Below are 144,179 nucleotides of genomic sequence, written 5' to 3'. Positions count from 1 at the left end.
GGTGTATACATGTAAAGTGGTGCCAACCACATGGGGTAGTGTGTAGTGGCCCAGAGAGGGCCCTGCCATTCCTACATCCTGCTACTGTCTCTAATAGGCTAACCAATAATGTAATCTGTATATTTATTTCAGGTCCTCTTATACTGTGCATTAATAATATTGTTATGCAACTTATGAACTGTTATGTCCATGTAATGTGCCTGGTTCACTAGCAAGTGGCAGTGTGTCTGGCAGAGAGAGTGAGAGAGATCTTTAGATAGAATAAAACTTACCTGCTTCCCACCAAGGGAGGGGTTGCAGGAAGCTATAGTCAGTGTAGTGGAGTCTAGAGTTGGAAGCAGACAAGTCAGTCATGGGGCAGTGAGCAAATTGGCCCCCCTCCTCCCACAGGAGTCTCCCGAGGGAAGCAGCTCACAGAGCACTATGACTCCTTACAGATACAGATTATCACGAGGAGATCAACAGCCAAAGGCACCCCACTCAAAAGGTACAAGAACTTTCATAGAGTCCAGCTACCAGACTGAAGTGAGTGTAACACAGCAGAGAAAGATAAAGCAAGGTATCTAAGTTTGCCTGCCAGTTTAACCCAAAACCTGCTGGAGCCAATAGAAAAACCAAATATTGTCTGGATCCAAGCTTATTCAAGTAAAGCTGTTGAACTTTGACCAATTCTGGACTCATACTCCACCATTACTCTCCCTTTTATTGCTATGGAGCATAACCCTGGGGAGCGACAGTATCCAGGTAGGAGCACCGTGACACACACATAACTAATAAGGCCGCACCACCACTCGGCATTCCTAAAAACATGGGACACGGTCGGCCCTGGGGGGCGGCACATTGCAAGTGGATCGCACAGTAAACACATATCATAAAATCCTCAGAAGTAACACGTGTCACAGCATGTCTGTTACCCGGCCCAGGGCTTCACTTTTCAGCTTATTATGGTGTATTAGAAATTACTTCTGACAGTGTTGCACTAGAGTCTTTCTTAGGGCTCTTTCACACTTGCGTTCTTCTGTTCCGGCATAGAGTTCCGTCGTCGGGGCTCTATGCCGGAAGAATCCTGATCAGTTTTATCCTAATGCATTCTGAATGGAGAGAAATCCGTTCAGGATGCATCAGGATGTCTTCAGTTCTGCGCATGCTGCGCTTTTTGCTCCGGCCAAAAATCCTGAAGACTTGCCGCAAGGCCGGATCCGGAATTAATGCCCATTGAAAGGCATTGATCCGGATCCGGCCTTAAGCTAAACGTCGTTTCGGCGCATTGCCGGATCCGCCGTTTAGCTTTTTCTGAATGGTTACGCTAAAGTCCTGGCAGCCATGGTAAAGTGTAGCGGGGAGCGGGGGAGCAGTATACTTACCGTCCGTGCGGCTCCCGGGGCGCTCCAGAGTGACGTCAGGGCGCCCCAAGCGCATGGATCATGTGATCGCATGGCACGTCATCCATGCGCATGGGGCGCTCTGACGTCATTCATTCTGGAGCGCCCTGGGAGCTGCACGGACGGTAAGTATACTGCTCCCCGGCTCCCTGCTCCTACTATGGCAACCAGGACTTTAATAGCGTCCTGGCTGCCATAGTAACACTGAAAGCATTTTGAAGACGGATCCGTCTTCAAATGCTTTCAGTACACTTGCGTTTTTCCGGATCCGGCGTGTAATTCCGGCAAGTGGAGTACACGCCGGATCCGGACAACGCAAGTGTGAAAGAGGCCTAAAGTTTAAATGGGTTGTCTCACTTCAACATGTGGCCTTTATCATGTAGAGAAAGTTAATACAAGGCGTTTTTGTGATGGGACAACCCATTTGAAAAATAAATGTAAAAAAATTTGATTGTCGGGTCCTTTGATGAAAGTTTTAGCACAAATGCTTGTGGTTTGGCTTTATTGCTTGTTTGAATATTTCTCTGGCTAACTTTATATAAGTTTTCGGACACACAGGTCAATTGAGTTCATTTTTGTGTGTTTCTACTTATTTACATGATATTATTCATAGAAAACCAAGCAGATCCTGAACCTAGGCCAACGAGAACAAGACTGTCTTACTTTTCTGTTCCAAAGAACAAGACCTTATCAACGACTCTCAAAGAAACAACTGCTGTTACAAGACAGCGGGAACGTTTATAGCCACTAGTCAAGGATTTATGGCCGCTTTGTCAGACAACGGTTATGCAACAAGTGGGTGGGAGCAAATACCGAAGATATTATGAACCTAATGGAATCTGAAACTATGGAAAGTCATACACATAACATGATGCTCCCAATTTGTCCCAAATTCATTTTTATGAATAGAGATGAGCAAAGTATTTGAAAAATGGATTCAGCTACTTCTCTGAACTTTACAAAAAAATTAGCTTTGTGGTGAATTACTTAAGTCACAAACTGTATTTCTTTGTAAGTAGTGGGTGCAATGAGGAGGAGCGGAGTTGTCATTGTACCCCTCAGATGCACTGAATGGCACACAAGGGGCATGGTGGATGGCAAAGGGGGTACTGGATGGCACATGCGGGGCACTGTGGATGGCAATGGGGGCTCTGGATGGTACACAAGGGGTACTGTGGATGGCAAAGGGGGTACTGGATGGCACACAAAGGGCACTTAATGGCACATGAGCTGCAATGTGGATGGCAAAGGGGGCACTGGATGGCACAACGGGCACTGTGGATGGCAAAAGGGGCACATGAGGGGCACTGTGGATGGCAATAGGGCACTGGATGACACTTGAGAATGATTCGCTTTACAGCATTCCAGTCCATCTGACTTGGCATTGAAACCTTTCTGCATAGGATTCCAATAGTTGCTGCAATGTCGGGCCTTGTAGCGGTGGTAAGGTCCACCAATTTCCCTATTGCTTTCCTGTACTGAGTATTAGTTGGTAACGGGGTATCTTGGCTTTTCATCTCCTTCAGGTAGTTGGTTTCCATGGGAGATTTTACTGGTTTGGCATTTTCCATTCCAAATGTTTTAATTATTTCTTGTATTTTGTGTTTTTGGTTCAGAAGAAGGCTGCCATCTTCCTCTCTCTCAATCTGGATGCCGAGGTAATTCTTTATGTCGCCAAGATGGTCTCAAAGTGCTGATTTAGGGTTTTCAGTATTTCTGCTTCATCCCCTTCTTGCTCAAAACAAATCAGGATATCGTTCACATGAATAAGCATATAGATCCATCTGTTTGCCAATTTCTTTGTGTATAAGCTGGGGTCTGCTTTACTCCTTTGAAAGTCCTGATGTGTGAGCACTTCATTTAGTTTTATATTCCACGCTCTGGCTGCTTGCTTTAGACTATATATACTCCTGTGAAGTTTGCATACTAGGTCTGGCCTTTGTTCATCTTTGAACCCTGGTGGTTGTTTCATGTAGATTCCTTCTGTTAACGCGCCGTGTAGAAACGCATTTTTCACATCAAACTGTTTCATTTGTATTTTCCTTGTGACGGCTACTGTCAGCAAAGTCCTTATTGTAGCATGCTTGACTACTGGCGCAAATGTCTCATCATAGTCCTTTCCATATTTTTGAGAATATCCTTTGGCTAGGAGTCTTGCTTTGTATCGTTCAATTGTGCCATCTGCATTGTACTTCACTTTAAAAATCCATTTACAGCCTATGGCTTTCCTTCCAGGTGGTAGTTCTGTCAGTGTCCATGGTCAAAGCTGAGATATGTCTTCCCAGGTTGCAGGTTCATTGGCACTGGCAGTGCTTGCCTTGCATGAGCGACGTACAGGTGGTTTACCTTTCTTTTCTCTCGTTGGTCGTCTCGGTTCTGAGCTTGCTTGTATCTGCTCTTCAGTACTGGTAGAGTCTGCACTTACCACAGCTGTTTGTTCAGAAGTTACAGAGGGGGGCTGGTCAGTGTCCGTTTTCTCTTCTCTTCTTGCTTCTTCTGTTGTCATTACATTGTCTCTCAGATCTTCAACGAAAGAGCACACTTGGTAGTAATATTGCCCCTACAGCGCCCCCAACATGTCCCCACTGTGCCCCAGAAGTAATAATGCTCCCATAGTGCCCATTCTAGTAATTATGTTCCCCACAGGCCCCCAGTAGTAATAAAGCCCACCATAATGCCCCCTCCCCAGTAGTAATAATTATCCTTATAAATTGACAGTATAAAAATGCCCCCTTAAAATGAGCACCAGTACAAAAAAATGCCCTTATAATGTGTGCCCGGCAAAAAAGACCCCCTTTTAATGCCCCCAGTTCAGCTAATGTCCCTATAGTGCCCCCATAATGTGTGCCAGTATAAAATACCCCTCTAATTCCCCCATAGTGCTCATCTCCCCCCTTCCCTATAGTGCCCCCATAATATACCAGTATAAAATGCCCCTGTATAGTGCCCCAGTAGAGGCCCTCAGTGTCCCCCATAATTTTCCAGTATAAAATACCCCTTCTTAGTGCCCCCAGTAGATGCCCTCATAGTGCTCCTCTTTCACCATAGTACCCCCCATAGTGTGTCCCAGTATAAAATGCCCCTATACAGAGCCCCCCATATAAAATACCCCTTCTTTGTGCCCTCAGTAGATGCCCCCAATAATGTGCCAATAAGAAGTGCCCCTAGATGCCCCCATAATGTTCCTCTCCCCCCTTCCCCATAGTGGCCACCATATAAAATACCACTTTTGTGCCCCCAATAATGTGCCAGTAAGGAGTGCCCTAGATGCCCCCATAGTGTCCCCATATAAAATACTTTTGTGCCCACATAGTGCCCCATGTGCCAGTAAAAAGTGCCCTAGATGCCCCCATAGAGCCCCCCATATAAAATACCACTTTTGTGCCCACATAGTGCCCCCCATTAATGTGCCAGTAAGGAGTGCCCTAGATTAAAAAAATAAACACTTATACTTACCTCCATGAATTTGGCAGCGATGCGCTGCAGGCCTCTTCTGACCTGTGTCCCGCACTGTACGATTCAGGTGACGCAATGATGTCATCTTGTCACCTGCACCGGCCTCTTATAGGCTGCAGGCCTAGTGCCTGCAGCCTATTAGAGGAACGAGGAAGGGAGACGCCTCTCCCCTGCCCCGCAGCACAGCCATCTGTATAGCTGTCCTGAGGACGGCGCTACAGATGACTATTGGAGATGAGCGCTTCCACAATGGAAGCGGTCATCTCTCCCTGCCGCCCCCCACTTGTCACCAGGGCCGCACCGCCTGAGGCGATCGCCTTACCTCGCCTATTTGGCAGTGCGGCCCTGTTTACATGTCCTGTTTAAAGTACAATGGTTTGTAACTATTGTAGGAAGGAACAAGGGGCCATCATTGATGGTCGGTATGTGTCACCGAGGTTCCTGGCCTCGGTGAGGTAAGAGTCGTTTTTTTTTTCCTGAAGTGTCATTATTGCAGATTGCAGTCTGACACTTCAGCTGTTTAGTATGGCTGCAAAGCTGATCCGGGACGGCTCTTACTGGGAGTAGCCAAAGTGCTGGGTGGGTGGCTACTCCCCACGTTCCAGGCCGGGTCTTGGCAGGCTTATAAAAGCAGTCAGCACTGTCAGGTGGGGTGGATTTTCCTCCATCTGACAGTGAAGCTGTGGAGCCTCTGGGCTGAAGGCTGCAAACAGGCGTGCAGGCCGCCTGGAAGCCTGCCAGTGAAACTGTTCTGTGGCTGAGCATCAGCCAGGTGTGAACCGACACCTAGGATTCCATGTGAACATTGTTTTGTTTTTGCTGTGTGTGAACAAGCACCAAGACTGTTGTTTCTGCTGAGTGTAAATAAAACACTGAAGTTTGATTTACAACCTGGTTCCTTGCCTCTATACTGCGTCTGCTAACCTGTCTACCAGAGAAAACCCCCACACTATGTATGACATTTTTAGCTGTTCTACTCAACCTATTTGCCATGCAAATATTTATAGCTTAAATGGGTTTTACGAGACTCTATAAAATTTGCATGCTGGCTGGGGAGGGGTTAATAGCAGAAACAAACACATTTTCAAAGTGTCCTGATTCCAGTGCTGCGATCCAGTCCCAAACCCCAACCCAAAAGCGATGACATACCATATACACGTATGTGACCACTGCTAACCAATGAATGGCCTTAGCCGTTCATGCCCACGTGACCACTGAGACCATTGATTGGACAACAGCAGTCATATGTACTAGTGTGGTGCATCAGTATGTAAACTCAATGAAGCTTACCTCAAATTCCTCAACAAAGGCTACGCCACTGGAGGACTACGACACACCTCCTGATCTATGTCTGGCCTAACCTCTGGTCTACTGGAAGATTTTTTTGGAAATAAATGTTGGACGTTGCAAGTGTTAGAAAAAAATGTATTGTGAAGCTTGATATATGTGGCGTTCAGCCTGATTACCTTATTTTTCATTGCTTTGAAGGGACAAATGCCCTCAACAAGTATATTATTTCATATTTTGTTCATTGTACAGTTTTTGCATTTAACTTTTTTGGGTCCAGATATTCAGAGGTGACTGCTTACCATCATCCACGTAAATCGGAGGCACTTGATTCTTTCATGCAAGGATCCTGCACACAATAAGCCAAAATTAAAATTAAGCATAGCCATGGAGTTATTCAATGTACCTGTATAGTGCCACCTGCTGTTATTTTTTTTTCTTATCTCTATGACCTGCTCACTGAGAAGGCCGCACATGCTCGGTTTCATCCTTCATCTGCCTCTTGAGCTGTGATAGGGAGAGCATGGACACGCCCCTTTATCTGCAGCAGAATAGACACTCCCCTTGAGCTTTTGGCTTGATATAAATCTAGCAGAGCAATGAATGGGTAGATCTCTGGATCCATGTGAGGTACAGGGCTGGTTCTAGCTTTGTTTGAAAGTGATTGTCATGGTCTATATGGTGTTTGATTTTCATTTTTTACATTAGGCTACTTTCCCACTAGCGTTCGATCGGATCCGTTCTGAACGGATCCGATCATATTAATGCAGACGGAGGCTCCGTTCAGAACGGATCCGTCTGCATTAAAATGGCAAAAAAAAGCTAAGTGTGAAAATAGCCTCGGACGGATCCGTCCAGACTTTCAATGTAAAGTCAATGGGGGATGGATCCGCTTGAAGATTGAGCCATATTGTGGCATCTTCAAACGGATCCGTCCCCATTGACTTACATTGTAAGTCTGGACGGATCCGCACGCCTCCGCACGGCCAGGCGGACACCCGAACGCTGCAAGCAGCGTTCAGCTGTCCGCCTGTCCGTGCGGAGGCGAGCGGAGCGGAGGCTGAACGCCGCCAGACTGATGCAGTCTGAGCGGATCCGTATCCATTCAGACTGCATCAGGGCTGGACGGAAGCGTTCGGGTCCGCTCGTGAGCTCCTTCAAACGGAGCTCACGAGCGGACAGCCGAACGCTAGTGTGAAAGCAGCCTTAGTCATGGTATAATCCCTCTAAAGGGGTTATCTAGAGAGTTAAAAAAAAGAGTTCCTATAAGGTTCTAATAGTAATATTTAACTTAGTCATACATATTGCAGCCTCCCTCACCTCATTTTCCCCAGCTTATTTGGTACCATGCTATGCCACCCATGCCCATGTCTAACTTCCTGGATGGAGGAGGGATTTTAAATATTTTCCTAGAATCCTTCAGCTTCCTCCTACTCATTCACCCTTCCCCATCTTCTCCCAAGCATGTACGCGTCTCTGCAACCCGGGCTTCAGGAGAAGGTAAATAATGTCTCCTCCACCATCAAAGGGCAGTACGTGCATGGTTCCCAGCAAGCACTGAGTCCCTGCCAGGCAAATTCATGTCTGTGAAATTCTCATCCCTATTAGTATTCACTATGCATGAATGCTAATGAGGCTGTGTGGCCCTTAGGCTCCATATGGGTCGGGGAGGGGCCCTCTCCTGGCACACACACATTTACTGAACAAACTCTAGTACAACTGTTAGCTTCACTTTACAACTTCCTTTTTTTTACCATAGAAGTAAAGCTATAGAGTAAAATAAAAATTTTATTTCACTGCCACAACATTTACTAAATAAATTACCTTACAAGTCACTAGATGCTGCCCCAGCACCCATGGGTGCTCTAAAGGGAAGGAATGCATCATAAAAAGTCTCCGGCATCTTTGTGAAAGGAGTGGAGTCTATGGGAAGGGACATGTCTATGCCCTTATTTTTTTATTGTTAATTTTTATTTTTAATGTGGGGAAAGGGACAGGGTATAATTAGAATTTACATATTTAAAAAAAATAAAAATTTTAACTGTTTTTGAAACATATTTTAAGTCCCCCTAGAGGACTTTAACATGTGATCCTCTGATCGCTTCTCCTATTAAACTGCAATACTTTAACATTACAGTCTATGGTAGAGTCATTATGTTTATAGAGAACCCTTACACAAGCACAGCAACTGAACGGCTCCCTCAATCTCGGTTCTGGGGGCTGTTTAGGCTTCGGGAGTGCCAGCTCTTCCAAGATTTCACCTCAGATGATGCGTTTGAGGGGTTTAAAGTCTATGATTAGCGTTATCATGTAGCATTTGGCAAGTGGCATGATATTGACATTGCTTTTTGAATGTGCGGGCCCTGCTGCCATTGTTTCACCATTGTGTGGAGTGAGTCGGAAGAGTGAAAAATTGTGACTTTAGGATGATACCTGCACACAATATATAAATTTCACTTGAGAAATACCTTATAAAAACTTAGGGAGAGATTGCGGAGGAATGGCTTGGTACCAAATCCAATGCCAGCCCACTGCAATGACACTCCTCAGTGACAAGCCCACGCTGAAGGGTGGAGTTTGAGCGTGCGGTCATGTCGTGATGTCAGCGAACAACAGGAGAATTATAAATTCCTACGTTTAGGTAGGATGTCGGCCCTCCTTAATGAGACAAGCTTTGTATTGAATTTACTTAAAGGGGTTATCCAAAGTCTAACACATGCCCCCCAATGCCAGGGCCCCTCATATAGATTATACTTACCCTGCTCCCCGGCACCCGCATCTCTCCTGATCCCCACATGGCCAACGCTTCATCTCAATCTGCATCAGAACATCTGGCCATGGGGGGAGCAGCCAATAGCAGATCACAACGTGGACAAGCCTCCCTAGTGTCACCCGCGATGCTAGGGAAGCTTGTCCGCATTGCAGCCTGCTATTGGCTGCTCCCCCGCCAACTGGATGTTTTGATCCGCGCAACGGGGAGATGGTGCAGTGGCCGTGCGGGAATCAGGAACGATGCAGGTGCCAGAGAGCGGGGTAAGTATAATCTATATGAGGGGCCCGGGCATTGCTGGGAATGTTTTACACTTTGGATAACCCCTTTAATTATATAGCGCTGACTTTATGGCCATTGTCATCACTCACTGTCCCCAACAGGGCTCACAATCTAAGTGTGTATGCAGACTTATTGGCAATGCTTCATGGGAAAAAATATGCAAAGAGGTATCTCTAAGGAAAGAGAACCATCTCACTAGCACCACCTTGTGGAAGTGGCTCCCTATGAGTCAAAGTCCAACTTTTTAACAAGCTTTGGGACATGACAAGTCAAAATAGCCAAGCCAAATATCCATCCGTAGATAGCTGTTTTGGGGTGCTTATGCGTCATCAGTATGGAGCACTTCTGGAAGTTGGATTCAAAGCACTGCACTCTGCCAGTCGGAATCCTACTCCGAAACAGCTGTCTACGGATGGATATTTGGCTTGGCTATTTTCCCTTGTCATGTCAAGTCGGATTTTGACTCATAGAGCGCCACTTCCAGAAGGTGGTCCCAGCGAGATGGTTCTCTTTCCCTGGGAAATATCCCATTGCATATTTTTTACCCATGGAGCAGTCTCCATACACAGCTGGTATTTTTAAGTAGAGCTAGCATGCTGCGTTCAAGGCATCACACTCAACCAGCCAGAATCCTACTCCATAGTGATTAGGGGTAAGCACCTCAAAAAAGCTGTCTATGGCTTTTTGACTTGGTTATTTTATCTTGTCATGTCCCAAGGCTTGTAAAAAAAAGTCTGACTTTGACACATACTGTAGAAGGTGGCGCTAGCAAGTTGGTTGTTCTCTGTATATGGGAGTTATCTCTTTGCATATGAGTTCCTGTGCGAAATGAATAATACTTGAAGCAGGTGAACAGGAGAAAATAGGAAAATAATATGTAACTAAGGATGATTACAATGAGTAAGGGAATTTTTTTTAGTCCCAGGATAACCCCTTTAGGCTAAATGCACACGATCAGGATTGCGCGTGGATTTTCTGCACAGATTTGCGTGCGTAAAATCCACACCGTAGGTCATGTACATTGTATTCTATGAGAATTTTAAATCCTGCACTTTGCGGGTTCCGTTCTAAGGATAAGTGCAGGTCCCAGAGGTGGGACCCGAACCTATCAGACCAGTGCCGGACTAGGGTGCCTAGGGCCCACCAGTGGAATTTATTTGGGGGGCCCACTCTACCGCTACCATAAAGAGAAGTATTACTTGTATATTTTTCGGCCTCACGTGCATAAACGCATCCATTTTAGAATACAATTCAGCATGCAGAACAGAACTGCATTGTGCACTGTATGTTAATGTTTCTCATTAAGCAACTCAATTAGTTAATAACTTAAGGGGGGATTTATCATCCCCTTTGCGCCAGAAAAGTGACTTATTGAAAAAAAAAGTCACAAGTGCCCCTTTTTACTCTGCACTCACCACTTTTCCAAAAGGGAGCATAACAAGGGTGGGAAAGGGGCGCAGCCAACAGCAGAGACAAATCTATCTTTCATTTACACCAGTTTTTTAATGCAAATAAAGCCAGAAATCCAGGGGCAGACTCGCTATCAACCCTACAGGGAATTTTCCCGGTGGGCTGATGCCCATAGGGCCACCCAAGCCCTCCTCACTGCCGCTGTCCGGGTATATACTACTGGGGGAACTATAGGGGTCATTATCATAGAAAGTCCAGGCAGCATGCTGAAGGTGGGCTGGCTTGGTGTTGTGGCCCACATCTCACCTCCTAAGACTCCTGCTAAAGACAATCAGAGGAGGAGAACAGAACATGGATATTGATGACCACCACAGAGAGACAGCTGATGGGTAGGTTTTTTTTCAGGGCAACCTCACGTTTCCAGTCCACCCTTGCAGAAATGCACCTCGTCATAAATTAGACGCATCCTCCAACGGTGCAGGAGAGATCAAGACCGGCATAGAAAGCACCGATCTTGATATATCTCCCTTTAGTCTGCTATTTACAGTCAGTAGCATGGACAGCAGTCACACATGGAAATTCCTTGCCCTAGATTAACCACCCAGTCCCTCAGCAAGCCTAAAAAATAGTGATCTTATGATGTCACATCGCTGAGAGGGCCAGGTTCTGCAGCCTAAAGTGTTCCCATGTATACCTGTGATGAGATGAGTATTTTTTTTTAAATTTGTTGGCATTATCATAGGTTTATATACAGGGGGCAGTATTGGGGCATTTCATACACAGGGGGCAGTATATTTTTTTTATTCCCTGCCTTCTCTGCCACGCATATACCTGCGTACTTCTGTCTAAACGGCAATTGGCCTATTGATTTCAAAGGGGTCCATCTGGCTGTCAAAATGGACAAAAAATAGGACATGTCCTATTTATTGATGACCGCTAGAAAACCAATGGTACTGAAAATGTCTGTGTGGCGGTCTGTTTTCCATTTTTGTGTGAATCGAACTAATTCAATTTGTACACAGGGGAATGAGAAAGAAAGTAAATCTATTTTTTTTGTTGTTTGTTTTTGCTTTTTTATGGCATGCACTGTGCAGTATAATGTATACCCCTTATTAGCACTATGTCACCATAATACATATAAAATAAAGTTTGAATTTATTAATTTTTTTTGTGCTTTACTTGTGCCTCTGCCACCCATGGACTGTAAATGCTATATTATCTATATTACCCTGAGGTGTCATGGTTTGTATTGACTGTGGAAGCTTTGGGGTTAAACTGTAGGGTTGGTAATTATCTCTTGTCCCAACCGTAAGGATGTTGTCACATGTAGCGGCTTCTGCATGGCCACGCTGTGGCCAAAAGCCTGAAGACCTCGGAGTCTACAAATAAATTAAGGGTTTACTACTTGCTAGAGGGGTTCTCTGGGCTTTTACTATTGACTCAGGATAGGTCATCAGTATCAGGTTGGCCGGGGTGCCCGGTGTTGCAAAGACCATAGACAGCAGTAGTGAACAGGAAGACAGAAGGCAGACGGCACGTGCGCACTGAACGCGTCGTCTCCTCGTACAGCTGACTGGCGGGGGTCCCGGATGGATAGATCATCAATAGTAAAAGCTTGGAAAACCGCTTTAATGGTTGTGTGATTTTAGGCTTTTGAGTTCTCCATGTTTCAGTCATGCTTCCCTGTCCCTTACTCCACTAATGCTGTTGTCCCCACTGCACTACCATTGGCCGCAAGCTCTTCCGCTCTTGTCCTGGGTGTGTGCACTTCTTTTCCTGTTCAATTCACACCTTAGACCCCAATTGCGACCCAGGATTAATTCAAATATTTCAGCTCCAATAGCCAAAGGCTATCACATTCCTGTTTCAGGTCTTTTATTGTTTTTTTAAAATAGGCATGCTCATCCTGCGGCCCTCCAGCTGTTGCAAAACTACAACTCCCAGCATGCCTGAACAGCCTACAGCCAGGGGCGTAACGATCGCGGTCGCAGGGAGTGCGACTGCGACCGGGCCCGGCGGGGGGAGGGGCCCGCTGTACTAACATGTAATGAAGCGCTGTGACGGGGCCCAGCATGAAGTACAGTGACAATGCCGGGCCCCCATCAGGGCGCTCCATTACATGTTTAAACAGTTTAATATGAAGCAAGGTGGGGGAGGTTTGCGCAGAGGGGGGGGGGGAGGAAGAGGGGGGATGCGCGCACTCACTCACATACAGTCCGCCCGGCATTTCTTGTCACTGCCGGGCTGTATCCAGATCAGTGAAGCAGGAGCTCTAGAGCTCCCTCTGCTGGCCGCACATTGCGCTGCTGGCTGTGGGAGGAGCTCTGAAGGCCCGGGAAACTGCCTTCAGCACAGCCAGCAGCGCGATGTGAGTGTGGCAGCGCAACATCAGGGAAGAGGGTAAGTATGTGTTTTTTTCTTTTCTTTTCCTAACACTGCAGACTGGGGGCAAAGGGGAAGGGGGTTGATGGGCACAACTAGAGTGAGGGGGCACAAAAGTGGGCATCTCTACTGAGGGGGCACCTAATATGTCATAACTACTGTGAGGGGGGCACATATAAAGGCATAACTATGAGGGGGCACATATATCAACTACTGTGAGGGGGGCACATAATGTAGCATAACCACTGTGAGCGGCACATATGTGGGCATATTTAATGTGAGGGGCACATAATCTGGCATAACCACTGTAGGGGGGCACATATCTGGTCATAACTACTGTGAGGGGCACATAATCTGGCATAACTACTGTGAGGGGTAACATATCTGGCCATATCCACTGTGAGGGGCACATATCTGGGCATAACCACTGTGAGCGGGCACATATCTGGGCAAACCCCTGTGAGCGGGCACATATCTGGTCATATCCACTGTGAGGGGGAACATATCTGGGCATAACTACTTTGAGGGGGCACATATCTGGCATAAATACCGTGAGGGGCACATATTTGGCATAACTACTGTTAGGGGGCACATATTTGGCATAACTACTGTGAGGGACACATATCTGGGCATAACTACTGTGACAGGAACAAAGGTAGGCATAACTGCTGTGAGGGGCCACAAGAAGGACATAACTTTTGTGAAGGGACCACAAGGTGGGCTTAATTACTATGAAAGGCCACAAGGTGGGCATTAGTACTGTGAGGGGCCACAATGTAGACATTAGTACTGTGTGGTTGCACTTAGGGGAAATGTCCTAAATTACCCTGCTATACATTGGCATAGCTCAGGCTAGCACAGCGCCCCCTGCTGGTAGTTTCATAGGGACAGTCACCATCCCTTCCTTATGTGATTATTCTTTTTTTCTCTATCACCACAGGAACCTTGTTCTGGATCCAGCGGACATCACGCCGACGCCAGAGACACCCTGGATGAGGTAGGACCAGATTTTATTAGGACTGGGTGAGTGTAGCCATGCATTGGGCTTAGGGCTCTTTAACACGAGCGGATCCCGTGTGGCTAAACTGCTGTGTGAAAGAAAGCCAAGCCCCGCTCCGGACAGCAGAGACACTGAGTAGTAACATGATTGATAATGCTCTTTGCCTCTCTGTGATCGCTTTGCTACAAAATCACGGTGACAACTTTATCTCATTGTGATTTTGTAGTAAAAAGGTCACAGAGAGGCACGGAGCTGTCTCTGCTGTCCGGAATGGGGCTTGGCTCTCATTTACGCAGCGGACTAGCCGCACGGGAAAGAGCCCTTAGTAAGAAATTCTGCCGCTTCTTTGTATAAATGGGGGGGGGGGGGGGGGCCCCGATCCAAAGTTTGCACCGGGGCCCATAACACTCTAGTTACGCCACTGCCTACAGCTATCAGCCTACAGCAGGGCATTGTGGGAGTTGTAGTTTTGCAACAGCTGAAGGGCCGCAGGTTGAGCATGCCTGATTTAAAACATAATGTTTTATGTGTATTGTTAAAAACAATAATTATTTCACCCAATAAACTAACTACTTTAATACTTGAAGATGACCATATGAATGTTTTTCCTTTTTTACAATAATTCCTCCTAACTGCTAAGAGGGACCAGCGGGGATATTAACTTCCCCATTTAATAATGTGCTTTGGTATACATGGTTGTGTGATTGCTTTACTGATAAATCCTGCAATGTTCGATCGCTACTATTGCAGCCAATTGTTGTGCCCTTTTAACACTGTTGCCATCAGCACTTTACTGATTTGTAACAATTAACTTGATTGTGATTGTTGACTTTCATCTACCTGTATATATCTAATCTTTGTAATGGTCACCGTCTGTCCCTCTTCTCTATCTTTACTCTACCGTTGTATCATTTGTGAGCTGCTGGGGTGTATTCAGTTCACCCAACAGCACTATTCATATGGTCTCTTCTATTCATATTGTCTCTTCTAGACACATTTTTCATGATGTCTGGAGAACCTTTTTAATTTATTTGTATACTGTACAGACTTCAAGTTTGTCAACAGCAACTGATGTGTGCCTTCATCTGATGTGTGCCTGCTTGGAACATAAGGGGCCGTTCACATGGCAGAATTTGCCTAGTAGTATTTTGGTGCAGATACAGCCAGGTCCATAAATATTGTGACAGACACCCAATATCTATCTATCTATCCATCTATCTATCTCATACTGTATTCTATCTATCTAGCTATCATCTATTTCATATCTATCTATGTACAGCCAGGTCCATAAATATTGGGACATCAGCACAATTCTAACATTTTTGGCTCTATACACCACCACAATGGATTTGAAATGAAACGAACAAGATGTGCTTTAACTGCAGACTGTCAGCTTTAATTTGAGGGTATTTACATCCAAATCAGGTGAACGGTGTAGGAATTACATCAGTTTGCATATGTGCCTCCCACTTGTTAAGGGACCAAAAGTAATGGGACAGAATAATAATCATAAATCAAACTTTCACTTTTTAATACTTGGTTGCAAATCCTTTGCAGTCAATTACAGCCTGAAGTCTGGAATGCATAGACATCACCAGATGCTGGGTTTCATCCCTGGTGATGCTCTGCCAGACCTCTACTGCAACTGCCTTCAGTTCCTGCTTGTTCTTGGGGCATTTTCCCTTCAGTTTTGTCTTTAGCAAGTGAAAAGCAAGCTCAATCGGATTCAGGTCAGGTGATTGACTTGGCCATTGCATAACATTCCACTTCTTTCCCTTAAAAAACTCTTTGGTTGCTTTTGCAGTATGCTTTGGGTCATTGTCCATCTGCACTGTGAAGCGCCGTCCAATGAGTTCTGAAGGATTTGGCTGAATATGAGAAGATAATATTGCCCGAAACACTTCAGAATTCATCCTGCTGCTTTTGTCAGCAGTCACATCATCAATAAATACAAGAGAACCAGTTCCATTGGCAGCCATACATGCCCACGCCATGACACTACAACCACCATGCTTCACTGATGAGGTGGTATGCTTAGGATCATGAGCAGTTCCTTTCCTTCTCCATACTCTACTCTTCCCATCACTCTGTCACAAGTTGATCTTGGTCTCATCTGTCCATAGGATGTTGTTCCAGATCTGTGAAGGCTTTTTTAGATGTCATTTGGCAAACTCTAATCTGGCCTTCCTGTTTTTGAGGCTCACCAATGGTTTACATGTTGTGGTGAACCCTCTGTATTCACTCTGGTGAAGTCTTCTCTTGATTGTTGACTTTGGCACACATACACTTACCTTCTGGAGAGTGTTCTTGATCTGGCCAACTGTTGTGAAGGGTGTTTTCTTCACCAGGGAAAGAATTCTTCGGTCATCCACCACAGTTGTTTTCCGTGGTCTTCCGGGTCTTTTGGTGTTGCTGAGCTCACCGGTGCGTTCCTTCTTTTTAAGAATGTTCCAAACAGTTGTTTTGGCCACACATAATGTTTTTGCTATCTCTCTGATGGGTTTGTTGTGTTTCAAGTTGTTTCAGCCTAATGATGGCTTGCTTCACTGATAGTGACAGCTCTTTGGATCTCATTTTGAGAGTTGACAGCAACATATTCCAAATGCAAATAGAACACTTGAAATGAACTCTGGACCTTTTATCTGCTCATTGTAATTGGAATAATGAGGTAATAACAGACACATGGCCATGGAACCGCTGAGAAGCCAATTGTCCCATTACTTTTGGTCCCTTAACAAGTGGGAGGCACATATGCAAACTGTTGTAATTCCTACACCGGTCACCTGATTTGGATGTAAATACCCTCAAATTAAAGCTGACAGTCTGCAGTTAAAGCACATCTTGTTCAAATCCATTGTGGTGGTGTATAGATCCAAAAATGTTACAATTGTGTTGATGTCCCAATATTTATGGACCTGACTGTAATTCCTCCAGCAGCCAACCAGAATTTTTCTGGACAACTTATCCCCAAATTACGGACATCCAACATTTTTTATGGACAATTTGGAAAACCATATTGAATGATAACGGTTATAAGTATACTGAGACATACCCATTACCAGTATTTACTGTGAATTATGATAATCACCACCAAAATAATAGAGTCAGGTACCACCAGTCTCAAAAACAATTTCATAGACACCTCTATTTTTTTCATTGACACAGGAAAAAAAGACGCTTATTTTTACAGATTTCCAGAAATTTCTGGGCAGTTGGCAACACTGTCTGGCGGCCACGTAGTGTTTGCCTCCCATAGTTCTCAGTGCGGCAGCAGTTTGCAGTGTGGAGGTTTAAACTCATGACCGTGGTAAGAAGGGACATGTCCCTTCTTGGTTCAGTGTCTGTACAGATCCGTCATGTGTACAGGGGACGGCTCTTAACCCTTCTTGGTTCAGTGTCTGCACAGATCCGTCATGTGTACAGGGCACGGGCTCTAGCAGTGCAGTGTTTTGCAGTAAGGAAAACTACAACTCCCAACAGGTCCTGAAGGTCTGTAACTTACAGGGCATGTTGGGAGTTGTAATTTCCAGAAGGGAGGACAGTAAAAATGTAGACTCTTTTTTTTAGTAGTAAATACCTATTTGTTTGGGAGGAGACTGGTCTGGGCACACTTCTTAGCTTGCTTTTTTTAAAACAGATCCTCATGCTTCTCTTCTGTATCTCTGCCTGTGCCTGCCTGGTTGTCACATAAACTGAAATCCCGCCGCCGCGCTCTGCACTGACTCAAAATATAAGTCTGCACGCAGCGTCATCAGTAAGAGCACAGGTCAGGAGGCAGGGCCCCCAGCGCTGCCGCAGCCATACTAAATGAGAAGTGGTGAGATGAGTTCAGAGATCATTCAGAGATCATCTGTCCATTGATGTGTGCCGCACTGCTTATTATAGCAACAGGCAGTGGCGCTTTCTAGCAGGCAGCTGGGGCTGCCGCCGATTAGTGAGTATGTGATTATAAATTTCCGGGCAAGGGGCCCACCGAGGATTTCACCGGCTCCCCGGTGGGCCAGTCCGAGCCTGCATCAGACATTGGAGACATATACTAGAGATATGTCCCCAATGTCCAAGATGATACAAACCCTTTACCTGTAATCATGGGGGGAAGTTTTGCCAGGCTGTGCGTCTTCCATGCAGTAGCCACTACAGGAAAATAGTAGAATTGCATGCAGATCATTCAGATAAATGGTTGATCATGTAATATATGAATGGGTTGCTCTGCCAGACTAAGAGATGCTGTTTGCTGTGGATCATAGATGGGATCCTGACTGAGGGCTATATGGACAGAGGTTGTCTCTTTAAATAAGCCAGCACTCCATTAATTGTGGAAAGGGCACAATGTCTTAAGGTTGCATTGTGCATGTGTGATGGTAATTTTTTTTAAAGTCTTTGTAAAGCAGCAGTAAGCACACAGTACAAAGTGTCAATAGAACCATTGAGATGTGCACTGAGAGCATCTTCTTTATCATTAGTTACGATGGAAAATATTCTATTACTCAGAGATGGTGTCTTCATGTCACAGTGCATAGAAAGTTCACACTGTGTTCTGTGAATTCATCATTCAAAAGCCTTTCTACTGACAGCATGGTTAACATTTAACCACTTAGGGTATGTCTATGTCAATGGAGTTGAACCAGGAAGGTTTCCACTGCAGGCTTTGCGCTTTAATAAACTATTTTCCCCCTTTCAGATTTCTCTATTGTGTATGCATATTACCATATGGTTTTTGCTTCTTGAAAAACATAAAAACAAGATAAAAGGAACACATAACAGTTTTGAAGTTACTACTGAATTTATTCAAACACTATCCAACACTTACACCAGTCATATAAGTATCCATAAGTGCAGTGTCCCACTATGTGTTATATGTGGGCACTTCACACTTTTTATATGCCTATTTAATGTATTTCAATGTAAGCTGTAATTCCTATTATCAGGCTGTTAGGAGTGTCATTACATCTATTCGCCCATAGGTGGTGATGGCATCACTCATATATATATATATATATATATATATATATATATAGAAACAAAATGCGGGTCTCAGCAGCACAAGACAAAAAACCGGTGCACGTCCTCACAGCCGTGGGCTCAGGCGGCTATATATAGATAAGCATCAAAAGGATAAGGCAGCACTCCAGGTAAAGTGAAAAAAGGTGGATCTTTATTCCCTCTGCAACGTTTCAACCGTCTCGATGTGGTCTTTCTCAAGCATGCTTGAGAAAGACCGCATCGAGACGGTTGAAACGTTGCAGAGGGAATAAAGATCCACCTTTTTTCACTTTATGATGCTTATATATATATATACAGGTCCTTCTAAAAAAATTAGCATATTGTGATAAAGTTCATTATTTTCTGTAATGTACTGATAAACATTAGACTTTCATATATTTTAGATTCATTACACACAACTGAAGTATTTCAGGCCTTTTATTGTTTTAATATTGATGATTTTGGCATACAGCTCATGAAAACCCAAATTTCCTATCTCAAAAAATTAGCATATTCCATCCGACTAATAAAAGAAAAGTGTTTTTAATACAAAAAAAGTCAACCTTCAAATAATTATGTTCAGTTCTGCACTCAATACTTGGTGGGGAATCCTTTTGCAGAAATGACTGCTTCAATGCGGCGTGGCATGGAGGCAATCAGCCTGTGGCACTGCTGAGGTGTTATGGAGGCCCAGGAGGCTTCGATAGCGGCCTTAAGCTCATCCAGAGTGTTGGGTCTTGCGTCTCTCAACTTTCTCTTCCCAATATCCCACAGATTCTCTATGGGGTTCAGGTCAGGAGAGTTGGCAGGCCAATTGAGCACAGTAATACCATGGTCAGTAAACCATTTACCAGTGGTTTTGGCACTGTGAGCAGGTGCCAGGTCGTGCTGAAAAATGAAATCTTCATCTCCATAAAGCTTTTCAGCAGATGGAAGCATGAAGTGCTCCAAAATCTCCTGATAGCTAGCTGCATTGACCCTGCCCTTGATAAAACACAGTGGACCAACACCAGCAGCTGACATGGCACCCCAGACCATCACTGACTGTGGGTACTTGACACTGGACTTCAGGCATTTTGGCATTTCCCTCTCCCCAGTCTTCCTCCAGACTCTGGCACCTTGATTTCCGAATGACATGCAAAATTTGCTTTCATTCGAAAAAAGTACTTTGGACCACTGAGCAACAGTCCAGTGCTGCTTCTCTGTAGCCCAGGTCAGGCGCTTCTGCCGCTGTTTCTGGTTCAAAAGTGGCTTGACCTGGAGAATGCGGCACCTGTAGCCCATTTCCTGCACACGCCTGTACACGGTGGCTCTGGATGTTTCTACTCCAGACTCCGTCCACTGCTTCCGCAGGTCCCCCAAGGTCTGGAATCGGTCCTTCTCCACAATCTTCCTCAGGGTCCGGTCACCTCTTCTCGTTGTGCAGCGTTTTCTGCCACACTTTTTCCTTCCCACAGACTTCCCACTGAGGTGCCATGATACAGCACTCTGGGAACAGCCTATTCGTTCAGAAATTTCTTTCTGTGTCTTACCCTCTTGCCTGAGTGTGACAATGATGGCCTTCTGGACAGCAGTCAGGTCGGCAGTCTTACCCATGATTGCAGTTTTGAGTAATGAACCAGGCTGGGAGTTTTTAAAAGCCTCAGGAATCTTTTGCAGGTGTTTAGAGTTAATTAGTTGATTCAGATGATTAGGTTAATAGCTCGTTTAGAGAACCTTTTCATGATATGCTAATTTTTTTAGATAGGAATTTTGGGTTTTCATGAGCTGTATGCCAAAATCATCAATATTAAAACAATAAAAGGCTTGAACTACTTCAGTTGTGTGTAATGAATCTAAAATATATGAAAGTCTAATGTTTATCAGTACATTACAGAAAATAATGAACTTTATCACAATATGCTAATTTTTTTAGAAGGACCTGTATATATATATATATATATATACTGGGGTTTTGTTAATAAAGTTAGTTGAGAGGAGAGTTAAAGTTAATCCAGTGTGGAGAGCAGAGAGGAAGTTGATGGAGGAGTAGGACAAGCTTAGTCCACAATGTAGCTGCTATCTCAGCCCCTTGGCTCTGGCCAGGCTAAGGGAGCACAGTGAATGAGAGCAATATTGCAGCAGCACAACACAGACCAGTGAGTCTACGTCTGAGAGTGGAGATTAGAGCTGAGTTAGCCCATAGACTTCACAAGCACCAGTGACCAGGAGGAACCCAAAAGTACCTGGACGCAGACAGATGATTAAATTATCCTTTACCACTTGCCTCTATGGACATAGTGGACAGTAATTCTTCAGTGAGCGTCCTTTCCAAAGAATGGAGCAGAAGACTGATGCCTGCCGTTAGGGAGACCGCCCTGTGGATTGCTCCTGACCAGAGTTATTATATTCAGTACCTGAGTGCTAGAGAGTGAACAGAGTATAGATAGATACAGAAAGAGGGAAAACTTCTTAACTTACAATTGTCCAGCCTGTTACAAGGAATACAGCTGAACCAATATCTGAGTCATATCTTTATGCCATATACAGTGCCTTGCAAAAGTATTCACCCCCTTGACTGTTTTCATATTTTGTTAAATTAAAGCCTTCAATGTTTTGTTAATCTGAATTCTATGTGATGGATCAGAACACAATAGTCTAAGTTGGGGAAGTGAAATGAGAAAAATATATAAATAAAACTATTGTTCAGAAATAGAAAACTGAAAATTGGCCTGTGCGTATGTATTCACCCCCTCTGTTAGGAAGTCCATAATAAGCTCTGGTGCAACTTTACCTTTAGAAGTCACATAATTAGTGAAATGATGTTCACCTGTGTGCAATCTAATTGTCACATGATCTGTCATTACATATACACACCTTTTTTGAAAGGCCTCAGAGGCTGCAACACCTAAGCAAGAGGCATCACTAACCAAACACTGCCATGAAGACCAAGGAACTCTCCAAACAAGTTAGGGACAATGTTGTTGAGAAGTACAAGTCAGGGTTAGGTTATAATAAAATATCCAGACCTTTGAGGATGCCCAGGAGCACCATCAAATCTATCATAACCAAATGGAAAGAACATGGCACAACAGCAAACCTGCCAAGAGACGGACGCCCACCAAAACTCACGGACCGGGCAAGGAGGGTATTAATCAGAGAGGCAGCGCAGAGACCTAAGGTAACCCTGGAGGAGCTGCAGAGTTCCACAGCAGAGACTGGAGTATCTGTACATAGGACGACAGTAAGCCGTACGCTCCATAGAGTTGGGCTTTATGGCAGAGTGGCCAGAAGAAAGCCATTACTTTCAGCAAAAAACAAAAAGCACGTTGTGAGTTTGTGAAAAGGCATGTGGGAGACTCTCAAAATGTATGGAGGAAGGTGCTCTGGTCTGATGAGACTAAAATTGAACTTTTCGGCCATAAAAGAAAGCGCTATGTCTAGCGCAAACCTAACATATCACATCACCCAAAGAACACCATCCCCACAGTGAAACATGGTGGTGGCAGCATCATGTGGGGGGGATGGGACTGGGAAACTGGTCAGAGTTGAGGGAAAAATGGATGGTGCTAAATACAGGGATATTATTGAGCAAAACTTGTCCCACTCTGAGCGTGATCTGAGGCTAGGACGGAGGTTCACCTTCCAGCAGGACAATGACCCCAAAGACACTGCTAAAGCAACACTTGAGTGGTTTAAGGGGAAACATGTAAATGTGTTGGAATGGCCTAGTCTAAGCCCAGATCTCAATCCAATAGAAAATCTGTGGTCAGACTTAAAGATTGCTGTTCACAAGCGCAAACCATCCAACTTGAAGGAGCCGGAGCAGTTTTGCAAGGAGGAATGGGGAAAAAAAACTGTGGTAAGATGTGGCAAGCTCATAGAGACTTGGAGCTGTGATTGCCGCAAAAGGTGGCTCTAAAAAGTATTGACTTTAGGGGAGTGAATAGTTATGCACATTGACTTTTTCAGTTATTTTGTCCTATTTGTTGTTTGCTTTACAATAAACAAAAAAACTAACATCTTCAAAGTTTGGGGCATGTTCTGTATATTAAATGATACAAATCCTAAAAAAAAATCCATGTTAATTCCAGGTTGTGAAGGACCAAAATAAGAAAAAAAGTCAAGGGGGTGAATACTTTTGCAAGTCACTGTAAATTAACTGTACTGACTACCTAGAGACAAGTGATTAAAGTAAAAGTTCAACTGTTTTACTACAACTGACTCCTGATCTTTTCCACCACCAATCTTTGCACCTAACGGTGCTGGCATCATGAACAACCGGGATCCCAGCCTCCAAAGCACCCTAAACACCTATACTATCAAGGGCATCTCAATTACCATCTGGCTGGTGATTCCCATACTGGAGAGTCCCCTGGAAGATTTAGTGCTGTCTTCCCCATCACTGCACACTGGCCCAGGGAGGCTCTGCTAACAGTGAGTAAACTACTACTACCCCCATCAGCCCACCGTAGCTCACGTGTTGCCCCTGTGTCCCGGTCGCTGCATAAACACCAGAAAAGTATCTGCCCCTTTAGTGCATAACATGTTCCCATAAATTAATAGTCTATGCCAAAATCACCTTGTTAAAGGGATTCTGTCATCAGATTTAACCCCTCTAACCTAAACATATGCTCATGTCCAGACTAATACGAAGAATCCTAAGCTGGCCTTATTAAACCTCACTGTGGCTCTATTTCCCCAAAAAACAAGTTTTTATAACCTGTCAATCACTCAAGGTGCCCAAGGGGAGGTCCGTTAATACAGGGTGCCCGGCCTCAGCGCCGCCTCCCCAATCCTCCCTGTCCCTCTGCCAGATCCTACACCTGCGCACTAAGCTCAGCCAATCTGCAGGTCATATCAGGGTTGAGTGAAGTGCGCATCAGGCTGGCGCATGCGCACTTCGCTCAATGAAGCCGCTGCCAGGAGTCCGCATGGACGCATCAGGCTGAGCCTAGTGCTCAGGCGCAGGATCTGGCAGAGGGACGGGGAGGATTGCGGAGGCGGCGCTGAGCTGTAGAAGGCGGAGCTGAAGACAGGGAAGATAGCAATGAAGACAGGGAAGGTGGCGCTGAAGACAGGGAAGGCGGCGCTGGGCACCGGACGGCGAGGGGTGTGGCCGGTCACCCTGTATTAATGGACCTCCCCTTGGGTACCTTAAGTAAGTAATTGACAGGTTATAAAAAACTGTTTTTTGGGCAAATAGAGCCACACTGAGGTTAAATAAGGCCAGCTTAGGATTCTTCTTATTAGTCTGGGCATGAGGATATGTTTAGGTTAGAGGGGTTAAATCTGATGACAGAATCCCTTTAAAGAAAAATTTTATTTTCGCCTCTAATCAAACACCTCTTGTGCTTTATACCTGCTACTTCACTATTTGCGGCTGTTCAGAATCTCTGTACTCACTGAAAAATCCATGAAAATGATTAGGCATTAAATGGGCTGTCTTATAATGTTAAACCCTGGCCTTACTGGATATATACAAGGGGAGGCTTCAGCCCTTCATGAATTACAATGTCAGCCATCCATTTGAATGACTGGAATGTAATTCTACATATCCTTGAATAGCAATAAATGGAGTGGCCAAATGCAGGTCCCTCTGGTGATACAAGCTGATCACTTACTTGAGAAGCATGCCCTTAAGCAATCAGCTGATCACCACACCAGTCTTGTTTTAAAAAGGTATTGTCTTGATTAGAAAACCACTTTAACGTTTTTGTGTTTTCAGAGAGCAGTAAGGTAAAGAAGCTGGAAAAACATGGGGATGTCACATATGACTTTGATCAGAATACTATATAAGCTAAATGTAGCTGGCCAGCTAAGACCTGTACTAGGTTGCTAGTATAGCTTATATGTGTATACAGCTCAACCTGCCAATAGCCTTAATACAGTTCCTATGTTTATGTGTTAAAGACAAAAGCAGAGTTATTAACTGTGACATCATGTTTTGGAAGTCATATAACTGCTATATTTTGTGTTCACAGAAGCAGAAAAAGATAATATGCATTTAAGATTCGTTTTGTAATGTAAGGTAAGCTCAGTGACACAGCAGAAACAACAGAAAGTATAGTGTTATTCTGCTGTTGCTGGGCAGAAGTCTAGACTAATCACAGCCAGCTTCTCACACAGCAAGAGTTTTCACCAATCACAGCCAGCCTCACACACAGCCTGTTTGTGAATCCCCCCAGCTCCTGCTGCTCGAATCAATATTCACTGGAGACAGGTGCTGAAGAGACATTCACTCCACTGAGAGCTGAGTTTTATGGGAACAAGAGGCCAAAATAGTTCCACCATACAATTGCAAATACAAATTGCAAGCTACAAATTGCAAGCATTCAGATTCCATATTGCAATCCAAATTGGATACAACCATACCAGATCATACTCAACCAATCTGCAAATAGTCACTGCTAATTGCAACTATTAGACCTCAGATATACCTATCAGAGAGATCATAAAGTGCTTAAATAACTTCAAGTGAGAGTACAGATACACAAGATATATATATCCATCATTTTATGTTGAATGACAAGATTTAACAGTTGAACCACCATCTTAATCAAACCGCCATTTTGTGATATCTTTTCAACACGTGTTGTGTACATGGACTATTTGCTGCGGAGGCGGCAGTATTATATATGAAAAAAAGTTAAAGTTAATAAAGAAGTTATTTGAAGCATTTGGTGTGCTCTACTGTTTCCATAGAACGGCGCTAGAGAAATTACAGAGTAATAGACAGTTTGGTTAGACAAAAAGTCTGAGATATCAAAATTTTTCTAATGCCACAGCGCAAAATGCACTTCATAGTGCTGCGCCTGCCACACTAAAAGCAGGCACAGTGGGTGGAGGGGAAGGTGCAGTGCTCCTGAGTGTGGTAGGTCCTCCAAGTATGTGGTGGTGCCAGCCCATACTGAAGATGAGCTCAGGAAAAAATTATAAGTAAAGATAACGCGTAGAGAAGGAAAGGGGGGGGGGGAATACATGTGTCATGGTAGGTAAGATAAGGTAAGGAAACAGAACACGACAAGGCAAACACAACAACTGACTAGGTCCCAAATGCTAGGGAACAAAGGGGTCACCTCCTAGCAATCCCTAAAACACTATCCCTAAGCTGCTATGACCATGTGCATATCACAATGGTAGATATGCACATGGCCACGTACCTAAGACTATAACACACTGAGCAAAACCCTCAGCTGTAAGGAAGAGGGAAAGAGACACCCAGCTCCTTCAACAACTGAAGGAGCTAGCGTCACCCTAGAGGCCTAGTAAAACAGACACAGAAGGAAAAAGGGAAAAGGACTTATCTAGAGATGTGTTAGAGAAGATGATCCACCAAACTTCCAGAGCTCACACAAGGCAGAACTATAACCCGCAAAGGCTATAGTGAGAGGGAGGAATAAATAGCCTCACCAATTACCTAAAGAACAACACCTGGGAGGAGGTGGGATCAGTTCAAACCCACAACATAACAAACTGTCAGATCGAGTCACGTGCAGTAACTCTGACAGATCTCCTCAGAACACCCACAGGGCAGGGCGTGACAACATGATACAGGTGACCAAAAAATACTTTTATTACTCAAGTACACACAAACATGACATACTCTGTAAACTCACCTGGAATGATAGATATACTTTATCTATCATAACTGGATGTACCATCTTCAACAGTAATTATTGCAGCCAATAACTTTCTATAATTTCATATCAGTCTTCCTCTTTGTTGTGATGGAATTTAGCCTGCTCTACTTTGCTCAACTGATATGGTTAATACTCATTGTGTGCTGTCACAGCCATGGCCTCTGAACTACAATTCATTATAGTATTATTTGTGACATATCTGTTCTCCACTTTGGTTTTATGAATTTATGGATGGTTGTAATTCATTATGTCATTCATCTTGCAACTCCTCCTCTTCTGTGAACTCCTATCCTGTGTCCTGCTGTCTTTTCCTGTTTGTCAGAGATGCTTCACAGTGCTGTAGATTGTCCTTTGACCTTTATCATCATTTCTCAATAAATTAACTAAAAGCATATCAATTGCCTTTGTCTCACTGTAATTATACATGCAACTCTGTCGCTAGGGGAATGATTATATCGAGTTCACTATCTTCTATTGCTTGCACAAGAAATTGCTACTCACATTTGATAGAGACTTCTCTCACATACATCAGTGGCAGAATACATTGGTAGGTGGACTTTTATCAGTGCTACATTTAAAAAATATGTTAGCCATTTACATTTAATGCATGTGTGGTAAACCGAACTGCCTAATGCTTTTATTATGCATATTATAGTCACAAACACAACCTAGGGTTTTTACCAGGAGATTACTTGGAATGCAACAAGCCAGGTGATATACCAAGAACATAGGAGAAAAACAGAAGTCAGACCAAGGAGTTGGACAACACGTACCAGGCAGATGATACAAGGGACCAGACAGGAATGGGGATAGGAACAAGCAGATGTCGGGATCAGGATTAAAACTCAGTAGTCAGTAGTAATTCAGAGAAACAACAGCCAGGGATGGAATGAACCTCAATGATCAGACAAAGCATGTGAGGTTGATTCCCCTGATGTCACCTTCAGGCAATGGTTGTCTTGGCTCTACAACCAGAGCAAGAGTTTGCAGTCTAAGACAAGAGGAGAAGTTTCAGCTGAATTTTTATTAAATGCTTAAAAATGCAATTAGTATTATAAAATGTCAGGCAGTGCTTGCATGAAATCTGTACAGGGCAAGGGCAGACTGGGAACTGGAAAAACAAAACAAAAAAAACATGTTTTAAGTGGGTCCAAACTGAAAGAAGGTGGAGCAACACAAGTAGGCAGGGACAACAGAAATAGGTGGGGCCAGCAATAACACAGTGCAGCACTAAATACCACCCCAGAACAACCAAATGCCACAGTGCAGCACAAAATACTGCCACCCTCGCTGCAGTATTCACCTAAATCACTGTACTGAAGGACTTGAACTGTGGCAGCCGACCAGGTGCATAAGTACCTGATCCTCCTAGCATTAATTAATGCTGACAGCATTAGATCGTTATGTGGGTGGGTGGCGCCCTGAGCATTAGCCCACCGGGGAATTTCTCTGTATGGTCTATGGCCAGTCTGCCTCTGGTATAGGGCTTTCCAGGCACTAATTGTCAAGCATGATCTGACAATTGGCTGTAATTTATAGAATCATGGGGGCAGCAGAAGTCACAGCCATACCTGGGCCTGAGAAGGCCCCTATACCACCTAATAGGTAGGGGTCCTGTTGCAGATTTTGCACTGAGGGCCATGAGCCTCAAGTGACGCCTCTGTGTAGAATGTGAAGCCTTCAGTAAGTAAATTAGCTTTTCTGCAATCCAAAAATCAAGTAGTTTGGATATATATATGGACATTATACTAGGGCGTTTCACCATGATCCCTTCCTTTAGTGTTTTCCATCTAGCTATTCCCATTGCTGGGCACTGCTATATCCAGGGATTGTTGAGCTGTGTCATGGCAACACAAATACATATTTCTGGACGACATGACTCTTGAAAAAAAACATAAAAAGGATGTTAGCCAGGCAGAGAATGCAAAAAACACATTAATATATACAGTAGATAAAAAAAAGTCTACACACCCCTGTTAAAATGTCAGGTTTCTGTGATGTAAAGAAATGAGACAAAGATAAATCATTTCAGAACTTTTTCCACCTTTGATGTGACCTATAAACTGTACAACTCAATTGAAAAACAAACTGAAATCTTTTAGGTAGAGGGAAGATAAAATAAAAAAATAAAATAATATGGTTGCATAAGTGTGCACACCCTTAAACTAATACTTTGTTGAAGCACCTTTTGATTTTATTACAGCACTCAGTCTTTTTGGGTATGAGTCTATCAGCATGGCACATTTTGACTAGGCAAGATTTGCCCACTATTCTTGGCAAAAACACTCCAAATCGGTCAGATTGCGATTGATTTGGATGTATGCTTTGGGTCGTTGTCATGCTGAAAGATGAAGTTCCTCTTCGTGTTCAGCTTTCTAGCAGAAGCCTGAAGGTTTTGTGCCAATATTGACTGGTATTTGGAACTGTTCATAAATCCCTCCTAGCTTAACTAAGGCCCCAGTTCCAGCTGAAGAAAAACAGTCCCAAAGCATGATGCTGCCACCCCCATGCTTCACTGTGGGGATGGTGTTCTTTTGGTGATGTGCAGTGTTGTTTTTGCACCAAACATATCTTTTGGAATTATGGCCAAAAAGTTCAACCTTGGTTTCATCAGACCATAACACCTTTTCCCACATGCTTGTGGGAGACTTCCGATGTGTTTTTGCAAAATGTAGCCTGGCTTGGATGTTTTTCTTCATAAGAAGAGGCTTTCGTCTTGCCACTCTACCCCATGTACCTCACATGTACCCGACAGCCAGTACTTGCCAGATATTCCTGCAGCTCATTTAATGTTGCTGTAGGCCTCTTGGTAGCCTCCCAGACCAGGTTTCTTCTTGCCTTATATCAATTTTGGTGGGACATCCAGTTCTTGGTAATGTCACTGTTGTGCCATATTTTCTCCACTTCACTGTGTTCCATGGTATATTTAATGCCTTGGAAATTCTTTTGTACCCTTCTGCTGACTGATACCTTTAAACAATGAGATCCCTCTGATGCTTTGGAAGCTCTCTGTGGACCATGGCTTTTGCTGTGGGATGCGACTACGAAAATTTCCGGAAAGACCAACTAGAGCAGTTGAACTTTATTTGGGGTTAATCCAGGGGCGTAACTATAGGGGAAGCAGGGGAAGCGGCTGCTTTGGGGCCCTGACCTAGAAGGGGCCCATCCAGGAGAAGGAGGACTAAAAGATTTTGTCAGGGCCCCCTCAACAGTATTACACAATGAAATTATATACAGTGACAGTATAGACAGTGTAGAAAACGGAAGGAACAGCTGCCGGGCCTGTTCTGATAGAGCGATCTTTACTAGCCACAGGAATGGGGTTGCGAAAAAATTACTGGAGGGGGCCCCATTCATTAAATTTGCTTCGGGGCCCAGTCATTTCTAGCTACGCCACTGGGTTAATCAGAGGCACTTTAAATGATGGCAGGTTTATGCTAACCCCTATTTAAAGAGGACCTTTCACCTGGAAAAACATTGTGAACTAAGTATCATGCCATATACAGTGGCGCCCAGGGATCTCACTGCACTTACTATTATCCCTGGGCACCGCTCCGTTCTCCCGTTATGTCCTCCGGTATGTTCGGGGACTTGGTTATAGTAGGAGGACACTTCCCTTGTTCTGCTGGGTGCCTCCTCCTCCTAGTCTGTAGCGCTGGCCAATCGCAGCGCAGAGCTCACAGCCTAGGGGGAAAAAAAACTCCCAGGCTGTGAGCTCTGCGCTGCGATTGGCCAGCGCTACAGCCTAGGAGGAGGAGACACCCAGCAGAACAAAGGCAGACTCCGCCTACTATAGCCAAGAGTCCTAAGTCTCCGCCTACTATAACCAAATTCCCGAACATACCGGAGGACATAACGGGAGAACAGAACGGCACCCAGGGATAATAGTAAGTGCAGTGAGATCCCTGGGCACCACTATATATGGCATGATACTTAGTTCACAATGTTTTCCCAGGTGAAAGGTCCTCTTTAACATGATTTTGAATGTGATTGCTTAATTCTGAACACAGCTACATCCCCAGTTATAATGCAACCACATTATTTTCGTTTTTTAGTTTACTTCCCTCCACCTAAAAGATTTCAGTTTGTTTTTTAATTGAAACGACCTATACTGTTGTATATAATTTTTTGAGAGGATTAAGATAAAAGCAGATGGCAAAAATATTAATATAAAATGATTCACAACGAAAAGTCAACATCTCTTTTATTAAAGTAAATTTGATGACGTGATTAGGAGTACATGACATTTCAATCTCCATAGATTAGGCCAAGGCAGAAGATATCGATCAATGTCACTTGTTAAAGGGGTTTATCGAGAGTAGAATATTGATGACCTATCCTCAGGACTAGGGATGAGCGAACCCAAACTGTATAGTTCGGGTTCGTACCGAATTTTGGGGTGTCCGTGACACGGACCCGAACCCGGACATTTTCGTAAAAGTCCGGGTTCGGGTTCGGTGTTCGTCGCTTTCTTGGTGCTTTTGTGACGCTTTCTTGGCACTTTTTGAAAGGCTGCAAAGCAGCCAATAAACAAGCGTCATACTACTTGCCCCAAGAGGCCATCACAGCCATGCCTACTATTGGCATGGCTGTGATTGGCCAGAGCACCATGTGACCCAGCCTCTATTTAAGCTGGAGTCACATAGCGCCGCCCGTCACTCTGCTCTGATTAGCGTAGGGAGAGGTTGCGGCTGCGACAGTAGGGCGAGATTAGGCAGATTAACTCCTCCAAAGGACTTGATTAATCGATCGATCTGCAGCTGTGCATCATTGAGCTGCTGAAATTCAATTGCTCACTGTTTTTAGGCTGCCCAGACCGTTTGTCAGTCACTTTTTACTGGGGTGATCGGCGGCCATTTTGTGTCTTGTGGTGTGCTAGCACAAGCTGCGACCAAGTGCATTTAACCAGCAATAGTCAGGTTATTTTTTGGCCATATACTACATCAGGGGCAAGCTGTCACCAAGTGCATTTAACCCTCAATGGTGTGGTTGTTTTTTGGCTAAATCCTACATCAGGGTGAAGCTGTCACACCAAGTGCATTTAACCAGCAATAGTCTGTTTATTTTTTGGCCATATACTACATCAGGGGCAAGCTGCGCCTGTCACCAAGTGCATTTAACCCTCAGTAGTGTGGTTTGTCAAGCTGTCACACCAAGTGCATTTAACCATCAATAGTGTGGTTATTTTTTGGCCATATCCCAGTCTAATTCTGTCAGTAAACCTATACCTGTCACCCAGCGCCTAAATACTAGGCCTCAAATTCATATCCAGCTAAATCTGTCGTTACTGCTGTAGCTGGGCGAGTTAGTTAGTGTCCGTTCAAGCACATTTCTTGTTCTGTGTTGAAATACAATTCCCAATTTAGCAATTTCAAAATTTAGTGGTTTCTGCTGTATCAGAGCTATTTGAAATCTATCCCTAAAAGGGTAGATCATATTGAAGGTGCACATAGGGACATTCAGAATAACTTCACACACTCGCTACTGTGCATTTCCAAGTCTAATTCTGTCAGTAAACCCATACCTGTCACCCAGCGCCTAAATACTAGGCCTCAAATTTATATCCAGCTAAATCTGTCGTCAGTGCTGTAGCTGGGCGAGTTATTTAGTGTCCGTTCAAGCACATTTCTTGTTCTGGGTTGAAATACAATTCCCAATTTAGCAATTTCAAAATTTAGTGGTTTCTGCTGTATCAGAGCTATTTGAAATCTATCCCTAAAAGGGTAGATCATATTGAAGGTGCACATAGGGTCATTCAGAATAACTTCACACACCCGCTACTGTGCATTTCCAAGTCTAATTCTGTCAGTAAACCCATACCTGTCACCCAGCGCCTAAATACTAGGCCTCAAATTTATATCCAGCTAAATCTGTCGTCAGTGCTGTAGCTGGGCGAGTTATTTAGTGTCCGTTCAAGCACATTTCTTGTTCTGGGTTGAAATACAATTCCCAATTTAGCAATTTCAAAATTTAGTGGTTTCTGCTGTATCAGAGCTATTTGAAATCTATCCCTAAAAGGGTAGATCATATTGAAGGTGCACATAGGGTCATTCAGAATAACTTCACACACCCGCTACTGTGCATTTCCAAGTCTAATTCTGTCAGTAAACCCATACCTGTCACCCAGCGCCTAAATACTAGGCCTCAAATTTATATCCAGCTAAATCTGTCGTCAGTGCTGTAGCTGGGCGAGTTATTTAGTGTCCGTTCAAGCACATTTCTTGTTCTGGGTTGAAATACAATTCCCAATTTAGCAATTTCAAAATTTAGTGGTTTCTGCTGTATCAGAGCTATTTGAAATCTATCCCTAAAAGGGTAGATCATATTGAAGGTGCACATAGGGTCATTCAGAATAACTTCACACACACGCTACTGTGCATTTCCAAGTCTAATTCTGTCACTAAACCCATACCTGTCACCCAGCGCCTAAATACTAGGCCTCAAATTTATATCTAGCTAAATCTGTCGTTAGTGCTGTAGATGGGCGAGTTATTTAGTGTCTGTTCAAGCACATTTCTTGTTCTGGGTTGAAATACAATTCCCAATTTAGCAATTTAAAAATTTAGTGGTTTCTGCTGTATCAGAGCTATTTGAAATCTATCCCTAAAAGGGTAGATCATATTGAAGGTGCACATAGGGACATTCAGAATAACTTCACACACCCGCTACTGTGCATTTCCAAGTCTAATTCTGTCAGTAAACCCATACCTGTCACCCAGCGCCTAAATACTAGGCCTCAAATTTATATCCAGCTAAATCTGTCGTTAGTGCTGTAGCTGGGCGAGTTATTTAGTGTCCGTTCAAGCACATTTCTTGTTCTGGGTTGAAATACAATTCCTAATTTAGCAATTTCAAAATTTAGTGGTTTCTGCTGTATCAGAGCTATTTGAAATCTATCCCTAAAATGGTAGATCATATTGAAGGTGCACATAGGGTCATTCTGAATAACTTCACACACCCGCTACTGTGCATTTCCAAGTCTAATTCTGTCAGTAAACCCATACCTGTCACCCAGCGCCTAAATACTAGGCCTCAAATTTATATCCAGCTAAATCTGTCGTTAGTGCTGTAGCTGGGCGAGTTAGTTAGTGTCCGTTCAAGCACATTTCTTGTTCTGGGTTGAAATACAATTCCCAATTTAGCAATTTCAAAATTTAGTGGTTTCTGCTGTATCAGAGCTATTTGAAATCTATCCCTAAAAGGGTAGATCATATTGAAGGTGCACATAGGGTCATTCAGAATAACTTCACACACCCGCTACTGTGCATTTCCAAGTCTAATTCTGTCAGTAAACCCATACCTGTCACCCAGCGCCTAAATACTAGGCCTCAAATTTATATCTAGCTGAATTTGAATACAATACATTGGGCCAAATAATATTTTTGTTGTTGTGGTGAACGATAACAATGAGGAAAACATCTAGTAAGGGACGCGGACGTGGACATGGTCGTGGTGGTGTTAGTGGACCCTCTGGTGCTGGGAGAGGACGTGGCCGTTCTGCCACATCCACACGTCCTAGTGTACCAACTACCTCAGGTCCCAGTAGCCGCCAGAATTTACAGCAATATATGGTGGGGCCCAATGCCGTTCTAAGGATGGTAAGGCCTGAGCAGGTACAGGCATTAGTCAATTGGGTGGCCGACAGTGGATCCAGCACGTTCACATTATCTCCCACCCAGTCTTCTGCAGAAAGCGCACAGATGGCGCCTGAAAACCAACCCCATCAGTCTGTCACATCACCCCCATGCATACCAGGGAAACTGTCTCAGCCTCAAGTTATGCAGCAGTCTCTTATGCTGTTTGAAGACTCTGCTGGCAGGGTTTCCCAAGGGCATCCACCTAGCCCTTCCCCAGCGGTGAAAGACATAGAATGCACTGACGCACAACCACTTATGTTTCCTGATGATGAGGACATGGGAATACCACCTCAGCATGTCTCTGATGATGACGAAACACAGGTGCCAACTGCTGCGTCTTTCTGCAGTGTGCAGACTGAACAGGAGGTCAGAGATCAAGACTGGGTGGAAGACGATGCAGGGGACGATGAGGTCCTAGACCCCACATGGAATGAAGGTCGTGCCACTGACTTTCACAGTTCGGAGGAAGAGGCAGTGGTGAGACCGAGCCAACAGCGTAGCAAAAGAGGGAGCAGTGGGCAAAAGCAGAACACCCGCCACCAAGAGACTCCGCCTGCTACTGACCGCCGCCATCTTGGACCGAGCACCCCAAAGGCAGCTTCAAGGAGTTCCCTGGCATGGCACTTCTTCAAACAATGTGCTGACGACAAGACCCGAGTGGTTTGCACGTTGTGCCATCAGAGCCTGAAGCGAGGCATTAACCTTCTGAACCTTAGCACAACCTGCATGACCAGGCACCTGCATGCAAAGCATGAACTGCAGTGGAGTAAACACCTTAAAACCAAGGAAGTCACTCAGGCTCCCCCTGCTACCTCTTCTGCTGCTGCCGCCTCGGTCTCTTCTGCTGCTGCCGCCTCGGCCTCTTCCTCCGCCTCTGGAGGAACGTTGGCACCTGCCGCCCAGCAAACAGGGGATATACAACCAACACCACCACCTCCGTCACCAAGCGTCTCAAGCATGTCACACGGCAGCGTTCAGCTCTCCATCTCACAAACATTTGAGAGAAAGCGTAAATTCCCACCTAGCCACCCTCGATCCGTGGCCCTGAATGCCAGCATTTCTAAACTACTGGCCTATGAAATGCTGTCATTTAGGCTGGTGGACACAGACAGCTTCAAACAGCTCATGTCGCTTGCTGTCCCACAGTATGTTGTTCCCAGCCGCCACTACTTCTCCAAGAGAGCCGTGCCTTCCCTGCACAACCAAGTATTCAATAAAATCAAGTGTGCACTGCGCAACGCCATCTGTGGCAAGGTCTACCTAACCACAGATACGTGGACCAGTAAGCACGGCCAGGGACGCTATATCTCCCTAACTGCACACTGGGTAAATGTAGTGGCAGCTGGGCCCCAGGCGGAGAGCTGTTTGGCGCACGTCCTTCCGCCGCCAAGGATTGCAGGGCAACATTCTTTGCCTCCTGTTGCCACCTCCTCCTACTCAGCTTCCTCCTCCTCTTCTTCCACCTGCTCATCCAGTCAGCCACACACCTTCACCACCAACTTCAGCACAGCCCGGGGTAAACGTCAGCAGGCCATTCTGAAACTCATATGTTTGGGGGACAGCCCCCACACCGCACAGGAGTTGTGGCGGGGTATAGAACAACAGACCGACGAGTGGTTGCTGCCGGTGAGCCTCAAGCCCGGCCTAGTGGTGTGCGATAATGGGCGAAATCTCGTTGCAGCTCTGGGACTAGCCGGTTTGACGCACATCCCTTGCTTGGCGCATGTGCTGAATTTGGTGGTGCAGAAGTTCATTCACAACTACCCCGACATGTCAGAGCTGCTGCATAAAGTGCGGGCCGTCTGTGGGTGCTTCCGGCGTTCACATCCTGCCGCTGCTCGCCTGTCTGCGCTACAGCGTAACTTCGGCCTTCCCGCTCACCGCCTCATATGCGACGTGCCCACCAGGTGGAACTCCACCTTGCACATGCTGGACAGACTGTGCGAGCAGCAGCAGGCCATAGTGGAGTTTCAGCTGCAGCACGCACGGGTCAGTACGGAACAGCACCACTTCACCACCAATGACTGGGCCTCCATGCGAGACCTGTGTGCCCTGTTGCGCTGTTTTGAGTACTCCACCAACATGGCCAGTGGCGATGACGCCGTTATCAGCGTTACAATACCACTTCTATGTCTCCTTGAGAAAACACTTAGGGCGATGATGGAAGAGGACGTGGCCCAGGAGGAGGAGGAGGAAGAGGGGTCATTTTTAGCACTTTCAGGCCAGTCTCTTCGAAGTGACTCAGAGGGAGGTTTATTTCAACAGCAGAGGCCAGGTACAAATGTGGCCAGACAGGGCCCACTACTGGAGGACGAGGAGGACGAGGATGAGGAGGAGATGGAGGAGGATGAGGATGAAGCATGGTCACAGCGGGGTGGCACCCAACGCAGCTCGGGCCCATCATTGGTGCGTGGCTGGGGGGAAAGGCAGGACGATGACGATACGCCTCCCACAGAGGACAGCTTGTCCTTACCCCTGGGCAGCCTGGCACACATGAGCGACTACATGCTGCAGTGCCTGCGCAACGACAGCAGAGTTGCCCACATTTTAACGTGTGCGGACTACTGGGTTACCACCCTGCTGGATCCACAGTACAAAGACAATGTGCCCACCTTACTTCCTGCACTGGAGCGTGATAGGAAGATGCGCGAGTACAAGCGCACGTTGGTAGACGCGCTACTGAGAGCATTCCCAAATGTGACAGGGGAACAAGTGGAAGCCCAAGGCCAAGGCAGAGGAGGAGCAAGAGGTCGCCAAGGCAGCTGTGTCACAGCCAGCTCCTCTGAGGGCAGGGTTAGCATGGCAGAGATGTGGAAAACTTTTGTCAACACGCCACAGCTAACTGCACCACCACCTGATACGCAACGTGTTAGCAGGAGGCAACATTTCACTAACATGGTGGAACAGTACGTGTGCACACCCCTCCACGTACTGACTGATGGTTCGGCCCCATTCAACTTCTGGGTCTCTAAATTGTCTACGTGGCCAGAGCTAGCCTTTTATGCCTTGGAGGTGCGGGCCTGCCGGGCGGCCAGCGTTTTGTCTGAACGTGTATTCAGCACGGCAGGGGGCGTCATTACAGACAAACGCAGCCGCCTGTCTACAGCCAATGTGGACAAGCTGACGTTCATAAAAATGAACCAGGCATGGATCCCACAGGACCTGTCCATCCCTTGTGCAGATTAGACATTAACTACCTCCCCATAACCATATATTATTGGACTCCAGGGCACTTCCTCATTCAATCCTATTTTTTTTTTCATTTTACCATTATATTGCGAGGCAACCCAAAGTTGAATGAACCTCTCCTCTGTCTGGGTGCCGGGGCCTAAATATATGCCAATGGACTGTTCCAATGTTGGGTGACGTGAAGCCTGATTCTCTGCTATGACATGCAGACTGATTCTCTGCCGACATGAAGCCAGATTGTCTGTTACGGGACCTCTCTCCTCTGCCTGGGTGCTGGGCCTAAATATATGCCAATGGACTGTTGCAGTGGTGGCTGACGTGAAGCCTGATTCTCTGCTATGACATGCAGACTGATTCTCTGCTGACATGAAGCCAGATTCTCTGTTAAGGGACCTCTCTCCTCTGCCTGGGTGCTGGGCCTAAATATATGACAATGGACTGTTGCAATGTTGGGTGACGTGAAGCCTCATTCTCTGCTATGATATGAAGACTGATTCTCTGCTGACATGAAGCCAGATTGTCTGTTACGGGACCTCTCTCCTCTGCCTGGGTGCCAGGGCCTAAATTTATGACAATGGACTGTTACAGTGGTGGGTGACGTGAAGCCTGATTCTCTGCTATGACATGCAGACTGATTCTCTGCTGACATGAAGCCAGATTGTCTGTTAAGGGACCTCTCTCCTCTGCCTGGGTGCTGGGCCTAAATATATGACAATGGACTGTTGCAGTGGTGGCAGACGTGAAGCCTGATTCTCTGCTATGATATGAAGACTGATTCTCTGCTGACATGAAGCCAGATTGTCTGTTACGGGACCTCTCTCCTCTGCCTGGGTGCCAGGGCCTAAATTTATGACAATGGACTGTTACAGTGGTGGGTGACGTGAAGCCTGATTTTCTGCTATGACATGCAGACTGATTCTCTGCTGACATGAAGCCAGATTCTCTGTTAAGGGACCTCTCTCCTCTGCCTGGGTGCTGGGCCTAAATATATGCCAATGGACTGTTGCAGTGGTGGCTGACGTGAAGCCTCATTCTCTGCTATGACATGAAGACTGATTCTCTGCTGACATGAAGCCAGATTGTCTGTTACGGGACCTCTCTCCTCTGCCTGGGTGCTGGGCCTAAATTTATGAAAATGGACTGTTACAGTGGTGGGTGACGTGAAGCCTGATTCTCTGCTATGGGACCTCTCTCCAATTGATTTTGGTTAATTTTTATTTATTTAATTTTTATTTTTATTCATTTCCCTATCCACATTTGTTTGCAGGGGATTTACCTACATGTTGCTGCCTTTTGCAGCCCTCTAGCCCTTTCCTGGGCTGTTTTACTTTTAGTGCCGAAAAGTTCGGGTCCCCATTGACTTCAATGGGGTTCGGGTTCGGGATGAAGTTCGGATCGGGTTCGGATCCCGAACCCGAACATTTTCGGGAAGTTCGGCCGAACTTCTCGAACCCGAACATCCAGGTGTCCGCTCAACTCTAGTCAGGACAGATTACAGTGGTATTTGGTACCTGGGGCAGGACCTTTCTCTGGCACACCCCATACCACAAAAAAATAATAATAATTATATTTTGACATATTGAATGTAATACACCATTAGAGAACTGTTACAGTTCTGAATCCAGCGTTGTACGGCTTTACTTGCTAGCTCCCGGCAGTGCAGAGATATCGGTGCCAGTAGTTTACGGCAGAATGGCAGTGATTACAGCCCAGCATCATGTCTGGGCGGAGGGGAACACCCCCCTCACTATACAAGTGTACAGTCAGGGGGGGCGTTCCTCACCACCCAGCAATAATGCCCCTAAGGCCCCCACACAGTATAATGCCCCCCTGTGGCCCTCACACACTTTCCTTCCTACCTCTCCATTGTGCAGAGATATCAGTGTATAATTTTCAGGCCATTGGTTACACCTGAAATACCCTTTTAATTATACAATGATACAGTCAGGAGGAAGTTCCTCACTACCCAGCGATAATGTTCCTGTGGCCCCCAACACAGTATAATGCCCCCTGTGGCCCCCAAACACTATATAATGGACAGTCAGTGAGTGAAAAGACCGCCAGCTCCCTGGCAATCTAGCAATGAGCACTTCCATTTGTATTGATGGTTTACCTTTTGTAATTTCACGGGGTGAAATCACAGACGCCTCTCGCTTTGATGTGTTGCTTGGTTATAAGGTGGGATCGCCATATTTGTCAACACTCCCGAATTTCAAAACAATAGATTGAGCATGCTGATATCCAACCTTGCCAATGCCTCATTTGCCTGACATCTGCCATTCGTTAGCCAGAAGACTCCCCATACAGCCGCGTTGGCCAATTCTGTCAAAACGCGCAATTTCAAAAATAGGGGAGAACGGTTTTGTTACACTTTAGACAGATTATGTGAGTACCGGGTGATGATTGGCATTATAGATATTGGAATAACGGCAATCATTAGCATTGATAACAGGTCCACACATACATGTTTATTTCACTGTGGATTTTTTTTGACTTATTGGAAAATGGAGTCAAATCTTAATGAAAAGACTGTAGATACTGTTTATATAAATCTGCCTTTATTTCATACATCTATCAGAATAAAGGGAACAATTCTGCAGATATACAGGAACGAGGGAGAAAAACAGGAGATACATATCAGTAAAAACCAAGCACTGCGGAAGTATATACAGATAGCAGGACAGACTGGTGGAATCTATCCAGTGAAGTTGTACATCATGACTGCATTTTACAGAATTCATTCCGATTAATCTGTACGAGCCACAAAGCGCCACCAGAAAGTTGGGTAATGTTTCAATGCAAAAAAAAATAAAAAATCTATTAATCCTTCTAATTATACACATCTGTTATTACTACAGAAAATTCCAATAACCTGGCACAATAGAGATGACCACTACTGGTTGTCAAGGGACTTAGTAGGAGAGGTGTTTCACTTCCAGCGTTTCATCGGAGGATCATTTCTGGAACGTTGGCTGATTTTGCTCAAAAACTTTAGCATAGGCACCATTTTTGAACACCACTATGTGGTCAGGACTTGTGGATCAGCGGGTTCTGGGTGAATGGAATTTTTACTTACTTTTAGTAGATAATTTATATACTTTTTTCCTATAAATAACCCTATACTATATAGGGCCCAAGAAACAAGAAAGACAGTAATTCTCTTAACAGGAGGAAGGGGGTTTCTATCTACCACCCTCTCCTCTTTTCCCCTTGACTGGTTATTTGTTACCTGAGACACATCAGACCTCAGGACCAATATTCGGCTTATCCAGGGTGCACAGCTAATATCGCTGTGTGTGCTCTCTAAGATATTAATTTGCCTAGCTCCCTGTTGTTTCCCCATGATGAGCTTTACTCTCATCTGTAAGCGAAACATGCGTGTAGGGATCCTTTAGGAGAGGGCAAACTAGGGTCTTTAATTCCAGGGTTAGGTTCCGGACGGGGCACCCTTGTTTTAGTGGTGTACCGTGGTTAGGCCTGTAGGGCTAGCGTAGGACCCCCTTTTTGGCATCTATAGGGAGTTCTAGTTTGGAGCCCAACCCGTGTACAGTACATCATCTTAAACCTTCAAAGATTCGGGACATCGAGGGTCCGAGAGTCAATTGCTGTACAACAGGAACCATTCAACTTAGCGGTAGGACAAACGGTTTATTTTCAGGGTGCCGCTGTGCACCCCTATCCTACCTGTTGAATTGACATGTCTCCTGTGATTCTATAATAAGCTGGTGACTTACTTTCACATAAGCTCTATACATTGCGGATTGTTACACAAGTTTTATCTTTTATTACTATTTTAAGGGGCAATTTTTTATCCAGTAGATTCATATTAAAAGTTATGTTTTATTATCTAATAATTACAGATCACTTCTTTCCATATATATTCACAAATACTATTCAGAAGAAAAATGAGTGCCCTACAGATAATCTTCCCCATAGTAATAGTCCTCCTCATAGTCTCACCAATAGTAATTCCCTTCTAGAATGCCCTTATTAGTAATACTGCTCCCTACAGTGCCCCAATCAGTAATAGTGCTCCCCAAGAGTGCCTCCATTAGTAGAAGAGCCCTCCAGTATCAATAATGTCCTTACAGAGCCCCACAGTAGAAATAAGGCCCCCTATTGTTCCCCCAGTGGTAATAAAGCTATCTACAGAACCCTGAGTAGTAATAAGGCCCCCACAGTGCTCTTAGTAGAAATAATGCAGATCTATAAGTCCCTCCTTTAGAGCCCCCAGTAGTAATGAAAACACCTAATGTCCCCTGGATTTAAAATTCCCCCACAGTGCCCCCATATTTATATCGCCCCCTACTGTTATAATGCTCACCCTGAAGTGCCCCAGTATTTATATCGCCCCCTACTGTTATAATGCCCCTACAGTGCCCCCATATTTATATCGCCCCCTACTGTTATAATGCTTACCCTGATGTGCCCCAGTATTTATATCGCCCCCTACTGTTATAATGCCCCCACAGTCCCTCCAGTATTTATATCCCGCCTACTGCTTTAATGCCCCTAAAGTCCCCCCAGTATTTATACTGCCCCCTACTGTTATAATGCTCTCCCTGAAGCACCCCAGTATTTATAATGCCACCTGCAGTTCCCCCTGTAGTTATATTCCTCTGTTTAGTGTCCTCAGAAATTATAATTCATCTCCACCATACAGTCCTAACATTATTTCTCTCCCTCCGTCATAGAGTCCCATGTAAATACCATCAAACCACCTCTCCAGCCCCCTCCAAAATACAGTTCCATGTAAATAACATCACACCATCTCTTCTGCCACCTCCAGTATACAGTCCCTTGTAAATAGCATCACCTCCTTCCGAGCCGCTTTCAACACACAGTCCCATGTAAAGAACATCACTCCTCCCCAGCCGCCTTCAACATACAGCCCCATGTAAATAACATTACCCCTCAACATTCAGTCCCGTGTAAATAATATCACTCCCTTCCACAGCCGCCTTCAACATATAGTCCCTTGTCAATAACATCACCCTGCCCTAGCAACCTCCAACATGCATTCCCATGTAAATAACAACACCACATTCAGTCTCATATAAATAACTTCCCTCCCTTCGGCCCTAACATACAGTCCCAGTTAAATAACCACAACTCCCAGCATTGCTCTGCCTCTCCCTTCACTTACCTCTCCTCATGTAGCAGACCTCACCACAGCTTCTTCCCAGGACTTCTCTTTCCTGCTGAGCTGTCCTTTTCTGCACTGGTCACATGATGGTGACATCATTGCAGGTCCTTTTCAGCTACTGCAATTAGAACTGATCACATGACCTGTGATGTCAGCTCTTGCAGGGCATTAGATTCGTCTGTATTGCCATCCTGAGGACGGCAATACAGTTGTATCTATCTGGCAGGCAGGACATTCGGGGCCTGGGACAAAACATCAGGGGCCCAGGCCCCGAATGTTTTAACCTAGCAACGCCCCTGATATTAAAAATTAACACTTGTGATGTATATTTGCAAAAAAAGTGCACCCACAGCTTATAGGAAAGTATATTGGATAAAACCAAATATTATACTGGGTCAGACAGGCCCACCAGAGTACTAAAGAAATCTTTAGTGGTCCCAGGCTCTGAAACAGTAATAGGCCCCTAATACAACAGTCCCAAAGGTCTAGCAGACCATATTTGAAGCTGACAAGCCAACAGTCCAATTGGAACCAATATGATGGGAATGTAAGATCCTTTAGGATTGTCAAACAGTACTGGTGGGCCCAGGCTCTGACATAATCATGTATCTCTAATGCAACAAGACCCCTAAGGTTCATTAGAAATCTACTCAACTTGGAGCTTTACAGCCAATAATTTACCACTAGTGGCTATTTCTCATGCAATGAAATTAAAAGTGATAAGCAAATGTTTTGTATGGTGGACCCAACGAGCATGCGCTCCAGTGGACTCAAAGAGCCCCAGTCTGACACTGCCTACATTTGCCAGCCAGGTACCTAGGATGGATCGGTGACAATCTTTGCTGACATCTGCAGTTTTTTTTTTCAGAAACAGAAGTAAAGGCCCTCTTACACTGCCTAGTATAGCAAGAGATTGTCTGGAAGGAAGCGTTGCTTCCTGATAATCGCCTGCTCATCAGTGGAGGAGATCTCTACCTACTCCTCCATAGCATGGGAAAAAGTGATCACTAATGCCATCGCTCATCCCCATACTGAATTATTGTTTGCCGGCAGCAGAGGCTGTTTAGACGGCACAATCTGCTGCCTATAAGTGATAATTTAGGTGCCTGCACAAAGGATCTTATTACCCGATGAGCGGGCGTTTCGCTCATTCATCGGGTAATCCGCAGCAACTTTATACCGGCAGATAATCACTTCTGAGTATCCGTATGAACGCTCGTACATCGTAAAGGACCTTTAAGAAAGTACTGACAATATTTTAAAGGGATTGTCCAATCAAGAATATTAGGGCATATAAATGTCATATGGAGGACCCCTCCTCTGGATCCTTCATCAGCTAGAGTGGAGAACCACTGAGAAGATCTTGCTCAGTAAGATCTTTCGGGTAATATTACATTTCCCCTTCAGTATTGCTACAACCAGCTCATTATTGGAGGGCTGCCTAAGGAAAAGGGTGTTGTCCTTTTTGTGGACAGTCCTTTTCAAATGGCATTCCAGAAACAGACATTTATGGCATATGGGCTTCTGTAACTTCACGTAACCTTCACTATGTGGCTGGGATACACCTGCTAGGACCTTTTTTGTATTTTAAGGTGAAATGATTGCTCTTTACTATCTGTCTATCTATCTATTAGTGGTTTTCCCTATTAAATACTAATATATTACCCTATACATTCTATATATATTAATTTTCATGTATATTCTGTATTATGTCTTTAACACTGTAAAAAAACATTTTATCAACAATTTCTCTGCATTATAAACAGTTATTTAAGTTTTATGAATGGGCATGCAAACAAATGCAACTGTTCTTTGAGCTTAATGTGCAGTTTTTACTAGCTTACTTAAAGAGGACCCGTCCCCTCCTCTAAACCTGTCTCACTAAATGAATGTATTCCCTATGAAATTACAAATGTGGAAATTATTTGATTTCTTTTTTTTTTAAGAGTTCTGTGTTGTACTGTGCCTCCCAGAAATGTATGAATATATTGAAAACTGGTTGTTACCATCTCCTTGCCCTGTCCCTGCACAGTCTGACACTTTCAGCACTAATTGGAAAACGCCAGGGTATGTGGGACACCCCCCTACCCCTAACTGACTGGACAATGTCAGGGTATGTAGGACACCCCCCTAACTGACTGGACAATGTCAGAGTATGTAGGACACCCCCCTAACTGACTGGACAATGTCAGGGTATGTAGGACAACTTCCCCCCTAGCTGACTGGACAATGTCAGAGTATGTAGGACACCCCCCTAACTGACTGGACAATGTCAGGGTATGTAGGACAACTTCCCCCCTAGCTGACTGGACAATGTCAGAGTATGTAGAACACCCCCCTAATTGACTTGACAAAGTCAGAGTATGTAGGACACCCCCCTAACTGACTGGACAATGTCAGAGTATGTAGGACCCCCCCCCCCCCCAACTGACTGGACAATATCAGAGTATGTAGGACAACCCCCCCCAACTGACTGGACAATGTCACAGTATGTAGGACAACGTTCCCCCTAACCGACTGGACAACGTCACAGTATGTAGGACAACTTCCCCCCTAGCTGACTGGACAATGTCAGAGTATGTAGGACAACCCCCTAACTGACTGGACAATGTCAGAGTATGTAGGACACTCCCCCAACTGACTGGACAATGTTAGAGTATGTAGGACACCCCCCTAGCTGACTGGACAATGTCAGAGTATGTAGGACACCCCCCTAACTGACTGGACAATGTCAGAGTATGTAGGACCCCCCCCCCCCCCAACTGACTGGACAATATCAGAGTATGTAGGACAACCCCCCCCAACTGACTGGACAATGTCACAGTATGTAGGACAACGTTCCCCCTAACCGACTGGACAACGTCACAGTATGTAGGACAACTTCCCCCCTAGCTGACTGGACAATGTCAGAGTATGTAGGACAACCCCCTAACTGACTGGACAATGTCAGAGTATGTAGGACACTCCCCCAACTGACTGGACAATGTCAGAGTATGTAGGACACCCCCCTAGCTGACTGGACAATGTCAGAGTATGTAGGACACCCCCTAACTGAGTGGACAATGCCAGAGTATGTAGGACAACTTCCCCCCCTAGCTGACTGGACAATGTCAGAGTATGTAGGACAACCCCCTAACTGACTGGACAATGTCAGAGTATGTAGGACACTCCCTCAACTGACTGGACAATGTCAGAGTATGTAGGACACCCCCCTAACTGACTGGACAGTGTCAGAGTATGTAGGACACCCCCCTAGCTGACTGGACAATGTCAGGGTATGTAGGACACCCCCCTAACTGACTGGACAGTGTCAGAGTATGTAGGACACCTCCCTAGCTGACTGGACAATGTCAGAGTATGTAGGACACCCCCCTAACTGACTGGACAATGTCAGGGTATGTAGGACACCTCCCTAACTGACTGGACAGTGTCAGACTATGTAGGACACCCCCCTAACTGACTGAACAATGTCAGAGTATGTAGGACACCTCCCTAACTGACTGGACAGTGTCAGACTATGTAGGACACCCCCCTAACTGACTGGACAATGTCAGAGTATGTAGGACACCCCCCTAACTGACTGGACAATGTCAGAGTATGTAGGACACCTCCCTAACTGACTGGACAGTGTCAGAGTATGTAGGACACTTCCCCAATGGACTGGACAATGTCAGGGTATGTAGGACACCCCCCTAATTGACTGGACAATGTCAGGGTATGTAGGTAAACTAGTAACACCCAGCTATCAATTTATTCTTAAATTTCTTGGTTGGAATAATAGAGGACCGACAATGCAGAGTTCTAAGGAATAATGCTCCAGAATGTTATTTCATGGGGAATACAAACCTTTACTAACACATAGAAGCCAGGAGGAGTGGTGACAGGTCCTCTTTAAGAGGGTTTTCTCCTTTCCCCTGTACATAACACTAATTCATTTTATAACAATAAAGTATATTAGTAAAGTGCGGACCTTTTCATGATGCAACAAATAAGCTTTAGTTACATAAAACTGGACACCCCTTTAAATATGGCAGTGGTATGTAGGATTAGGATCATAGTTTATCACAATAGAAAGCTCTATGTTGAATCATGCACCCTGATTATAATTACTATTATCTTTTACCCAATTATATCATCATGTTCTAGCTATATGTTATCTACATGATGCCAACTAGAACACTGTAAATGTGACAAAAAAAACTGTGGATAAAGGACAGCGTGTTGTATCCTATATACAATATCAACATTGAGTTAGTTTTTTCATTCCTCTATTAAAAAGCAATAAGACCAGTAGACGCAGTTTGGGCATAACCGGTAGGTAAGGATACAGAGGCTACAGTATACAGATTGCACAAATACACACGTCTCAAGAGGTTTCACAGTACAAAGCCAAGGTAAAATACCGGGTGAGATGTACTTGGCTTCTCTCGCACAAGTTGACCCAGCTCTTAAAGTCGGAGACTTGAGGAGACCAGGATGTCTTGTGAAGGGAGCTTAGTACAACTACCCCATATTATGCTAATAGACAATATATTTGGTAGTGCTGCTGTTCAGTAGGGTATATCCTGTGAATGAAATGTACTATTGCCCCAGTGCCTCGGCCATGTAGAAAGCTGCTGCGTGAAGATTCGGTCTGATGGTGGATGTTGTGTCTGTCATCAAGCGGAAATGTAAGGTGGAGGAGGCTCCTTAGCTGCTCCAGCCACGTTGTCATCATAGTGAGGTAGAAGAACCTGAAGGGAAAAAAAAGATTCTTATTAATAAAAATGAAGATTCTGTATGTTGTATATGAGTACAGGAATACTGACATCACAATGTGCATTTTTCTCTGTGTTGTGACATCACTGTGTGCATTATGGCCATACTGTGACACCACTTTATGCAAAATCCCTCTATTGTGAAATCACTTTGTGCATAATCCCTGTGCTGTGACATTGCTGTGTGTATTCTCTGTGCTGTGACATTGCCTTGTGCACTTCTCCTTTACTGTGACATCACTGTGTGCAGTATACCAACACTATGACATCATTATAATAATAAATAATAATAATTATCTTTATTTATAAAGCGCCAATATATTCTGCCGCGCTTTACAGTTCAGGGGTTCGTGTACAAACAGTCATAAATAACATAGCAACAGACAAGTCAATAATCACAACAAGAGGAACGAGGACCCTGCTCGCAAGAGCTTACAATCTATCATTATGTGTTTTCCACCTATCCTGTGAAGTCACTGTTTGAATGGTGACATTTTTTGTGCATTATTTGTGTTCTTCTTAGCACTTTTGTAATATTTTAATATATATATTTATACTGTATATACACCATCACGCTGTGCATTACCCTTGCGCTGTGATGACATCACGTTGTGCATTGCCCTTACACTGTGACATCACTGTGTGTAATAGTCCTGTGCATTATAAAAAGAGTTGTTTTGGTTTATGTTTTGAATACACTTCTTTGGTCATGGAGCAGAGAACTACTGGAAAGAGTAGTTCCCAATCTGATGGGCTTTATTTGAACAGTTTCCATTTCCATATAATACTAAAATTTGTGATATCTGAATCCCCCCCCCCCCCCCCATGATGTCAGCTGATTGCCAGGGATCGTTTAGTAATGGGGTTGTCCAGTTAATGTATTTTTCCTCTCTCTATAGTCATCAGAAGGTTTGCCCAAATCTCAAAACCCCTGGAGCTCAGAGGTGATGCTGTGATTAATAGACAAGTCATTTTAGGAAGACTGGTTGCTAGTGAGATAGTAAATCCAGGCCAGAAAGAGTGTCCCTGATGTGCCAAAGAAAGGGCTGCTAAAGTTCATTGCAGTTGTAATAGCGACGGATGGGCATCGGACACTTGTGTACATCTTCTTCTACAAAACAGTAGATCAGGACAGAATATGCCAATTTGTACCCTTTTCTAGTAGATGAGGCTATGAGCAGCTGATAAACCATTTATAAATTAAACTTCCAGTATATTTAGGTAATTACAAAAATATTTCTACATGGTTAAAATATGTGCATGTTAAATTAACCATTTCATTGTTACTGGTGACGTTTTGCTGTATAATGATGATTGGTTACTTTTTGTATAATGTTCTTTCAAATAAATGGGTTGTGAGCTATTAGACAGAGAAGATACCGAGCTTGGACCCAAACATAACTGTGTTGAGTCCCTTCTCTCTGAACAACGGTGATCACTGTATATCTCTGCAAATTCGGAACACCAGGCCAAAGTAAACTGTAGTCTTTATCTATAGATTTACATGGGGCCTACTCCAACCCTAGGGATACACTGCCTAACAACCGCAGCCTTTCATGTTGTCAAGCATCATGGTTGGCCTCTACGTTCAATGTAAATGCAGCGGACATTGTATTGTATCACCTTCCTTGTTTACCAGACACTGCACTGTACATTTGGCTATGGCTCTTCCTAGTACTGTAGCTTAGTCCCAGACTCCTACTGATCAGATACTGATAGTTTCTTCTAAGGATAGGCCATTATAATACTTTAACTTTAGCCAATCTGCACAGGAGAATCAATCTATGATCTACAATTTCTACCAGGACAGAAATGCCAAGTCTCAGGACATTGGCTGTGTACCGCGTACTCCAGGGTTTTTGGAGGCATGCCATACCTCAGAGACTAGGGTGGCCCACCTCACCATCTGAGAAGCACTTTCGTTCAGTGCTACTGTACAGGAGATATGGGCCCAGATTTACTCATTTTATAAATGGCGTTAGCTCCAACCGGCACCAGATTTATCACAGTGGCTCAGTCTGGATGATAAATCTGGCACAGGGATAGACACTTTTTTCTGGTTCCATGCCAATGTTGGTTGGCCTTTTTTGAGACAGATTTTTATGGCAGAATTGTGATGTAATTTTGTCACAAAATGGTGCACCTTAGGCATTGGCCCCTTTCCTGTGAAGCCCTGCCCCCTTTGTTGAGCATATTGGAAACCCTAGATGCCCCAAATCGCACCAGATTTATGGCGCAGACACATTAGTAAATATGGGCCATGGTTTTCACCATTCTGGTCATATTAAAATTAGCATAGCTATATAAGTGATAACTTAGTGAAGGAATGGGTTCTATTTGCATTGTACTTTACATGGGACAATCAAGCAGGCGACTGTCTGGAAGAAAGAGTTCCTTTCCAGCAATCGCCTGCTTATCAGTGAAAGAGACCGCTGCATTTACATGCAGCTATCACCTCCACAGTATGGGGAGGAGCGATCGGTAATGCCATCGCTCGTCCCCATACAGAGTTGTTGTTTGCCAGCAGCAGAGTGTGTTTAGACGTCACGACGTGCTGCCGGAAAACCATGATTTAGGTGCCTGCACAAAGGAGCATATTACCCGATGAACAAGGTTTACACCTTTACACCGCCAGGTAAGCTAACGCGCGTTCCTACAGATGCTCATTAGCGATTATCTGGCGGATTCTAGGCCTGTGTAAAGATTCCTTAAAATACAATTGCACCCCTCACCCATGTTCTGGGGGTGAAGATGACATGTCAAATCACCTTGGCAGGCCAACTTTTTTATTTTATTTTTTCCAGGCCCAATTCTTTTTGCAAGACCTATTAACCAATATTAAGTAACTGATTTCAAACGTATTTGCCCCCTGAATTTGTACTTGCATCCACTCTGTGTCAAAGGTACAGCTCTGGTCATTGGTTTCTGATAGATTCGTATTTCGTAAGTGTCCCTGTTTGACCGTCTGAACTGGAGCTAGATATACACTTTACTATTACATTCCTTTTATTGTCTCTCCGGAGAGCTGCCTGTATTACAGAGGGCAGAGCATGTCGTGTGAAATATAGACATATCCTGACTAATGTGGAAACTTCAACGGAGGACGCAGCTGCCGTCTGCAAAACGCCATTAGGATTGCTGACATTTTCTAGAAATGTCTTCATTATCAACCTGCATCTATGATGCAGCAGGTTCGTTCAATACGAGCTTGTGTTTTTGAGGACATGTCAGACATGGGTGCGACTTCATTTGTATTACAGTATTTTATATGATGTCTTGATTCACGGGTTCAATTTTTTTCTCTGTTACTGTAATATGTTTGTAAAAGTAGAAAAAACATTTATTACTTTTTTAGCAAGCAAAGTCCTCTGAGATACTGACTTACTGAAATCCAGGGGGAAATTTAGCAGTAATATCACAGGGACAAGTTCTAACTCTCTGCCATTTTAGACTAGGGCTATACGGAGACTTTATAGTGCTACTGATTGCTTTTAAAGGGGTTCTCCGTGCTCTTCTATATTAATGATCTATCCTCAGCTGATCAGCGGGGGTGCTGGGTGTCGGATTCCTACCGATCTGATATTGATGACCTATCCTGAGGATAGGTAATCAATATAGGAGTGCCCAGACACCCCCTTTTACTGTTGATTAACAGTGGTAGTCCATAAAATTGCATGCAACTCAATCTAATTTTTTGGATGGCTGTAGCTTTAGCAAGTGTGCAATTCCACAACAGCTCTCCTGTAGGGAAGATGAAGCATTATGTCATGGTAGGGGACAGTGCATCCCCTTGTCTCCAACCAACCACTTTCCCTACCTACTTAGACAATGTGTCCTAGGTAAGAGCTCCAAACTGGATGACATTCGCTGTTCTGCTGCACAGGCCTAAATGAGAAGGACAGACAGGCGCCAGGGAAGCCTAGTATAAATACGGAAAGGCAAAAGAATAACCAAACAGACTGGGTCAAAACCAGGAGAAACGTTCAGAGCCAAATAAGAAGACAAAAGCAGGTACGTAAGCAGTTGAAACGGGCGCCTCCCCCCAGGGCCTCTATATCACGTCCAAGGTGTAGTAGGAATGCCGAGTGGTGTAGTGCGGCCTAAAATGTCTCTTTATGTGTGTCACGGTGCTCCTACATGGATACTGTTGGACCCCAGGCTTTGGCTCTGAAGCAAATAATAGGGGGAATAATTGAGGGATTGGAAAGAATAACTTAAGTCCAGACCTTGAGATGAAGTTCAATGGCAGCTTTACTTTGAATAAACACTTTTTTCCAACAGTTTTCAGGCTTTGTCTTGGTCCCAGCAGGCTTTAGCATTAAACTGGCAGGCAAACTCAACTCTGCTATATCCTTCTCTCACTCTGCTGTACTGAGAGGCTGGCTGTCTAACTCAGCTTCTTCTGTAGGCTGTACTTCTTCTCTGTAGTCTGACTCTAAGTTATGCCAGGGAACTTTCCTCCTGGCCTCTGAGGTTTTAAGCTTTGGCCTCCATGGCCAGCAGAGCTTAGGGTGCTCTGGCTTGCGAGGGCATGTCCAGCAGAAACGTGCCCCTGCACACCCTTCCCCCGTCTAGGAAAGACCTAAACTGGAACTAACTGGTCCCCACCCTTCCTTCAGGAAGTAGGACAAGCCCAATTCTCTACAGAGGGGGTTAGAATGTAATGGAAAGTTCCACTCTAAGTACAGCTCTGCCATGTTTGCTGACACCTGCTGGTGAACCAGGTACATTACATGAAAATAACAGTGTATAGGACCTGGACAGAAATACATAAGATGATGTTTTGTTAGCCTAATAAAGATAGTAGCAGGGTGTTACACAGTGTCAACACCAGGAAGTAATGTCAGGGTCCAAAATCATGAGGCAAGGAATGGTCACGGTCAAAGCAGGAAGTCAGCAATACCAGGAGTAGAGAGCACCAAAACCTAGTGAGACAGAAGACCTAAATCACAGGCAACAGCAGGCAGTAATGCCTACATTACATGTTGCTCATAAAAATTAGTGGGTTGTTTACTCACCTAAATCCGCCATAGACATAGCTTTGTGCTAGAAAACAGAGCAAAGCTCTAAGTGAGCAATACTAAGGAGAGTCGGTCTTCAGTCTTCTGTTCTACTGGGAGCTAAAGAAGCACGTGTGCAACAAATAAGATAGGCAAGGTGATGGACCGTTTTAAGTTAGGACACATGGTAAGAAGCTTTAAGCAGGTTTGGAAAAATGCTGCAAAGAGAGAATGCTTTAAAAAATAAATGTGTTAATAGTTTAAATTCATTCTGCAGCTGTCATGGTTCCTTCGGCTGATGATGCCTCCATGCAGTAGCAGCGTCCAGTAGCCAGATGCAGACTTGCCCTCGGAGCCCCGGGCCAATGATAGTGTGCGTCGGGGCCCCCAGGCATCATGCAGCATGGGCGGCAGTTCCGCCCAGAGTGCAGGCATACTAGGCTGAGCTGCCTCTTCTCAGTATAAAGGCAGGCATCTGCAGAGTACAGATGCCGATGAATTTTTGTTCCTCTGGCTCCCCTGCTGTTCCCTTGTATTGCGCTTTACTTTGGCTGTGGACTTCTGGATCTGGTATTGTGACTAAGTTTTCTGGCTTCTGGCGATTTGGTCTTGTATTGCTCTCCTGGTTTTTGACTTCTGGCGTGTCTGGCTTTCTCATTTGCCTCTTTGCACTTCCTTGACCGACTGGCTTTTGACACTGGTACAGTACGACTACTCTTATTGTGTCTGTTTGTTTGTTCCCTGTTTTTGAGTCACTCCCTCACCTACTTAGTATAGGGACCATCAACCAGTTGTGGGGTCAGCGCGTAGTGGGTCTGGGAAGTTTTAGGGCTACACTATCCGTGTCTGTGCATGTTACTGTGTCATCATACCCTGACAACAGAAGAACAACGACCTAAACATACAGCCAATGTCATCAAGAACTATCTTCAACATAAAAAAGAACAAGGAGTCCTGGAAGTGATGATATGGTCCCCACAGAGCCCTGATCTCATCATCATCGATTCTATCTGGGATTACATGAAGAGACTGAAGGATCTGAGCGAACCTACATCCACAGAAGATCTGAGGTCCATTCTCCGAGATGTTTGGAACAACCTCCCTGCAGAGTTCCTTCAAAACCTGTGTGCAGTGTACCTAGAAGAACAGATGCTGTTCTGGCAAGCGCCCGACTTATCGGGAGGGTGCTTAGGGACTGGGGGTCCCCCTCCCCTTCCCCTTCATAGCCGTGGATCATATTTGGCACCTCGTCAGCTCCGTTTAGGTGCTTGAGGGGTTAATTGAGCTAGGATGGGACGTCATTCTGGGATGATTAGGTTATGTCTCCTCCCTCTAGCAGGGTATATAACCCCCTCCCCTGCTGCTGCACTTCCTCTTTGCAGCGGAAGCCGAGTTGGTAAGGTCGGCTGTCTGTACCAGAGATGTCCGCAAGGGATGCTTCCTTGAGAGAGGCCCTTCTGGCGAGTTATTCTGAAGGGGGAGAGGGCTGGCTGCGCTCGTTTTTGAGCAGCCTTGGCCCCCCTCTGCCCTCTTCTGCGGTTGCTATTGGTGGCTCTGGGGCGGCGCTGCCGCAAGTTGCTGGCAGTGCTGTCGCTTCTTCTGGAGGCCGGCGGTCCACCCGATGCACCACCCTCCCACCCGTTTAGGTCACAGTCCCCCCGCTCCCTCTCATAGTGTGGGCACTCACCGGAGCTCCCGGTCCCGCGCGCGCATGCGATGTTCCGGCCGGCCGCGAGTCTGCGGTGTTGAGTGAGTGCGCCTCGGCCCCGCCCCTTCCTGTGTCGTCACCCCCGGATGCTCCTGGGTTAGTTAGTGCGTGGCAGGCGAGACTACTGAACATCATGGGAGCCCAGGGCAGCGTGGAGTCTTGCGACTCCCCCCTGACCCCCCCCCCTTCTCAGCCTGCAGCCCAGGTGGGCGTTAGTTCTACTATTACAGGGGGCACTGAGGTTGCCCCACGTTTGATAGTCGCCAGCCAGGCTGGCTTGGTGGGGCCTGCCTCCTCATTTGCAGAACCCCCTGTGTTGGCTGCGGCCCCCCCTTTACCACCCCAGCCCCTGCAGTTGCCTCAGCCCTCACCCTTGCCCCACCCCCCCCCCCCCCGCAGCCTCAAACCCCTGGGGGCGTCGTTCAGTCGCGTAGGCGTAGGGGGATGTCTAGGTCCTCGTCGTCCTCATCCACCGACGGCAGGAGGCGTTACCGCCGCCATGCACGTAGACGCCATTCCCGTCACCGTTCCAGGATTTCAGGCAGCAGCAGGCGTTCCAGATCCTCTAGGTGGCGCTCACCGTCGTCTTCGGACGGATCGACGGGCGCATCTGGGGAGTCTGGTCGGCCGTCCGGTTCTAGAAGAAAGAGGCAGGTGCCTAGTCATACCTCCAGGGCTCCCAGCCTGGCCCCGGTGACGGAACCCCGGACTGAGATCCCGGTACCCGGTCCTTCTTCGGTGCTGGCGACTGATGCACCCGGTGAGTACCAGTATACTGGGGCGTGGGGGGGGGGGTTAGTGGGGATGTGGAATCGGTGCTTAAGGCATTGCTTGCGAAGATGTCCCCTTCTCCTGCCCCTTCGTCTTCCTTGTCGCGTGCCCCTGTTTTGGCGGGGGTTCATAAAGATTCTTTCTTTTGTGGTGTTAGCCCCCTGGGTTGTCATTTGGATGACGCTGCTAAGGAGAAGATATGGTCCAACCAATATATTGACATTTGGTCTCTTATATCGGTGGATCAGCATACGGTTGACAAGGAGAGGCGATTTCCTGACAAGCCGTTTGATCGCAAGCCCAGGGTCGCGAAATCCATTAATAACTGGTTGCAAGCCTTTTCGGTGTTGGGATGTATTATGGGCCAGCGGCACCCTGACCGCTGTTCGGAATTATTTGTCTACCAGGATACTATTTACAGTGCTTACAGAGCCCATGGCGGCAGCGCTTGGTGGCGTTATGACGAAGAATTCCGGCGGCGGTTGGCGTTGCATCCGGAGGTGGGTTGGGGCGTCAAGGCGACCGATGTCTGGCTTCGCCTCATGGTGTCCCAGCGGCAGCCCCCCTTTCCTAGCGCGGCCACTGGTTCCGGAGCAGTCTCTGGTCATGGGCCAGTGGCCGTCCGCCGCCCCGAGGCGTGCTGGCTTTTCAACGAAGGCCATTGCAAATACGCGGGCCTGTGCAAGTTACAGGCATGAGTGCTCGGCATGTGGTGGCAGCCACGCCGCAAACCGGTGCTCCCGCCCGACTTCCAGGCCTTTCAAGCCCCCCGTTTCGGGAGACCCTAAGGACCCCAGTGAGCATATCAGAGATGTCCCCGTGGTTAGACATTTACCCCAATAAGGCGGCCGCCTCGCAGCTTCGCTTTGGTTTCACGTTTGGTTTCTTTATTCCTTTTGTTTTGAGTAGGTTTCCTGTTTTTTTCCGATAATTTGCGTTCTGCTAGGGAGCTCCCGGAGGTTGTTCGTGAGAAGTTGGGGAAGGAGGTGTCCCTGGGCAGAGTCAAGGGGCCGTTTCAATCGATTCCGTTTCCTAACCTTAGAGTGTCCCCTTTGGGTGTTGTCCCCAAGAAGGAACCTGGTAAGTTCCGCCTCATACACCACTTATCCCACCCCAAGGGTTCGTCGGTGAATGACGCTATTTTGCCTGAGGAGGCCTCGGTATCCTATGTGTCCTTTGACCGCGCTGTTTCTCTGGTTAGGACGGCGGGTCAGGGGGCCCTTTTGGCAAAATCCGACATTGAATCGGCCTTCCGGCTCTTGCCTGTTCACCCTGATTGTCATCATCTTCTGGGTTGTTCTTTAGATGGTCTGTTTTATTATGACACGTGCCTTCCCATGGGGTGCTCCATTTCCTGTCACTATTTTGAAATGTTTGGTTGTTTTTTGGAGTGGGTGGTCAGGCATGAGACGTTATCCTCATCGGTCATACACTATTTGGATGACTTTTTGTTTGTTTCCCCAGGGGCGGGGGACGGTTGTCTTTTGCTCCTCAACGCGTTTTTATCCTGTATGTCCAGGTTTGGTGTCCCCGTGTCGGCAGAAAAAACAGAGGGTCCTGTCACGTGTTTGTCTTTTTTGGGTATTGAAATTGATTCTGTCGAGATGGTTTTTCGTTTGCCCGGTGATAAGTTGCAGAAGTTGTTGTATTTGATAGAAGGTTTTCTGGCAGTGCATAAGGTTACCCTACAGCAGCTTCAGTCCTTGCTTGGTTTGCTTTGTTTTGCATGCCGGGTCATGCCCATGGGTCGTGTTTTTTCCAGGCGTTTGTCATTGGCGACCCGGGGCGCTAAGTCGCCACATCACCGCATTCGCTTGACCAGGTCCCTGAAAGCCGACTTGCGGGTATGGCAGGATTTTTTGCGCTCTTACAACGGTCGCACGTGTGTTATTTCTGAGGAGTTGCCTAACTCGGTTTTGTCCCTTTTTTCAGACGCTTCAGGTTCCTGCGGTTTTGGTACCGTTTTTGGCAAGGAATGGTGCTCCGCCCCCTGGCCGGAGTCGCGGCGCTCCCAGGGCCTTTGTAAGAATTTGACGCTGCTGGAATTGTTTCCTATTGTGGTGGCCGTGGAGATCTGGGGTCGCGAGCTTTCAAATCACCATGTCTGCTTTTGGTCTGATAATCTGGGTGTGGTCCATTGTATCAACCGTCTGTCGTCCTCTTCTCTCCCGGTGATTGCGCTGTTGCGACATTTGGTTTTGCGTTGTCTTGAGTATAACATCTATTTTAGGGCGCGGCATGTTCCAGGCGTTGATAACAGTATTGCTGATGCTCTTTCCCGTTTTCGTTGGCAGGTTTTTCGGGAGCTGCTTCAGGAGGCGGAGCGCATCGGGAAGGAGTGTCCGGAGCACCTTTGGCGTTTGGTGGTCATCAACTAATGTCCCTGGTGGGGGCTTCGGTGTCTCCTGCGACTTGGAGAGGTCACGGTAAGGCGTGGGCCGACTGGTTATCAGGGGTGGGAGCTAGGGACGTTGCCACGCAGGATTCCCTCCGGCTGGAGGTTACTGTCGAGTGGTTGCTCAAACTTAGGTCTATGGGTGTGTCCGCGCCTGTCGCGCAGCGCCGGTTGTCTGGGGTAGCCTTTTTCTTTCGCCTTTGCGGTTGGCCGGATGTCTCTAAATATTTTATCATCAGGCAGGCCATGAAGGGTTGGAGGAGGGAATATGTCTCCAGGGATTGCCGGCGGCCTATCTCGTTTAGCCTGTTGTGCAAGCTGGTCGAGGCTTGTTCCGGGGTGTGTATGTCGGTTTTTGAGGCGCAGCTTTTCTCGGCCTGTTTTAGCTTGGCCTTTTTTGCAGCCCTCCGGGTGGGGGAATTGCTCCCTCTGTCCGGCAAGAAGCCAGGTGGCTTGTCATTTCAGGATGTAGTCTATGGGAACGGGGCTCTCAGGGTCCGGGTTCGTAGATCTAAGACGGACCAGTTTGGCAGGGGGGCGTGGATTCCCCTCCACCAGGTTCCTGGTGTGGCTTGTCCAGTTTGTTTAGTCTCTGTGTACGGTGGGTCTCGCGTGGGTGGTTCTAATTTCTTCACGCACCAGGATACTTCCCCCTTGACAAAATTTCAGTTTGTGGCTGTTTTTCGCGCTTGCTTGTTACGGTTGGGTGTTGAGCCGAGGGATTTCGGCACCCACTCGTTTCGCATTGGGGCCGCTACTGAGGCTGCTAGAGCTGGTTTGCCGGAGTCAGAGGTTATGCGCATTGGGAGGTGGCAGTCTGCCTGTTACGCCAGGTACATCAGGCCGGATCTCTTGATTTAGACTGTTGTTAGTTTTTAAAGGTAAAAAAAAAAAAAAATATTAAAAAAAGATATGATAATGAGGAGTGATTTGTTTGCAGGTGTTTGCTCCAGCTGGTGCAGCGCGTGTTCGCAGCGTTATCCTGTGTTGCATTGGTACTAACTGTTTTTTCTTCTAGGTGTGGTGCGCCTGGCGGTGTGGTTGGTTGGCCACTCTTACATTTTCTGGGCGGCTCAAAGAGCGGACTGCAGGCCTGGCGGTCGGATGCTTGGATTCCGTGAGGGTTCCTGGAGGGGTATCCGCGGTCTTAGGTGGTCGCAGATCCTTACGGAGGTGGTAGATATCGGTTTCCATTCCAGGGGCCCTGTGATCCTGGTCATCCATGCCGGTGGCAATGACCTATGTTTATCTCGCTTGGCGGAGCTCATGGCTCCGACATTGAGAGGTTCTCGTCCTTTTTCGCCGAGATGGTGCTAGTGTGGTCCGAGATCATTCCTCGCGTAGTTTGGCATGGTGCCAGGGATGCCGAGGCTGCCGAGAAGTGCAGGAGGACCGTTAACTCTCGCATGTCTCGTTTTGTGCGCTCCCGAGGGGGTATTGTGGTGAGGCATCGCCAACTAGAGGGTGATAACAGGTCCCTTATGAGGCCCGATGGTGTTCACTTGACTGAGATCGGTCTGGACATCTTTATTTGTGGCTTGCAGGACGGTATCGAGCAGGCCATGTTTTTGCTGGGTGGTGGTCGGAGCCCCGTTTAAGGCTGCGGGTCTCCTCCGTGGCGGTAATTGATACAGCGGAATGTTGGAGATGGCTGATGGCGTACTTGCCCGCCGGGAGTCCGGCGGTTGGCATACCGCTCCAAGATGTTCTTTGGTTTTGCTGTATAAAATAAATAAGCTGTGGCCGATCACCACCCAGCTAAAAGGTTACCTGTTGTCCCGTGTGTTTGTTATAGGGGTCAGTTTTAAGTAAAAGGGGGAGCTACAGGTAGGCAGAGGTGCCGGCCCGGTTCTTGGCTTCCCTTTGCCCTATCCTTACATACCAGCAGTCTGGCAAGCGCCCGACTTATCGGGAGGGTGCTTAGGGACTGGGGGTCCCCCTCCCCTTCCCCTTCATAGCCATGGATCATATGTGGCACCTCGTCAGCTCCGTTTAGGTGCTTGAGGGGTTAATTGAGCTAGGATGGGACGTCATTCTGGGATGATTAGGTTATGTCTCCTCCCTCTAGCAGGGTATATAACCCCCTCCCCTGCTGCTGCTCTTCCTCTTTGCAGCGGAAGCCGAGTTGCCCACCCTCCCGCCCTTGAATGGGTACTTCAGCGGGGAGTTTTCTTCTTTGGTGTCTGTTTTTACAGTTATGTAACAGGAGGGAGAATGTTCGCATACAATAGGTAATCATTACCTGGGGAGCGTTGACGGCGTGGCGGTGAGCTAAGGATGTTTGTATGCAGGTTGTACCTTTTTACCCTTGTTTTCAGTTATTTACTTTGTCTTCTTCTTTTAAGAAGGGCGGTTTGGTTTGGGATACTAAGTCACAGCTGGCGGTAATTGATACAGCGGAATGTTGGAGATGGCTGATGGCGTACTTGCCCGCCGGGAGTCCGGCGGTTGGCATACCGCTCCAAGATGTTCTTTGGTTTTGCTGTATAAAATAAATAAGCTGTGGCCGATCACCACCCAGCTAAAAGGTTACCTGTTGTCCCGTGTGTTTGTTATAGGGGTCAGTTTTAAGTAAAAGGGGGAGCTACAGGTAGGCAGAGGTGCCGGCCCGGTTCTTGGCTTCCCTTTGCCCTATCCTTACATACCAGCAGTCTGAAGACAAACGGTAATCACACCAAATGTTGATTGGATTTAGATTTCTCTTTTGTTCATTCACTGTGCCTTTTGTTAATTGATAAAAATAAATTATTAACACTTCTATTTCTGAAAGCATGCTTACTTTGCAGTATTTTTCTAAAACTGCCTAAAACCTTTGCACATTACTGTACATAGTCAGAGACTGGGGTAGTGACAAGAGTCAGACTGAAAGCCTCTGCATGTTACACACAGGCGTCTTCAGTGCTCAGTAGAACTGAAGACTGAAGACAGCCTCTCCTTATAACGCTCAGTTAGAGCTTTGCTGAGAAGTTGTTTTTGATGTGTTTATCACGTGCATGAAGAAAAACTGAAGAAAAACTGGATCGACATCTCCAAGCAGCCATCAGGGAAAATTTCATGGCATCTGAAATCCTTCAGCTTTTCACACAATGGAGCCAGAGCTACATGGAAAACACACAATACAAAACATGGTGCAATTTTTCCTGAAACGACGCTCATGTGTACAGACCTATTGAAATGAATGGGTCTGGATTCAGTCAGGATGCTATGCATTCACGACGGGCATTGTATCCAAACAGAAAGCTTGCTCATGTGGAAGCAACCAGATGCAATGCATTTTTCGTTCATGGTTGCTAGGAGATGCTGAGTGTTATTAAGTTGTGAGCTGTACTCGGCTATCTCCAGAACTCCCCTAGAAAGAAATGGAGGGACCACACGCATGTGCGACTGTCAGCTCCATTCATTTCAGGGGGATCCAAGGGTTCTGGGGCCCCTGTTCTCATGATCCGTGAGGGCGTCTCAGCACCAAGGGCTCCCAGGCATTATTGTCATGTGGGAATCTGGCCCATGTCTAGGAAAGCAATGATGTCTAACTTGTAGTTTTCTGTATAACCTCCAATCATAGACGTGGCTATAGGGTGTTTATATCTGGGCCCTGGTTCATGGAGGAGGTCCAATGCCCAATGACACATAGTACATTACATTTTTACCTCCATCTACAGCATGTCTCTATCAGGGTTGCCAACCAAAAGTTTTCATTTTTCTGGACACCTTATCCCAAATTCACAGACAAAAAAAAATTGGAAACCATAATGAATGATAAAGATTAAGTAATACCTGTCTATAGCTCAGTACTGTATACTGGTAACTCATTACCAGCATTTACTGTGAGCTGTGAAATGATGAGAATTGCCACCAAAATGATCTAGTCAAGTACCATCAATTTGAAGAAAATCTGGGACATATCAATTTTTTGATCAAATGTGAATATAAAAACTTGGATCCTATTAAAAAATAAACTAATCAGAAATAGATACCACCATCAGATCACCACGATTGAAGCTTTTGGGTGAGGCTTTTTAAACATAGCACCTTAAATCCAGACATCAAGATAGGTGAGCCACCACACATACTATATCAATTTCCACAGGAGAAAAGTCACCTTTCTTTATGGACTATCCAGAAATTTTCAGACGATTGGCAACCCTGCTCTCTATGCCTCAGATACAGACGTTTTTATCTCTGCTGTGAACATGAGGCCTAGATCTAATTTCAGTGGAGGCATGCCAAGATCTGTCATGGTCAAAGCATCCAGAGCCTTACTAATGTGACCCTTCTGATGGACATCATTGAAGGACATCTTTGGACCTCATGCACCCAACCATGTGCATTCCAGTCAGTAATACTGAGTGCCTAAATGAAAACTATTACATGCCATAATGCAGACTGTAACCTTTTTATCTGGAGCTCACTATTAGTATTCCAAACACTTGCAGTTGTCACTAGAAATGTCTTGGAAAAGACAAGTAAAGTGCAAGACGGTGATCTAATTTTAGCGGAATATGACATCATCGAGAAGCTTCTCAGTGAACGGTTTCCATCTAATCAGGGCTCTGTACAACCGAATGCTCATGGCCTGCCTGCAAATTAAACACTGCATTTTCCATCGAGGACAAATGCATTATTCAGAAGTGGTTTCAATTTCATTAATGTGACAGAGCGTTCCTCAGAGAGAAGCCCTCTGTGGGATCATTAGCCTCTTGTCCATAGACGCTGTATAACAGATCTCGCCTCAGCCTTCACGTGTCCTGACCTGGCTCTTTTCTCATCGGTTTTCCTCTCCCTTTTCTCAATCTTCAGGGAGTTCTTTTTGGTTCCTTATTGTTAGTATTATAGTAGATCTTGTTAGTATAATAATAGCAATTAATGTAATGAGGGTTTATCTCACCACATATGGGAGCTGTGGTCTGGCTCTCGTCATCCCTGGCCTACAGTTGATTTTGCTGAGGGAAGCCTTAGCCAACCAGACGTTATACTATTACATGGTGGCTGTTCAGATGATGTAATTCCTGGACTGCTCTCTGTTCTGGCTCAGAAAATGGGTCCAGATTGAGGTACACAGCTCCATAAAGTCCATATGTGAAATGCACATAGATTGTAGTCTTCAGACAATCCTTTTAAGCTAACCTAAAAAAAGAGTCCAACCAAGGCTGCTGTACATGTTAGTTCTGCATTCTCAGACCTGTCCCGATCTGTAATACAAACCCGTCATAGACACTCCTTGTATCACCTCTGCAATAACCCAGATGGATGTTTGTTATATTTTGTACTAATGTCATATGATGTGTTATGTATCTGCCATAGGCTTCAGGAGAGAAAAGGTGTGGTAGGCATAAGGAATGGAACTGACCATTTAATTTTTTCCTTCTGTTTAGGAGTTGGCTGGTCCTGCCAGGAGGGGGAACTCTATAAAGAGTTAGCTTAGCAAGCCTGGAGTGAGGGAGCACATCCATCTACTCCCACTCCAAGGGCCTTGGGGCTAAGGATACAGCCTGTCTATGAGGACCACAACTCCAGGGAGGCTGCCGAGTCCTAGGCTACAGAAGATCTGCTAACTACAGTATTTACATCTGGCAGAGTGATCAGCACCACAGCTATACAGACTCTGCTGCAGGTGAGAGGATAACAAGTCAAGACACCCATCACCACAGTTCAGGACAGGCACATGCAAAAGCATGCATTTCACAAGTAGACACCTATAGCCACAAGTGCCAGCTTATTGCTGTTAGCAAAGGGAAATCAGGAGAGAGAAAAGGACTACTCAGGAGCGCAATTGTCTGCCATCTTGCCTGCCACCAGGAGCGCAATTGTCTGCCATCTTGCCTGCCACCATACCTTATCATCTGGGGATAGAGACATTGAATCTTGTACAGCTGCCAGCTGGATATACTGTAACTCATGCTTTGCACTCAGTAAAGAAAAATATTTGTTCTTCTACATCTGCCTGATTTCTTCACACCACCCAACCCCAGGGAGCGATGGTCTGTGGGAGTACACTGTGACACAACATCTCATCTGGGACACTATTACTCCCATCTTCTGCACTGGCCCCTCAGGCGCTTGCTACACCTCTTCAATATACTGTGTTCTTCCCTTCTAGTAATGCTTCTAAAGGACAATACCCACATAATATGGTTGTATGGGGTCATTTATCAAACTGGTGTAATTTAGAACTGGCTTAGTTGCCCATAGCAACCAATCAGATTCCACCTTGGAAAATGAAAGGTGGAATCTGATTGGTTGCTATGGGCAACTAAGTCAGTTCTACTTTACACCAGTTTGATAAATTATCCCAGTAGTCTTTAGACAATCCTTTTAATTCAAGGCTGCTGCGTTCACATATCTGTCCAAATCTGTAATACAAACCATCATAGACACTCCTTGTATTGTAAATAACCCAGATGGGGTATCAGTAATTGTTTGTTATATTTTGAACTCATGTCATATTATGTATTTTGTATCTGCCATAGGCTTCAGGTACCTGACACTACATCTAACACCAGGAAGGAGCCCCAACATCAGAGTGTGCCCTGAGGGAAGAAAGGGTGTGCCCTCCTTTTTCTGTACAGGAGTGTTGAAGTGAGAAAAGCCACTGTGAATCAACTACAACTCCCATCTGTGCCACAACTACTATTCCCCTATTCTCAGCTTCCCCCTGCAGTTTGCTGCATTAGCCTCCAACTGTCCCCAATGGGGCTCACAATCTAAGTTCCCTATTATGTCTTTGGAGTGTGGGAGGAAACCCACGCAAACACGGGGAGAACATACAAACTCCATGCAGATGTTTTCTTGGTCAGATTTGAACCTAGGACCCCAGCGCTGCAAGGCACCAGTGCTAACCACTGAGCCACCGTGCTGCCCATGAAGGCAGTATAAGAAAGTAACTCGGAGCCAATCACTGGGGCGAAAGCATGATCTGCCTTTGAGTGGATGAGCTAGCATTTCCTGCATGTCGAGAGGCACCAAAGAATTGTTTATCGGTGGGTGATCGGGGAGCATCAGCATGGGACTGGTGAGATGAGTATGATTTTATTTATTCTATTCTGCAATTGTGAGGTTTTTCAAAATATCTTAAAAGTGGTTGTAGAGCCTATGGTAATTTTTTTTCTATCCCCAGCTTTACCTGTTGAAAAAAAAAATCATATTACTCTGCTCCTCGTCCCTTGGTTCATGTCTCCCATGCTCTGTTCAGAGATCTTCTTGTCCCAAGCTGAAAAACTACCAAAAGGACACGGTCAAGTGCACCTCAGCAGTCAATGACTGGCTGCAGCAATGGCGTCTAACTGCTCGATCATGTGCTGCTTAAAGTCATGGACTTCAGCGGAGCCCTTCACCCTGTCTGTTCAGAAGATTGGAAGACCAGGGAGCTGGAACAGAGCGGTGGGTAGTAAGTGAGTAGGATTTTTTTTCAATCATACTCACCTGAGGACATTTACAAAAGTCTCAAAGGCTGAACAAGCCCTTTAAGGCCTGGATAATGCTCCTTTAGGCATCAAAAAGAATCGACTCTTCGCTGTGAATTTTGTAAGAAAGGGACAACGAAAAGAAAAATGTTTCATATTCTCAAAGTCCAATTATCAGGCTATTGTGATGTGCAGTCATGGGTATGTGAACTGGCCGTGAAGTTTCATATAGTCCTGATAATTGACTAACACTAACCTGTGGAGCCTTGCACTGACCTTAGTAAACACCAGCATACCATTCTGGACTCTAGCACATGTGGTTTACCCACTGGTGGATATTCCAGCTACTGATTCACAGACGCTCTGTCCAAGTGCAGCCAAGGACATCGTTACTAACCTCGGTGGAAAGACGAAATTCCTGTCTGCAGACTATACCATGCTGTGATTATTTGGCCCCCAATGAGTAAGGTTGGATGAGGTACAGGAAAATGTGTTATCATAAACCTCAAAACAAGTAAATTACAAAGCAAAAATGATTCCTGGTCATTGCACAGAAGCAGTAGTCGCCAAAATGTCATTCATGGTAATCCAAGTAAAGGGATGATTGATGGAGAACTTCTGTCTGGTTTTGCTTGTCAACTTTAATACATTACTATTCATTCACAGAGTATATTAATAAGAGTTGAATTTGAAAGGAATAAAAAAATATGAGTAATGCAGTAAAAAGAGAGTAAATGCTAGCAATGGCCACCACCCTCGACGTTGTCTATTAATCACAGCATTGCCTCTGAGCTTCGGAGGTTTGGTCAATAAATTAACTGGACAACCCCATTACTAAATGATTCCCAGCGATCAGCTGGTATCACGGGGGAAAATTTAGATCACAGTGAGATATTGCAATATTACATGGTGTACGATAATCGGGGATCAGGAAGGTGATTTCAAGTTTTTTTATTTTTATTTTTTTTATCGGCCTGCCTTTGTTCTAATCCTTTGCAAATCATGTTAACGGGGTTATCCTACTTAACCACTACAGGACCGCCGCACGCAGGATTGCGTCTTTGCGGCGGCCCTGTTATTCCTCCTGGACGCGCCGGGGCGTCATCTTGCGAGACGCGAGATTTCCTGTGAACGCGCGCACACAGGCGCGCGCGTTCACAGGAACCGGAGGTAAACTAGCTGATCTACAGCCTGCCAGCGGCGATCGTTCGCTGGCAGGCTGTAGATGCGATTTTTTTAACCACTAAAAGGTATATTAGACGCTGTTTTGATAACAGCGTCTAATATACCTGCTACCTGGTCCTCTGGTGGTCCCTTTTGTTTGGATCGACCACCAGAGGACACAGGCAGCTCTGTAATAAGTAGCACCAAACACCACTACACTACACCCCCCTGTCACTTATTAACTCCTGATCACCCCATATTAGATTCCCTGATCACCCCCCTGTCATTGATCACCCCCCTGTAAGACTCCATTCAGACGTCCGTATGTGTTTTGCGGATCCCATCCATGGATCCGCGGATCCGCAAAACACATACAGACGTCTGAATGGAGCCTTACAGGGGGGTGATCAATGACATATAGCCCATATAGACTCACTGATCACCCCCTGTCATTGATCACACCTCTGTAAGGCTGGCTCCATTCAGAGGTCCGTATGTGTTTTGCAGATCCACGGATCCATGGATCGGATCCACAAAACACATACGGACGTCTGAATGGAGCCTTACAGGGGGGTGATCAATGACAGGGGGTGATCAATGACAGGGGGGTGATCACCCCATATAGACTCCCTGATCACCCCCCTGTCATTGATCACCCCCCTGTAAGGCTGGCTCCATTCAGAGGTCCGTATGTGTTTTGCGGATCCATGGATCTCCATATTAAACTCTGCAGAGACGAGAAAGAAGTCACCATGGTGGTCTGGTCTGACAGGAGAAGAAGAGGAAAGAGAATATCTACATCAGAGAAGAGAAGTCACTGGATGTAAGAGGTACATATGTGTGCTGTATTACCCTGTATGTTCTGTAGCGCTGTATGTAAGGTTTTCCAAGTATGTCTTTAACAGTAGGACTGGAGGGAAGGGTGTGGGGGGGGCATTTCAAAATTTGCCTCGGGCAGCAGAAATGCTAGGTGCACCAGTGCTGAGTGAAGGGGGGGCCCAAGCTGAACTCTTGCACTAGGGCCCATGAGCCTTAAGCTACGCACCTGGTTAAGAGACATTCCGTTTTGATCCTTCATAATACAAGTCTATGGGCAGCATAACAGATCTATCCTGGTTTCCATTAGAAAAAACAGAAAAAAAAATATCCTCTATGTACACAAGATGGTAAGTTTCCCTGGATATATTATGCAACAAAAATGTATATATTATAATATTCACTCTGCGATGTGGATTGCTCTCGGCGTTTACTGAGAGTGGAACGGCTTGTGCATATGAATGGATCCAGGACTGACACTTTGAAATAGACACGACCCATTTACAAGCTGACCTATTATATTGGGCTTTTCCTATAAGAAAGGGACACTTGTATTCCTATTGACATTTAAAAAAATAATAATATGTGGAGATTTTATTTTATTTTTTATGTAGGACTTATAACCTATTTTTTGAAGAAAGACGTATAACCTATTGGTAGTCTGTGAACAAGAGGAACTATATTAAGGGGCATTAGCCCGCTATTTATATCCACTAAGGCCTCTTTCACACTTGCGTTGTCCGGATCCGGCGTGTTCTCCACTTGCCGGAATTACACGCCGGATCCGGAAAAACGCAAGTGTACTGAAAGCATTTGAAGATGGATCCGTCTTCAAAATGCTTTCAGTGTTACTATGGCAGCCAGGACGCTATTAAAGTCCTGGTTGCCATAGTAGTAGTGGGGAGCGGGAGAGCGGTATACTTACAGTCCGTGCAGCTCCCGGGGCGCTCCAGAATGACGTCAGAGCGCCCCATGCGCATGGCTGACGTGCCATGCGATCACGTGATCCATATGCGTGGGGCGCCCTGACGTCACTCTGGAGCGCCCCGGGAGCCTCACGGACGGTAAGTATACTGCTCCCCCGCTCCCCGCTACACTTTACCATGGCTGCCAGGACTTTAGCGTCCCGGTAGCCATGGTAACCATTCAGAAAAAGCTAAATGTCGAATCCGGCAATGCGCCGAAACGACGTTTAGCTTAAGGCCGGATCCGGATCAATGCCTTTCAATGGGCATTCATTCCGGATCCGGCCTTGCGGCAAGTCTTCATGATTTTTGGCCGGCCAAAAAACGTTCCGTTCCGGAATTGAAGACATCCTGATGCATCCTGAACGGATTTCTCTCCATTCAGAATGCATTAGGATAAAACTGATCAGGATTCTTCCGGCATAGAGCCCCGACGACGGAACTCTATGCCGGAAGAAAAGAACGCAGGTGTGAAAGAGCCCTAAGATACACTTATTGTTGCGATATCTTTATATAACTTAAACAGCATTCCATCCTGTATACACAGAATACCATCTTGTGTACATAGAGGAAATTGTACCTTTTTCACAGTGGGGTATATTCATACTATTATTTTTTATCTTATTATTATTTTTTTCATTTAATTAATATCTTTATACTTGCTTTACAGTGTGATTATCGCACACTGCCGCCAACCTTCTGTTTGCCGCATTGTGCTGCTCACACTGTGAAGCAATATATGTAGTCAGCTAAAATTTACCAATTTTAATACAATTGTGGAATATTACAAATTTTTATAAATTGTGGAATATGCAGATTTAATTGCTCCTGTTGACTAAAATATTACTTTTTAACTATATGTTGTTTTCCACGACAATACCAGATAATTGAGTGCCTCCCATTTTCATTACAATTTCTTTCTTTGTATCATCATATTGTGGACATTTTTCTGTGTTAGAGCTCTTTTTTCTTCCAGGAAATTCTTAATACTTTTGTGTTTTGTTATATTGTGCTTTGAATTTTACTTTACTTTTTAGTCCCCTTGTACATGCGATCTTCTGACCACTTCTTCCATAGACTGCAATAAAATACTTTTGCAGTCTATGGGATTTTCACTGGCTGCCTTTCAGCCCGTGCCTTGAGTGCAGCTTTGTAGGTAGCTCACTAGAAAAGCACTGGGGGCCCTCAGAAATAATAAAATTACATAAATAAAATAATTTTTTCTTGGGAACGCTGCAAACAGTTTTCACAAATCTCTTTAAAATCAAACAATCTCTTATTTTGTTTCTCATTTAAAAAATTCAGCAGAAAATGAACATGTACTCACTGTTGTATCATTGGTGGTTACATAGACCAGGACATCTGAGGAGTTACGGTTGTTGATGTACCGATAGCAGTTCCACACGCAGCTGATCAAGTAAGCCTGGGAGCAAACACATTTCTCATTAATTAATTTAGATGATGCAGTTTTTTTTTTGTTTTAACATTAATTAGCGCATATACAGAAAAAGAAGAAAAAGATAATCCTATCATACAAACATGACAAGGATATACTTTAATAAAAAATAATTACTACCCGTATACCCAATATCCCCCATTAGGGGAGAGGAGGAGGAAAGAGAAAATAATGATGTAATTAATTGCAGCTACATTCAACATTCTTACAAAGCTGGAAACAGCTGCAGAGGAATTATATAAGCCATGGGCAGAGTGGGAATTAAAAAAGGCCCTGGAAAAAAGTAATAGTGGCCCCATATTGTAGGTGGGTCCAAATTAGCAGAAGGTGGGGCAACACAAGTAGGCAGAGACAACAGTAGTAGGTGGAGCCAACAATACTGTAGTGCACCACAAAGTACCGCCCCTGCAGAACCAAATACCACAGTGTAGCACAAAATACCGCCCCTGCAGAACTAAATACCACAGTGGAGCACAAAATACCGCCTTCCTCGCCCCAGGATTAGGCCTACTGGGAAATATTCCTGTAGGGTCTATAGCCAATCCCCCTTCCTGTATGCATACAATTAGATACGAACAGAACCTGATGTCATAGTATCTGCACCAGGCCGGTGTTATCAGTCCCTGCTCACACTAAAACTATTGGCAAAAATAGCAAAAGTGGAAAATATATGGCTTTATAATAATATCCATCATTACAGGTAATCAAAAGCCAGTGCATCTACATGTATCTTTTCAGGATGCGTGGGTGTGAGCAGACTGGAGTGTATGAAAGATATCCATATTAAATACAGGGTGAATGTACAAATTCAGTGCAGATGATTTGTGGCCCAAACCAGGGCATCAGGCTACTTTTATGTTTTTCCCTTTTAGAACTTCTTCCGGGCGGTCATATTGGAAAAACACAGCAGTCAAGCCGCCATTAATTAGAGTTTTATAGTACATCCAGTGGAAATGTGTTAAAGGACATCTGTCCCATTTATACCTATGACACTGACTGACCTGTTCCATGTGCGCTTGGCAGCTGAAGGCATCTGTGTTGGTCCCATGTACATACGTGCCCGCTTTGCTGAGAAAAATTATGTTTTATTATATGCAAATGAGCCTCTAGGAGCAATGGGGGCGTTGCCGTTACACCTAAAGGCTCTGCTCACTCTACAACTACTGCATCCTCTGCACTTTGATTGACAGGGCAAAGTGTGATAATGTTTACACAGAGGACACAGCAGTTGCAGAGAGAGAGCAGAGCCTCTAGGTGTAACGGCAACGCCCCTGTTGCTCCTAGAGGCTCATTTGCATATAATAAACCTTAATTTTTCTCAACCATGAGGACACATATGAACATGGGACCAACACAGATGCCGTCAGCTGCCAAGTGCACATGTAACAGGTCAGCCAGTGTCATAAGTACAAAACTGCTGACAGATGCCCTTTAAAATACAGAGGTAATATACAAGGCTTCATTTGGTTGTGGTTTGCATTTAGAAGTTCAAATCCATGACTTCACTTTATAGAGAGAGGCCCAGAGTCATCATAGGAATCAAATGTATGTGACAGAAACTCTATTAGAGCCATAACACGGAGAGATTAGCGTGAGAGCCTCACAAAGAGAGCGCCAAGGCTAGAGCTGTGCCATAATGGTGTTTATACAAGCACAGTCTGAACAGATGTATAACCTCAGGACAGCATCCAAACCTCCAGAGAAATTACTTAAATAAGTGATCTAGATGGGCCAATGACACAGAGGAGAGGGAAATAACTGTTTTCTTAAGTATATCATGCAAAGTGAACTGAAAATGATAACAATGCAAATAAAGGGGTTTTCTATAAATAATGCTGCATCTCTGTATAAATGAAATATGCAAAGTTTTTGCGTTTCAACTCTTCACCATATTCCAAGATACCTGTTTGCTGTCAGTGAATAAGAACAGTGCCCGGCCCTTTAACAGTGACCTGCACAGTGCCCGGCCCTTTAACAGTGACCTCCACATTGCCCGCCCCTTTAACAGTGAGCTCCTCCACAGTGCCTGCCCCTTTAACAGTGACCTCCACAGTGTCCGCCCCCTTTAACAGTGACCTCCACAGTGTCCGCCCCTTTAACAGTTACCTCCACAGTGCCTGCCCCTTTAACAGTGACCTACATTGTGCCCGCCCCTTTAACAGTGAGCTACACAGTGCCCACCCCTTTAACAGTGACCTCCACAGTGTCTGCCCCTTTAACAGTGACCTCCACAGTGCCTGCCCCTTTAACAGTGACCTACACTGTGCCCGCCCCTTTAACATCCAAGATGGATGCATGTAGCAGTGTAGTTGTGCCCTATGTGTCGGGCAGCCCTAGCCTAAAGCTGACACTACAGCAGTGAAGAAAAATGGCTGGGTTGTTATAGAAACCTGGAGTAAAGCTGTGTGTATGTGGAGACTAAGGGCCTGCGAGTTTCTATTCGCTGATAAGAGACATGTGACCGCGTGTATGGCAGTTGGGATATGAAGAGAAAGACTTGCAGGCTTGTATTGGCTAATGCAGGTCATTTTTTGGGAATATCTCAGGAACGGTACGTCCTAGAGAGCGGTGACCCTCAACAAGATTTCTTTCTAGGTAGCAAGGGATGTGTATACCAAGTTTCGTTGAAATCGATGGTTGCGTTTTTTAGTGATCGCGGAACACACATATATACACACATATATACATACGTCCTTTTTTACATTTATAGATTCAGACATTTCTGACATGCAAGATTTAAAACATCAGTCTGTGTGCAAGCTGTCATTTTTATTATTTTTTGTGTAGCACTTATCTCCGACCTCACAAATACTCATTATTGCTCAATTCTTATCAAACGTATAAGAACATGGCTTAAATAAGTGTTTATGAGGTCAGCATGTCACAGATAGGAGCTCTACATAAGCTGTCAGTTGACAGGATTCAAAGAAAACAGAACTGAACCTTGCATCTCAAAAACAGATAAACATTTTTAATAAAGACCAAAAAGACCAATCAAATGAATTTTAGCCCAAAATTAGTAAAATGCCATGTTAGAAAAAAAAAGCCTCCGAACGTATATATATAAAAAATAAATGTAACGGCCGACCAACATCTGTGTGAATGAGCCCCAAGGGTACAGCTACACGGTCAGGTTTTCTGAAGCAGTTTTAGAAGCCAAAATCAGGAGTGGACCATAAAAGGAGAGAACGTATAAAGGGGCAGATAAGACCTCTCTTCTTTTTTTGAATTCATTCCTGGTTTTGGCTTCCAAAACTGCATCAGAAAACCTGACCGTGTGACCGTACCCTAATTCAAGTTGAGACTCATAATAAAGATACCGTTGTACACTGCACAACCATCAGAACGCTTACCTTAAAAGCCAGGATGACACTAATAAAGAAGAGAATGATGACAACAAGGCATGTGGGATTGACCGATAGGATCTCCTCCTTGTATGGGAAATTGGATGGCTGGAAGATAAACACAATCCTGTTTGTTACAGCAGGGTCTATCAGAAAATGCACAGTAATAAATTGTATGTGTCAACCATCCTTGCTGAGAAGAGTGTTTCCAGCTGTGATCCCTGACAACGCAAGACATTAATGCTGTAAAGGTCCGTGAGAGGCCAGAATTACTTTAGGAGAAGCAGAGTTACGGGACATGTTCAATTTTATTACATTTATTTGAAATAAAAGCTTTCAAGCCTCATGAGTTGTGCTCTGCAGAGACATTCAGGGATGATGTCTTATAGCGGACCTGTCAATGTAAGACAAAAGCACTGCGGGTGACATTACGAATAAAGGAGCCCTCTACGAGACAATGCAAGTTCCTCATTAATCTAGATAGTAACTGGTCTCAGACAATATACTGGAAAAGAAATACAGTCAAATGCATTCTTTTCTGTTATTGAGACATGTCATAAAATGAGATCCATGGGTGGCCAGCTAGCTAGCATCTCCCAATGTTCCTCAAACTATGAAGTCCCATTACTGTCCTTGCAAGTTCCATGATTAAAATGAATTAGAGATATGTGACCCCTATCCTCAGCAGGTACCCTTCGTTATTGAGCTTGAAAAGGGCTCGCCATCGCACTTTATGTGAGAATAAAATACCAATAATAACCAATCTGTGAACGTTTAGCCCCCTTTATTCTTTCTGGTTTAAGGAGATGTAAACTGACCCTCTTAGCGTCCAATGGTTTAAAGGCTATGGACACATTTAGGGGCATTTTTTATTACTGTATTCTACTTTCTGTAAAAGTATTTAGACACCTACACATTACACCTACAGCAGCTTTATGACATCCCATTCTAAATCCATAAGCATTAATATAAAGTGGTCCTTCTAGCAGGTAAAACAGCTTCCACTATTCTGAGAAAGCTTTTCTCAAAAATGTGGAGTTTGTCTATGTGAATATTTGCCCATTCATCCAGAAGAACACTGAGGTCAGACACTAATGTTGGATGAGAGGGTCTGGCTTGCAATCTCCATTTTAGTTCATCTTAAAGCTGTTCAATGGGACTGAGGTCAAGGCTGTATGCGGCCAGTCAAGTTCTTCTGCACCAAACTCACCCAACCAGGTCTTTATGGACCTTGCTTTGTGACCTGGGGCACAGTCAAGCTGGAAAATAAAATGGCCTTCCCTCAAACTGTTCCCATAAAGTTGGAAGCATACAATTGTCCAGAATGTCTTGGTATGCTGAAGTATTAAAATTTCCCTTCATTGGGACTAACGGGCCTAAGCCAACCCCTGAAAAACAACCCCATATCATTATTCCTCCTCCATCAGACTTTACAGTTGGCACAATGCAGTCAGGCGGATAACATTCACCAAACCCAGACTAGTCCATCAGACTGCCAAATAGAGAAGTCTGATTCTTCACTCCACAGAACATGTTTCCACTGCTCCAGAGTCCAGTGGTGGTGTGCTTTACGGCATTACATCTGACGCTTGGCATTGTGCTTGGTGAAGTGAGGCTTGCATGCAGCTGCTCGACCATGGAAACTCATGCCATGAGGCTCCTGCCGCACAGTTTTTGGCCTGATGGAGGTTTGGACTCTGCAGTTATGAAGTCAGCAGATCATTGGTGACTTTTATGCACTATGTTTCTGAGCACTGGACAACCCTGCTCTAACATTACATGACTTCCACTTCATGAGTGAGTTCCTGTGGTTACTAAATGCTTCCACTATGCAATAATACTACCCATAGCTGATGGTGGAATATCCAGGAAGGAAGAAATTTCATGAACTGACTTGTGGCAGCGGTGGCATCCTATTAAAGGACCACACTGCAATTCAGTGAGCTCTTTAGAACGACCCATTCTTCCACACATGTTTGTAAAAGCAGACTATATGGCTAGGGGTTGGATTTTATACACCTGTGGCAGTGGGACTGAATAAAACACCTGAATTCAGTGATTAAGAGATTTGCCCTAATACTTTTCTCCATATAGTGTATTTTGGACTAAAAATTATTTTTACACTTAGTCTTTATAAAAATTTTTGGCGGTTTGTCTTCTATAGCCTACATGTTTCACTCTCTCAGTAGACAGTTTTTTCTGCTTGTCACTGAAATCTATGAGAGAGCTCCTCTGTCAGCTTGATATATAGCCCTTATCTCTAGTCCCTGTCAGCTCATAAACACTCATTTAATCCAAATTATTAGTATGATCATAATTTAGCTTTAATGAGTGTTTATGAGCTGTTAGGAAAATACAGATAAAGGGTACAAGCGAGCCATCGGAGCTCGGCAACTGATGTGATAGGACGTTTCTGCACGTCTGACAGACAACATTTAGACACACAAGAAGATTTGGGACATTTTAGAGTCTTTCAGAGACAGTGTAAAGATTATGAAGAAAAATATTTAGCTAGGTAGAATGAATTACTAGGTAGAAAGGTTTTATTATTAGGGACAGCATAGTGCCAGTTACATTGTCTGTAGCCAGAGCTGGAGCTGATCATATATAAACTGCTGCGCTACATAAGATCATTTAAAGAGACACTACTTTTTTTTACAAAACCTGTTGCAAAGCTTCTATGGTTCATCAGCATGCAAAAAGCATATTTCCCAGTATCATATATTTTGCTGCACACGTGCGCAATTACACCTTTTTTTCCAAAGGCCTGTTGCAATTTTTCTACCGTGTATACGTGCGCAAATAATCTTATTTTAGTGCATAAATAGTGTATAGTTTGGTTGCACAAGCGTGAGGATGTTAAATTGAACCTGTATTTTTTCCCAAAAAAAACAGTTGCAATTTTTCTACAGTTTATAAGAGTAAAAAGAACTTAAATAAGCATATTTTAGTGTATTTTTACATTTTAAACATTTTGAAAAGGCATAAATACAATGGCATGGCGTGTTTTTAAACATGGCATTTATTAACATCATCAACAATACGTTTACCCATAGCTATATATGTCATTGTCACTCTGAAATTATTTACTATCGCTGTTTTTGTGTTAAAGAACTTGAAGGAGGGGAAAGAGAGAGAGAGAAAAACAAAGAAAAGTGTAAAAAAAAGAAAGAAAAGAAAAAGACAAAGAAATATATGAATCCCAGGAAACATCACAGTGTCATATATTAATCTTCAGACCAGTTGAGCAGTTTTGATTTGGGTAGAATTGATTCAGTAGAATTAGAGATGAGTGAATCTATTTGCAGATTCGTTCCGAATTTCTAATTTCTTAGGCACCAAATTGAACCCAATTTTTTCCGGTTCGATTCGGACGAACCTTGAAAACGACGCCTAGCACTTAAGCAATCAATAGTGTTCTGTCACCACCAGCCAGGAGGTAATTGCAGTCAGTTGCGGCCAAGCAATGTCCTCAGTTTGCAGTAGCAATGGTAAAAGTAGATAAAGTTACACCTTTCAGACCGAGGGGACAGGCGAGGAAAAATGAAAAGATTAACTAAACGAGATAGGAGCTTTCATAAAAAACAACTGTGTTTTAAAGGACTAAAGGGGGTTGTATACCGATTTCCAGGGCAAGTGGAGCAACTTTGGTTCAGAACGAATAGATTCGGACCAGAACCAAACGTTTTGAAAAATTTGGAGAATCTGAAACGTACCGAATATTGGAAGATTCGCTCATCTCTAGTTAGAATCTGCCCTGAAAATAATTTCAAGAAATTCGCTCATCTATAATAACGATCAATTGGAAAAATCATTTTCGGCACAAGCTAAGTATAATGCAATAATAAAAAAAATTCCCCCAAAGGTTTCCATAGCCTATAACTTTTTGTTACATCATATAGATACACCAGTTTACACTGCACTGTTTTACCATAAGTGAACACCTGAATATAAAAAAATATAAAAATAAAACACGTCTAATCTGAGCAATTTAATTTTAATCAGGAAATGATGTCAGTTTTTTGGCCTTTCCTCAAGAGGTACTAAGCCAAGTAGATAATGAATGAATGACTTGTAAAATACAGTTCTTAGTATGCATGTGCAGGCTTGCACTATGATATCATTTGACATTTAACGGATGCACAAAAATTCAGAACACAGGAAACGGTATAAAGCAAAAAGGAAAAATACAGAATATAAAAACAGGCAAAAGCCCCATAATTATGATAGCCACCATCAAAAATTTTAGGTTTTTTTCTCAGAATTAAATATTGATGATCTATCCACAGGATAAGTCATCAATATCAGATTAGTGGAGATCCAACTCCCAGCACCCCTGCCAATCAGCTGTTTGAAGGGACCGCAGAGAAGCACTGCAGCCTTTTTATACTAAACCAAGCATAGGTACATTGTATAGCTGCTGTGCTTAGTATTGCAGCTCAATTGTGTTCACTTAAACTATAATTTGCTGCAGAAAGGTCATGTGCCCGGTGAACTTGACGTCACAGGCTTAGGAAGAGGTAGTAATGCTCACCCGAGAGCCACAGCCTCTTCAAACAGGTGATCAGTAGGGGTGCCAGAGGGCTGACCCTCAACAATCTGATATTAATTTGGCAGGAAGCACATGGATTTCTGCACTCCTCATTCAGATGAATGGAACTAATTTTTCAGTCACAGAGATTTTCAGCAAGAAAATATGCCACGTGTGAAGGAACAGCAAATGTGGAAGATACCAGTGATCTGCTTATTACATGCTGCCTCCTGTATATGTGATGCCAATTAATGTGCCTTATGCCACTGTGAGATGCCGTTATGATAAGTAATGAATGCTCCACTGTGGGTTTAATGCCCTAAGTATCTATGCCACGTATAAGATGTATATTGTGATCGATGATGTCACAGGTAGCCTATGGCTAGGAAAATGCCCATGGTAGCCATATACCCTCAGACAGGATATTGAAGGGCACTGCATCCATGTAGCTGTCTAGCATGATCCTGTAGTTGATAAACAGAGGTGCCAGAAGTTGTAGAGAACACTGAAGCTGTTGGTATAGAGAGGTATAGAGAGGGCCAGCTGTACTGCATAGTAGTTAGCTAGCAAGTGGAGGTGACTGACGCTCACAAATTGCCGCACTGTTGGGAGACTCTCTTGCAAACCACCAAACTTGTTGCCCCATGTGAAAACGACTGTTCCAAGTGACAACTGTGATCGCCTGATCCCCTGCCATCCTTGAGTGGGGAGCCATTCATGCCCCGTGCTCGTGGACAGTTCTAGATCTTGCACAATAGCATATTTCAGGCACTAACAACACAAATGCAATCACACTCTGCAACCAGCACTCTGCCCTGCCTCTATGCTGGACGTTGAACGAGGCACCAGTGTACATCCTGGCCAAAGCGAAATAAGCCACTCACCACGTCAAGGTCGCCTCTATGAGTGGTCCCTAACACTAGTTCCTACCTGTTATGGGCCATGACAGCCACACAAAGTCCAGGGAGCGCAGGTACAGCATGCACGCCAGGCACACTCTGCTTTTAATCCCGTCCGGTGCCATTACAGCTTCCATCGGATCCAGGGATGCAAGTACCAACATGCATGCTGAGCCCACTATATACTTCTCCTGGAGCCAAATGGCTACTGGTAGGCGCTATGAAAGAAGACTCAGTTTTATACTGACTTTAAAACCAGCCTCCAGGGCAGACTAACTGGTCAGGTGTGCATGACTGCATGGAGATCGCCACGCCTCCAATATATACTACAAAGAAAAAAATGTAGGGGGTTCAGTCAGCACAACCCTGTATGCAGGTGCACATTGCTATGGCGAAATACACATACAAACGCAAAAACACAAATGCAATCGCACTCTGCAACCAGCACTCTGCCCTGCCTCTATGCTGCCCGTGGACAGTTCTAGATCTTGCACAATAGCATATTTCAGGCACTGTGGACAGTTCTAGACCTTACACTATAACATGTATCAGGCCCTGGAGATAGCTCTAGACCTTGCACCCTAGACATAGGTGGATTGGCCATAGACCCTACAGGGGAATTTCCCGGTGGGCCAATGCCCAGGGGACCACTTAATACCTCCTTTTGGCTATCAACAAGGTACATAAGGATCTGATGCTCCCAGCATTAACTAATGTAGGAGCATCAGTCTCTTATGCACCTGGCCAGTGCCCTCTGGAATTAAATTATATTCCCCTCAGGACGATGATACAGCTCCATACTGTGGGGCGAGCAGCAGTATTTTGTGCTGCACTGTGGTACCTGGTTCTGCTACGGCATTATATTTTTCTGCACTGTGGTATTTGGTTCTGCTGGGGTGGTATTTTGTCCTGCACTATGGTATTACTGGGCCTGCCTATGTCTGTTGTCCCACCTACAATATGAGGCCAATTGTATTTTTTTTTTTTTTCCAGGGACACTATAAGTTCCCAGTCCGTCCCTGCATGTTAACGTATGTATGGCATCGTCAGATGTATCCATTTAACGTATATGTTTTTTGTATACGTTAAATATGGGACTAAATCATGATCTGAACCCAGACAAAAAAGACTTGAAAGTTTGAAAATCACTTAATCCAGACAATGTACTGTTAAAGGGCATCTGTCAGCAGATTTGTACCTATGACACTGGCTGACCTGTTACATGTGCACTTGGCAGCTGAAGGCATCTGTTGGTCCCATGTTCATATGTGTCCGCATTGCGGAGAAAAATTATGTTTTATTATATGCAAATGAGCCTCGAGGAGCATCGGGGGTGTTGCCATTACACCTAGAGACTCTGCTCTCTCTGCAACTGCCACGCCCTCTCCTCTTTGATTGAGAGGGAAAATGTCATCAGACCTGGTGTAGAGGGCGCGGCAGTTGCAGAGAGAGCTGAGCCTCCAGGTGTAACGGCAACACGCCTGTTGCTCCTAGAGCCTAATATGCATATAATTAAACATAATTTTTCTCAGCAATGCAGACACATATGAACATGGGAACAACACAGACGCCTTCAGCTGCCAAGTGCACATGTAACAGGTCAGCCAGTGTCATAGGTACAAAACTGCTGACAGATGCCCTTTAAATCTTCACATGTATAAAAGACCATTTCAACTAAACTAGTTTTTGATCTTGGGTTTATGTGTGTCAGGCTGAAAGAATGAAAAACCCACAATATGATTCACTTTTTATTCGGTCTGTGGTGTTTCCTGTATAACTCTGCAAGCTAAGCAGTAACGTTCCGCCAACAATTATGTTCCTGCTGCACAGATCTGCGCCAGCGCTGTAGAGTAGTATTGGAAGAACAGCCAAGAGGATCTCATTACTTGAACGGCGCAGACTATATCTTTTGCAATTATGGAGACTTATTGGCCAGCATAATCTGCAGATGCTCTTTCGAAGACTTAGGAGAACAATTCATTAGCAGAACAGGAAGAGCAGCGAGGAAACACTTTCACTCTTTTTTTTTCGCTCTCCTCGCCTTTTCTCTGCACGCCTGCTGAAATACCTGGGAGGCTCTTCTGTTAATTAAAGGAAAAAAATGGGACGGGATTTTGCTGTTTTATTCAGCCAAAGTACAGTATGTCTCAGTCACACCCTGTGCCTCTGAGACTGGTCATGTGACCTGATGATGTCACCTAAACTGTAACGCAGAAACAATGTTACTGATGGATGGAGCACAGTAATCTAATGGGAGGCTACGCTAAGCTGAGAAAATGTACATTTTAGTCTGTTACCAGGAAATTTTTAATTAAACCACAATGCAAGCAGGGCTAGCTCAGCTGAATGTAATGATACCTTTCGCTTAGCAATTAGTTGCTTCATTCTGGAGGAAAGGTACTTTTAATCCATATGCAAATGAGCAGTTAAAAGAAATCTCTCAGTGCACTTAAAGGGAGTCGGTCACCAGCGACTGTTTGTATGGACACACAGCTGTGCTTCACCTGATGCTGCTTTTCTTTTGTTGATCCGAGGCTCTGTTCCTGAGTTATGATATCTTTTCCTAATATGCAAATTAGGCCTCTGGTGCAATGAGGGTGTCATCATTGTCCTTGTTGCACCCAAGCTCCACTCATTACTGTGGTCAGCCCCTCCCTGGCTGCTTTGTCAATGTATTTTTGCTGGTCAGAAGCAACAGAGTAAAGAATGCCGAAGTACCAGACATGGACAATAGACATGAGTTGAGCTATTTCTGGGAGAAGAAAAACAGACCTTTGTGCTAAACTTATGCAACGGGCGCCTCCCCCCAGGGCCAAACTATAACGCACAGGTGTAGTAATGCTGAGTAGTTAAGTGCGGCCTAAAATGTCTCTTTATGTGTGTCACGGTGCTCCTACCTGGATACCGCTGGACCCCAGGCTTTGGCTCTGAAGCAATAAATAGGGGGAATAATTGAGGAATTTGAAAGAAAGATTGAGTCCAGACCTTGTAGGTAGTTGAACAGCAGATTTACCTTAATAAATATTAATCAGAAACAGTCTTCAAGCTTTGTCTTGGTTCCAGCAGGCTTTAGCATTAAACTGGCAGGCAAACTCCACTGCTATAGCTTTCTCTCTGACTCTGCTGTACTGACAGGCTTGCTGTATAACTTAGCTTCTTCTGTATACTGCACTCTCTCTCTGTAGTCTGGCTTTAGGTTATACCAAGGAATTTTCCTCCTGGCGCCTGAGGCTTCAAGATTTGGCCTCCATGGTACAGGCTTCAAGCTTTGGTCTTCCCATAGCAGGGGGTAAGCTAATCTGTAATTCTAGATAAAGCGGGTGGTCGTCAAACTAATTAATCACTGTCACCGAAGTACGACTACCTAAAATTTAACCTTTATTTTGGTCAACTAAAAATGAAAATTCCCTAAAGAAGGGAACACATATAGTGCAAAAAACAAACACAACAAAAACACAAAACAATTTACACGCGAAAGAGCAGGATCAGACAAGCGGATCAAAATGAGGAAGATGAAGGGGAGGAACGCATCAAGGCAACCTGTGCCATATCAGTATCTGTCCCTATGATGTCCCTGTTTGACTCCTCAGCCCGGAGATGTGTCTTAATGGTAGGCACACTCCGTCCACGTACCTATGCTGTCTATCCTTATGGTGCCCTTTGTATACTATCCCATATGGATATCTGGGTAATAGTATATGTAATAGATATCAGTTGTACAATCACGTGTCCCGACGCGTTTCCCCCCTTCCTCTCATTGAAGGGGTTCATCAGGGGACAAAAACAAATGTCAATCAAACACAACAAGTGTTCAACAGATATCCGTAAAGATGGATTATTGATCTGGAGGCCACAACCAAAACGAGTTCACTAGATATAAAAGAATCCGCACACGGTTATATTATAATAAACCAACTCCCCAACAGTCAGAGATGTACTTAGCTGGTAGTCTAGATGGGGATCCAAATCAACGGTCCAGGGTGAACGTCTTGGAAAGGGCCTCCAGGGGGCAAAATATGATGTAGATTTAGTTGACCAAAATAAAGGTTAAATTTTAGGTAGTCGTACTTCGGTGACGGTAAGCTAATCTGACTAGAACTTCTGCCCTACCCTTCCTGCTGGAAGTAGGATGCGACCACTTTTCTCCAAAGGAGGGTTAGAATGGAATCGTAAGTTCCATTATATTTACATACAGTTCTGCCGTGTTTGCAGTAAACCAGGTGCTGTAAACCAGGCGCATTACATGTGAACATAACAAAAATACCAAACTTCAAAAAAGCAAAATTTAGCCAACTAAGAGAGGCCATAGGCCTAACTAACTGGGACGAAGTCCTCAAAAATAAAGATACAGCCACAAAATGGGATATTTTTAAAAGCATCCTAAAATTTAATTGTGAGAGGTACATACCGTATGGGAATAAAAGGTTAAGGAACAAGAAGAAACCAATGTGGATAAACAGAACTGTAAAGAAACCAATGAATGACAAAAAGAAAGCATTTAAATCCCTAAAACAGGAGGGTTGTGAGGAAGCACTGAAAAAAATAGACTATGTAAAAAACAAATAAAAGCGGCCAAACTAGAGACCGAGATATTAATTGCCAACGAGAGCAAAACTAACCCTAAAATGTTCTTCAATTATATAAATGGTAAAAAGTATAAATCTGAAGGTGTCGGCCCTTTACAGAGTGATGAGGGGGGAGTTTCAGAGAGCGATGAGGAGAAAGCAAAGCTAATAAAAAAAAAAAATCTCCACTGTATTCACTGAAGAAAATAACCTGTCAGATGAAATGCAGAATGTAAAAGTAAATTTCCCATTTAAAGTGCCCTGTCTGACCCAGGAAGAATTACAGCAGCGTCCTAAAAAGATTTAAATAGACAAATTTCCAGGGCCAGATGGCATACACAGCCATATCCTAAGAGAATTAAAGGGAACCTGTCACTTCAAAATTGCATCTACACCCCCCAGCAGTACCTCATAGTAGCCCGCAGCCTGTTAATAATCATATGTTTCATCCTGTTGTCCGATGCTGTGTAAGTTAAAAAAAAATAAGTTTTATTCTCCATCAGCGCTGTAGTGCCGGCCAGCTTGAAGTCAAGGGGGTAGCGGCCTCCTTGCTTCAAGTCAAGGTAACCATGCCCTCTAACCGTCCCCTCTTGCCTGAGAGTGACAGCCTGCAGTGCGGCCGCGATTCCCCAAGTCTCGCACATACGCATTGCGCCGCTGAAACCCGGCTAACAGCGGCAGCAGGAGATGGGATAGCGCATTACTGCAGAGCGCACCGCGCATGCGCAAGACTTGGGGGATCTTGGCCGCACTGCAGGCTGTCACTCTTAGGCAAGAGGGGACAGTTAGGGGGCGTGGTTATCTTGACTTGAAGCAAGGAGGCCGTTGCCCTCTTGAATTCAAGCTGGCCGGCACTATAGCGCTGATGGAGAATAAAACTGCATTTTTTTTAACTTACGCAGCATCGGACAACATTATGAAACATCTGATTATTAACAGGCTGCGGGCTACTATGAGGTACTGCTGGTGGGTGTAGATGCATTTTTGAGGTGACAGGTTCCCTTTAAGTAATGTCATAGCTAGACCCTTATTTCTGATATTTGCGGACTCTATACTGACAGGGAATGTTCCACAGGATTGGCGCATAGCAAATGTGGTGCCAATATTCAAAAAAGGTCCAAAAACAGAGCCCGGAAACTATAGGCCGGTAAGTTTAACATCCGTCGTGGGTTAACTGTTTGAAGGTTTTCTAAGAGATGCTATCTTAGAGTACCTCAACGAAAATAATCAAATAATGCCATATCAGCATGGCTTCATGAGGGATGTCAAACTAATTGAATCAGTTTCTATGAGGAGGTAAAGTTCTAGACTTGACAGCGGCGAATTAATGCATGTCGTATATCTGGACTTCTCCAAAGCATTTGACACTGTACCACATAAAAGGTTAGTATATAAAATGAGAATGCTCGGACTGTCACTAGTGGGGTACCTCAGGGGTCAGTATTGGGCCCTATCCTCTTCAATATATTAATGATCTTGTAGAAGGCTTGCATAGTAAAATATAAATTTTTGCAGATGACACTAAACTATGTAAAGTCATTGACACTGAAGAGGACAGTATACTGCTACAGAGGGATCTGGATAGATTGGAGGCTTGGACAGAGAAGTGGCAGATGAGGTTTAACACTGACAAATGTAAGGTTATGCACATGGGTAGGAATAATGCAAGTCACCCGTACATACTAAATGGTAAAACCCTGGGTAACACTGACATGGAAAAGGACCTAGGAATTTTAGTGAACAGCAAACTAAGCTGTAGAAACCAGTGTCAGGCAGCTGCTGCCAAGGCCAATAAAATAATGGGCTGCATCAAAAGGGGCATAGATGCCTGTGATGAGAACATAGTCCTACCACTTTACAAATGACTAGTCAGACCACACATGGAGTACTGTGTACAGTTCTGGGCTCCAGTGAACAAGGCAGACATAGCAGAGCTGGAGAGGGTCCAGAGGAGGGCAACTAAAGTAATAACTGGAATGAGGGAACTACAGTATCCTGAAAGATTATCAAAATTAGGGTTATTCACTTTAGAAAAAAAACGACTGAGGGGAGATTTAATTACTATGTATAAATATATCAGGGGTCAGTGCAGAGATTTATCCCATCATCTATTTATCCCTAGGACTGTGACTGTGACGAGGGGACATCCTCTGCGTCTGGAGGAAAGAAGGTTTGTACACAAACATAGAAGAGGATTCTTTACGGTAAGAACAGTGAGAATATGGAACTCTCTGCCTGAGGAGGTGGTGATGGTGAGTTCACTAAGGCTACTTTCACACTTGCGGTAGAGTGATCTGGCAAACAGTTCCGTCGCCAGGACTGCCTGCCGGATCTGTCAAAACGTATGCCAACTGTTGGCATTTTAAGACTGATCAGGATCCTGATCCGTCTTAAAAATGCATTGCAAGAACGGATCCGTCTGTCCCTTTGTCATACGGACAAACGGATCAGTTTAGATTGTCACATTTTTTCGGTCTGCACATGCGTAGACCGGAAGGACGGGTCCGGCATTCTGGTATTTTGAATAATACATTCCTACGGAAAAAAATGCCTTCAGGCAAGTCCTACTTCTTTTTTAGCCGGAGATAAAACCGTAGCATGCTGCGGTTTTATCTTTGTCCTGATCAGTCAAAAAGACCGAACTGAAGACATCCTGATGCATTCTGAACGGATTGCTCTCCATTCAGAATGCATGGGGATAAAACTGATCAGTTCTTTTCCATTATAGAGCCCCTAGGACGGAACTCTATGCCGGAAAAGAAAAACACAAGAGTGAAAGTACCCTAAAAGAGTTCAAAGGCCTGGATGTATTTCTGGAGTTAAATAATATCACAGACTATAGCTACTAGAGAGGGGTCGTTGATCCAGGGAGTTATCTGATTGCCTGAATGGAGTCGGGAAGGAATTTTTTTCCCCTTCAGTGGGGGAAATTAGCTTCTACCTCACAGTTTTTTTTTTTGCCTTCCTCTGGATCAACTTGCAGGATAACAGGCTGAACTGGATGGACAAATGTCTTTTTTCGGCCTTATATACTATGTTACTAGGTATGTCCTTATATTAAATGTCAAGGTGAAAAAGAGAGAAAGAAAACGAATGTGTTTAGTCCTCTTCTCACTCTTGGTAGTGTGGGATGGGAATCTAAGAATGTATTTTTGTCATTTACCAGTAGTACCCGATTTCTCCTGCCTGCCAAGGTGGCGCTAGGCTCCAAAACTGTGGGAATTGAAGTATTTATTGACAGTGGGGCAGGGGTGGACAGTGGGGCCTAGTGGATGGCCAATTTGTCCGTATGCATGGTTTGACAAGCACATTAGACAAAAATATTTTGGTGTTTGCGATTGATTCCGCTCCACTCTCACAAAAGTATTTGTCACAAATTGTGCAGGACATTCACCTAAAGGTGGGAGATTCTCATCAAGAATCTATTTCATGTTTTGTGCTGAAGGGTCTGCCTGCTCCTCTGGTGCTAGGTTCACCGTGGTTATCCAAACATAATCCTACCATCATTTGGCAAGCGAGACAGATTCTTGATTGGAGTGGTTTTTGCATAGACAACTGTCTTAGCACATCGCTTTCTGTTGTAACCACTAAAATTGTACCTTCTTTTATTTCAGATTTTTCTTATGTATTCTCTGAAAGTGGAGACCAGGAGTTACCTCTATATCGGGAGTATGATTGCCCCGTCAACCTTATTCCCGGAGCTAGATTGCCCAAGTCTCGGTTGTATAATCTTTCTGAACCCGAAAGAGTAGCCATGCGAGAATAGATCACTGAGAGTTTGGCTAAAGGTAATATTAAACCATCCAAATCACCAGCGGCTACAGGGTTCTTATTTGTAAAAAAGAAGGACGGAACCCTTAGGTCATGTTTAAACTTCTGTGAGCTAAATCGCATTACTGTCCGTGATCCCTATCCCCTTCTATTGATTCCAGATTTGTTCAATCAGATTGTCGGTACCAAGGTGTTCTCTAAATTGGATTTGAGGGGGGCGTATAATCTGGTAAGGATCAAGGAGGGGGATGAATGGAAGATGGCCTTTAATACCCCTAAAGGTCATTTTCAGAATCTGGTCATGCCTTTTGGGTTGACCAATGCTCCTGCTGTTTTTCAACATTTCATCAATGACATCTTTCATCATCTGGTAGGCAGGTTTGTGGTGGTATATGGATGATATTTTAATTTATTCCCCCAACATGGGGAAGCATCAGGATGACGTGAGACAGGTCTTACAGATCCTAAGGGAGAATAAATTGTATGCTAAGATGGAGAAGTGTGTATTTGTGGTTCCGGAAGTGCAATTCCTGGGGTACCTGCTCTTATCTTTGGGTTTTCGTATGGATCAGGAAAAAGTCCTGCTGTGTTGGACTGGGATCGACCCGAAAATCTGAAAGCGCTCATGTGATTTTTGGGGTTCACCAACTTCTACCGTAAATTTATCTTGAATTACTCGACTGTTGTTAAACCATTAACGGATATGACTAAGAAAGGTGTGGATTTCTCATTCTGGTCTGATGAGGCATTACAAGCCTTTTCAGCTGTGCTTCAGCTCCTCTACTGGTGCAACCTGAGGTGTCACAGCCATTTATTGTGAAAGTTGACGCATCCGGGGTAGGGGTTGGAGCAGTCTTGTTTCAGGGTCCTTCTCCTAGCAAATGGCGCTCATGTGCTTTTTTTCCTCTAAAAAACTCTCTATTGCTGAAATAAATGATTTAGGTAATAGAGAGTTGCTGGCCATTAAGTTGGCTTTTGAGGAATGGCATCATTGGTTGGAAGGAACGATTCATTCCATTACGGTAATTACTTATCACAAAAATCTGGCCTATCTTCATTGTATCCACCCTTTATCCTGAACTTGAGGCAGAGGTGTTGGAGGCCCAGGGAAATGCACCTAATTCTTGACCTCCAGGGAAGTTGTTTGTTCCTTCGAACTACGGCACAAGGTGTTTCAAGAACATCACAGCACTGTTCTTACGGGACACCATGGGAGCAGATCGACGGTTGATCTCATTCTCTTGAGATTCTGGTGGCCAGGGTTACATAATTGTGTTGAGGGTTATGTGGCAGCTTGTGAGACTTGTGCGCGTGCCAAGGTGACACATATTCGGCCGACCGTGGACTCATTTGTCCATGGACTTTATCACAGATTTACTGAATTCCTCAGGGAAAACCAGTGATTCTGGTGGTTGTTGATCGCTTCAGTAAGATGTCGCGCTTTATAGCATTATCAGGTCTACCTAATGGTAAAACTCTCTTAACATTGTGAAACTACACGGTATCTCCTCTGATGTGGTGTCTGATAGAGGGACTCAGTTTGTTTCCAAACTCTGGAAGGCGTTCTGTGCTCGCCTGGGGGTACAATTGTCCTTCTTTTCGGCCTTTCATCCTCAGTCGAACAGACAGACTGAGCGCACTAACCAGAATCTGGAGACTTATTTGAGATGTTTTGTCTCGGAGAATCAGGAGGAGTGGTCTTTATTTTTGTCGTTGGCTGAGTTTGCCATAAATAACCGTAGCAGGAGTCCACTGATAAGTCACTGTTTTTCAGAGCATATGGGTCCCATCCGCAGTTTGGCACATTTTCTGGTACTGAGACTTCTGGTATACCGGAAGAGGAAAGATTTTCCTCTTTGTTGTCATCTATTTGGCGGAAAATTCAAAACAAATAAAAAAAAATGGGCAAAAAGTATAAACGTATGGCTGACAAGAGACGTATGAGTGGTCCGGACCTGAAAGTGGGTGATCCTGTGTGGCTGTCCACAAGAAACATTAAGTTGAAGGTACCTTCTTGAAAGTTGGGACCAAGGTTTATTGGGCCGTATAAGATCTCTTCCATTATTAATCCGGTTGCTTTTCGTCTTGAACTTCCGCAGGCTTTAAAAATTCATAATGGTTTTCACAAATCATTACTGAAAAGATATGTCGAACCTGCTGAACTGTCCTCCTTACCTCCGGCTCCAGTCATGGTGGACGGTAATCTTGAATTTCTGATTGCCAGGATAGTGAACTCACGATTTCTCCGTCGATCTCTTCAGTATCTCGTGCACTGGAAAGGTTACGGTCCAGAGGAAATAAAGTGGGTTCCTGCGACCAACATAAATGCCAGTCACCTTGAGAAGGCCTTTCACAGGAAGCATCCTGATAAAGTCGGCCCTGGGTGCCCGGAGGTCACGCGTAGAGGGGGGGGGGGGGGGTACAGTCATGGTCCCTCCCATGACAGAGGTGAGAAGATTGGAGAGACTGGCGGCACGTGAGGATATCTGACAGTCTTTCTGTTTTCTCCTTTCATTGTTGTGTTTGGTAATTTCCACCGTTCTTGTCAGGTGCAGCTTGTAGTCATTACTGAGGCCCTATTTCAGGCATGTCCAAACTGCGGCCCTCCAGCTGTTGCGAAACTACAACTCTCAGCATGCTTTAATAGCTGTAAGCTATCCAGGCATGCTGGGAGTTGTAGTTTTGGAACAGCTGGAGGGCTGCAGTTTGGACATGCCTGCCCTATTTAGATCTGACTCACACTGCTTACCATGCGGATGATATTTCCTGTTGGAGTTGGTTGAGCTAGTGTGTTGTTCCTTTGGATCTCCTGCTCCTCCATTCTACTTTAGCTAAGTGCATTTTGTCTTGCATTTTGTTGTTCGCTTGTGTGTGTTGTTGTCTAGGCCTCAGGGAGACGCTGGTTCCTTCATCTGGGAAGGAACCAGTAGTCTCATTCCCTGCCACCATTCTTGAGCCTTCCAGGGTCTTCAGCCTAGGTTCCGGTGTATGAGTATTTCCACCTTCAGGGTCTACTCATACTGGCAGGAGTCAGGGAGAGGTCTAGGGATTCCTAGGAGGTCACCGTCCCTCTCCCTTAGCTTTGAGGTCTAGACTCCAGTCTATTCCTTCTGTGTGTCATCCCCTCCCCATTACTCGTGACAACTGGGCCAGAGTGGTATATAGAGCGTGGGGGTGTCATGTACTGTAATCTCTCCACGATACTATGAGATGCCCGCAAATAGAAGGGTGGCTTTATCCTGTAATCCCTTCCCAGCACCAAGGTCTATATAAAGCTTTTTGCACGGTCACCTTGATGACTAAACAGGTAGCTAAACATACATATCTATAAGGCTGCGCACTAAGTCTTAAGACACACCAAAGTAGGAGGAGGAGCCGCGGTTCTCTCACAGAACTCCCATGAGGGTTAATCCCTTTACACACACATTTTTAGCAGCGGGGTTTCCCTTAACGTTGTTATACCTAGTTGTGACTCTACATTGTCCTCAGAGGCAGTCCATATGAGCTAGAAAGCAGGGCGCTAGCTATCTGGCTAACTATATAAAGTCCAAAGTCCACTTAAAAGTGCATAGGATCACAGTGTTGTACATGTAAAAGAGTACATACAATGGGCTAAATACTTGAACGTTGCTTAAACGGTAAAACATACGTGCAAAAGTTGTGCAAATATATATAATGCAATAACATTTACATTAGTCTTTTTTCAAATGCACATTAGTGCACCAAACTGGAACAAATAGTTCTAAAGTAATTTGTAATCCGCATGAGGTAGCAATATCATAATTTGTAATCCACATGGGTATGCATAGAATAGCAGCAATTTTAATGAGAACCCTTTTAGAAAAATGGGGTTCTCGCTTAACCTGAGAAGGGGGAAAAAAGTAATTCGGCACTGACTTGCGCACCTGGGGGATGTTTCTGCAGATGGGGGGAGTCCTTACAAACATGTCCATCTGGATGAGGGCCAAACCATGGGCAACAAACAAGCAAAATAGCCAACACGTCCTCACCCTTCAGGAGTAGTCCAAGATGTGCCTCCCATTAGTCCATGATCATTCTGGCTTGATCTTCAAAGGAAAGGAGCTCCTTAGAGGAGGTTCCTGAAGTCCTCCTCACTGCTGCTGCTGAAGGACATGAGAGGGCGCTCCAGCCAATTGTATGCAAGACTGGCTGCTGTGGTGGATCTCCACTGACCTCTGGTGGAGGACTCTGGTAATGACCGGCTGTTCACACTAGCTGCGGCAATTTGTTGCTTAACGGGGCCAGAACCTCCTACCGGGGCAGGGGAGCTCAGAATCTCCGGCTGTAGGGGCTGTGGCCAAGGGATCTCCAGTGGTGGTGATGGAGCCCTGGAAACTCTTGCTGCAGTGGACACCATCTTCCACGGGAGCTGGTAGTTGGCGACCGCCGGGTTGTAGGAAAACACGGTAGTGGACAGGCATCCCAGCTGGACAGTTGGCAAACCCAGGATCAGAAGCTCCAGCTGAGGCTGTAGCTTCTCTTGGAAGCGGAGGACTCCCTCCGCGGTCTCCTGGAGGCAGCGCACGTGGTCTGCGGCGGCTGAATCCTCCTGCCAGCACTCAGCTGCTGGCAACGGGACAAATGATTTGGATAGCAAGGTCACCCTGGTGGCGAACGGTTCCTTGAGGGAGCCCATGGGGGTGTACTCCACGTGGTCCCACGCGTACAAGTTGTGACGGGCCTGGGGCAGGTAGGGGCGTTTCACTGTCGCTCCGCAATAAATGTAGTAAAGTCATTTTTCATGGGGTTCTCTGTAAATCTATTGGCCTGTAGCATAAAGGCATGCAAGTAAATCCTGTTTGTGATGCCAATTGCAACTTGAGCATCCCCCCAGGGCCCTACTATAACGCGTGACCCAGGTGTAGGATTGCCGAGTGGTATAGTGCGGCCTAAAATGTCTCTTTATGTGTGTCACGGTGCTCCTACCTGGATACCGCTGGACCCCAGGCTTTGGCTCTGAAGCAATAAATAGGGGGAATAATTGAGGAATTTGAAAGAAAGATTGAGTCCAGACCTTGTAGGTAGTTGAACAGCAGATTTACTTGAATAAACGTTCATCAGAAACAGTCTTCAAGCTTTGTCTTGGTCCCAGCAGGCTTTAGCATTAAACTGTCAGGCAAACTCCACTCTGCTATATCTTTCTCTGACTCGGTCGTGTGAATGCTCCCTAATCCTGGAAGTCAGCGCTGGAACTACAGCTCTCTGCATTGTGTGTAGTGGGCGGAGCTGTTTAGATAGATATGAGATAGATAGATAGATAGGAGATAGATAGATAGATAGATAGATAGATAGATAGATAGATAGGAGATACATAGATAGATAGGAGATACATAGATAGATATGAAATAGATAGATAGATACGAGATAGATAGATAGATAGATAGATAGATAGATAGATAGATAGATAGATATAAGGTAGATAGATATAAGGTAAATAGATAGACAGATAGATAGATATGAAATAGATAGATGATAGATAGATAAATAGATAGATATGCAATGAGCAGGATATGGGTAGGCGCTGACGCCACTTATGCAGTGGGCCAGGATACGGGTGGATAATAGTCTGTATTTTGTTGTGACGCCAATTGCAGTGTGCGCAGGGTACTACCCCAGGGTCCTTTTTTTAAGGTGTTATAACGCACGTCCCAGATTAGGAATGCCAGAGTGGTGTAATGGCCTATAATGTCTCTATAGGGTAGTGGAATTTGTGTCAACGGTGTCTCCTACCTGGGTACGACTGGACTCCTGGCTCACTTGCAATAAATTTGAGTGTAGTGATAGTAGGAATTGTGCAGCAGAAATGATGTTCAGACCTTTAGATGCAGTTCAAACTTTTCTTTACTGAAGATAACTTGTATCCAAGCAGTATACAGCTTTGGTCTCTGGTCCCTGCAGGTTTTGGCAATCATTGGTAGGAATAAATGCTTCTGCTTGATATGTGGGGAGCTTGCAGGATAAGACGTCTGCTTGGTAGCTCTGTAACTGTGGCAGGAATTAGTCTTCTGCACTTCTCTGTAACTTCTGCTGTATGGGGACAGACTAGCTGAGGAGGAATGGCTTCTCCTAGGTCTCTGGACTTATCTCTCAGATGGTTCTCAGGGGATGCTTTCTTCCTGGAGCTCTGGAGGTCATAGTTAGTTTTATGCTTCTTCATCCAGCTGAGGTTGAAGTTACTCAGGCTGGGTATTTGATCAGGTCTCAGCCGAGACAAGATCCTTGCTGTCTTCCCTATGCAGGGGATCTCCTACACACACACCCTACCCCTAGCAGGGGGTGGGCTAAACTAACTCTAACTTCCTTCTCTACCCATGCTGCAGGATGTGGGAACAGTCCACACCGTCACAGAGTGGGAGCAAAGCTGGAATAATCCATTCCAGCCTAGATACACTAAACTAGGACTTGTACCTGGCCAATGCATTGCTGCCACCTGCTGGTGAACCTAGAAAATTACAGGAACTATGGAATTTAACATGGTTTTAGATGCACATTTGTGAAAACATAATATAAATGACATCAGATGACAGTATACAGGCTCTTAGAAGATAGTAGCGGGGTAGAGGAGTGTAGTAACACAACTCTGGGGTGTTACAGATAGATAGACAGAGCTGGATCCGGCAGCAGAAATCAGCACCAGAACTGTGTAGTAGACGGAGCTGTGCGGTTCTGGTGCTGGTTTCTGCTGCCAGATCCAATTCAGGACAGCTATTTGGTGGGGTGGTGGGTGTCTGACACCCGCTGATCAAATAATGATGGCCTATCCTGAACATACTGTAGGTCATCAATATAAAAAAGGACCAGAAAACAGCTTTAAAGTAAACCGAATTTACCTATTCTTGGAAAACCTCTTTAACAAACAGATAAAAAGTAGCTGGAGAACACCTAGTGACACAAGAGACTAATTCAGCGACGAAATAATCATTCTCTGAGTAAGAGATTGGGCTATTGCAAGAAGATATTAAAAGCCCTGCTTGACAAGACTTCCAAACCTTCTCCAGAACAATTTATGTCATCCAGACATTGCAGAGGAGAGAACGTTGGCCGAGCTCCATGTGCAAATGAATTAAACAAAAATTCATTACAGTACAAAAATAGCAATAAAATCAGATTCTTGCGGCTCTGTTAAACAGCAAAGCTTTCACATTTGTCATAGTCATTGAGACGAAGAACCGCTTTTAACCTGGAAATCCTGTCATGGAGATGTGTTTCAAGGTTAAGTGACTGTCTAAGGATCAGTACATCTGACCACGCGATGCCTGCTCAATAAGGTCGCCAAAGCTAAAATAATTAATTGTCTCACATTTAGCATAGAAAAAGCATTTTCACAACTTACTGCAGGCGTCAACTTGTGGCTCTCCAGGGTTTGCGAAACCATGGAAAACTCCTAGCATGCCCTGACAGTAAAATGGTCCCACATGGGGCACGTAAGTTACAATGGTGGCATTGTCGGGGATGGCCCGACTCCAGCCATCCCCGCCAATCAGCAGTTTGAAGAGGCTTTGACACTCCAAGGTCTCCTTTCAGCGTACCAAACACAGTGCTGTCCATTTAATAGCGATTGTGCATGGTATTGCATTTCGTATACATGATACTTACCTGCTCCCAGGCACCCGCATCGCTCCGGATCCCTGCACTTCTGCATCTCCTAGTCGCGCGGATCAAAATATCAGATGACAGGGGGAGCAGCCAATGGCAGGCCGCGACAGGGAAGAACCTTCTTAGCAGTGACGGAGAGATGTGGTGGTCGCCGTGCAGGGATCCGGAGTGACACTGGGGAGCAAGTTAGTATAATGTATATGAGGGCATTGGGGGATCTTTTAGACCTTGGATAACCCCTTTAAGTTAATGAGTACATTGACGATATACACTGGAAAACGGGGACTTGTATGTAATGTATTTTACAGTAAGGGAAGGTTTACATGTGAATCTAAATATATAATATATATTATATAATATATATTATACACAGCTATGTGTCTCCATGGTTGCAGACTACAAACAAAACCTGTCTGTAGTCTGATCATGGGTTGGTTGTATGGAAGGTCACACTTCACCCTAAAGGTTCATATATTCAAATGTGCTGCCAATATACTGATGAAGATGGATGGATAGATGTATAGATAGATAGATAGATAGATAGATAGATGACAAATTTTGAGATAGATAAATAGATATAGGAGAGATAGATAAGATATAGATAGATAGATATATGAGATATATATAGATAATAGATACATAAGAAATAGATAGATAGATATAGGAGAGATAGATAAGATATAGATCGATAGATATATGAGATATATATAGATAATAGATACATAAGAAATAGATAGATATCCAAAAACCAAATGATGAGGCAGCACTCCAGTATCCGTGAAGGGTATTAGACCCGTTTATTTCCCCAGTCGCAATGTTTCAGCCCAGCACAATGAGCTTGACAAAGGCCTCATTGTTTTTGACTGAAACGTTGCGACTAGGGAAATAAACGGGTCTAATACCCTTCACGGATACTGGAGTGCTGCCTCATCATTTGGTTTTTGGATATTGTCTATGGAGTTATGCCTAAAGTCCAGGAGGGATTGCACTCAACTTCACTACTGACTGTGCTGCTGCCACTCTTTGTTTATTGTATTAGATAGATAGATAGATAGATAGAAGTTAGATATGAGATAGATAGATAGATAGATAGATAGATAGATAGATAGATAGACAGATAGATAGGAGATAGATAGATAGGAGATAGATAGATAGATAGATAGATAGATAGATAGAAGTTAGATAGGAGATAGATAGATAGATACATGATAGATAGATAGATAGATAGACAGATAGATAGGAGATAGATAGAAGATAGATAGATAGATAGATAGATAGATAGATAGATAGATAGATAGATAGATAGATAGATAGATAGATAGATAGATAGATAGATAGATAGATAGATAGATAGATAGATAGCCTGCTTTGTGGACTTTAAGAAGGCCTTTGACTCAGTGTGGCATCCGGGCCTATTCCTGAAACTTCTTGAAAGCGGAATAGGAGGAAAAACATATGATGTCATCAGAAGCTCCTACACTGAGAACAGATGCAGCGTGAAGGTAAATGGGAGGAGAACGGCTTATTTCCAGCAGAACCGAGGAGTCAGACAGGGCTGCAGCCTCAGTCCAACCCTGTTTAACATCTACATCAATGAGCTGGCGTCGGCTCTGGAGTCCTCCACAGCACCTGGTCTCACCCTCCATGACACTGAGGTGAAATTTCTCCTTTATGCAGATGATCTTCTGCTACTATCGCCAACTGAGAAAGGTCTCCAAGATAACCTGAAAATCCTGGAGAAGTTCAGTAACACGTGGGCACTGCCCATCAATCCAAAGAAAACCAACATCATGGTGTTCCAGAAAAGAAATCGAAAAGCAGCCGGGCGTCCTCCCTTCCTGCTAAACAACTGTCCAATTTCAGAAACAGACAGCTACACCTACCTGGGCCTAGAAATCAGCCAATCAGGGAATTTTAAGAAAGCCATGGAAATACTGAAAGACAAGGCGAGCAAAACCTTCTATGCCATCAGAAGGCGTCTGTATCACCTTAAAGCACCAGTGACCGTCTGGCTTAAAATCCTTGACACCATCATCGCCCCAATCCTCCTGTATGGCAGCGAAGTCTGGGGCCCAGACACATACCCAGACCGGGCAAAGTGGGACTCTGGGCCAACAGAACTATTCCACCTAGAACTCTGCAAACACTTTCTCCAGGTCCACAGGGGCACCTCAAACAGCGCCTGTCGAGCAGAACTGGGCAGATTCCCACTCTACTTTGCTGTACAGAAGAGGGCGCTATCATTCAGAGCCCATCTACATAGCAGCAGTCCCAGCTCCTACCATCACAAAGCCTTGCTACACCAAGAAGCCCCAGAAAAACAAAGCACCCCGCAACAAGTCACCCAAACCCAGCCTGCCCAATCCACCAACCAATATAGCCTGACAAAGGGCGGAATCCAGAGGACGATACACAAGTACAAAGAGGAGTATATTAGCGTCTGGAAAAACTACATAAGAACATCCCAGAAGCTGACAGTATACCAGAGCCTGCAGAGGGAGTACAAACTGGCCCCATATCTGGAGAAACTCCCCAATCCAAAAGACAGACAGATCCTGAGCCGGTACAGACTGAGCGCCCACAGCCTGCTCATTGAATCCAGGCGTCACCGACAGAGGTACATGCCCAGGGAGAGCAGACTGTGCCAGCAGTGCGACCAGGAGACCGTGGAGGATGAGGCTCATTTCCTGCTGCGGTGCCCCAAATACTCAGCAGTGAGAGAGACTCACTTCAGGAGACTGTCTGATCTCTGCCCAGACTTCACCTCCATGGAGGAGGAAGAGAGACTCTCCATACTGCTGGGGGAAGAGGAGAATACAACGGCCATAGCAGCACAATATATTACTGCCTGCCATGGACTGAGAGGAGCCTGATATACCATGGACTCCTATACCCCCACCCTGGACCTGTCCCCACCCCCAACCCTACCCAATTATTTCCCACTTGCTTTGGCAATGCTAAAATGTATACTATTTAGTCCTGCCAATAAAGCTGATTTGATTTGATTTGATTTGATTTGATTTGATGATAGGGGATAGATAGATAGATAGGAGATACATAGATAGATAGGAGATAGATAGATAGATAGATAGGAGATAGATAGGAGATAGATAATAGATAGATAGATAGATAGATAGGAGATAGATGTTATGAGAGGCTTTACATTTCCAAACAGAATAGTGGCCACCTTGTACTTGTAACCGTTGAAACCTTCTCAATTAGACTGCACACAACACTTCTTATAAATAAAATAAAAAGAGGAATATAGAAAATGTCATAATTACCAGTTGTCGCAGGTATTCCTGAATGGCGTTTGGATAGACAAGCACGCTGACAGCAACCAAGGAATTCAGAGCAAAGTCAAATATTTGATAGCAAAAAAATGGGATAATCCAAGCTGCATGTTGCTATTGGGAATAAAAGAGAAAGCAGTTTAAAATCTGACAGATTCAGTGCGTATTCTTAAAGGGGTTCTCCAACCATTTATCAGGAACCAATGGAATAAGTGGTACATGTTACATCAGTGGGGGTCTCACTGCTCGGACCTCCATCGATAATAACTAGAGTGGGGACCTCTACTGCCATGTTGCTTTCCACAGTTCAGAGGAGTTTATGGAGTGGCAGAATTTGCAAGGTTAATATAAATTCTTTGTTTTATATTAAATCTGCTAAATGCTGACCAGAATGCTTCGATGCAAGCAGAAATCATGAGAGAAACTGAGATACAGAGCTAATAGAAAATGGAATAATTTCTGTCTATAGAAGTTTTACATAAATATAGAAAATCTCTTTTAGTATAAATCATATTAATGGTTATGCCCATATTTGTATCATTTTCGCTGCAACAACGTATCGAAAATAAGTTAAAAAAACATATCCAACTGCTTTGTGCCTATAGCGCCTGTGCAGATTTAGGGCTCTTTCACACCTGCGTTCTTTTCTTCCGGCATAGAGTTCCGTCGTCGGGGCTCTATGCCAGAAGAATCCTGATCAGTTTTATCCTAATGCATTCTGAATGGAGTGAAATCCGTTCAGGATGTCTTCAGTTCCGGACCGGAACGTTTTTTGGCCAGAGAAAATACTGCAGCATGCTGCGCTTTTTGCTCCGGCCAAAAATCCTGAACCCTTGCCGCAAGGCCGGATCCAGAATTAATGCCCATTGAAAGGTATTAATCCGGATCCGGCCTTAAGCTAAACGTCGTTTCGGCGCATTGCCGGATCCGACGTTTAGCTTTTTCTGAATGGTTACCATGGCTGCCGGGACGCTAAAGTCCTGTTTGCCATGGTAAAGTGTAGTGGGGAGCGGGGGAGCAGTATACTTACCGTCCGTGCGGCTCCCGGGGCGCTCCAGAGTGACGTCAGGGCGCCCCAAGCGCATGGATGACGTGATCGCATGGCACGTCATCCATGCGCATGGGGCACTCTGACGTCATTCTGGAGCGCCCTGGGAGCCGCACGGACGGTAAGTATACAGCTCCCCCGCTCCCCACTACTATTATGGCAACCAGGACTTTAATAGCGTCCTGGCTGCCATAGTAACACTGAACGCATTTTGAAGACGGCTCCGTCTTCAAATGCTTTCAGTTCACTTGCGTTTTTCCGGATCCGGCGTGTAATTCCGGCAAGTGGAGTACACGACGGATCCGGACAACGCAAGTGTGAAAGAGGCCTTAGGCCTCTTGAACACGACCGTATCTGTTTTAGCGGTCCGCAAACTACGGATTTGCAAAACACGGATACAGACTATCTGCGTGCCGCATTTTTCTGTTTTGCACGTCCCGCACTATTGTAGAAATGCATTTTTTGTCTGCAATATGGAAAAAAATAGGACACGTTCTATCTTTTTTGCAGAGCCATGGACTGAACATACATGTGCTGTCCCCATCTTTTGCGGCCCCACAGAAATAAATGGGTCCACATTCTGCAGACAGAAAATACAGTGGTGTGCATAGGGCCTTATGACATTGTTTACAAGAGTTTTTTTTTACATTTTGTACATGTGGTTTTTCTTGACGTTTTTGATGTCCTCTATAGAATACTATGGGAAAAACACCTCAAAAACTAACCTCAAAAACTCAACAGAACCACCAAAGTCGAACATGCATGTATAGTAAATAGATATAGAAACCACCCTAGGGTCACATTCACATGGATAGTAGTATTGTCACGGCCTATGTTATGTGAGTTTTCCAGCTGTTTGGTAAGCATGGGGTAAATTTCCTGACTAGGAGTGGACCAGGGTATGGTCTCTTGGAGCTATTTAGCCTAGGCTTGTAGCATGGAGGTTAGTTGTGCTCTAGCCTTGCTGTGGGCTGGAAGCTATGCTTTATTCTTGGGCAAGTCCATCTGCCTAGTCATTGAGGGCCACCTTGTTGGAGATCAAGCTCTTTTAGCAATGTCATCCCTATGTCTTCTCCATGTCTCCACCCTTTCTTATGTGTCTGTTTCGTGTGGGTTTGATTTGGAGTTTGTTTGTTATGTCTAGTGCATTGTTACATGTGTGGTCTGTTGATGTTGTGTCCAGCATGTCTGCTAAACATTTCCCTTGTTTGTCTTCTCCTCCGAAAGGGGGTCCCTGGAAGTTCCCCGGAGGGGGAACAATTAGCAGCGCTGCCTGGGGCTGCCATGCATCATCCAGCATGGTGGTCCAGGTAGTGACTACTGGATTCAGTGTTTGGGTGTTGGTGCTGGGTCCGTCCTGGTGTGTGTTTGGGCCTAGGTGCATTACTAGTATCCAGTGGTTGTGGTGTGGGTGGCTCTAGTTCCTGGTTGCAGCTGCGTCAGGTAAGTGTCCATGTTTGTCCTGTTGGCAGTTGTGTTTGCTGCTTCTGGACACTTACGGACACTTACCTGTTGTGTCGTCCGCTGCTAGCTGCCATCTTCTGATGCTAGGTCTGTGTGAGACTCCGGTTCCTCTGTTTCTTGGAGGAATCAGTTGTCTCTGCCTCCTGATGCCATTATGCAGGGATCGATGGGGTCAGTAGGGCCGAGGTTCATGAGTATGAGCCCCCCCCCTACCATTGAGGGTGGCTCATACAGTCAGGAGCACAGGGATAGGATTTAGGGAAGCATTAGGAGGTGACCTGCTCCCTTTTCCCTGATTTCAGGCCTAGTTGCTCTTTCCCCTTGAAGACATTGCACGGTGGGGGGTTTCCCCCACTCCCCAGCGTGACAAGTATTTGGTCAGTATTTGTAAGCCAGAACCAGGAGTGGGTCCAGAACACAGAGCTACAAATCATTCCATTACAATTTTTCTCTGTAGGTTATGACTTACAAATACTGTGAGTGTCCCTAGATTATGTTCACACTGCATAATTTGAAAGCAGAAAACTATGGAGGTGATTTTTGTTGTATTTTGTGCATTTTTAACAGTGTGCCTGCAAAATACATACCAAAAGAACATATTTGGAGTAAATTATTATTATTATTTTTTTGCAAAATCAGCTTCTAAAACACTTCAAAGAAGTGAGATGCCACATCAGGAAGTATATTTAAAAATTGCAGCGTAAAAATACTTGAAAACCTATTTGAAGACAGTAGTGTAAAAATACCCGCCTATGTGAACTATGGTGTATATTTTCTGCTTTCAAGCATTTTTGAAGAGTGCTACGAAGTGTAAAATTGCCGTTCTACGTGCCGAAATACTTTGCCATGTGAATATGGCCTTAAAGTAGAACTCCCACAAATTTTTTTATTCTCTGACTTGTTAGAAAGGTGCATGGTGTAATCTGTAGTGAATGTAATCTTCTTACCAGTGACTGGATTTGTGAAATACCCCCCTCCCTTCTCATCCTCAGCAGTGTCATGTGACCAACTCTCTGATCTTCACCTGACACAGGACAGGAAGTCCGTTACTTCTCTAGTCATTCCTAGGAGACTGACATTGAGGCTCCCATAGGAATATATAGAGAAAGTGACTTCCTGTCCTCACATAAGATGCTGCGTTATTTTGAAAGTCTGAGTGCTGGTCACATGACACAGCTGAGAATCAGAAGGGAGGGGATAACTCAGAAATAACACTGATGAGAAGATTACATTCACTGCAGTTTACATCATGTACCTTTCTAACAGGTCAGAGAATAAAGATTTGTGTGGGAGTTCTTTAAGCTGAAAACACACATGCAGTTTTTGATGCAGTTATTGAGCCACAGCCGGCACTAAATCCAAAAAGAAGGCAAAGTATAAACTTTGGAAAGACGGATTCTTCTCATTTGTATCCACTCTGGTGTTTGACTCAAACAAACTGCCAAGAAAAGACACAGCAAGAATAAACCTTTAATTTACCTTGTAGGCACCGTATGTGGCCATTGCACAGATAAGAATCATTAAGAGGGAAATTGAAGTAGCAATGCACATATCTAGAAAAAAAACGATAAAACACAAGAGAAAGTCATAAAAAATGTGCATGTTATGTAAGGGCTCATTCAGATGAACATCAGCGCTCTGTGCCCGTATTCTGGACTGCAAATGGCAGTTCTGCAATATATGGGCACTGGCGTTGTGCCCTCCATGCTGTGGATGTGGACCCATTGACTTGACTGGGTCCACGATCTGCAAGACACGGCCAAAAATAGGACATGTGTGTCCTGTCTTTTGCAGAGCGGAGGCACGGATCGGAAGCCTACGGAAACACTAGAGAGTGCTTCTGTGGGCTTTCAGGTCTGTGCTTCTGCACTGCAAAAGATAGGACATTTCCTATTTTTGTTGTATTTTGCAGATCGCTGACCCATTTAAGTCAACGGGTCCGCAGCACGGAGTGCACACTATATATATATATTGGACCGCCGCACGGGCACGGAGCCCTTACGTTCGTCTGAATGAGCCCTAATAGAAACTATATGTAATGTAAAAAGCAACAAAGCCATGCAATGAAACTTGGAGTGGGACCAAACTGAGTTCTTAACTAGTGTGGTCTTCATTAGTTCATAAGAGCCAGTTTTGGCCTGTATGGTCAAGCGGTACTCAACCGCAGTGCCACCACGTCAAACCATGACATGACCTTGCCGTGTGGTCATAGTATACAGAACTGAAAGAATATGAACTAGTAGCAAACAGCATATACCAGAGGGGTTAGGGCAGGTGTCAGCAACCTTCGGCACTCCAGCTGTTGTGAAACTACAATTCCCAGCATTCTCTATTCATTTCTATTAGAGTTCTGAGAGGAGTAGAGGAAGTATGCATGCTGGGAGTTGTAGTTTTGCTACAGCTGGCGTGCCGGAGGTTGCCTACCCCTGGGTTAGGGTTTATGCATATAGCCTGTGCACAGGTTCTGTACAGAAGTGCATAGAGGCTAGTATGGAGCTGCACAGCCTCCATGTGCTGCCCTAAAGGTTCAGTTAGTTGGTGTAGGTACAGAGATACTCTCCCTTTGAAGCAATGCTAACTTGTAGCAAGGTACATACAAAGTCCATTGAAGCATGTCTAAGGGTAAGGCCATGCCGTCAGGTTTCCTGATGCAGTTTTGGAAGCCAAACCCATGAGTGAATTAAAAGAATAGGAGAAGTCATATCCGCCTTTTATAAAAGAGCGCAATGCTTCACTGGATGCCATATTAAGAAGCTATCCTCCCCTAGTGACATTGCTGTGTGGATGTAGCCTACAGAGGCACAAGGTATGAGATTTCCATATACTGGAAAAAAATAAAAATAATTGCAGAAAGTCGTCCCACGAGTTCTGATCAGGGATTAGCCAGATGTAGAGAAAATCTCACATGGATCCCTTGAGACAATGAGTATTAATTAATCTACATGCCTTAATTCTCAGTGTGCTCGACAACAACTCGGCTCCGAAAACGGTTACATTTAGCAATATCAACATCCATAATTACATCAATGTGTTATTTTATACTGTAGGATTTTACTGTGCTGCATTGGCTGTTGCACTATAAGAAGCCAATGGTGTAAATTAGGGATGCTCAACCTGCGGCCCTCCAGCTGTTGCAAAACTACAACTCTCAGCATGCCCTTATAGTTGAAGGCTGTCCAAGCATGCTGGGAGTTGTAGTTTTTCAACAGCTGAAGGGGTGCAGGTTGGACATCCCTCGTGTAAATGTATCAAAACTGGTGCTATGGAAAGTGGGGGCAGACTGTTGTGGGCATGCTCTGTGTCACTGTGCAGGTAGGGGAAGGAAGGAGATGAAGAGCTCTCCTCCCTCTATTATTGTCAATTGTGCTCTTCAGGTTCCTTTGCCTTCAGCTGTATAATAGAGGTGTTACCTTTTCATTGTAATCTTACCCTGATTATCATGAGATGACTGAGTGTACATAGCACAAGCTGAAAAGTGGAGGGCATGCTAATTTATTGTAAGGGATGTGTGTCTGGTGTAATATCCCTCTGACATGTAATTTTTGGAGACCACGCTATGTTAACAATCATATTGTCTAATAATAGTGCCACACATAGTGGTCATGCACAATATTGTCAGGATCTGCATCTGAATTGAGTATGGAAAGCTGCCATCACTGGGCGGCCAACAAGTTCTTTACTTACTGGCATCATCCATGAAGTCAAAGTCATTCCTCAGTTCGGTGTTCGGGAGGTGGTACAGGTCTGGGTTAGCAAGGGCACTCAGCAGTATAAGGAGGACCACCGAATTTATTATCTGTGAAGAGAAAACATGAACCATTATAAGGTACAGTCTGGGTGTGCAATCTTATTTCATGGACCAGTGTCCCCAATATTTAGTGAGTTTTCTCGGTCTCCCACATGGGGAGTGATGCTGGGTGACGGCGCGGATAAGAAGCCTTTTCATCATCCGAAATGGTGTATAATTATACCCCTCCTCGCTGTGCAGGAGCAGAGCGGTAACTGGAACCTACTGGGCCCCAATGTTAAATCTGCAAAATGGCCCTTAACCCACGTCAGTTAGAGTACAGTTCACAATATAAGGGGAAGATGGATCTTAAGGGCCCTTTCAGACTCCAAGACCTGAGGATAGGCCATCAGTATAAAAATTCTGGAAAAGCCCTTACAGTCAGAGGTATCCGGAAATACAGTAAGCTCTATACACCTCTACGGATGCCATATACAGCAGAGATGTATTAGGGCCATGTGCAAAAGGTCTAAGTGTCAGCCTTTACTGTTTTTCTAACATTATATTCCTGAATCTGGAGGCTCAGTGCTATAAGTTATGCCTAAAATTGTGGAGGACGGCAGAGCGGCAAAAAAGGGATGATTATCGGCATTCAGGCCAAGGGTGGCGGTATTTCTGAAACTGTGCAGTTTGTGAACTGTTCACATGCTGCTGTGGTGAAAGTGTATTGTGAGTGGACAGATAGCACCATAGTCAATAAGTGATGAGGAAACTGCAAAGCATCATATCCCATTGATGTGAGAGGTGAGGGTGGACCGACACTGTACAGTGAAGCTGTGAGTCACCAGAATTAACCAGGGGCATACCAGACATGTGTCTACTGCTTATGGGCCTCCGACACAGACGGATGGTCACTGCACCTATGCTAACAAAGTTTCATCAGTAGAAAAGGCTTTATTTTTGCGGTAGTATCAGAAATGGATCATCACTGATTGACAAAGGGTTGTCTTCTCCAATGAGCCATGTTTTATGCTTCATTGAACAGATGGACATTGGAGTGTCAGGCAAGAAACATTAGAGAAAGAACACCCTGCAACCATTGCTGGAAGAACACAAGCTAGTGGTGGCAGCGGTGAAGTCTGGGGAATGTTTTTGGGGCATTCTCTGGGACCACCAATTCATGTGGAAGGCACTCTCAACTGATTTGTGTATGAATCCATCCTTGAAGATCACATACACCCATACATGCTGATTGTCTTACCTGGGGTGGATGGGATCTTCCAGAAAGACAATGTGACATGTCATACGGCTTTGTTTGGAAGAGCATGACCAAGACTTCAAAGTACTACCCTGTCCCCCTAATTCCCCAGACTTGAACCCAATTGAGCATCTGTGGGACCACCTCGATCATCATGTTCGCTCTATGGATCCTCCCCCTATGCCCCCTCCAGTGTGGGGTGCACTGCAGCCAGCATGGCTCCACATACCTGTGACAACCTACCAGGCCCTTATTGAGTCACTCCCAGCCCGTCTGGCTGCTCTCCGTGCTGCATTCAGCGGTTACTCTGGATATTATCTTGCTGTCATAATGTGACTTGACCATGTAATAGTCATTGCTGGACATATATATATATATATATATATATATATATATATATATATAAGACGAAAAAGTGGGACTGCACTCCTAAGTAGTGAAAGCAAAAACTTTTATTCACCCATTATGTGGCAAACTTGCGACGTTTCGGCTCACAAGAGCCTTTCTCAAGCAATGAAACAGTGAAAATGAAGGCATATATAAGCATGTCAGTGATCACCCAATCACAGTGTAATTACAATCATGGTTAAATTAAGTACATCTGGTCCATGTGTTACAAAATAAACAAAGTGCATGTGCATAAAGTGACATGTGCCATGAGATCTGCAATACAAGAATCAAATCCACATAGGCAGATCAAAATCGAAATGAAATGTATAAGACAACAAATACATAAAGATTACATCTTGAATAAGATTACAATAAAAAGTGACTAAGTGTAGCAGATGAAGATCTTAGAAATCGAACCTCTAGAAGTCATGGCGCCAACAGAGACCATAGCGTTCCATTGAGCGTCTCCAACAGTTCATTGCGCATGTCCAGACGGGCGTCATCATGTGTGTCATAGCGCTTCAACCTGACGCATGCGTTCTTCACAATTATATTGAAACCGCCATATTACTTAAGGGCAAATAGCCCTACGGTTCCATGAATACTTGTCACATTTATATAAGCAGTGCAAAATGCCTTCTCGATAGTATATCAAGCCGCGGTAGGTAACTCCTACGTAGTCCAGCATATGGTAAGGGATCTAACTCCCCCGAGGTGGATCCCAACCAAAAGGGTCGCATATGTCAGAAGGGGGCACATCAATGAACCCCGCTGTCACTGTCAACCCAATTGCCGGCAATAACGCAGCCATAGGGGGGGTTCTCCCCAGATTCAAAAGGCAGCACTACATAAAAGTTACATGTCTGGAATTGCGCAAAAGAAGGAGAACGCCAATACTATTGCTGAGCGGCACCACTCTCAATGAGGTTCAGTTCAGGGATCCCCATCCAGTCGTGTGAAGGTTAAAATTTCTAAAAGGCAAAGAGAAATTTACGCATTAGTTTCAGATTATATAATATGTTTCATATAAATTACAAATAGTGTTTTCACCATTCCTTTGCACTACCATACAAAATTGAGAAAGGAAAACCGCATCTACAGAGCAAATCAAGATCAACCTCAGACCAATATTGTCTCACCTAAATTCAACATTAAGCCCTCTAGGGTGCAAGCTATCCAAGGCATATATCCATCGTAATTCTCTCTTCTTTAAAATTGCTAAACGGTCGCCACCTCTTCACTTTATGCACATGCACTTTGTTTATTTTGTAACACATGGACCAGATGTACTTAATTTAACCATGATTGTAATTACACTGTGATTGGGTGATCACTGACATGCTTATATATGCCTTCATTTTCACTGTTTCATTGCTTGAGGAAGGCTCTTGTGAGCCGAAACGTCGCAAGTTTGCCACATAATGGGTGAATAAAAGTTTTCGTCTTTTATACCGATTGGGTATTGCCGCTACCCTTCGTTGGACTTTGCACCCACACTCCGGATGGTGCTCCCGCTGGACTTTTTTTCTCTCTCTATATATATATATATATATATATATATATATACATACAGTGGGATGCGAAAGTTTGGGCAACCTTGTTAATCGTCATGATTTTCCTGTCTAAATCGTTGGTTGTTACGATAAAAAATGTCAGTTAAATATATCATATAGGAGACACACACAGTGATACTTGAGAAGTGAAATGAAGTTTATTGGATTTACAGAAAGTGTGCTATAATTGTTTAAACAAAATTAGGCAGGTGCATAAATTTGGGCACTGTTGTCATTTTATTGATTCCAAAACCTTTAGAACTAATTATTGGAACTCAAATTGGCTTGGTAAGCTCAGTGACCCCTGACCTACATACACAGGTGAATCCAATTATGAGAAAGAGTATTTAAGGGGGTCAATTGTAAGTTTCCCTCCTTTTTTAATTTTCCCTGAAGAGTAGCAACATGGGGGTCTCAAAACAACTCTCAAATGACCTGAAGACAAAGATTGTTCACCATCATGGTTTAGGGGAAGGATACAGAAAGCTGTCTCAGAGATTTCAGCTGTCTGTTTCCACGGTTAGGAACATATTGAGGAAATGGAAGACCACAGGCTCAGTTCAAGTTAAGGCTCGAAGTGGCAGACCAAGAAAAATCTCGGATAGACAGAAGCGACGAATGGTGAGAACAGTCAGAGTCAACCCACAGACCAGCACCAAAGACCTACAACATCATCTTGCTGCAGATGGAGTCACTGTGCATCGTTCAACCATTCGGCGCACTTTACACAAGGAGATGCTGTATGTGAGAGGGATGCAGAGGAAGCTTTTTCTCCACCCACAGGACAAAAAGTGCCGCTTGAGGTGGACTAAAGCACATTTGGACAAGCCAGCTTCATTTTGGAATAAGGTGCTGGGGACTGATGAAACTAAAATTGAGTTATTTGGCCATAACAAGGGGCGTTATGCATGGAGGAAAAAGAACACATCATTCCAAGAAAAACACCTGCTACCTACAGTAAAATATGGTGGTGGTTCCATCATGCTGTGGGGCTGTGTGGCCAGTGCAGGGACTGCGAATCTTGTCAAAGTTGAGGGACGCATGGATTCCACTCAGTATCAGCAGATTCTGGAGACCAATGTCCAGGAATCAGTGACAAAGCTGAAGTTGCTCCGGGGCTGGATCTTTCAACAAGACAACGACCCTAAACACTGCTCAAAATCCACTAAGGCATTTATGCAGAGGAACAAGTACAACGTTCTGGAATGGCCATCTCAGTCCCCAGACCTGAATATAATTGAAAATCTGTGGTGTGACTTAAAGAAAGCTGTCCATGCTCGGAAGCCATCAAACCTGAATGAACTAAAGATGTTTTGTAAAGAGGAATGGTCCAAAATACCTTCAACCAGAATCCAGACTCTCATTGGAACCTACAGAAAGCGTTTAGAGGCTGTAATTTCTGCGAAAGGAGGATCTACTAAATATTTCATTACTTTTTTTGTGGTGCCCAAATTTATGCACCTGCCTAATTTTGTTTAAACAATTATAGCACACTTTCTGTAAATCCAATAAACTTCATTTCACTTCTCAAATATCACTGTGTGTGTCTCCTATATGATATATTTAACTGACATTTTTCATCATAACAACCAACGATTTATATAGAAAAATCATGCCGATTAACAAGGTTGCCCAAACTTTCGCATCCCACTGTATATATGTATATATATATATATAGTAGTTCAGTGTACCTGAATATATCTAACATATGCATAGCATAATACTCTCATGGAGTGCACCATACCATAAACTTGGCCAGCGTCCAGAGAAATACATGTAACCAGCCGCACAGAGGTCACCTTTTCAATCCAGGTTATTAATCCTCTTTCAGATTATAAAACAAGATAAACTTCTTCATGGTTGAGACATTTAAGAGAATTAAGCTATAAATAATTCTAGAGGTTTGAAATGTAAAGAGGACATTGTAGATTTAGTCGGGCAGTAGGACAGTTGACTAATTTTTTAGAAAGTCAGTATTATGTGCAGAGGACGTGGATGTTGATACACACGTGGAGACTGTGGGAGGTCTGACTAGAGGCCACTGATATAAACACTCCTCAACATTGAGATGGCGACACCAAGAAGGAAAAATAATAAGATTACAGAAATCACAGGATCGATAGACATGTTAATGATATGCAAATGATAAAAAAAGAAAACAAAATATTAAAAACATCTTGATTTATCCAATATTGTGTATGAGCACATACACGCATGTACACTCCTTGGGCTATCAGTGAGGTTATTAATGGCTGTCTGAGGAATCTTCTTCCACAATGAGTACAGCTGGGCATGTAAATCATGAAGATCTGCTGCTGGCAGCTCCATTTGCTATTGCCAACCAGTGACGTCCCAGATGTGCTCGATGGGAGACAATTCTTAAGACGCTGCAGGCCGTGGTAGCATTTTTAGGCCATGCAGTCTGCTCACAGTAGCATGAGCAACATGCGCCCTGGCGTTGTCCTGTTGAAAAAAGGACACTTTGGAGAAATGGCCGTACTACTGGTTCCACAGCCAAATCAATGTAACGCCGAGCTGTTAGTGTATCTGAAATGAAGACTACAGGAGTTTCACCTACCATATATTATGTCACCCCACAACATAATCAAGGAAGTAGGACCTGTGTAACGTTCCCTTGTGAAGTCCCCTTCATGGCTATCGCAGCATCTGAGACAAAAATGGGACTCATCTATAAAGATAAATCTCCATTCCAGGCTCCATTGTTGCCATGCTGTGCACCATGATAGCCTTTGAGAGCGGTGGTGTGAAGTCAATGGAAAACCTATGGCTGTACTTCTGGCTTGTAGCCCAATGTCGTGTTAAGACCTTCAGATGCTTTGTGTGGACACTGTTTGCTTCCTTAGTCTTGAGATGTGATGTTTAATTTCACTTGACGCACAGAATGGATCACTATGCACCATTCTTTTAATGCTGAGGTTTGCCTCTTTGCACTTCTTGTTGTCATTCCAGTTTGTCGTTATTTTCCCAACCTCCGGGACACACAGTGCTGACATTTCGACCTAGATCTGCTGGAACGATAAATCAAGGTCTATCAGGATTCTGTCCCTCTTAGTTTACGACAAATGGTTATAACTACCATGTCGATGAACAGGTGGCATCACATAATCATCCCACACAACTTGATCCGATTTTTTAGGTTTTATGTGGCTAAAAAAAACGTTGTTTTGAATCTGGCTTTTATGCTCCTCCCACATGCCACAGATTGGAGCTAGGTGGTTAAAAAAAGGTGATCATTTGCAGATCTCATTGACTCCTGCTTCTTCCTCAATTTGCATAACCTTATGGCTTGTCTTTCTGAGTTTCATCACCACCATATAAGCTGGCTTAATTGTCCGCAACAATTTGAGCCATTTCTGCAGATAGGGGGAAAATAAATGAGGTGTAATATGCGCCAATTTGATAGCCCTGCCAACTTTGACATTTATAACTCATTTTTGGTCTGATGCATTCTTTATGGTGAAATTTCTGGAGAAAACAGTTGATATATTTGGCGCAAATCAAAACGGCATTCTTTTTGGTGCATTTTACGCCATAATTCTGGCGCAGCATGCTTAGTAAATGTCCCCCATTGTTACCCTTTTGCTCGTCAGTGTATGTATATATATATATATATATATATATATACACACTCACACAAGTATCATTTTCCAGCATTGTTCCTGTCAGCAGCATCACACAAGGAAGAAAAATCACACCGTTATCTGTAGTTAATTACGCCCAAAATGTGCTTACATGCAGGTGAGACACGACCATCGGGTGATGCTAAGAAAAGCTGAACCGTCACCTTCCACATGAGTCAGTAGCATTAATCTCACTCACCGAGCTCGTAAACAAATTACTCATCCCATAGATGACAAATAACAGCAGAATTTCTTAAAGGACAAATATACTGCACCTCGGAGCTACGAGGCATGACGGTGACATCCACCGTACTCTCTTAGGGTACACATTCACACAAATGGACTGGTAGCTCATCCCTGAGGAGTACATGCAAAGTATAGTAATGATCCAGCAAGTTCCCTCTGATTATGGTTATGGACAGCTAAGGGTGTGGAGGGCACCATAGCAAAATGAATAATTTTTTTCCCCAGGAGTACAATATTAATGACCTATCCTCAAGATAGCTCATCAATATCAGATTGGTGAGGGGCTAATTCTCGACACCCCTACGAATAAACTATTTGAAAGGGTCACAGCGATCGGTGCTGCTCCTCACAGCATACCAGGCATAGCGCCATACTGTGTATAGTGGCTGTCCTTGGTATTTCAGGTTCATTTACTTGAATGGGACTGATCTGTGCGTGGCCCACGTGGCCGATGAACATGGTGCCTAGCAATGGAGTGCTGCATCCTCTTCAAGCAACAGAACCCACTAATATGATGACCTATCCTGAGGATGGGACATTCATATTTTATTCCTGGAAAAAACCCATTCAAAAACGAGGCCACATCTGCAGCTACAGTACTGGAGACCATCAAGAAATGGACCCCCTCTCTCCAGGGACCACATAGCAACCACATGGATTGCCTCCATGGTACAGACATCCTTGGACTTTGGTGTTGGTCGGGCATCAGGAGCAGTATGAACTTCCATTTCCAATTTAAAGGCTATGTACACATTTGGGGGTAATTTTTTTAATTATTGCATTGTACTTATTTTGAGCTAAAAATCTTTTTTTTTAATTGGTCTTTATTAACAACCCGAAATCCTTTTTTCGGTACAGAGCTGAGATTCTATACCAGCAGCCTGTGAATTTGTTGTCTTTTCAGGCCCCTTATCTCCGCTCTCAGTAGTTTAGAGATAAGGTTTAGGCACAAAGTGAAAGTACCAGTCACACAGTTAGAAAAACAGTTAACCCTTTGTGACAGAATGGCTCAATATTTTTTTTATAAAGGCCAATTGAAAATATGATTTTTAGCCAATAATAAGTGAAATGCAATCATAAAAAAAAAAAATTGCCTCCAAAGGTGTACATAGCCTTTAAGCTCCACACCCCTTACTACCTTGGCCCTGCTTCCAAAATCATCCCTAGTCATAAGCTCAGGACAATTATGTGTTGTCTACTATTTGCTGAGAACCTAGGACGCCAGTAAGTACCAGTGTCCCATGGTCGAGAGCGTTCCTAATAACTTTACTTACTGTTCAGTGTCTCCATTCAATAAAATATAGTCTTGGAGTTGTTTATCGCATGCATCCTATTCTCATTCATGGTCACCTTCATCCTTCCTTATAAATGCAGGTTTCAGAACTTGCAGTAAGTAAGATTTACGGCCTCCCAGCTTTGTTAATGAGCACTGCGCATTAAATTGTGTTCAGCGGCACTAATGGAACCGCATTGATGGCCAACAGGTACTTATTGCTAATGAAAAACTGTCCAGAACATTAGAATAGAACAAGGACAGCACAAAACGATATTTACCAGTTATTTACGACTTTCACTCCATCTCAGAGGGATTTAACTACAAGGGACGGGACTTTTCCAATCTCTGCGTAGTGAGTACGGATAGCTAGACTGGTGGCATGACGGCTGGAGCAAGACTCTGTTCACACTGATAGCATGGCTTTAATGTATAATAGAAGCCATGATGCAGTGCTGGATTCATCCCATGACAGAACCAATTGGAGACTGTCAAATCATACTGGGAGCCAATTGGGAACTCATTGAGGTTTCTGTTATTTTGACAGCAAGGAGTTTTTCCTTTTCTGGACAGGACCTAAATATCTGGATGATACCCTTAAGCCTCATGTCCACAACCGTATCTATTTTGCAGTCCGCAAAATCCCTGCGCTGTCCGCATTTGTTTTTTGCTTCGATGGGTCCGTGGTCTGCATTTTGCCAATACATTCTATCTTTTTTGCGGAACGGACAGAGAATCTGTGTGCTTTCCGCATCTCCGTTCTGCAAAAAGATAGAATGTATCTACACAATGTAGACCACAAACCCATTGAAGTCAATGGGTCCACAAAAAATGCAGATGGATGGTATCTGATTCCTATGTAACTCCTGTTATAAGTTATGAATGGATTACTAGCAGTTTGCAATGAAGGTCCAGATGGTTGTTACCAGTAGGGAGTGTGTCCCTGCACAGTCTGACACTGGTAACACTGACTGGATAGTGTCAAACTGTGTGGGCCTCCCCCCCAACTGGTAACACCCATCTGGACCTTCTATGTAAACTGTTAGCAATTCATTCATAACTTCTAGCAGGAATAATAAAGGAATGGCACAGCATAGAGTCATAGGAATAGATGCTCCAGACTTTTTATCACACGGGGAGTGCAGAGAAAGCTACTAAGACATATCAGGAGAGGTGACAGGTCCTCTTTAAAGCAGAGCGTAAAAAATCCAATTGGTGGGGGTGAGCAGAGCGCACTGCCATGTCCCCCATACATAAAACCAGGGCATTTTCTTTGATGAATTATTTCGGTGCATCATCGCCATTTATTGAGTTATTTGCCATGTTCTGTAAAAGCACAAAGCCCAGACGGTAATGCTTAGAAATCCCAGCAGTGATCCTGACCAAAGCGCTGATGAAATAGGCTGACGTATCCGGCCTATATCACAGCCCCAACCGGAGACAAGGAGCAAATCGTTTTATAAAACATACAAAAATGAACCATAAGCAGTCGATTTCCCCTATGGGTATATATCTGAAAAACAAGACTTTGCTCTTTTATAGAATGTCACATTGATAATGAATCCGCAGAAAGATGTTCTTCCACTGCGCCGCACTAAATGACATAGAACGGGGGGGGGGAAGAGACAAGAGGCTCTCTCAGGGGGTTTTGGGCTTTTTATAGATTATTTCTTTGATGTAAGGATAAATGAAAAGGTACAAGAGACATCTAGAGGACAAACCAAGCCCCGGAGCTGACACAGCACTCCATTAGGCAGTGTATGAATAGTAATACAGAAGGTGAATCACAAGCAATTACATTCAGAATACATAATGTTAACAGTTCTCTAAATGAAATGCTGCTGAGATGCACCGCTTTGTGGTGTCCTGGTGAGGGCGCTCTGGTGACATACTGCATGGGATTCACAACTCATGTGCCCATGAAAAATCTGCCTCTTAGGATTGAAATCAGGAAGCTTACGAATGCCTGAGCGGGATAGGTTTAAATATTCTACTGCCTGATGATGTCATCTGGTCAAAGAAGCAAGCCAACAGTGAGGTGGCACCAGGACTGGCCCAATGTGAGGCATCTTATGTCTGGAGCCATAGGCACACCCTCAAAATGGTGTGCAGTCATAAAGTGTACAAATTACAGTACCAGTACTGTTATATTCTAAGTACTATTTATTGTAGTGCTCTAAAAAACAGAGCCACATGTAGGTCACATACCTGCTTCTTAAAGGGTTTCCACCTAAAACTATTTTCACTCTAAGGTGTATTTTCATCAATTACTCTAGTTCCCATCCCTCCTTGGATAGTTTTCTTTCCCCCCAAATTTACCTCTTTGGCAGTTTTCTCTTATCCCCCATGCTTGAATCATACTTCTTGGTTTGTCATGTGACTGCTGTCCCATTATACATTAGGGAAGTGAGATGTGTCCTGACATCAGCAGATCATGTGACTTTTAGTATTTTTTCCAGGGCCACTTTAAGTTCCCAGTCCGGCCTTGACGTTACCTACAGCAACTGAAGATCGAAATTATTTGCCACTGGGCGGAATGTTGGCCAGAAAAAAGGTGGAGAAGCCCCGACTTCAATATCGTCACAAGAAGAGTCGGCTCGAGTTTAGAAAAAAGTACGAACAGTAGAAAGTAGAAGATTGGAAACGGGTGATTTGGAGCAATGAGATGAAAGTCAATAGACTGGGCTCTGAAGGGTGCAAATGGGTCTGGAAGAAAAAAGGAAAGGGGACTAACGGATTGAGAAATGGAAGGAAGTGTCAAGTTCGGTGGAGGAATCCTGATGATATGGGGTTGTTTCACAGCCAAAGGTGTTGGATCCTTGACCAGGATCGATGGTGGTCTCAATGCCGAGCTATATGTGAGTATCCTACAAGACGAGTTACTTCATACACTTGAGTACTACGGGTATGAAAAAGACAACACAGTGTTCCAGCAGGACAACGACCGGAAGCATACGTCATTGGCAAAGAAATGGGTCAATGACAATGAAGTAGAGGTGCTGGATTGGCCCCTACAGTCCCCAGACCTCAACGCAATCGAACACTTGTTGGTAGTGCTGAAGAAAAAGCTGTATTCGTACCCAAGTGAGTCGACCAGTATGAACCAACATTGGGAACGTGTAGAAGAGACCTGGGAACAGATTTTGGTCCAGACATGCTTGAATCTGATCGAGAGCATGCCCAGAAGGATTCAGGCAGTGCTGAAAGCTAAAAGTGGATTTACTAAATACTAACAAAATAAAAATAAAATAGCTTTTAGAATTTTAGGAGCAAAACAGTAACAATGCAGTTACATGACAAGGATCTGCATAATTAATCATATGGTAAAATTGTTGTATGAGATGGCCAAGATGATGATCTATAAAATGATGGTAGCCTCACATTCGAAGCTGTAGTGGATGGTGAGATATGGAGCCTGAAAGTCAAAAGTTCAAAACATTGTTACCCTTTTACTCCTCAGTGTAGATCTAAAAATGGACTGCTAGGAACATGTAAAGGAGGGCATGCAAGGCATTTAAATGAATAACGACTATCATGCTAAATGTCAGTGGCTGAGATTGGTCGGGCGGCTGGGGTTGGTGGATTCTAGTCAAGTACGGAGATAAATTCTCAGATAATCCTAAAGAAATAAGTGAAATAACATACACCGACATAGTTATAGATGCAAATTCCTCTGTAAAAAAACTAGCATTCAACACTGATGGTAAGGAGACTGCACACAGATGTATACGCCCGTCCACCTTACATATGAAGTGCTGCTCAGCGGGATTAAGGGCTCATGCACACGACCGTATGTATTTTGCGATCCGCAAGAAATACAGATGGCATCCGCGTGCATTCTGTCTTTTGCAGAACGTAACAGCTGGCCCTTCATAGAACAGTCCTAAGCTTGTCTGTAATGCAGACAATAATAGGACATGTTCTATCTTTTTGCGGAATGGAAATACGGACATACGGAAACGGAATGCACACGGAGTAACTTCCGTTTTTTTTGCGGACCCGCAAAAAAAAAACGGAACGGACACAGAAAGAAAATACGTTCGTGTGAATGAGCCCTAATGCTGCTTTACTTTCCATCACGTTGGCCTGGACTGATGGCCTTGTTCACACAGAGCTCGGCAGGAAATCTGAGAAGCACGGTAATCTCCTTAGGGATTTTATCACCTTACACAAGACAAGGCAAAAGGTCACTTCAGAGAGTCTCAGAGAATAACATCAGATCTTATGGTCGCTGCAAACGCTGCAAACGCTTATATTGGTGATTAATTACAATCATTTGTTCTAATAAGTGCAGAATCAATTGTTTCCTTCTACCCTGTTATTCCCATTTCACATATATTCCACAACATTTTACAATGATAATTCTGTTTTGTTTTTGGTTAAAAAATTAACTTTTTTCACAATTTGCTTGAGTATATAGTTGTTGGTTACTTTAGTGGTCTATAACCCGTCACCTCTCCTGACGTGTCTGTTTTGTAACGACATCCACCATGTAATTTCAATTCTGATGCATCTGTTCTTATGGCTGTATGATGTACCGTTCCTTTATTATTCCTGCTAGAAGCTATGAATGATTTATTAGCAGTTTGCAATAAAGGTCCAGATGGGTTTTACCAGTTGGGGGTGTCACTGTACAGTCTGACAGCAGTGATTAGATACTGTCAGACTGTGCAGGGTAATAACCATCTGGACCTTTATTGCAAACTGTTAGCAATTCATTTCAAAACATCTAGCAGGAATAACAGAGGAATGGCACATCACAGAGGCATAAGAATAGATGCTCCAGAATTTATATCACATGGGGAATGCAAGTACGGATGTAGCATGGTTAACACTCCTGTTGTCTGAGATTTCTGAGTTGTGTTATCTAATCTAAGCAAACACCTTCAATTGTTTTTCAATGGCTTTTGTCTCAAGCTAAATGAAATGAGTTAAGAAATTTGAGTTAACAGCGGGAGTGCTAACCATGGTACATCGCGTAGCTACTGAAACAGACATTTCTGGAGAGGTGACAGCTCCTCTTTAAAGAACACCTTTCTCTTGTTTTAGTAAATATTTCTGTTCTACATAACAGTTACATAATACTTCTGAAATATCTTTTCTTAGAATTCTGTTCTGTTCAAATCTCCTCCTTTACAGACAGAAGCAGCAGGACATTCTCACACTCTGGATATTCTCACCTCAGACATTCATGTTACACCCAGAAGAGATGATATAGGAAGGAGCTTTATAGGAGACTTTGTCGGGTGAGACATTGGAGCAGCATGCAATAAATCTTACCCACCAGGACAGCTCACTTGTGTGCCATGGTGGTGCTGTCTGCCGTTACTTACTAGATATTAAACTCTAGATATGTTGAAAAACCTCCTCAGACCAAATATTGTAAAGAAAAGGCAGTAAGGAGGGGGATGCAGCTGCAGTTACTACCTTAGCGAGGATGTATGCTGTGAGAGGGAGGAGGGAGCAGGCAGTATAGACATCCACTGGACCACGGGTCACAGAATAGGCAGGAGAGACACAACATTTCTGGCTGCGCTACATCTTACACAGCTTCCAAGGAGAATGAGGATTTTCACTTAAAACATTGAGTACACTTTCACCTTAACGGCTTGCACTGTACATGCATGACGGAAGTCCATGGTTTAAACATGGCGCCCTCCCAGAAGCTGAGCGGGCACCATAACCGCAGGGTGCCTGCTGTTTTATCCCTCAGATGCCATGGACAATTGTGCCCGCGGCATCTGATCGGTCTTTCCCTAGGAGCATAGTGATCATACAGCTCCCCTGCTCTGAGATCGAGGGAGCCGTTTGGTTGCTGTGGCCGTAGACTGTAAAATCATTACAGTCTAAGGGAGAAGTGATCCGACACATGTTAAAGTAAAATAACGTTTTTAAAAATGTATAATAAAAATAAAAATTAAAAAAATTCAAATCACACCCTTTTCCCCATATTAAAAATATAAATAAATTATCACACTATTAAAATATAAACGTGTTTATTAGGCTACATGCATGCACACGACCGTATGTGTTTTGCGTTCCGCAAATTGTGGATCCGCAAAAAAAAACTGATGATATCCGTTTTTTTTGCGGATCCATTGTAACAATGCCTAAAATGGACAATAATAGGACATGTTCTATTTTTTTGCGGGGCTACGGAACGGACATACTGATGCGGACAGCACACGGTGTGCTGTCTGTCCACATTTTTTGTGGACCCGTTGAAATAAATGGGTCCGCATCCTATCCGCAATAAAAAACGGAACGGACACGGAAACAAACAACGTTCGTGTGCATGTAGCCTAAAGGCTCATTTACATGAACGTGTGCTGCCCGTTGCCGTATTGCGGACCACATTTGCGGATCTGCAATACATGGGCACCGTTCCGTGTGCATTCCACATCACGGATGCGGATCCATTCACTTCAATGGCTCCGCAAATCCGGAGGTGCGGAACGGAAGCACGGAACGGAACACTATGGAAACAATACGGAGTGCTTTCTGGGGTTCCGTTCTGTGCCTCCGCACCACAAAAAGATAGGACTTGCTCTGTCTTTTTGCGGAATGGACGGATCGCGGACCCATTCAAGTGAATGGATCTGCGATCCCCATGCGGCTGCCCCACTGACGGTGCCCGTGCATTGCGGACTACAGCACGGGCTTCACATGATCGTGTGAAAAGCCCTAATGGAAAGAAAAATCACAGTGGACAATCTGCCGTGTTTTTTCAATGCTTCACCTTCCAAAGAAATTTGAATAAAACGTGATGTAAAAGGCAAACACATCCCGAAATGGTATCAATAAAAACTACAGATCATTCTGCACACATCTCCGCAGGCCTTAATATAGAAAAGTCATTGGGGTCAGAATATGGAGATGCAAAGCAAAAATTTATTTTTTTCAGAAGTGTTTATTATTTTTAACTAATAAAGCACAAGAAAAACTATCCTTGTACTAACCCAGAGAATAAAGAAAACAGGTCCGTTTTACTACATAGGGAACACTGTAAAAACTAAACCCAGAATACTGTGGCAGAACTGTGTTTTTTTCCAATTTTACAGCATTTGGATTTTTTTTCCAGATTCCCACTACTTTCTATGCCATATTAAATGGTGCCATTGGGGCTCTTTCACACTTGCGTTGTCCGGATCCGGCGTGTACTCCACTTGCCGGAATTACACGCCGGATCCGGGAAAAACACAAGTGAACTGAAAGCATTTGAAGACGGATCCGTCTTCAAAATGCGTTCAGTGTTACTATGGCAGCCAGGACGCTATTAAAGTCCTGGTTGCCATAGTAGTAGTGGGGAGCGGGGGGGCAGTATACTTACCGTCCGTGCGGCTCCCGGGGCGCTCCAGAATGAAGTCAGAGCGCCCCATGCGCATGGATGACGTGCCATGTGATCACGTCATCCATGAGCGTGGGGCCCCCTGACGTCACTCTGAAGTGCCCCGGGAGCCGCACGGACGGTAAGTATACTGCTCCCCACTACACTTTACCATGGCTGCCAGGACTTTAGCGTCCCGGCAGCCATGGTAACCATTCAGAAAAAGCTAAACGTCGGATCCGGCAATGCGCCGAAACGACGTTTAGCGGCAAGTGTTCAGGATTTTTGGCCGGAGCAAAAAGCGCAGCATGCTGCGGTATTTTCTCCAGCCAAAAAACGTTCCGGTCCGGAACTGAAGACATCCTGATGCATCCTGAACGGATTTCACTCCATTCAGAATGCATTAGGATAAAACTGATCAGGATTTTTCCGGCATAGAGCCCCGACGACGGAACTCTATGCCGGAAGAAAAGAACGCAAGTGTGAAAGAGCCCTTAGACAGTAAAACTTGTCTCACATAAAACAAGCCCTCCTACGTCTATGTGAACAGAAAAATAAAAAAGTTATGGCTCCACAAAGGCATTGTGAGCACCGTGGCCTTCTCCCTGCTCACCATCCATGTGGATGATGTCGTGGATTTGCTGCAGAATTTCTGGCAAAATTCATCATTATATATTTTTTGCCACATCCGGTACCTTAAAATGACATGCTATATTGGAAGCAGAATAGATATTTGTGTCAGTTCCTGGATTAAATTTACGTTCTGTAGGGGCACTACAGTATATGCCTCTATTAGAGATGAGCGAAGCATTGGAAGATTCAATTTGGCTGCTTTGCCAAATTTTACCCCAAAATTTTCTTTGTGACAAATTACTTTGTCACGAAGCGCATTTCTTTGTAAGTAGTGGGTGCAATGATTGCGCCGCTCCCCATCATTGTACCCCTCAGATGATTGCGGGATCTGACATTTTTATTACAGTGAAAAATTGAAGAAAATTAAAAAATCATACTTATCCATTTGATGCGAAGAGCTGTCCACCGCTACCTTGATTGAAGATCCAGCGCAAAATCGTAACCACCAAGATTTTGTGCGGGATCTTCAATCAAGACAGTGGCGGACGGCTCTTCACGATGTTTTTTGCGGTCATTCAGGGAAAATCGATTAGTTGCCATGGAGCACTGGGAAATTCGACTTCGGGTCAAATCGGGTTTTCCCTGAAATTTGAATCAAAGTCCACTTTGTGGACTTTGATTTGCTCAACACTAGTCTCTATCATTAGACAACTCATATTTGGGGAAGAGGTTGATCAGACAGATCGTTTCACACTCACATGATCAATTCCCTGATATAAGTGGTGTCCTAGGTATCTCACAGCTACTCACCTCCCCTACTATATACTAATTTACCTGAGTCACCCATATAACTAAGGACAGAGGTACGTTGCAGCCTCCAAGATTCAGACTTTGTTAGGGTGCATTCACACGCGACAGATTCTTGTTACAGAAATTTCATGTGAATTGGGCTTTCAGAAATCCAACTCCATTCAGATTGAACTAATTTGCAGTTGCACAAATTTTTGCAACCACAATCTGCTGTGTGTGAAGGTATCATTACTCCTTATGAGAGCTACAAGCCTTTGCAATCCTCGGGCGCACTACTGGGGGTCCCTTAAAGTATATGTTTTTGTCGTGACGCCAGTTGAAGGGAAGCAACAAGGGCACAGGGCCCCTTTTAGTGATGGTGGTTGGTACCCAGGGTAGGAATGGCAGAGTGGTGTAGGGTGGCCTAATGTCCCTGAATGATGTTGCACTTGTCACGATGCTCCTACATGGATACACTGGAACCCCAAGCGTGGCCATTCTTTGCAGAAAAAATGGTGGAGTGAAGAAATAAATTGAGTCCAGACCTTGTGATGTAACAGCTTTATTTGAGTAAACTTTCATCAGAGAAGCATTCTTCCAACTGTGTCTTGGTCACCAGCAGGCTTTGGCATCAATTCTGGCAGGCAAACACAGTCGTCTCTGCTACATCTGTTGCTCTCTGGATCTGCTGTGCAAACAGGATTAAATAGGAAACTTTCCCTTCTGCTGTACTTTACTTTCTGTAGTCTGGTCTGTCTCTGTCTTTATCCAGAGGAGCTTTCTCTCCATGGCTTCTGAGGCTTGTAGCTTTCGCCTCAATATCCAGCAGAGCTGAAGGTGCTCTAGCTGGCTTAGGCCTCTTTCACACTTGCGTTGTCCGGATCCGGCGTGTACTCCACTTGCCGGAATTAGGCCCCTTTCACACGGGCGAGTATTCCGCGCGGGTGCGATGCGTGAGTTGAACGCATTGCACCCGCACTGAATCCTGACCCATTCATTTCTATGGGGCTGTTCACATGAGCGGTGATTTTCACGCATCACTTATGCATTGCGTGAAAATCGCAGCATGTTCTATATTCTGCGTTTTTCACGTAACGCAGGCCCCATAGAAATGAATGGGGTTGCGTGAAAATCATTTTTCATTTTCATACATGGGTTCTAGGTGACAGTCTATTCACTTTATTTTTTTCCCTTATAACATGGTTATAAGGGAAAACAATTGCATTCTGAATACAGAATGCTTAGTATAATAGTGCTGGAAGGGTTAAAAAAAATAAGTTAACTCACCTTATCCTCTTGATCGCGTAGTTCCCGGTCGGTCTCTTCTTTAGCTGTGGGCTAAATGACCTGTGGTGATGTCAGATCACATGCTCCATCACCATGGTGATGGACCATGTGATTGGAGCATGTGATCTGACATCACCACAGGTCCTTTAGCCCACAGCTAAAGAAGAGACCGACAGGGAACTACGCGATCAAGAGGATAAGGTGAGTTAACTTTTTTATTTTTTTTAACCCTTCCAGCACTATTATACTAAGCATTCTGTATTCAGAATGCTATTATTTTCCCTTATAACCATGTTATAAGGGAAAATAATACAATCTTCAGAACATCAATCCCAAGCCCGAACTTCTGTGAAGAAGTTCGGGTTTGGGTACCAAACATGCGCGATTTTTCTCACGCGAGTGCAAAACGCATGACAATGTTTTGCACTCGCGCAGAAAAATCATGCATTTTCCTTTTCCCGCAACGCACACGCCTCTTATCCGGGCCAAAAATATGACCCCCGTGTAAAAGAGGCCTTACACGCCGGATCCAGAAAAACGCAAGTGTACTGAAAGCATTTGAAGACAGATCCGTCTTCAAAATACTTTCAGTGTTACTATGGCAGCCAGGACGCTATTAAAGTCCTGGTTGCCATAGTAGTAGTGGGGAGCGGGGGAGCAGTATACTTACAGTCCGTGCGGCTCCCGGGGCGCTCCAGAATGACGTCAGAGTGCCCCATGTGCATGGATGACGTGCCATGCAATCACATCATCCATGCGCGTGGGGCACCCTGACGTCACTCTGGAGCGCCCCGGGAGACGCACGGATGGTAAGTATGCTGCTCCTCCGCTCCCCGCTACACTTTACCATGGCTGCCAGGACTTTAGCGTCCCGGCAGCCATGGTAACCATTCAGAAAAGGCTAAACGTTGTATCCAGCAATGCACCGAAGCGACGTTTAGCTTAAGGCCGGATCAATGCCTTTCAATGAGCATTAATTCCGGATCTGGCCTTGCGGCAAGTATTCCGGATTTTTGGCCGGAGCAAAAAGCGCAGCATGCTGCGCTATTTTCTCCGGCCAAAAAATGTTCCGTTCCGGAACTGAAGACATCCTGATGCATCCTGAACGGATTTCTCTCCATTCAGAATGCATTAGGATAAAACTGATCAGGATTCTTCCGACGGAACTCTATGCCGGAAGAAAAGAACGCAGGTGTGAAAGAGCCCTTTAGGCAGGGCTCACCAAGGATGGACGAACTCCTGCAGCACAACCTCCCTTGGCAGGAGGTAGGCTCCAAACTGACATTCACTAACTAAACTCCTACTTCTAAATAGAGGGCTAGAATGGAAAGAAGGGCTCTACTCTAGACAAGGTAGCTCTGCCATTGTTGTCGCCATCTGCTGGTGAACCAGGCACATTACAAGTAAACGGTTACAAGATCAGAAATAACAATACACATTTTGCAGGATCTGGAAATCAATACATATGATGACCTTATATTAACCATAAGAAATAGTGGAGAGGTGTAAAAGGTGGTAATGCACCTCTGGGGCGTTACACATTCACTTTTCACACAGCATGCTCTAGTGCAGTGTTTCCCAACCAGTGTGCCTTCAGCTGTTGCAAAACTACAACTCCCAGCATGCCCGGACAGCCTTTGTCTGTGCGGGCATGCTGGGAGTTGTCATTTTGCAACAGCTGGAGGCACACTGGTTGGGAAACACTGCGTCTAGTGCCGGGGTGCACAACCTTTTTTGGTCTCAGGCCCGCATTGTCACATCGCTCTATTTGAAGGGGTCGCAAATAAAATAACAATTTTGATTGGTGCCCATTTGCATCGGTCTATTACACAGTCCAATGTAAAGTGACTGGGGAGGAATGATCGCTATCACCGTCATTCCTCCTTCATTTAGTTATATTGATTATAAGTAGCACATCCCTGATTACACAGAGAGATGTGCGGCACAATTATACCGGCCAGTTATCATGAATGAGCTGCGCTCTTATGAAGACTTGTTCCCAGAAATAGAGCTGATTATCTCACAGTGTATTAGGGGCTTAAAGGGAGTCTGTCACCACATTTGAGCATATTAGACTGATCAAGTAGCGTTATATGTGCCACCCAGAACTTAAAAACGGTACCTTTGTTGTATCTAATGGAGTTTTCTTTCAGCCAAAAATGAACTTTTAAGATTCTGTAAATGCGCCCTCTCAAGTGCCCAGGGGGGCGTCTCAATCGACCGAGCCCCAGGCAGCACCTCCTCAACGGCTCATAACCCCGCCCTCCGTGCACCTCTGCACGCCCGTTTACTCTCCTCCTCTCTCCTTTTCCACTGCGCCCGCTACGAATTTGACCGCGCAGCCGCAGTGGAAAAGGAGAGAGGAGGAGAGTGGGCGGGCAGAGGCCCACGGAGGGCGGGGTTATGAGCCGTTGAGGAGGTGCTGCCTGGGGCTCGGAAGATTGAGACGCCCCCCATGGCACTTGAGAGGGCGCATTTACAGAATCCTAAAAGTAAATTTTTGGCTGAAAGAAAACTCCATTAGATACAACAAAGGTACCGTTTTTAAGTTCTGGGTGGCACATATAACGCTATTGGATCCGTCTAATATGCTCAAATGTGGTGACAGACTCCCTTTAAAGGGATTTCCCAGTAAAAAATGAGTATTTAACAAGTTCTTGCGCATGGCCCCTGAAACCGAAGAGTTGTACTTACCTACTCGCCGCGCTGTTTTTACTTGGCAGTGCACGACTATAGTCACATGCACCTCTCCAGCCAATCACTGGCTTCAGCGGTGATGTGGCCACAAGCAGAGTGTCATTGCTGAAGCCAGTCATTGACTGGAGCGGTGTATGTGACCATGGCCATGCACTGTCAGGTGTAAAAGTGCAGGAACCGTAAAATGGAGGCAGAGGGGGCCAGGGCGGCATGAAGCGGGTAAGTATGAATCTTCTGATTCAGGGGCCATGCTACAGGCACTTGTTAAAAATCATTTTATTCATAAATTAACGCTTTCCTTCACTTCGGAGGATGGCGCTCCCTGGTTATTACCACCTCCTGCCAGTTACAGGCGCCATGCAATAACCAGTAAACATTTTTCCTTACCAGTGGGGAAAGAGCTTAGTGGTTAACACTTTAATAACCAGGCCTGATCAGACACTTTTTGTTGTGATTTAGCGCACGTGGTGGTTCGAACGGTTGTAACTTTTTAATGTTTTATGTGTTGGGCCTACCATTTTTGCAACTATTTTTTACTTGACACATATGGCCTTATAATAATTTTTTTCGTTTTTAGTTCTATAGCTTCTTATTCTTCAAATATGCAAACTGACACCAAAATAAATTATTATAATTAGTTCCCTATTTTGTGTCGGCCGTTTTGTTATATAATATGTATAGTTTCATGTGAATGAGGCGATAATAGAGACAGTTTTGGTTGGAGTGGGTGTTTTTTCTTTTATATATTTTATTATTTTTTATCTTTTTAAAGTTAATTTTTAATATATTTCTGCTACAAATAATATCCCCAAGAGGTAATAAAAATACCTTTGGCGGACGCTGACACTTTTTGTTAATTTTTAACTTTCCTTTTTATTTTTTACATTTATTTGCATTTTATTAATATTTTATTGTATTTTTTTGTATAATTGGTTTATTACTTATTATTTAAATATATTTTTGCCACATAATATGTGCCACAAGAGGTCATAAAAAGACTGTTGGGGGACAATGAAAACTCTTGTATTTTGCAATTATTATTTTTTTCTTTTATTTGTATTTTATTTAATTTTTTAACTTTTTTTTTACTTTTTCTATAATCTTTTTAACTATTTTGTAGGAAGGTTGTCATTGATGGTAGGTATGTGTCACCGAGGTTCCTGGCCTCAGTGAAGTAAGAGCCGGTATTTTCATGTGTCAGCGGCAGCTAATGCTGATAGACACTTTTGCTATTTAGAAACAAAGGAAATGGAGCTCATGATACCAAAAAAGATTACATTTTATTAGGATATGGTTAAAAAATGACATGAATGGAAGCAATAAATAAATGTGATGCCATAAACATGATGAAATGGTAGCGGAGGGCAAAAAAAAGAACGTCACCCTGGGAGAAAGAACACACGGATCAAAAGAGCATGGTACAGTGTATGTGTATAACATGGGAATCAATGCTGAATAGATAATCTAACCCATGTACAAAATGAAACAATAAAGTACCAGGTGAGATACCTGTCAACGCATGTTACCTCAGTGAGCGGAGATTGGTATGCAGACAGAAAATAAAGATGGAAATATGCTGCAGGCCAACAAATTGCAAAAGATCAATGAACGGAGGGGAACAGCAGGAGACAGGGGCTCACCAAAACAGGAACCATGTGCAAGAAAGACCCAGGGTGGCGCTACCCCAACGCGCGTTTCGGCGTACCTTCGTCAGGGGGTAGTGCCATCACTGTGAATCAAGTATAAAAAGTGGGAGTCTTTTTATACTTGATTCACAGTGATGGCGCTACCCCCTGACGAAGGTACGCCGAAACGCGCGTTGGGGTAGCGCCACCCTGGGTCTTTCTTGCACATGGTTCCTGTTTTGGTGAGCCCCTGTCTCCTGCTGTTCCCCTCCGTTCATTGATCTTTTGCAATTTGTTGGCCTGCAGCATATTTCCATCTTTATTTTCTGTCTGCATACCAATCTCCGCTCACTGAGGTAACATGCGTTGACAGGTATCTCACCTGGTACTTTATTGTTTCATTTTGTACATGGGTTAGATTATCTATTCAGCATTGATTCCCATGTTATACACATACACTGTACCATGCTCTTTTGATCCGTGTGTTCTTTCTCCCAGGGTGGCGTTCTTTTTTTGTCCTCCGCTCCCTTTTCATCATGTTTATGGCATCACATTTATTTATTGCTTCCATTCATGTCATTTTTTAACCATATCCTAATAAAATGTAATCTTTTTTGGTATCATGAGCTCCATTTCCTTTGTTTCTGTCATTTAACTCGGGAGCTTTTACCGAGTCTTACCTCTGTGTGTCCCTCTTTTTGGGTTTATATTGGGTGGACACTGCTCTCCCCCTTTTCCCTATACAGGGACACTCTGGGTCAATTTTTTGTTTTTGTTGACTTTTGCTATTTAGTATGGCTGTAAATAGCTGATTCGGGATGGCTCTTATTGGGAGTAGTCAAAGTGCTGGGTGGGTAACTACTCCCCACGTTCCAGGCCGGGTTTTGACAGCACCTGGCTATCCTTAAAAAGGAGAACGCCCTGTGTGTTGTGATCTGAGCCTTGTGCTGGGCTGAAAAGCTGAGACCCATGTGTTGGGAGAGCAGGCCACCTAACGCCTGCATTTAGACTGCTGAAGGCAGAACTGCCGACAAGGTGACATTTTTTGTTATGCATGAACTTTCTACTCGGTGCGAACAAACACCAACCCTGCAAAGAGTATTTTTTGTTTGACCTTATGTGTGAATAAACATGGACACTTGAATTACGAACTTTTATTTTGCCTCTGTACTGCACCCGCTTATCTCAACTACCAGAGCGAATCCCCAAAATATTTTTGCCACATAATGTGTCCCCTAAGGGATCATAAAAGAAATTTTCCTTTTTATAAATTTCTATTTTTTTGCCACATCATATTTATTAAAAATTTTTCTTTTATTTGTGTTTTATTAAATAAATTTTTTTTTTTTTTTTCATTTTTCTTTTAGGGGACACAGACTTTTGTTTGCACTATTTCCACTGTAACTGGGGCATCCAAAGGAGCCCCAGTTACAGGGGAAACCAGCCTGCTGTGGGGGTATTGTACAAGGCAGAGCTGATCAGGGTCTCCTGGCCCTGCGCTCCTCTGTCCAGGTGACGGGGGCCGCAAACCATGGTTCTGGGGGCCGCAGATTATGCACCCCTGCTTTAGTGCAATGGTCTCTAACCTCTCCATCTACTGCAAAACTACAACTCCCAGCATTCCCAGACAACTGGTAAGCAAACCAGTTGGCGGTCACTGCTTTGGTGCTTTATTCTGCATAACATACACAATACCCAGGGTCGGACTCTGCCATCCCCTGGTGCGCCCAAAAAGTCCAGGAGAAAAAAATCTATGTGGCTACCTTTCAGTAATTTGCCAAAATAGTCTATTTTTGCAATTTCAAACCTATTAGACTTTATTCATGATATGGAGGTTGGGCCCTGAGAATCATTTCCTCTGGTGGGCACAAGGAACCCCAGTCCAACATTGACAATACCTATCGACATTTCACGTATCATGAACCATATGTTCTAGACTGGAGACACAATATTTATACAATGACATATTATATTCAAGCTGCCAAAAAACACTTTAGTTCCGGTATCTACAGAGATAATTAAGGTAATTGCATCCAGGATGACTTCATATTATTCTCCTGAATATGTCAGTAAATTCATTGCAGAGGCAAAAATTTCCTGGAAATCAGCACGTGGTGCAGTAGGGATGGAGCAGCAGGTCAGAATAAATTGGCGTCATAATATAGTATAGAAGTAAATTATACTGTAGTATGACACCGGAGAAGTTCGGGGAATCAGCGAATCTGCCCGCTGCAATAGAAATCTCATTAAGAGCCATAAAAATTTGCTTCATTCAACAAGGGATCTACAACAAAGGAGGAAAAGCATTTCTAGAAGGTGGCCAAAGAATAACCGGAGGTGGCCTCTTTCAGCACTTTTTGTTACTTTTCTCTAAGTTTTCCATTTGACTCATCCATGAGAGCCACCATTTTTCCACTATGGAGCATTTTCGGACTTACAAGCATTTATGTGACAGGTAGTCACAGCTCCGCCTCCTTTACCAGCATTACTGAGCAATAAAACTTATTTTCTTCAAAAGGATTCTTCAAGTTTTAGTAAATGTGTATCTGTATCTGCTTAGACTTTGTAATTCACAACACCTTGCATACGAAGTGCCCAACAGCAGACTTGAGGGTCCACGGGGTAGCAGATATAGCAGTTTTTTATTTTTTTATTTTCCAGAAATAGCAAGACTCTACTTCATGTGTCTGGTATTGCATCTCATTTCCATTCAATGGAATATGGCTGAGGTGCAATACTATAAAAAGCAGTGGACCTGGAACGGCACTGTTTCTGGTTAAAAAAATTAAATAAAATAAAAAGAATCTAAAGTCCTTTTATTTAATCCTAGACAAGCCCTTTAAGAAAATACAACTTCAGTGAGAGGTGGAGGGCACCTTTATGGAAAATTAAATACAGATCTCTTGGAAATTATAGGAAGCAGCAAAAAACACCTGGAACAGAATACAGTCAGTGTGAGCTTTTTATGTCCTGACTCCTTTACCACCGAATGTGGATGTCAGGGAAAGTTCCTCTCGACCCACTTGATGTGGGGGAAACTTTAAGGGATAAAGGGGTTGTCTGGGTGTTCAATACTGGTGACCTATCCTTAGGATAGGTCATCAATATCAGATCGGTGGGGTCCGACACCTGGCACCCCTGCTGATCAGCTGTTTGAAGAGGCCATGATGCTCTGACCTTCTCACAGCTCACCAAGCACAGCTCCGTCCATTGGATATCGGCTGTCCTTGATATTGCAGCTCATCCCCATTCACTTGAATAAGACTGAGCCACATCTAGGCCATGTGACTGTTGAATTTGATGACACACGCCCGGTAAGAGGCCATGGCGCTCACCAGAGTGCCATGGTCTCTTCAAACAGCGAGGATGGCAGAAGTCAGACCATGACCGATCAGATATTAATGACATCAATATCAAAATCTTGGGAAAAAAAACTTTAAACGCTATTGCATAGGTCAATCTTATACTTGACCCTCACTCAGGCTACAAACTGAGCACAACACCTAACCAAAATAGTCTACACACTCAGGAACACTAATGCTGCCACCACTTACATATGGGTGGTAAGTCCCAACATCTCACACACAAGGTACTCACTGTCATCAGCTGCACTCTAGCAGTCAACAGGTCTCAGGCTTCAATAGATACATAGTAAATACACAAAATAACAGCCTAAATAAACAACACATACAACATGCACAAACAGTAACAAAACTAAAAATGAGGGGAGAAAAAAAGAGTCGAATATTTAGCAATTCCGTGTCCTTTTTCTCCTCGCAGTGAGCACAAATCCAGATCGATTGGGTCCCCAAATAGTGTGATTTCATGTGGACCAGACCACCATTTTTACACTGTCCGGCATGACTATGTAGAATGGTGATCGTCCTCCTTCTTGGGTCAGACCACTGGAAAGGATCTTTATTATGTTGGCCTTAGCATACCTGAAAGCCACCTAGCTTTTTCCACCAGCAGATGTGACACCAGGTCATGCCAAACCAGGACCAGATATCATAACAGTCATTCATTTACAGACCATATTAGCTCTTGATCAGACACACAGCAAACATAAACTATGTAATCATTAGTGTTGAGCGCGAATATTCGAAAAGCAAATTTTTATCGCGAATATCGGTACTTCGAGAATTCGCGAATATTTAGAATATAGTGCTATATATTCAGAATAACGAATATTCGTGTTTATTTTATTTTTTTAACACAGTACACATCAGGTGATCATCCCTCCCTTCTTCTAGGTTGTGGGCCAATGAGAAGGCTTTGTCACAGCTTAGCAACATCCCTAGCAACCAATAGAATAGTTGCCTGCCCCTTACTATACAAGTTGCACGTATTGCGAAAAAATATGCGCATCATTCATTGCCGAAAATTCGCAAGCGCAAATATATTGGAGTACTCTATCTGCATATAAAGCTATTCTAATGTTCTGCCGTGTCAACCATTTTCTCCAGTCTCAGGAAACTTATACCAGCTTGAAAAATGTAGCATAAGTGACCCACGCCGGGATTTCGCGTGTATTACGCGAATAATACATTGCCAATTTTTCCAATCACCCGGGACCCACGCCGATCGGCTGTTTGAGAAGGCGCTGAAGCTCCTGTGAGCGCTGGTGCCTTCTCAGCTGAAAAGCAGGGGGCCCGACCTGGGTCAGACCTCCACCAATTACAGGGGTGTAGCTATAGGGGGTGCAGAGTGAGCAGTCGCTACCGGGCACAGGAGCCTGAGGGGCCCCAAAGACCCTTGTGCCGCATAAAAAAACTACTGGTATTATAGAAAGTGCATGCTGTTCTAGTTACACCTCTGGCTGGAGGGAAGGGGTTAGGTCAAGAATTTGGCATAAGGGGGTGGGTGCCGTTTCAGTTTTTGCCTCAGGCAGTACGAAGGCTATGTGCTCCCCTGCCCCTGGCCACTGAGGGAAGGGGGGCCCAAGCTAAACTCTTGCACCAGGGCCGATGAGCCTTTAGCTACGCCCCTGGCCGATCAGATACCCAAGATCTATCCTGGGTAAAGGTCATCAATAATAAAATATTAAAATCTCGGTAAACCCCTTTAAAGAAGACCTTTCACGAGTTCTGACTTTACAATATGAATTCCTGGCACTGTAGGGCATGTTTACTAGATGTTATATCACTAATGTTTGTACTGATATGCTCCTCTGTTGCGGCGCTGTGCCCCCCGTTCTGTTTTGCTGCCCTGTATGCTTATCAATAGCATCAGTACAGGGAGGAGGAGACAGACATGTTTCTCAGGGGCGTCTCCTTCTCCCTGGCTGTGAGATGTCCAATCTCAGAGGAGCACGTCACAGCCATTGAGAAAAAACATCTCACCACCTCTCTGGCTGTGACGCTCTCTGCTGAGATTGGACAGCACACAGCCAGGGAGGAGGAGACGCCCCCTGAGAAACATGTCCGTCTCCTCCTCCCTGTACCGATGCTATTGATCAGCATACAGGGCGCAAAACAGAACGGGGGGCACAGCGCCAGAACAGAGGAGCATATCAGTACAAACATTAGTGATATAACATCTAGTAAACATGCCCTACAGTGCCAGGAATTGATATTGTAATGTCAGAACCGTGTAAGGTCCTCTTTAAATAAAATTCAAGCTTTTATTATCACACCTTTAAAAAAATCTGACGGTTCAGAGTGGGCCCTCACGCTTTTCGAACAATAAAATCCATTGAGGTAATTTATCAAACTAGTGTAAAGTAGAACTGGTTAAGTTTCCCCTAGCAACCAATCAGATTCCACCTTTCATTTTTGACAGCTCCTTTGGAAAATGAAAGGAGGAATCTGATTGGCTGCTATGGCAACTAAGCCAGTTCTACTTTACACCAGTTTGATAAATGACCCCACATGTTTTTGGATATTTGCGTTTTCCTGCATTGACCCAGAATCTCCTTCCGTACACTATCAAGTCATGTTATACAGCGGAAAGCTGACTTTTTTGTTTTCTTTAAATTTTTTCCCTTCTGGCGCCAGAAAACTGCTGGAATACAAGGTGTAATTGAGTAACTGTTGATCCCTTTCCTGAAATTGAATCCCCACACCCCAGCCTCATTGCCCAGTGCAAGTCCCAAAATTCTGTTCAGCATGCAATGTGATAGGACACCCGCAGCCTGGCCAAGGGGAAATGTTGGTGTCCCCCTCTTGGCACTCAGCACCCAGGGCACATACCCTGCTTAAACCAATCCTGACAAGACGTTTAGTGCCAACTGAACTGCATTCAACTTTCTTGATGGTCTGGTGGAATTTCTCTGCTGCAGATAGGTTACAAATAGCTGAACCAGAGCTTTAGACCAGAGCTCCCCAGAACCAAAGGTGAGCCACAATAATGCTGTATATAAGTCATAGGAGCCAGCAGTTATAGTGGGTTGTCACTAGAAAAGGTCTCATATGCATAGGAATATATGAGGCCCTACAATCCAACTCTTTCCTGCTGGATTCTGTATGAGGTGCCATATGGCGGTACACCGAGCATCTATGGCTCTGTAGTACAGGCTCAGTGCACACGACTCTGCTGTGCCTGTACCTACAGTGCCTACGAAAAGTATTCACCCCCCTTGACTTTTTTCGTGTTTTGTTACATTACAGTCTTAAATTCAATGTTTTGTTAATCTGAATTTCATGTGATGGATCAGAACACAATAGTCTAAGTTGGTGAAGTGAAATGAGAAAAATATATAAATAAAACTATTGTTTAGAAATAGAAAACAGAAAATTGGCATGTACGTTTGTATTCACCCCCTTTGTTAGGAAGCCCATAAAAAGCTCTGGTGCAGCCAATTAGCTTGAGAAGTCACATAATTAGTGAAATGATGTCCACCTGAGTGCAATCTAAGTGTCACATGATCTGTCATTACATATACACACCTTTTTTGAAAGGCCCCAGAGGCTGCAGCACCTAAGCAAGAGGCATCACTAACCAAACACTGCCATGAAGACCAAGGAACTCTCCAAACAAGTAAGGGACAATGTTGTTGAGAAGCACAAGTCAGGGTTAGGTTATAAAAAAAAAAATCCAAATCTTTGATTCCCAAGAGCACCATCAAATCTATCATAACCAAATGGAAAGAACATGACACAACAGAAAACCTGCCAAGAGACGGCCGCCCACCAAAACTCACGGACCGGGCAAGGAGGGTATTAATCAGAGAGGCAGCGCAGAGACCTAAGGTAACCCTGGAGGAGCTGCAGAGTTCCCCAGCAGAGACTGGAGTATCTTTACATAGGACGACAATAAGCCGTACGCTCCATAGAGTTGGGCTTTATGGCAGAGTGGCCAGAAGAAAGCCATTACTTTCAGCTAAAAACAATAAGGCGCGTTGTGAGTTTGTGAAAAGGCATGTGAGAGACTCCCAAAATGTATGGAGGAAGGTTCTCTGGTCTGAGGAGACTAAAACTGAACTTTTCGGCCATCAAAGAAAAGGCTGTGTCTGGTGCAAACCCAACACATCACATCACCCAAAGAACACCATCCCCACAGTGAGACATGGTGGTGGCAGCATCATGCTGTGGGGATGGGACTGGGAAACTGGTCAGAGTTGAGGGAAAGGTGGATGGTGCTAAATACAGGGATATTCTTGAGAAAAACCTTTCCCACTCTGTGGGTGATCTGAGGCTAGGACGGAGGTTCACCTTCCAGCGGGACAATGACCCCAAAGACACCGCTAAAGCAACACTTGAGTGGTTTAAGGGGAAACATGTACATTTGTTGGAATGGCCTAGTCAAAGCCCAGATCTCAATCCAATAGAAAATCTGTGGTCAGACTTAAAGATTGCTGTTCACAAGCGCCAACCATCCAACTTGAAGGAGCTGGTGCAGTTTTGCAAGGAGGAATGGGAAAAAAACTGTGGTAAGATGTGGCAAGCTCACAGAGACTTATCCAAAGAGACTTAGAGCTGTTATTGCCGCAAAAGGTGGCTCTAAAAAGTATTGACTTTAGGGCGGTGAATAGTTATGCACATTAACTTTTTCTGTTATTTTGTCCTATTTCTTGTTTGCTTCACAATAAATAAATAAAAAAACATCTTCAAAGTTGTGGGCATGTTCTGTATATTAAATGATGCAAATCCTCAAACAATCCATGTTAATTCCAGGTTGTGAGGCACCAAAACATGAAAAAGTCAAGGAGGGTGAATACTTTTGCAAGGCACTGTATGTTGGTTAAGAACCTAATACGAAAAAAGTGAACTACAAGTAGCAGAACACATGAAATGTTTGCTTCAACTCTATAGAAGCGCAGATTCTCCTTATCACCTCATTTAAGCAAATCCTTGTGCCAAATCTATATAAAACTGAGAATGTGACAGGGTCAGGTGAAATGTCATACCCTGTAGACTACGGCAATGACTAAACAATGCTGGTAATCCTAGAAGCTCCATATAAAACCTGATCCAGTAATGATACCCAAGACAAGTGTCGCCCAAGGATCTTTCGAGTGTAAAGTCTGTTAGGCGGAAAACCCTAAAGAGACTTTAAAGGGGTTTTCCAGGCCCATGAAATCGATAACCTATCCTCAGGATCGGTCATTAATATCTGATTTGAGAGGATCTTACACCCTACACCCCAGCGATCAGCTGTTCCATGCAGCCTCTGGCACTGGAGCTAGCTCTGTGAATGGAACAGGAAAGCACAGCGCCGTTCCAAGTGTAGTGGCCGTGTTGAGTTATTGCAGCTCTGCACCCCTTTTACTTTAAAGGTAGCAGAGCTGCAGTAACCCAGCACAGCCACTACACATAACTACTGTGAAGGGGCACAAAGGTGGGCATAAGTACTGTGAATGGGCTCAAAGGTGGACATAACTAGAGTGAAGGGGCACAAAGGTGGGCATAACTACAGTGAAGGGGCACAAAGGTGGGTGTAACTACTGTGAAGGGGCACAAAGGTGGGTGTAACTACTGTGAAGGGGCACAAAGGTGGGCATAACTACTGTGAAAGGGTACAACGGTGGGCATAACTACTGTAAAGGGGCACAAAGGTGGGCATAACTACTGTGAAGGGGCACAATGGTGGGTGTAACTACTGTGAAGGGGCACAAAGGTGGGCATAACTACTGTGAAAGGGCATAACGGTGGGCATAACTATTGTAAAGGGGCACAAAGGTGGGCATAACTACTGTGAAGGGGCACAAAGGTAGGCGGGGGGGGGGGGGGGCAGTGGGTTACTGTCGCAATGCTGAACCTTTGCCCCAGATGCTGGAAAGTCTAACTACACCTCTGCTTTGACTAGCTATATCTGAAAGCTGGGTACCAACCTAATATGATCACCATTATAGATCTTACAGGTGTTGTCAGCCAGCTGCTCCAAACTTTTGGATTTCTGGATGGCAAAACCTTCTAGTTAAACTGGTTGACCTGTTACATGTGCACTTGGCAGCTGAAGCATCTGTGTTGGTCCCATGTTCATATGTGTCCACATTGCAGAAAAAAATGTTTAAATATACAGTGGCGGAAATAATTATTTGACCCCTCACTGATTTTGTAAGTTTGTCCAATGACAAAGAAATGAAAAGTCTCAGAACAGTATCATTTCAATGGTAGGTTTATTGTAACAGTGGCAGATAGCACATCAAAAGGAAAATCGAATAAATAACTTTAAATAAAAGATAGCAACTGATTTGCATTTCATTGAGTGAAATAAGTATTTGAACCCCTACCAACCATTAAGAGTTCTGGCTCCCACAGAGTGGTTAGACACTTCTACTCAATTAGTCACCCTCATTAAGGACACCTGTCTTAACTAGTCACCTGTATAAAAGACACCTGTCCACAGAATCAATCAATCAAGCAGACTCCAAACTCTCCAACATGGGAAAGACCAAAGAGCTGTCCAAGGATGTCAGAGACAAAATTGTAGACCTGCACAAGGCTGGAATGGGCTACAAAACCATTAGCAAGAAGCTGGGAGAGAAGGTGACAACTGTTGGTGCGATTGTTCGAAAATGGAAGGAGCACAAAATGACCATCAATCTACCTCGCTCTGGGGCTCCACGCAAGATCTCACCTCGTGGGGTGTCAATGGTTCTGAGAAAGGTGAAAAAGCATCCTAGAACTACACGGGAGGAGTTAGTTAATGACCTCAAATTAGCAGGGACCACAGTCACCAAGAAAACCATTGGAAACACATTACACCGCAATGGATTAAAATCCTGCAGGGCTCGCAAGGTCCCCCTGCTCAGGAAGGCACATGTGCAGGCCCGTCTGAAGTTTGCCAATGAACACCTGAATGATTCAGAGAGTGACTGGGAGAAGGTGCTGTGGTCTGATGAGACCAAAATAGAGCTCTTTGGCATTAACTCAACTCGCTGTGTTTGGAGGAAGAAAAATGCTGCCTATGACCCCCAAAACACCTGTCCCCACCGTCAAGCATGGGGGTGGAAACATTTTGCTTTGGGGGTGTTTTTCTGCTAAGGGCACAGGACAACTTATTCGCATAAACGGGAAAATGGACGGAGCCATGTATCGTGAAATCCTGAGCGACAACCTCCTTCCCTCTGCCAGGAAACTGAAAATGGGTCGTGGATGGGTGTTCCAGCACGACAATGACCCAAAACATACAGCAGAGGCAACAAAGGAGTGGCTCAAGAAGAAGCACATTAAGGTCATGGAGTGGCCTAGTCAGTCTCCGGACCTTAATCCAATCGAAAACCTATGGAGGGAGCTCAAGCTCAGAGTTGCACAGAGACAGCCTCGAAACCTTAGGGATTTAGAGATGATCTGCAAAGAGGAGTGGACCAACATTCCTCCTAAAATGTGCGCAAACTTGGTCATCAATTACAAGAAACGTTTGACCTCTGTGCTTGCAAACAAGGGTTTTTCCACCAAGTATTAAGTCTTTTTTTGTTAGAGGGTTCAAATACTTATTTCACTCAATGAAATGCAAATCAGTTGCTATCTTTTATTTAAAGTTATTTATTCGATTTTCCTTTTGATGTGCTATCTGCCACTGTTACAATAAACCTACCATTGAAATGATACTGTTCTGAGACTTTTCATTTCTTTGTCATTGGACAAACTTACAAAATCAGTGAGGGGTCAAATAATTATTTCCTCCACTGTATACAAATGAGCCTTTAGCAGCAACGGGGGCATTGCCGTTACACCTAGAGTCTCTGCTCTCTGCATCTGCCCACCCTCTGCACTTTGATTGACAGGACCAGGCGGTGTAAAAGTCATCACACCTGGCCCTGTCAATCAAAGTACAGAGGGTGCGGTAGTTGCAGAGAGAGCAGAGCCTCTAGGTGTAACGGCAACGCCCCCATTGCTCCTAGAGGCTCACTTGCATATATTAAAATATCATTTTTCTCAGCGGGCACATCTGAACATGGGACCAACACAGACGCCTTCAGCTGCCAAGCGCACATGTAACAGGTCAGCCAGTGTCATAGGGACAAATCTGCTGACAGATGTCCTTTAAAGGGGTTTTCTGGAAGTTCAGTATTGATGGCCTACCCTACTACCCATGGCCATAAAATGTCTCTGAGACAAGAATAGCGTCTCCATTTCTCCAATTACAGTGGAGAGCATCACAGCCAGGGAGAAAAACAGTTCACCTTCTCCCTGGCTGTGATGCTCTCCGCTACGATTGAAGCATGGCACAGCCAGGGAGAAGGAGACACCCCCTGAGAAACCCTGGCATCTCCTCCTCCCTGTACCGAAGCTCAGTATTTACATACTGGGAGCGAAAACTGCATGGGGGCACAGTGGGGCAAGCAAGGGGTATTTGAAAAAAAGAACAAGAATGGCAGCATCAGCGGAGTGTACCCGGCAAGTAAAGGTACTTAATTAAACAACAAAAAAATCCATGAAAGCTCCTCTTTAATTTGCTTTATGTAAACAGCCAGTTACATAGAGGAAGATATATTTACATTGTTCTTGATCTCTGTTGTTTTATTAAAGAGGACCCGTCACCTCTCCTGACATGTCTGTTTTAGTAACGACTTGCATTCCCCAAGTAATACAATTTTGGAGCCTCTTTTCATATAATTCTATGTTGTTCCATTCCTTTATTATTCCTGCTAGAAGTTTCTGAATTCATTTCCAACTTGGTACGAGTTGGGAGGGCTGAGTTTCTGCATCCTCTGACAGTGACAGCAATGATTGAACAGTGTCCGATTGTACAGAGACATCTCCCCAACTGATAACACCCAGTCGGCAATGCATTCATAAACTTCTAACAGCAATAATAGAGGAATGGCACAACATAGAGTCATAGTTATAGATGTTTCAGAATAGTCTTTTAATATAGAATACATTTATGTACTAAAACATTCATGTCAAGAGAGGTGAAGGGTCCTCTTTAAACATACTGGACCCCACATACTGTACACTATTATCTCCTGATGATGATGAGTGTAAGACACCAATGATGCCCCACACTGTCCAGTTGTTATTTAGTCATTTCTAGGAAAGCTGGGTTACAGCTATAATGACTGTTATTACTACTCTTAGGGATGCATCACCCAAATTTCCCATTCCCCCCCCCCCCCCCCCAGTGTTAATGCTGATCACGATGCTACTCACAGAAACAGGTACAAATACTGTAAGAAATAATCAGTAGAGCAGAATGTTTAATCAGTATAATAACTTATACATACTCATTTTTAGCTTGGCTTTATCTTTTCGATTTTGGTAATTATTGCCTGTGGCAGGTCTGAAACAGGGCCTCCCACTCCCCATCTGCCAGTTATTATATTGGTGTATTCTTATGTTGCAGAAAGGGCATTGAGGGTGTTCAGGAACCGGGGCTCATGTGCAACTCCTACTTCTGCATTGCCTATCCCTATCCCCCTAGCCTGCAGAATTAAAGGGGTTTTCTAGGATCTTCATATTGATGGGAATTAGACTCTCTCCACACCCTTGCTGATCATCTGTTTGAGGAATCGACAAGATGGTGTCAGGGCCCATAAGATGGTATCAGTGACACTAAGATGGTGTCAAGACCAATAAGATGGTGTCAGGACAACTGAGATTCCATCAGAGCCACTGAGATGGTGTCAGGAACAATATGAGCTTTGGTGAGCACCTAGGCCTCCTCACAGCTTACCAAGCACAGCACTGTCTGTTGGATAGTGGCTGTGCTTGGTATCAAAGCTCTGTCCCATTCACTTGACTGGGACAGAGCTGTGCCTAGGTCATGTGATCGATGAATGTGATGTTACGTGGCCTCGGAAGAAGCCTAAGCTCTCACGGAGCACTGCAGCTTCTTCACACAGCTGATCGGTGAGGGTGCCGGGAGTCAGACCCCCTCTGATCTCAAATTTTTACCTATCCTGAGGATATGCCATCAATATGAAGATTCCAGAAACCCCTTTAATAAATGACATGTCTGTAACTAAGACTCATGCAGTTATATAAATTTCTATTTCATAGCCACTTAGATGGTGTAATGATCAATGAGATGGTGTCAGGACCACTGAGATAATGTCAGAACCAATAAGATGGTGTTAGGGCCACTGAGATCGTGTCAGAACCAATAAGATGCTGTCAGGGTCCATAATATGGTATCAGGGACACTAAGATGGTGTCAAGACCAATAGGATGTTGTGAAGTCCTGTAAGATGGACAACCTTGATTCTGTCAGGACTAATAAGATGGTACCAGGGCTACTGAGATTGTGTCAAGACCAATAAGATGGTGTAAGAACTACTGAGATAGTGTCTCAACCAATAATATGGTGTCAGGGCCTATAGGATGATATCTGTGACACTAAAATGGTGTCAAGATCAATAGGATGGCATCAAGACCAGTAAGATGGTGTTAGAACAACTTGGATGCTGTCAGGACAAATAAGATGGCACCAGTACCATTGAGATGGTGTTAGAACTAATAAGATGGTATCAGGGCCATTAAGATGGTGTGTTAGGACCACTGAGATGGTGTCAGGAACAATAAAATGGTGTTAGGACCACAAAGATGGTGTTAAGTCGTTCATCATCTGTAACTTACAGACTCCTCAGCTGGAAACAGTCCATAATCTGACAAGGCTGATGAAGGAATAATTATGTGAATCCTCTATAGTGCAGTTATTCCCCACAATTTTACCTCCAAGATTCTCGCCTTCTTGGGGAACCCCTATAACTACCACATGTGTAAGGCCCCAGAGGGTGCATTACCACCTTTTGTACCCTGCTACTCTCTCTATTGGGCTAGTGTCGTGTCATCTATGTATTTATTTACAGGTCCTAAACACTGTGCATATCTCTTTCCTTGTAACTTATTATGTTCAAGTGTAATATGCCTGGTTCAACAGCAGGTGGCAGCATAAATAGCAGAGCTGCAGGTCCAGAGAATGGAGCTTTCCTTTTCATTCTAACACCCCAAACCCTGTCCAAGCCAGCTAGAGCACCTTCAGCTCTGCTGGATATGGAGGCCAAAGCTTGAAGCCTCTGAAGCCAGGAGTAAAGTTTTCCCTGGACAAAGCTAGAAGCCTGTAAAGTGTTGGAGAAACATTTATTCAAGTAAAGCTGTTATCAACTTCATCACAAGGTCTGGACTAAATTTATTTCATCATCCCCTCCATCAACAAAACCCCCTTTTCATTGCTGTGGAGCCAATGCCTAGGGTCCACCGTGACACGCGCACAAGACATAAAGGCTACCTTATACCCCTCTGGCCTTCCTACACCTGGGTACCATCTACCATATCACTTAAAGGGGCCCTGTGCCACTGTCTCTGGTGTCACAAAAAACGAGTACTCTTTTTCCTCTTAAAGGGCCCTGGCGTGAGGCGCCCCCCTGCACATGCCTACTGCTAAAGTGACAGAAACCGTTGCTGGGGAACCCCTAACCATGTTTCCAGGAATCCTTTTTGGGAAACACTACTACAGAACATAAAGTAGGAAGCCTCATCGGGCCTTCAATAACACAATAGAACAGACCACACTGTGTGAGGCATATTCTGTACATAATCAATTATCATTATACATACTGAAATGAAAAGCAAAGCACCCATCATAGGAAAGCAGTGATGAATAGCATCCTACAATAAAGTGGAGGATGCAATGCCAGCAAACGTGGTCATCGTCTAACAAATCTATGCTGACGTCGGCTTTAAATTCCTCATTATTCTGTAACTGTCAGTATTAAGTTATTAGGCAGACGTAAGGCACAATCCACCTTAAACGTGGACAGACATAGCCAGAGATGGCGGTCAATTATAACACACAATACATGCCAAAAGTCAAATCAATACCAAATAAAATAGCATAAACATATATTTTTTTTTTAAAAGAAGAATACTGGGTTGTCAGGAACAGGGGAGTTGAGCAAGATACATGGAAATTTTGTCTAGTCACAGTTCAGGCATTTCCACAAATCTGCCTCTTTTTACATGATGCGGATCAAGGGGCAGGAAAATGAGATGCTGCTTACCAGGTTCCACATGCCAAGGATAATTGTTCCAGTTCGGACATGACAACACAAGCAACAGCTGTTTGAGTAAAATCGAGCCCATGGTGAATGCATCTTCATGTTTCCGATTTTTTCTTTTAAAATAAAATAAAATCACTCCCTGGAAGTACAATCTTGAATATCGCAGAGCAAAGCCTTGAGAGCTAGTTCCTGCCGAGTAGCAGAAGCTGCTTCAATGCATGGGAATGTTCAGCAAAGCTTCAGCACCACAGGCACACAGCATCCCTAGTCATCCAGTCTATAAATGAGATTAGCAGATCTAGGTTTCCTCTGAAAGCTGTGTGTCAGTGCCCCCTAGTGGAGAGGAGGATGTATGGCGGTGCACACGGATCAGATGCTTCAGTATTATCACCTCTTAGGCCTCCTGCACACGACCGTAGGTGTCCCGTTGCCGTATTGCGGACTGCATTTACGGATCCACAATACACGGGCACCGTTCCGTGTGTATTCCGCATCACGGATGTGGACCCATTCACTTCAATGGGTCCGCAAATCCAGAGATGCGGAACGGAAGCACGGAACGGAAACACTACGGAGTGCTTCCGTGGGGTTTCGTCCCGTACTTCCGTTCTGCAAAAAGATAGAACATGTCCTATCTTTTTGCGGAACGGCCGGATCGCGGACCCATTAAAGTGAATGGGTCCGCGATCCGCTGGCGCTGCCCCACGGACTGTGTTTGTGCATTTTGCGGGCTGCAGCACGGCCACGGGGCGTACACGTTCGTGTGCAGGTGGTCTTACTAAAATCAACCAACAAATGCAATAAGAAAGTGTTAGGCCCGCTACAGCAGGATGAGAAGAGACGTAAAGCTCGTCTAATGTTGCATAGAAGATCAAGATCGATTTGCCGTCATAATCCTGGAAACTGGAATTGGATTAAAGAAAAATTTCCTTTATTCTTATCATCTGTACAGCATGCATTGCTGGTTGGGGAAAAAAGAAAAGGCAGAAAAAAAGACCTCATGATGCTAGACAGAGATGAAGTGACGTTCCTGGACCCAACCGCAAAATCTGCACCATTTATATATCGCTACTATATTCCACAGCGCTTTACAGACATTAGCATCCAACTGTCCCCAATGGGGCTCACAATCTAAGGTCCCTATCAGGATGTCTTTGGAGTGTGGGAGGAAACCCACGCAAACATGGGGAGAACATACAGACTCCATGCAGATGTTGTCCTTGGTCAGATTTGATCCCAGGACCCCAGCGCTGCAAGGTGCCAACCACTGAGCCACCGTGCTGCCCTGAAAAAAACCTAAACGATGACCCCTCCCCCACCATATCGTAGCTGGGTCTAAACTGATAGAAGACATGGCCAATGCAAATAGGTAGGGTCGGCAACAGGGCTGGCATCAGAAATTTTGGGGCCCCTTACACAGCTCAAGGCCTGCCCCCCCCCCCCCCCCCCCCCCCAGGCCAAAGCTAATTTTGCCGACACCCCCTTGACTCAGCCCATTGACCACACCCTTTAACCCGCCCCTTTTTGTCGGCCACCTATTTAATGATTGTTTCATGCAATGTTTTACTTGACCAGCTGATTTTAGATATTCTAGATATTCTTGGTGCTATTTTGCCCTCAAAACATTACTTGGCCCCCTACACTACATTATTGACAACCGTAAGTTTTTACCTTGACTGGTGGTGGCCTAGGTGTGTTTATGAGCAGGTCTGCTCCAGTCACTGTTATGGGGGGATCTGTGGATGACACACTGTTATGGAGGATCTGTGGATGACGCACTGTTATGGGGGATCTGTGGATGACACACTGTTATGGGGGATCTGTGGATAACAATGTTATGGGGATCTGTGGATGGCACTGTTATGGGGGATCTGTGCATAACACACTGTTATGGGGGATCTGTGGATGACACTGTTATGGGGGATCTGTGGATGGCACTGTTATGGAGGGGGATCTGTGGATGGCACTGTTATGGAGGGGGATCTGTGGATGGCACTGTTATGGAGGGGGATCTGTGGATGGCACTGTTATGGAGGGGGATCTGTGGATGGCACTGTTATGGAGGGGGATCTGTGGATGGCACTGTTATGGAGGGGGATCTGTGGATGGCACTGTTATGGAGGGGGGTCTGTGGATGGCACTGTTATGGAGGGGGATCTGTGGATGGCACTGTTTTGGAGGGGGATCTGTGGATGGCACTGTTATGGAGGGGGATCTGTGGATGGCACTGTTATGGAGGGGGATCTGTGGATGACACACTGTTATGGGGGATCTGTGGATAACACTGTTATGGGGGATCTGTGGATAACACTGTTATGGGGGATCTGTGGATAACACTGTTATGGGGGATCTGTGGATTGCATTGTTATGGAGGGAGATCTGTGGATGACACATACCGTATATAGCATCCTATGCTATGTGTCATCCACAGGTCCCCCTCCATAACAGTGTCATCCACAGATTCCCTTCCCCATAACAGTGCACAGATCCCCCTCCATAATAGTGTAATCCACAGATCCAGCCCATAAGTGTCACCCACAGTCCCCCCCATAACAGTGTCCTCCACGGATCCCCCTCCCTATAACAGTGCCGTCATCCATAGATCCCCCTAACCGCTGCTCACAGTAGTATACATTTATAAATTGTAATCGGTATCCTTCAGACAGTAACTTTAACTTTAAAGGGACACTGACAGGCCCAATAAGCATTTTTAGCTATATATATGCCGGCATAGGTCTTCTAATGTGTATTAAAAACATATAAGTATACCCCCTGTCCACCTTATAAATACAGTAAAATCATGTTTGATAACCTGATAGAATCGCTCTCCTTTGCGCCCTTTCAGCTCCACTTGTGCCCAGCCGCGCCCCAACTGCCGTTTTCAAGCGCCTCCCA

General features: G+C 44.4%; 1 protein-coding gene across 1 annotated transcript; it reads right to left on the bottom strand.

The window, feature by feature from the left end:
- Window positions 1-45,350: 45,350 nt before the first annotated feature.
- LAPTM4B (lysosomal protein transmembrane 4 beta) lies at window positions 45,351-141,471 on the bottom strand. The gene is made up of 7 exons (XM_044294642.1): window positions 141,285-141,471; window positions 103,195-103,306; window positions 100,990-101,063; window positions 96,990-97,112; window positions 72,332-72,430; window positions 68,850-68,945; window positions 45,351-47,279 (listed from the first exon to the last, which is right to left on the bottom strand). Exons 1-7 carry the CDS (start codon window positions 141,381-141,383, stop codon window positions 47,205-47,207), a joined length of 678 nt encoding a protein of 225 aa, XP_044150577.1. The 5' UTR covers window positions 141,384-141,471; the 3' UTR covers window positions 45,351-47,204.
- Between the last annotated feature and the right edge of the window lie 2,708 nt (window positions 141,472-144,179).

The sequence above is a fragment of the Bufo gargarizans genome, chromosome 5, assembly GCF_014858855.1.
Source record: "Bufo gargarizans isolate SCDJY-AF-19 chromosome 5, ASM1485885v1, whole genome shotgun sequence".
In the NCBI taxonomy this organism is placed as follows: Eukaryota; Metazoa; Chordata; class Amphibia; order Anura; family Bufonidae; genus Bufo; species Bufo gargarizans.
Note: the sequence above shows the minus strand (reverse complement) of the source record. Positions and strands in the feature narration are given on the sequence as shown.

Coding starts and splice junctions, on each gene's coding strand:
- LAPTM4B (XM_044294642.1), bottom strand. CDS start 141,383: ATGAAGATGCATTCACCATGGGCTCGATTTTACTCAAACAGCTGTTGC. Junction 101,064..103,194: donor TGACTTCATGGATGATGCCA/GTAAGTAAAGAA, acceptor TTTTTTTTCTAG/ATATGTGCATTGCTACTTCA. Junction 97,113..100,989: donor CCACATACGGTGCCTACAAG/GTAAATTAAAGG, acceptor TATTCCCAATAG/CAACATGCAGCTTGGATTAT.